The sequence below is a fragment of the Alosa sapidissima genome, chromosome 1, assembly GCF_018492685.1.
Source record: "Alosa sapidissima isolate fAloSap1 chromosome 1, fAloSap1.pri, whole genome shotgun sequence".
Taxonomy (NCBI): Eukaryota; Metazoa; Chordata; class Actinopteri; order Clupeiformes; family Clupeidae; genus Alosa; species Alosa sapidissima.
Window position 1 is genome coordinate 36723185 of NC_055957.1, and position 143612 is coordinate 36866796.

The 143612-nt window shown below is 42.7% G+C and overlaps 6 protein-coding genes and 1 long non-coding RNA gene across 10 annotated transcripts; 2 read left to right on the plus strand and 5 right to left on the minus strand.

Moving 5' to 3' along the window:
- Positions 1–1400: 1400 nt before the first annotated feature.
- On the plus strand, positions 1401–3298 carry fabp2 (fatty acid binding protein 2, intestinal). The gene is made up of 4 exons (XM_042092967.1): positions 1401–1556; positions 2189–2361; positions 2717–2824; positions 2935–3298. Exons 1-4 carry the CDS (start codon positions 1490–1492, stop codon positions 2983–2985), a joined length of 399 nt encoding a protein of 132 aa, XP_041948901.1. The 5' UTR covers positions 1401–1489; the 3' UTR covers positions 2986–3298.
- Positions 3299–4607: 1309 nt separating this feature from the next.
- On the minus strand, positions 4608–25464 carry usp53b (ubiquitin specific peptidase 53b). Its single transcript, XM_042092933.1, is given in 19 exon segments — positions 4608–5170; positions 5372–5465; positions 5778–6421; positions 6423–6713; positions 6838–6904; positions 8511–8575; positions 8787–9471; positions 11153–11281; positions 11658–11783; positions 14219–14387; positions 14803–14952; positions 15217–15363; positions 17102–17207; positions 17822–17904; positions 18123–18236; positions 18634–18768; positions 19031–19123; positions 19565–20281; positions 25083–25464. Coding segments are annotated over 17 exon segments (3225 nt in total). The 5' UTR covers positions 19709–20281; positions 25083–25464; the 3' UTR covers positions 4608–5170; positions 5372–5388.
- Positions 25465–27341: 1877 nt separating this feature from the next.
- myoz2b (myozenin 2b) lies at positions 27342–34208 on the minus strand. Of its 2 annotated transcripts, XM_042101032.1 has the most exons (6): positions 34028–34206; positions 32401–32535; positions 31095–31261; positions 30079–30193; positions 28768–28948; positions 27342–28167 (listed from the first exon to the last, which is right to left on the minus strand). In XM_042101032.1, the coding sequence occupies exons 2-6, from the start codon at positions 32483–32485 to the stop codon at positions 27936–27938; spliced, it is 780 nt and encodes a 259-aa protein (XP_041956966.1). In that variant the 5' UTR covers positions 32486–32535; positions 34028–34206; the 3' UTR covers positions 27342–27935. The 2 variants fall into 2 exon arrangements, with proteins under 2 accessions (XP_041956966.1, XP_041956974.1); XM_042101040.1 differs by lacking the exon at positions 32401–32535 and having other exon boundaries at positions 34028–34208.
- Positions 34209–36785: 2577 nt separating this feature from the next.
- Positions 36786–52782, minus strand: synpo2b (synaptopodin 2b). The gene is made up of 4 exons (XM_042101017.1): positions 52561–52782; positions 46114–47035; positions 42317–44478; positions 36786–38426 (listed from the first exon to the last, which is right to left on the minus strand). The coding sequence occupies exons 2-4, from the start codon at positions 46991–46993 to the stop codon at positions 37902–37904; spliced, it is 3567 nt and encodes a 1188-aa protein (XP_041956951.1). The 5' UTR covers positions 46994–47035; positions 52561–52782; the 3' UTR covers positions 36786–37901.
- Positions 52783–60384: 7602 nt separating this feature from the next.
- kcnip4b (potassium voltage-gated channel interacting protein 4b) lies at positions 60385–69405 on the minus strand. The gene is made up of 8 exons (XM_042079682.1): positions 69174–69405; positions 64130–64254; positions 63886–63955; positions 63699–63769; positions 62778–62885; positions 62537–62641; positions 61032–61094; positions 60385–60937 (listed from the first exon to the last, which is right to left on the minus strand). The coding sequence occupies exons 1-8, from the start codon at positions 69259–69261 to the stop codon at positions 60890–60892; spliced, it is 678 nt and encodes a 225-aa protein (XP_041935616.1). The 5' UTR covers positions 69262–69405; the 3' UTR covers positions 60385–60889.
- Positions 69406–71361: 1956 nt separating this feature from the next.
- On the plus strand, positions 71362–72299 carry LOC121698044. The gene is made up of 3 exons (XR_006026689.1): positions 71362–71798; positions 71929–72015; positions 72176–72299. It is a non-coding gene; the product is annotated as an uncharacterized LOC121698044 (long non-coding RNA).
- A 10917-nt stretch (positions 72300–83216) lies between these two features.
- On the minus strand, positions 83217–113362 carry abca1a (ATP-binding cassette, sub-family A (ABC1), member 1A). Of its 3 annotated transcripts, none has more exons than XM_042079437.1 (48): positions 113200–113362; positions 111605–111716; positions 110845–110938; positions 109469–109610; positions 109218–109336; positions 106829–106950; positions 105137–105328; positions 104296–104382; positions 101057–101300; positions 100785–100924; positions 100451–100567; positions 99687–99881; positions 98931–99136; positions 98558–98734; positions 97588–97810; positions 97175–97396; positions 96849–97053; positions 96632–96742; positions 95592–95766; positions 95358–95489; positions 95102–95241; positions 94877–95014; positions 94525–94745; positions 94213–94285; positions 93836–94038; positions 93540–93588; positions 93342–93455; positions 92969–93117; positions 92692–92816; positions 92288–92579; positions 92013–92140; positions 91802–91907; positions 91582–91656; positions 90552–90718; positions 90257–90434; positions 89995–90110; positions 89662–89806; positions 89361–89484; positions 88911–89040; positions 88655–88775; positions 88492–88554; positions 88266–88372; positions 87772–87913; positions 87265–87399; positions 86190–86293; positions 85809–85901; positions 85391–85634; positions 83217–85119 (listed from the first exon to the last, which is right to left on the minus strand). In XM_042079437.1, exons 2-48 carry the CDS (start codon positions 111668–111670, stop codon positions 84985–84987), a joined length of 6786 nt encoding a protein of 2261 aa, XP_041935371.1. In that variant the 5' UTR covers positions 111671–111716; positions 113200–113362; the 3' UTR covers positions 83217–84984. The 3 variants fall into 3 exon arrangements, with proteins under 3 accessions (XP_041935371.1, XP_041935456.1, XP_041935292.1); XM_042079522.1 differs by having other exon boundaries at positions 93351–93455; positions 104296–104385; XM_042079358.1 differs by having other exon boundaries at positions 104296–104385.
- Between the last annotated feature and the right edge of the window lie 30250 nt (positions 113363–143612).

The window sequence follows — 143612 nt, forward strand, 5'->3', positions numbered from 1 at the left end:
CAGGCCTGCGGTACAGCTTTGGGTGAAAGTCCATTACTTGTGGGTGAATGGGTGAAAGTCCATTACTTGTGGGTGAATGGGTGAAAGTCCATTACTTGCGTTTTTATTCTCCCATACATCTGTGAATATGCACTGGTGTAGCTATTACACCAATAGCCCATATTACACCTGCAATAAAAATGTCAGAGCAATCTGTTTGTAAACCAAAACAGATTTCTATGATCTAATGCATTGACTGACTAATAATTAAATATTGTACAATAAAGGCTCACTGATCTAAAAATAGTGTGTCCTGCAATATGGAGAACAATATATCAGCATGTCTTGTTAATGGCATGAAGGCCAAGCATATGGTTTTCTGGAAACATCACCGGGTGGAGTCGATTATCACTTACATTAAAGAGTTTGACAGATCCTTAGACCTTTCCTCTGTGTCAAGGTTTAGGCCACATACACAAGCATCCTTTCCACATTAGAGAACAATTGCCGGGCAACTTGCCCTGTGAGCGGAGAGGTGAGAGGAGGCTGAGTTCTATTTCTGCAACAGAGGTTTGAAAACCATCTGTGCTGCTCCAAGTCTGTTCACCCATTACACAGTTCCTGGATACATTCTGTCAACAAACTCAACTCGCCCCCTCTGTGTAGGAGTTCACATGTAAAACAAGCCTTTGGAACAAATGCCACTTATTCTACCAACACAGTGCAGTTAGTGCCTGATACTATCTTTAGGGCACTTCTAACCACACTATTGATGGTGTATAGCTTTTATCATTGTAATAGATGATAGATAGATAGATAAATATATACTTTATTGATTCAGGGAATTCCCGTTTCATATTACTTACATTATATTTTGACCAGGTTTGATTGTACTAATGCTGATCCACAGAAATGGGGTTGAATTTCATTTAATTTAAATTGAACTGGACAATGTGTTAGAGGAACAATTGCTTTTATTGCACACAGCTGCAAACTTCAGCTAACATCAGGACTATTTACCACCCACCCCCCAAACCCAACCCCTCTCTCCTGTCTCTCTCTATCTCTCTCTCTCTCTCTCTCTCACACACACACACACACACACACACACACACACACACACACACACACACACACACACACACACACACACACACACACACACACACACACACATCAATGGGGGCAGAGAAATAAATAACAAACATTCATTCTTTAAACACAAGTCAGCATTTGTTTCCCACAGAGTGAACCAATTCAGCTATCTCCTCCACACACTGTAACAGTCGCCGCACTGCATGCTGGGACCTGACATAGTCTTGGAGAGATTTATTCAATGTGAGCTTTAAACGTCCACATCAGCATAATGATAAAGGGGGAGATAAGGAAGTGCGCTCACTCCTGGAACAGTTTAAAAGGGCAGGTTCCGCGCTTCACTCAGTTACTCCCAGAGCGTGCACACAGCAGATACACTCATTTCACCACCTGAACCACAGCAAAGACAGCAAACATGACTTTCAACGGTACCTGGAAAGTAGACCGCAACGACAACTATGAGAAGTTCATGGAGAAGATGGGTATGGACTTGCTCTGTGTTTGGAGTTTTAATATGAAGAAGATTATATCACTTCAAAATGTGCATTTTCTGGAACCTGGAATTGTGGGCCAGCCACAGCCAGAAGGGGCAGAAACAAAAAGTTTAATTGATTCCAGTTTTCATTGGTCAAAAGATACAAATGTAGTGGTTGTGTGTGTGGCATCTAAGTGCATTTTTAAGAGCTCACTGTGGAACAGATGTGGAAGTGTACAGTTAGTCAAAATGTAATAAATACATAACAACTTAATACATGTTACCTGCAAGGATTTGGAGATGCCTAATTCAGGTCCTGACTGTATGTTTTCAACAGTTCTGTTTTCATATGTGTTATTTATCCAGTCTGTAAAAATAGCAAGCACAGAATTTCCATTTCCTTCAAATATGGTGTAATAGTGAGTGTAGTCTGACATCGATTTACACAGCAAAACTTCAAGGCAAGTCATGTAGGCACAAAATGGCATGACAAGACAAGTCTTCATTTCTGCATGTTGTACTCAGAGGTGTGACTATTATTCATTCATTTCCCAAGCCTTCGCCAGGGGCTAGAAGTACTTGGGCAATCCAGCTGAGCCATGTTCCTAACGGTAGCCTTTTGCATTGTTGTATCAACAGGCGTCAATATGGTCAAGCGAAAGCTGGCTGCCCACGACAACCTGAAGATCACCATCGAACAGACTGGAGACAAGTTTCACATCAATGAGACCAGTGCCTTCAGGACGCTAGAATTGGACTTCACTCTGGGGGTCACCTTTGAGTATGCCCTGGCCGACGGGACGGAGCTCTCTGTAAGTCTATTAGGTCTTAGTTCGCTTGTGGAATACAATGATTGTGACACTTATTGAAACAAAAATACAGACTGGATACTCTAAACCTGCAGTCAGTTGATGTGATGTCTGTTTTTGGACGTGACATACAGTAGTTATGCCAAAATCATTTGGTGTACCAAAAAGAATGTGGTCCAACAGCATGTACAGAGTTCATGAAGGTCTCTGAGAGTGTTGAACTATTAGTATGCCAGTGAGACGCCTGTAATGTTCTCTCTTGTGAAGGCCTCGCCCAGTAGGTAAACACTTGAATTGCTGTGATGATTGTACTGAAGAGAGATTGTGTGAGTGCTAATGGCAGGCATGTGTGTGGTAGGGCGCATGGACCATGGAGGGAGACATGATGAAGGGCCTATTCACCAGGAAAGACAACGGCAAAGTCCTGACAACGACGCGAGTCATTGAGGGGGGAGAACTTGTTCAGGTGAGTTAATAAAACATTTACGGAGATTTTTTTATCAGTGGCACAAACACCTGCATTACATTCAGTTGGAGAGGTCATTTCTGATTTTAAGCATTCCTTCTGCATTATAGAGCTACAACTACGAGGGTGTGGATGCTAAGAGGATCTTCAAGAGGGGTTAAAGGAAAGCCAGTTCATCCAGTCATCTTTCTGACCCCAAGGAGAACATAGCACCTTGGATGGCCTGGCTCCAGATGGCACTAAGAGAGCTTGTCTAGTCATTCAACCATTTCAAAAAGACTGCAATACTAATACTAATTTTCTGGAACATCAGGCTGTCAGATCTCCTTCATCCAGTTCACAACACACAGAATCCACTGTTCACAACACACAGAATGTAAAACCATCCATGTGCACTGTGTTTTGATATGAAATGAAATAAATGTGATTGGTTAAGTAAATGTGCATTTTTGATATTAAAGGAAATACCTAGAATTGGATGGCTTTTGGTCATTTTTATCGTGTATGTGTGTTGTGTGATGGGATGAGAGGCAATGCGCACAGAAAACTCTTCTGCCCCCAATCAAGATTTCTGGTGACTTTATTTGAGAGTGAAGAGGAATTTTGACTGAAACCACACATTTGTAACAGTGGAGTTGTATTGTAATCCCTGAAGAAATGTGACATTATATAGACTGCCTGTCAGCAAACGAGCAGAGGAAGCCCGCATCCAGTTTTTGCTGATATTGCACAGCGCCTAGTTAAAAGAGCACAGCTCCCACAGAGACGCATGAGATGAGATGATGAGTAGCAAAGTCAAAGGTGAAAGCGAGTACATAATATGGTAGCATAAGTTCCGCAACTTTCCCAGATGTGGTACATGTGGATCAAAGTATATTGTGTGGCCATAAACAATGGATCCCTCAGGCTTCCACTGGAACCAATCAATCAACCAAACAAACTCTCCCAACCACCTCACAGGTTGTGACAGGAGCTGTTTTTCATATTCTTAGAGCTGGATTGAATCTATTTTCATACATAAAGGCAGACATGAAGGATTAAAACTAAAGTCATTCAACTGCACTAAAGGGATTTCTGGATGAGATTTTCTATTTGTGGTTATGGTATTTAGCAGACGCTTTTGTCCAAAGCTGGTTTACTGTGACTAATTCCACCTATAGAATCTATAGAGTAAGAGTGCAGATATATTTTCAACAATTACCAAATGCGGAGGTATTTTTTTCCCTGTTCTATGTCTCCATTCACATGCGTTGATACTGGTTAGTGCACAACCAGTGTGGAGCAGATGTATTCGTACACAGTGAAAAGAGAAGTTAAGCTCACGTGCTCTGGAACTGTCTGATGACGCTTTTCCCAGTCAGGATTGTGGCACGGGTTGCTTATAAAGATGCAGCTTGCTGTGTGTTGCCTGACCTTTGAGAAATTGTATCACATAGCACTTGTCACGTTTGAGATTTAAGAGGAATTTGCAAAACCAAAACCACATATCTATAAACCACACATCTACAGTATAACAATAGTTTTACTTTCCATCTGATGAAAGTCAGGTCTTAGGCTTTGTTCCTCATGAGGCACATTATTTTCACGTATGTGGTTCCACATCCTTTTCCTAACTTGCATGAGTGTTGCAAAACAATACAAAAAACAAGTTTATTCTTGTAAATCCATGACATGACATCAAGTCATACTGGTATTGCGTAAAATACCCTGTATAAAAGACAATAGAACAAATAAATCATGTTTGAATGAAGTTTATTAAACAAAGAATAAAAATAAATGCATAGGCATCTCCAAAAATATATAAGTGGACATCATTTTACAACATTGTTCATGAATCATGAATCATATCTATTCATGAAAAAACTTGAAAAGGCACTCCATAAATAAACATCTGACAAGTATGTACAAACTCCACATTGAAAGAAAATACAACAAAACAGTAAAGCTTGAGGGAACAAATAATACTAAGACTCATCTTTTAGGCGAGCCTTATGCAAAGGTTTTTCATACATTATTTGTACCACTTGAGTTAAAGCATAGAAATTGGCCAACCATGTTAGCAAGCAAAGAGAATAGTATAGGTGCAAGAAGTAAAGGTGCATACTGACCTCTGGTGGACGTCTGAGGGAATGACCCCACACCAGAGGAGAACAGAGGAGGGATCATTCAGCTTCCACTACATTTATGGCTTACATAGTTTGTTTATATGTACACAATAACCAGGTCTATGATTTGGCAATGTTCCTTTTATCTGAGGTTTTAGGATCTATTTCCCACACGTTTTCTTTGGCTTCCATCCATATTAGACCCTGGAGAGATCTCAAGATTCCTCATCCATATTAGACCCTGGAGAGAGAAGAGAGAAAAACAAAAACACGCACACACATCACAAGAAGTGGGCTTGAATATGTAACCTCCACACATACAAGTGCAAGTGAAATTTCTTCATACTAAAAGACCAATAAACTTGACATTGTGTCATCTGTCCCGCCTATATATATTTAGCGCTCATATTATTTTTACTTTTAGACCAACAAGACCACTTACCAATACTGCAACATTCATCACAAAAAGCCATGCTCATCCAGTCCTTTTGGAGTCACTGGGTTCCATTTTGCTGTGGGCTTACTGCTTGCATAGCCTAAAATTGTAAGACACGGCCAAGTCAGAACAGTGATATATCTGCCGCTGTGTCAGCATGGGGCCAATAATATTACACTGCATTTCACTACAAAAGCAACAAGCTGCTAAAGGCAGGACAAGACATAGTCTGAGGAGCAGCTCTGCAGTCCAGCTCCTCTGAGGTTAGGGTCTAGGGGGAGGGACTTGCAGAGGGGGCCGTGTGAGGACACTGGGACACAAGGCCCTTGGTGGACACCTAAGGATAACAGACTACATGTGGGCCTAGGGCTGTCCACAGGGTGGGAGTCTGGTGTGCTGTGAGTGCTCTAACCCAGGTCAGCTCTGCTCCGGCCGTGCTCTGAGGCGCCCTGCGTCTCGCCGGGGAGTCCCACGTCCCGGTGCTCTCCTCCTCCTCCTCCTCCACCTCCTCCTCCTCCTCCTCCTCCTCTCCCCGCAAGTCTGGGCTCGGCCACAGAGAGCAGCAGCGGCCTCTGGTGGTGGTACTTGAGCCGGTACGTGTCCGTCATGCAGTTGTCCACCGAGAAGTAGGTGGTGAGCGCGACCCCCAACCCCGACGGTGGGCCGCCCGCACCCCCACCGCTGCCCGCACCCGAGCTGCTACTGCTGCGGTCCGAGCCGCGCCGGCCTCTGTCCCCCCCCTCCCCTGCACAGCCGCCGCTGCCGCCAGCACTGCCGCCGTCGCTGCGCTCCTGATCCGAGCCCGACTTGGAGCTGATGTCGGAGGAGGGCGTGCGGACGCCGCTGGGCTCGGCTCTCCAGGCAGAGGAGGCGGACGAGGAGGAGGAGGGGGCAGCGGTGCGGGCGGACGGCCGCGGGCTCGTCTGGGACGGCTCCTGCAGCAGGCGCGGCCGGAACGCGGGTGTGCGTGCGTCCGCTCCCTGGCGTGTGGCGGCCGCTCCGGTGGCCGGTTTGGCACGGGTCGGGGGCGTCTCCGGGGGGGGCTCCTGGCGTGGGGGGGCCGGGAGCTGTGGGGCGCGGGGGGGGGCGGGGGGACTCGGCCGGCGCCGTCTCACTGGTGCTGGAGCGGTACGCGCTGTCCTCCTGCTCCGATAGCGGGTTGGTCAGGTCGTCCGAGCTGTTGCACTCGGAGCTGCTCACTTTACCCAAGTGTCTTGGTGGCGGACTGTCTGAACGGTGGCCCCGGAGGGACAAATCCTCCGGTTCATGCCTAGAGTTGCAGGGCATGGGGTCCCTTTCTGACGTGCTGCCTTTCTTTGAACTGCTGGAAGAATATCTGAGCTTCCTTCTGCATGAGAAAAACACGGAACAGGTTAGGGCAGAGCATCCCTATAGCCACTTCTACAAAACTGAGATATTGATCTGATATCTATCAATGTGGATTGATAGGCTTCCAAGGTCCCATGTATTACCTGGAACTGGGACTGCATTTCACCAGGTGATCTGAATTCTTTCCCTGAGATTTCAGCAGATGTTTACCTGTGAGAGATCAAATTCAAATATTTAAAATCCTCTCAGAAGTAAGTGCACAGAAAATACTACACACCATACTTCCAGCTGTTTTTGATTCTGACCTCTGTGCCCTCTATTATCCGATTCCCATCTCAAATTTTCATTTGAGATGATACAGCCTCCATTTTGAAATGTAGCATGTGATAATGTCTGTAATTGTTGTGTCAGCATGTGACCACTGGAGGGCAGTAGAGGGGTTGGGATGGGAGAGCCAGACCCAGGAGGAGGAGGGACTGTAAGCCACTCAGCGTGTTTCACCAGGAGGCTGCATGCAAATTCCGGCACTTTATAAATAGAAAAGTTATTTTCCCTTTCCTGTTGACCCAGAGGTCAAAACACAAGGATAAAATCCACGAGAGATGATCAGAAACATTAGACCCTGGGCTGTCAGGAGCCTGGAGAATGTTGTCCTACATTCCAGTTTGAAGTTAAAGATGTGGAGACAACGTAGAGAGAGAAAGCTAAGGTGGTTTCAAGTTGTTTTTAAAGTGACATGGTTCATTGTAAAAAGCAAGCCTGAGATTATGTTCTAATGCTTGAGTGCATAGTTTCACCAATAGTGTCACCATTGAAGCTCTAAATGGTTCACCCAAGTACAATCAATGTTACAGCAAATTTATATACAATTTTTTTAATTAATTCCCAATAAATTCAAAATGTCAAATTCCTTAATGATTTCAAGTTTAGTATTCTGTTAGCATCCTGTTACTAATATCACTCGTGTGATTGCATTTACTGTAAATCTCACCCAAAGAGACTCTTTAGTGTCTCCCTTGAAAAGACAATTCCTGTGAAAGAAGACTGACTTCTCAGAAACGCTGTTGGCTTTTAAATAGCAAATGCAGATTAGACTGCGGAGCTCGCTGGGCTTTGTGTATGGCAAGCTCACCGCTCTACTAAAACACCACAGACATGACTGAAGTCTGCTTCCCAGAGCTCCCTTTGCTCCCTGTACACTGGAACATAATCCTCTACTATTTAGAAAGAGGATGAAATGGCCTGGACTTGTAATCAGCTTTTCGCCCTTTGAAACCCTCTTCCTCAAAAAAAGAAAGAAACTTAGGTCAAAAGAGAAGGGACAAAAACATTCTATAGTTTGCAGTTTTTTCCTTTGGACAGTTTAATGTGTTAAGCGATAACACAGAGGCAAAGAGACCAAAAAGACATTTAACTTCCCAATTTAAATTCCAGACTATATTTTAGGATCTCATCAAAATGACTAGGGAACACAGTCCACCTAAAGGCTATTTTTAAAGCTGTAAGATATCTCTCCTCACAAGAACCCTCATTAATACCTTCTTCTGAACCACTAGCCCAGGTTAAACCTGCTTTAAATCACAATCTCCTGACAATGTTGTCAAACACTTACTGGATGCACCTGACCCATCGAGACCTCCAGGCCAGCTAATTAACCGCCTTACTGTAACATTATAGCAGTACCCATAAAGGCATCAGTGAGGTCTTTCGTAAACACAAACAGGACACAGCCTGACGGTGACTCAGGGCATTTAGCTGTCAGGCTCTGTTCAGCTTCCCGGCATCAAACACTGACTCAGACTGACCGAGCACTTACTATGGTAGAGTGGAGAGCGAGCGGGGTCATTCTTCACCTCGCCTCTGCTGTGGTGAACCTGACCCCTAGGACAGACAAACAAGAAGGTACATTTCTCAGTGAATCGATGCATTTGGTTTCATATTCAATCCTTCGTAAAGAAAGGATTCTCTTTTCAACAAAAGAGCAATCATTCAGTAATCATGGTCATTAATCTCAGTGGACTGGGACTATGTCCAGTGCTGTTCTGGGTGTCTGAGGATGCCACCCTGTTGCCCGGTGACTGGGGGGGCCCACCTGAGCTGAGGCGCGTCCTGCGCCAGCTTCAGCTCCTTCCCAGCGAAGTTCTCCACGCCCGGCGAGTCCGGGTTGGTGGAGCCGCTGCTCAGCCGATCGCTGCTCTCGTAGCCCGACTCCGTGCGCTGGATGGTCCAGTTTTCGGTGCGGAGGGACGCGTTGGCCCCGTCCTTGGAGTGCGTGGCGCGGTGCTGCGAGTCCTGGGAGCTGCGGCTCTCGCTGTCGTGGCGGCCCTCGTCCTCGTAGATGGTCATCAGGCCCTTCGGCTTGCGCTCGGGCGGCGCCGCCCGCTGCTGGGGCAAGGCGCGGGCGCAGCGCGGACTGTCCTGCTGCCGGCGCTCCAGCTCGCTCAGCACGCTGTCCACATTCAAGACCTCGCGCACCGGTCGCCAGGACGAGCTGCGCGCCTTCCCCCCTCCCCCTCCGCTGCCCCCACCACCACTGCCCAGTCCCCCTCCTCCGCGCTCGTGCGGCGGCTCCGTCTCACGGGGCTCCGGGCGGCGAGCGGCAGCGTTGGGGGGGGCGGGGTGGGGTTGAGGCCGCGGCTCCTGGGGGGAGCGCTGGGGGTGGAGGGAGGAGCGGTCCTGCCTCGCGGAGCCCCGGCCTTGAGACGAACGCATCCGCTGTTCTGGGTGAGACCGCAGGCCATTCTCTGGGGGTGACGTGGCCCTAGGATATGTCATATCTGCCAGGGAACAAAAGAAAACACTTGATCAGTTTAGTAGTAACAAAGTTACAAACACTTTTTCAAACATATTATGAAAACTAACATCACCCACAATTTAGTTTGAAATATGCTGACTCTCGCTAAAAGGCCAAATGAGCATTTTTACCTGACATTTTTTGTGGTCCTACTGTGTTGCAAGTGCCACAGTTCCAATACATCATATCTGTGTACATGTCCAAAACTGAGGTCAGTTTTCTGCATAGTGAATAAGCCGAGACGGACATGCTGCTCCGTGTGCCCACTGCGTTGGCAGATCCCACAGTAAATGGGCTAACCCTCGCAAAGTGCAGCACAAGACAATATTTGAAACGCAGAGGCAAAGCCTCTATTTTTGCCTTGTGCCCGCTCGCTCCTGCTTTGGAGGCAGATGGTGCTCTTGGCTTCTGGACACGTGCCAGCGCTGTAACGCATTTCCTGACTACCAGTCGCCCTTACTTTGCCCTTCTGTTAAAGCCAGTGCCCTCTTTTCCCTAAAACGCAAATAAAGGGATAAAATGAAATTGTGACGCATCCAGAATCGCCCACTCATAAGAGAGCAAGTAAGCCACCAAGCTGTGCAAGCTGCACAATGCAACATCAAGTCCATTTAGCGAATGCAAATGGTTTTTGTTCAGAGTGATGCCAAAACTCACATAAAATTATACTGTTTTGAAAACATTGGCCAAAATATTTAAGTGTTTTACTTTGTATTCCTGTGACAGATGAACTTGTATAGGTATTAATGGGGAGTTGCAATAATGCTTAAAGATATTTCATGATGTGAAAAAGCTCTGCATAAAGAGTGCTAGAAAATAGGGCATTCAGAATACAATGGTTTTATGGACAGGGATTCAAAACAGTTAACATAATTTCCATTGACAAAACATGTCGAGGAGGCTTTTCATATTTTGCCCAGAGGCAAAGAATAATAAAGGCATTTATTTTTAGGGGAGTGTCAAGGAAATTGTGTTTACAAACATTCTGTAAGCTGAGGAGTTGCCTCTGGACAAGCCTGAGCTGAGAAGACCATCATGTTTTTATTTTGGGCTCTTTACATGTACAAACTTGGTACACACACATGAAGACGAGTCTAAAATTGAAAACAAAACAAAAAACCAAAAGAGGCAGAACCACCCAAATCGGATTATTTTAAGCAGAGCTGGAAATGGTGTGCTGTAGATGTATTCATTCATTAATCCTGTTTTTACCACAGATCAACACGATTTAACAGTATCGCTAGATTCCAAAAGCAAAAAGTGAGCATCTTTCATTTAGCAAAAATTATACTTTGTGCCAGTGTTCAAAAAGAAGAGATTAAAGCCACTCCCACACTGATGATTGAAAAGAAAATTAGTGTAAAGAAAATGCTGGAATTTGGTGACTTCATTGAATTATGCACCGTTAATCAAAGCCTGTCAAATCAATCTTCCACAATGCTTCTACTTATACAATGCAGCTCTATAGCAGGCTGGCTGGGCCAATGTAACCACAGCCATACATAATCAATGCAGCTCTATAGCAGGCTGGCTGGGCCAATGTAACCACAGCCATACATAATCAATGCAGCTCTATAGCAGGCTGGCTGGGCCTATGTAACCACAGCCATACATAATCAATGCAGCTCTATAGCAGGCTGGCTGAGTGCCTGGTCTGGCGGTACCTCGGTTCTGCAGAGAGTCTGGTCGTCGATGGGCCCTCTCCCCCTCCTTCTTCTGCAGCTCCCCTCCCCTCTGGAAACTTTCCCTGGAAGACTCTCGGAATCGGCTCGGACTACCAGGAGCAGTTCTGACTACAGCAAGCAGGAGGAGGACAAAATAAAATGGCAAACTCAGACGGGGGAGAAAATATGATGGCAAACTCAGACAGGGGAGAACTGAATCATCAGTATGGAGCATCTACACTGATATAAAACTTTGGTAAAATGTAGGATTAAAATATTCTAAACATGTTATAAAATACTAGTAAATTAATCCCATAAAATATTTTACCCGAAACATAACATATTTAGCAAATCAGTAATCTACAACATAGATATGTGTATACTTGATTGTTAAGATGATCGTTCCTATTGTAAATGTACAGTACCGCTATATATATATCTGTAAATGTGTCTGATCTGTGATTAGTTGGATGGTGTCAGTGTTGTAGTCTTTCCTGTTCCTTACGTCTGCTGTAGCCTGAGTTAGATGCGGACTGCTGAGTGGGCTTATGGGAGCTCTGTCCGGAGCGCAGAGGAGCACTGTCCCTTACTCCGTCAAGCTTCTTCGACCCTGAATGAGGACCGTCAGTCACTGTGGAACAATACACACACACACACACACACACACACACACACACACACACAGGTATGACATAACATAATAAATAAATGTGCAGTGTATACAGTATAATATGTCCAATATAGAAGGCAAAGTAGAAAACTTCCACTTGGAAAGCACATTTGGTGAAGTCAGACAGCATTGGCTAGGCCACCCTGACTTCAGTCTCAGTCACAGACAAATCCTGGACTTTTTGTATTTACGGTTAGTGAAATATCATCAGCAAGAGAGTTGGCAAGAATTCCAATAACAATAGGTATTAAGTGTATTTTAGATGAATTCATAGTCTCTGTGGAGCAGCAGTTGTGTATACTTCAGCTATAAGTGAGTGAGCTGTTGTGTGTTTGTTGTGTTGTTAAATCTGTTAAGTCAGTGGGTTGTCATGTGCTTGTTGTGTTGCGTTGTGTTGTAAAATCTGTTAAGTTAGTGGGCTGCTGGTGTGTGTTTGTTGTTTAGCTGTGTTGTGAAATCTGTTAAGTCAGTGGGCTGCTGTGCTGGTGTGTGTTTGTTGTTTAGCTGTGTTGGGGAATCTGTTAAGTTAGTGGGCTGCTGGTGTGTGTTTGTTGTTTAGCTGTGTTGTAAAATCTGTTAAGTCAGTGGGCTGCTGGTGTGTGTTGTGCTGAGTTATATAGGGCAGCTGTGGTGCTCGATGGCCCAGATGCTGAGCAGCATGGGTCAGGCCGAGCTCTGGGAGCTGGAGGGGGATTACAGCCAGAGATGAAAGGGAAAATGATTGTGTGGCATTATCCATCAGGGAAATTATCTGTGGTAATCCAATCCATCGCACTGCTCTCCAAACAGCACACTGGGAGGTGTGTCTCTAACACACACGCAGCTCCCACAACAGATATCCGAGTGAAGCTCGCAAAGGTGAAACTTGCAATGCTTACATCAGCATTTTCTCCAAAACTGTATTAGAGTGACATAATGATTATAGCTCAATGACTGCTTGAAAAGAGCAGACGAATGCACTTTCACCACTGAACAATGGACTGTAGCCAATACCCAACTTCATTGATGGCTAAAAGCAGTGTTTATTACTAAATAATAGTCTATGATTTGTGAGCGGTCTTCTTGCGTTGATGCGATATTTAAAAGGTGCATCAAAAATGCATCTTTGTCATAACCAACACCCCAGTTTGGTGGTACCATTTTTTTATTTAGAGGGCACTTAAGGATAAAATAATCCATAAAATGTTGGCATCCAACACAGCCATTACAGTGCTTCCAAATGGCCAACGCTGTTGTTCTCAGCAAAAGCACTGCCAAGTGAGCGCAAAAGCACTTTACGAAAAAAAAAACCCACAGTGCTCAGCAAACCATGACTAACAAACTGGCAGCCACTTCAAACTACATACTCCTTCACGGCACTTCAGGAGAGCACCGAGCGCTAAGCCCCTGTGTGCACATTTAAAGGCCAGTTAACTACTACTACTAAACACAGTGGAGTGCCATCGCAAAATAACACTGCTCTTTTGTGAATGTAGAAAGAGTGCCAGCACTACTCACAGAGATTCATGTGGTGGTCATAATGACTCAGTCCCATTCCACTAAAGGCCCGTGCGTAGGATACTTGAGGAATAATGTCCATGTAAATCCATGAGGCTGAGCAAAGCGGCGCGAGGCTGAGTGGAAGATAAACATGTAGGTAATGTCCAGCATCAGATCGGATCGCCCGGCTGCCCGCACGCACGGATTACAGTGCAGGCAAAGAAACGGAGAGAGAAAGGGGGATAGAGCAAGGGAGAATGAAAGAAAGAGTGAGAGGGAGAGAGAAAAAAAGAGAAAAGGAGAAAGAGAGGAGCGTGGGCGGTAATCTCCATGCGACAGCAGAGTGCCTGTCCTCATCCGAGTTCAGGACTGGTCGGACCGACCGGGCACACTCTCTGGAGCGCTCTGACTCTGACTGAGGGATTTGCGCCCAAAGCCAGAGGGTTTGTAGCACACAGAGCCATGCTGGGATGACGGCAGACTTTTGATGCTTTTATATAACTCTGCCACTCTGCGGAGCGATGGGCCACCTTTGTGCAATTCCTGGCGTACTATATCGGGATGGCCTTTGTTGTTTCACAGAAATGGGTTTTAAGCGAGGTCAGAATTTAAACAAATGAGTTGTGGATATTAATAAAATGGTACCTGGCGTGTTGGCTAAAATAGTTGTTCTGCGGCAACAGGGTCTTTAAAGAGTATTTTTGGCACACGGATGAAAGAGGTGGATGCTGTGGCTGTCTGCCTCTCTTGTCTTTTCCTGAGTTATGATATTTATAGAAACCGGTGATGGGAATTTTAGAGCAATCACTGCAGTGCACTAATTTTAATCATGTCACTCTTTCAAATCTCTGACAAGAAAAGTTGTTTTTTGTTGCCGTTTTGAAAGTTATTTGGACTGCCAGCAGAGATAGGCTCACCTGAAACTTCCCCGTTGATGGGAGACTTAAAGTGTGACCACATGGTGGTCTGTCTCGGGGCATCCTCATTAGAGACGGCACTCCCATCTGGGTTGGCATAGAACAGCAGGAGGGGCTGGTAATGGCCCCGCATGCACTTGGAAGCTACATCTTTCCACTTCGATCCAATCTGAAAAGTGAAGGCATCTTATAAACACTTAAAATGCAAAAACAAAAGCAAAAGAAACCATATCCTTGCTTTATTTTCTCAGCTTTTCTATGGGCTTTTTATACATTAAATGATCCATGTGGTATTCATCTCATTAATAGCAGTATTTCTCCCCTTTAAATACTCAGCAGCAGAAGTATCACAAAACCCAATACAGCCATTCATCTCCAAGTGGACATAACACTACTGAACACCAAACCATCAGGTCAAAGTGTGCATTGAATCTCGACAATGACTCAACAAAAGACTGTATAATGTCCAATACATTTTTCCAAACAGGTATGATTTCATCATCAATAAAACAAAGCAAAGAACAAGTAGGACAACCATAATATATTGTATATATAGATAGAATTTTAAAATATTTTTTACAAACCTCTTTCACTGTAGCATCATCGAAAAATACCCATTTGGAAGACTTGCTATGATAGGCGAAGGCAGAGTAGTGGCGACTGGAGTAGCAGATCATTCCCACCAGGTGAAGGTCGCACCTTTTCGCATTCTCATCCGTGACCCGGTAGAAAAGCTGAGCCAAAGAGACATGGAATGTACTGTATGAGGAACCAGAAACAAGTCTTTACTCTGTATGGGTGATACAGCATGACATTTGCAGTCTGTTTATTTGTTAATAGAAAAGTTGCACACTTCATTTACTTCGTAACTCTTCCAATCATTTCAAATACCAACAGTTCTCTGAGAGGACAACAGCATCCATGCAAATCACAGCCTGTTGTGTGTGAGCCTGGTGTGTGGGATGTGGCTAGCAGGCTGGCCAGTGTGTGACCCTTACCCCCGAGAGGTTTAGGTGTGGACCCAGTGACCTGATGACATCTTCCGTGAGGTCAGACTGCTCGGCATCCCACACAAACCCGATGGTCACTATTTCTGGGCAGTTCATGAGCACACGGCGGATCTTGATACTTTGGCCACAGTTGCTCTGCACAGAAGGGTGACATTCCCGGCCGTCAGTCATCCAGACATTTCATCCACATCCAGATGCAAACCAGAGAGCTACTGAGAGCAGTGGGTTCAGTTTATCGCTGTGACCTCACATAGCCCCAAACACTGGTTTTGCATACACACACGACATCTTGGACCTAGACAAAAATGATTTACTAATACCATATATCCTTTGAGGACTATATACAAATATTGTGAATAAACTCTGCTTTTTAAAGGGACACCAGGCAACGTTTTCGTGTTAATTAATCATCTTCATAAGTCGGTATATGGTTAAATGACTCATTGCGGGGCGAATGAAGGCTCTCTCGCCCGCCCCTACTGCCTGTAGGAAGAATATCCCACTTGCAAGTTCGGTGTATCCTACCCGCCGACCGAAGCAAGATCAGTTTACAGCACAGAGGCAGGCTAACGAAACACTAGAGATTGTTGCAAACGTGTGTATAATGGCAGAGCCGGCGAAGAAGCAGCCCCCCCCCCCCCTGCAGTGCTCTGGCCAGAAGCCCTCAGTCAGCATATAAACAGGCTTGGATGCATGACCAACAGGCAGGCCCTGCCCTGGTCAACAGACTCCCTGGACCAGGTTCAGTTTGGTGCTTTCCTAATATCCCTCATATCAGAGACATAGGTGCTCACCCAGACTCAATCAACTCCTCAGAGCCGTAGGTATTTCCTTAAATTCCTTAAAGCAGATGCACATACAGTAATGCATCGACATACTGGTGAACTTTGTCATCCTTGTATCAGGACATCCTCATTGGATGATAGTCTTTTAATTGAGATAATATGCTCTTCAAATGTTAAAATGAATTCAATATAAATATAGCATACAATTAATGTGTAATTCTAATATCAACATTATAAATAAGACATTATTTAAGTTAGATCTTACCTATGTTGTTTTTTTAGATTCAAGACCACATTAAAATTTTCTTCCCCAACAGATAGAGGCAAATACAATTAAAATCCCATTTAATCTAACTTAATCTTATTTTCCCTTCTTAAGGAGTCATGGTAACACTGCCATACAATGATGCAACACTCAGATAGAAGGTAGGATAGATAACAATGGAAGACGACACAAACATGCAACCATTTTAAAGGGAACTGTTAAAACTTTCAACATCATTAACAATGCATGCACTATAGATTCCCCAGGGGTCCAGACGCCTCCAACAATGATACAGCCCTTGTGCTGTGAAGTGGTGTGCATCAGGTGCCAATGGCCTAAGAGAGCATCCGTGGATAGGCTTGTCCAGCTATTTACAACCTCTCACACCACGGGCAACGGCGCTACACCTTCTACTGTCCTCCACCCCAATGTCACAGGACACTCCAGACCAGCCAACATCACCTCACCAACTGGTCCCCAGACTCAAGAGACGTGGAAACAAACCAGGCTATGACGGCTTTCTTTTCACAGAAATCAGAGTATGGACTCTCACATTGCATCCTGTCATGTAGAAGTGGCATGTGAGCAACGCTACTGAATAATGCCACCGGCAACTTTATCTTGTGACTAACAACACTGTTGCGTCGGCTTTACTCATGGCTTGACCATTTCAGTCCCCAGAAATGCCAAACGTCACAGTGCAGCCTTCTGACACACAAGTTCTTCAGGCCTCAATTAACTCAACCAGCCAGTTCCATTGGGGAACCGCACAGACCGCATAGTTATGAAATAAACCAGGAGTACTTGGCACATGCTCACTCACAGGACAGTTGCGGAGGTCACCCATAGTGTTCGCTGCCTGCAAGAGTTCCCCAAACATGTCTGCTCTCAGTCTGTCACTCTTCTCCAAGATTCTCTCCACCTGTTGGCTGAACCCAAACGGAGATATCACAGGAAAAATTGTGGGCTCGTAACATTGACATACGTGCCTTCAAATTTCGTCTGTGAATGAGTGTAAATGCTGGTTATAATGTCCAGTAAAATACTGCTTTGTCATAACATTCCCTCACGGGCCGGGAGAGGGCTGTATTGGCAGTAGGAAAAGGAGTTCCACTAACCTGACTCTCGCCAGATGAATTTCGTTCCGCCTAGCTCCACTCATCCATCTGGGATCGATCCATTGGAGTGGTGTTTCAGAAGGCTGGGCCTTATCAAAAATCCTTGCATATGATTGGATAAGCCACTTGTCCGTCATCTATTGACGTGCTACTTCAACCACTCACATCGAAGCCAACCCGTGACGCTGAAAGCAGTCTCACAGTCGCTTCAACGCTACGTCACATCTATGAAACTCCCGCCCTACGTCCTGATTGGCTCTACCATAAAATCTGGTGCCGAAATCACTCCCAACGGAAGCGATCCCAGATGGATGTGAGTGGAGCTAGGCGGAGCTAAGCAGAACAAAATGTATCTGGTGAGAGTCAGGTTAGAGTTCCACTGCAACTTATGCAAATTCACAGCTGACAACAGCAAGCACACTTACCAGAGTGCTGTCGTCGAGACATAATGCACCAACTCAGTAAAAGGAAGAGGATCGGAAGAGGCGCCGCAACTTCGACATACAAACTGTGGATGACAAAAATGACACAGATGTCTGACAGCGACTCAGAGAGCTGTTTTTAAAACCATTCTGCCTCTATGGGACTCTTATCCTTAATGGATGATTTTAAAGTCATAAAAAGGAAAGATGTCAGAGCAGGAAGCTCCAACTCGGAATCTTGTCTAAAATGATGAGCCAAGTGAAGCTCATATGAATACTGAATGAATAAGAACAACGGAGGCACCTGCTCGTACAACGTCATGGCAAACTTCTGATGCGTGATGCAGGACTTGGAAGTGCAGACCTCAGAGGCCGTGTTTGCCACAATGTGAAGATGGATTCGCTCCAGAATGTTTTCCTGTAACCACACAAAATAGAGCCCTCATGAAAATACAATGCAGTGCAGCAATGAAGACTGTTTTCATTCTGTTCCACGCTGGCTTTAATGTTAACGTTAGCTTGTTTTTCATCTTAGCAGAAAAAAGGTTTCCCTATTGTGCACATTAACAAAAAAGGGGGCATGCAGGTTTTGGGGGTAGTCCTTTCCCTCATAACTAAAGCCCAGGGTTAAAAACAATAGCAAGGAGTCACTCCAACTTCACATCTGCCTCAAGATTGTTGTGCTGTGACTTTGCCGACACTCGTCACAGGACGACACTCGCTGTCCTGTCCTGACCTCGCCCCCTCTCTGCTCCCCCTTCCATGCCCACAGCTTTGTAAATAAACACTGCAATGGGGTCACCACGGAAACGCACAAAGCACTCAGCGGCATCATCCATCAGGCCCAGCTGAAAGCGCTGCTCGTCCTTAAATGTCTCGGCCAGGGCGTGGCGTAGCGTGTCCGACGGCAACGCTCGCTCGCGACTCTGCTGGAACTGACTGAAAATACTCTGTGGTAACAGACAAGGGTGACAGGCTGGTTCATTGTAGTGTGACAGTTCATTATATGTTATCATAAACACTGCATTACAAATAGGACACCAATCCAGCTGCAATTAAAAAAGCAACAATGAAATACAGTACAGTCCATCCCTGTGCTGAACCTCCCCTCCCACATCCCACCAGCATCGCATCCTTTAACTCTCACATGTTATAGAGACGAGTCCAGTTGGCCATGAGAAACCATTAGGATAGTGGAATTAAAGCACTCACCTTAAGAGCACAGAATATACAGGCATCCCCTAGACAGAAATGCCCTGATAGCTGCCTCAGACTTCTCCTGAAGATGTCGAGTTGCCATAACACCTGCAGAGCACAACCATTGGACCACAATCACTGCCTCTGTGGTGATCAATCACCTGATGATGCACTGAACTCTGAGATTATTTTAAATCTACCAAAATACCATACTTGGCATGCATGCTGTATCCTGTCCATTACATGTATTAGTATTTAATGGATCAAACACCAATATTTTCTTTTTATGTTGCAACAAGATCAAACTATCAATCTAACCCTGATTCATTGGTCCTCTTACACCTTCAAAGCATAACACCTAGCATATTTGGTATTTTGCTGAATTTATGGCAGTAATGGATTTTTATCTAACTAACTGTAACTGTATCTATAAATACAGGTTGCAGATTGATATCTCAACCCATACACTTGATATAATGATTCGCCAAGTCATTCGTTGACCTATACAGGCAATAGAAAAGGGCAGCGATGGGCTGAAGTGGAACCAACCTGTACAGCGCTGTTGAGGAAACAGCTGTTCTGTCCGGGCTCGTTGAGTAGGCCCTTGGTGAGGGCGAGGGAGACCATGCTGCCAGGCTGGTAGGTCTTTCCCAGACTGCCACCCTGCTTCTTGAAGAGTTTCACCCATGCCATTGGGTTTGCACCCCGCACCCCGCCAGGAATGAGTCTCAAGAAGAGTTACAGCGAACAGCACTGGTTGGCCTGGCCGTGGTCCATGTGCAGCATGAGGGTCCGCACACTTGGGCCCAGTGGACGGGGGGAAACTCAAGAAATAGAGATCCAGAAAGATCCAGAGGTCCTTAAACGTGCATATATGTTACATGTGCGTCCATATGTGTTACATGAATGTTCACAGCGGAAAGGGGAGAAGAGAACATGGAAAAGAGTGGCAAGCATCACTATGGGTTGGTGGAAGTCCCCATGGAAGTCCTACAGAGTAAGTGCCATTCCCCCCCAAACTGAATGGCTTTGCGTTATCATTCCAGAAGCTTCCGTTTTGATCATCATCCCCCCTCTCCGCTGATCGAGGGCGAACATCAGAGTGGAAAGGCTTTGCCGAGTCTGTGCTACAGTTGGGCAGCTGCAAGATGGATCCATTTCAATTGCTGAGCCCGTCCAAGAGATCAATGGAGGTCCTTCTCAGGATCATCCATAAGGGAGCTGGAGAGTGAGGCACTTAACCATCTGATAACAAAGAGGGATGGCCTGTGGAGAAGGCAGAGGAAAGGGGAAAATAAAGCCAAATCAATCGCGGTGGTACAGAGAGTCAACTTAAATTAGCTAAACCTTGTGAAGTGAAAGGTCTGTGATAGCATTCCTTTGCTTGTGTAGCTCAATAGCGTGTACAGTAGTTATGCTGTGTCTGTGGCTCATGTGAATGGACACAGTAAATCTATTGTCAGGGTATCAAAAGACACAATAAGCCGACCAGTAGGACAGGGCATTCAAGATGAAACATTATCACAATGGTCATATATAAAATTAGCAAACACTAATGTAGATTATAAAATGTACATGTACTGTGTCTGTCTTTCATAGAAAACCCAAATGCACACCCAGTTATAATGGTTTAACACAAATTGCCACAAACTCAAAGTTCTCTAGCAAATCTATCCTGAAGAGCACTTTTAATTTAGCTACACAGGCTGCCGGATCAGGTTTAAGCATTGCATCAGGTTCCGCTTGGAATTACTGGGTTCACCTCAATGTTAATTAGAGATTAAGAGCTGGGCCAAGATATGATATCATACAAGAGTGCTCATCCTCTTTCCTTGAAGTCATCTTAGGGGGTTGTTTTAACATGAGTAGCTTTGTCTTTGTTTATCAATTGGATCTGTGCAAGGGATATAGTCTGCATTTAGACAAACAAATTATAAAAAGTACCTTAGCTATTTTGTGCAAGGCATCACTATCTCAATAAGCAACCACTGTTGCATAAAGTTTGCACAGCCTGGCCCTGCCATACAGACAAAAACACACTGACAGCAAACCAAACAAACATGGCTTTACCAAGCAGGATATCATCATTGTACAGAAACACATCTTTACGAGCATAAACACTACATATTCGATTCACCTTAAAAGTTGGACAAAATATTTCTGATGTGACACTCTTAAACTAATACCAAACTCAAATACTTTCTCTCAGCCAATGATTTGGAGGTGGTTGTTCATGAACTACCGGTAACTTTATGCTAAAGTAGATACCAACTAGATCAATATAATATGCTCTCTAGGCAGTGGAATACTTTACCGTTCCCCATCACTGCTTCCCCTGCTTCCCCACACATTTAACAACTTTAAAGTCAGCTCCCCTCTAATGTATCCAAGTCAGGTGCACGTTTCTGCTGAGATTGCCACAGTCAGTGTAGGGCAACTTCTTATTGTCTTTTGTTTACTGGTATTGAATTTTGTTCATTTCAAATAGATTTATTTTCCTATGAAGAATAAAAATATAATCACTTAAGAAGAATACAATATACATCACCAAAAGCAATTTTCTTCACCATGGCATGTGTAAAACATATTGCTTCTATATTAAAATATGACAATTTAGTGTTTCATTCTGCTGGTCTAATCACATCAGGTCATTTCTGTGCTAATCTCATAGATAATTCTACACAGTAGTACACTGTAAAAAATTAAAAAATAATAAAAAGATTTAGCATAACAAATGTCATTTTAGGTGCAAACACTTGACATGACATAACCAGATGACTTGCCTGGGATCAACTGATAGAGCAAATATATGTTAAAGTGTAACAGAGGTTAAACAGAAACTGAAAGAGATACTACAGTACCTAAAACCATACTAATAGACAATTGATTTGATCTAAAGTAAATTCCACAAACTGCAAACCATATGCATATACAAATGCACAGCATGTCTGTCACATAATCATGGGTAGGCTATAATGTGTATACAGTGTGTGGCTCAGGTGAAGTAGGCCTAATTCTCTTTCCATAAGTGAAAGACAGAGAGTGGTAGTATCTCCGCAATTGTGAAGACGGACCCTGGGCTAGTTTCTGAGAAAAACAGAGCGCTGTAACTGGGTTAATAGGTTAGTGTCCACTAAAACCGCTAATCTTTCAAGCCGTTCAGCTCCATATACACGGCTGCCAACTTAGCTAATGAAACAAGTGCAGGTCTATGGCAGAACAGCCGCATGGCAGATCGGAGCTGCAGCTGCCACTGTAAATGTGTAATTGATTCATTGTTTGAGAGACATCGGAAAGCATTTGCCAGTTTTCCCAGAAAGGAGTCTTCAACTGACTGGGAGAAGCTTTGGAAAAACAAGTTGGCACAACATGCCAGTAGCCAGAATGTCCCACCAAAGAACCAAAGGATGAAAAAAAAAAAAAAAAAAACATCACCAACAAAGCAGCCTTCTGGAGAATTTCACTGGGGGGTTTTAAGCAGGCGCCTTCCCTCCCCAGTGTTTCCCTGAATTAGACCCACAACTCCTCCATAAAGCTCAACAGTGGTGTCTGGCGTCCCACATCCCACACCCCTCCACACTCATGATGAGCTGAGACACATGTCACATCCATGAGACACCAACAAATACCACTACAGACACAAATCAACAACATTTCACATATCTCAGAGTCAACTCAGGCACAGCACGACCCAAGTAGTCTGTGAGCACCTCAGCCATAGTCATTGGCCTGCCTTTTCCGCAGCCCCACACAGCTCCTTTACAGCTCTTTTCAGTGACCGTCCTCAAAAAAACAAAATCCAACAGTGTTATGGTTGACCTCACTACAAATGAGGTCTATAACTATTTTACTATAACTACAAATGAGGTCTATAACTATTTTACTATTTATTATACAAAATAGTGAATTATTTTATTTTAAAACATAATTAAATGTACCACAATATATTATCGTAGTACCAGCAGTAGTAGTAGTAGAAGCAATAGAAATAGTCATTCCAACCTAAGTGGTGGGCACATCTCACAACAGCTGTTACCAGGTGAGCCAAACCTCTATCCTCACTTAGCATACATACCCCCCCCCGGGGACATACCCCCCCCCCCGGCCACACAAATACACAATAAGAAAGAGCATTATAATCTTATTAGCTCTTGTGTACACTTGCCACAGAGTACTTTCCCCTCCTCCTCCCATTCTCCAGGAGCAGCCTTCAGCAGATGGGCAGCCCTTCTGAGCCTGGTTCTGGGCAACCCCCCCCCACCCCCACCCCACTGTAAACCAGTCTTTCTGCCACTGCTTCAGACCATTTGTTGTCTTTGTTTTATGTCCAGAGATCTCAGGTATAATGAGCCCTAATTTGGATGATGGGCAAAGTGCAGTCAAAGTGCAAATATTGATGAGTATACTCAATACTCGCACATACAACATGATAGCTAGCGTTCATTCACAAGAACTTTGCTTGTTGACAGACTTTGCACTTCTTTGCACCTCTTAAATTAGGGGCCTATGTGTAATATGTGATATGGAATTGGACCGATCCTAATATAGTTGAGTGAATTAATACTACTAGGTATTAACACAGCTGATGCTTCTCTTTTTACAGTAAAAAACACTAATTTCTTATTCCTTATGACCTCTTCTTTTTGCTTAAGAAACATGGAATTAGAATACTGAGATCAGGGCCAGCAAGAAAACCTAACTATATTCAGAAAGGTAGTATAGGTCAGCTTTACTGTAAATCCATGCTATTTTCACAAGGATTGCCATGGCTACGACATGTTGATATTCTGCTCCTACTTTATGTAGGATGCCAAGAGGTATTTAGCTCCTTCCCACATACTCTGTGCAGCAGTACGCGGCTCCAGAGAGCCAAAGGAATCATATCTGAACAGTGGAAATGGACTGATCTGCATGTCCATAGCTCAATAAAAGTTGAGACCATGTTGAAATCCCGTCACTAAAGACTGAGGCCTGCGTCCTAACGTGGAGTGTCAGGATCCCCCGAGGCTCAGCATTGCCTGACTGATTCAACAGAGCCATCCTGGCAACTTTATTCATGCGTTTGCATAAAAAGTTGTACATTCTTCTTACAAAATGTAAGTACAGCAATCTGTCATCAGTTTATGGTTATATAGCCCATCACAACCCCATTAAAACACACAATGTCCTTGTTCTGTGTTATAAATAATAAACATAATATACTCTACTGTATATTCTGCAACCTATAACATACCTTTAGTTGAAGTGATGGGGATTTTGAAATTTAAAAGTTGTTATGGTGCATTAAGGGACGTGTAGCCTACTTCATAATGCCCATGTAAGATCTCTCTGGGTTTCCACATCATTGTTAAACAAAACAAAATTAATTAATAAGAAATGAAACAAGAAAATGAATGATCAACAGAAGAATAATTTATAAGACAGTGGCAAACTATCTGAAAATGTAGTAAGCAGTAGCCTGCATTTAATCACTTGTCAACACAAGAAAACTGATTTGACTAATTAGGCAACTAGTAGCAGAAGCTATACTGTAATCAGTGTAGGCTATAGGTCTGTCGCAGCAAGATGGGAGTTAACATATCTGCAGTATAAATCTGCAGTAGTAGGACAGATTTGATTTAGACTGTGTGATGTGTACAAGAACCTACTGTATAAGGTAGTAAGTTACTGAGCACGATCGCAGTAACACATAACATACAAGTTTAAATAGCCTATATTTCAGCGGTGGACCTTTACGCAGCTGCATCGATTCTATCTAAACTACAATATTTCCATATGTGTTGATATAAATACTAACCTACTCTAGTCGCTATTGCTACCACTACTTTTTAATGTGTAGGCCTACTGCTTTGTCATACAAAACAGTGATGTTGCAATCAGCATTTATGCGGTATGCTTTGTGTTACACCTGTTAAGACGCATGCGTGGTTCAGTGCGAAAAGGGACCTCTATATTTACCGCAACTCACAGCAATAGCGTAGCCTTCAAGCCTGCAATGTTTTCAAAGCCACGCTGAAAACAGCGCCTGTATCAAAAGGAAGACAACAAAACATGTGTATACACTCACCTTTTGATGGGGAAATATGATGTTATATCCGACACATTTCCAGCTGTCACCGTTGCCCTACTCGATCTTAACTTCTTCGGACGCTTTGAAAATGATATAAGTAAAACTGTAAGACGTCCATAAAGATACCATGTGGATCATCTGCAAATATAGCCTACAAATAAGATTATGGGGTTATTATGAAAACAGAACTTCAACCAAATAAAAAAATGGATCAAAAATTAAACCCGGTTGCTTCGTAACTGCCATCCTTGTTCAGCTATCCCAGACTTGGACGGGGTAGCATTGCCGTATTCTCGCCAGTGCAGACGTGGGCATTTCCTCCGGGAAGCAATACCAATGAATGATTTGCGCTGCTAGAGAGTCGGCTGGGGATTAGTGATGGTTTGAGAGTTTAGGGGTCAAACTCCGCCCCCAGTGTACACAGCCTGTTAAAATGCCTTGGTACCACGGTATCATGTGTGTCGTTTATTTACCCCGTAAAGCCAATTCAGTAGCGTAATCATAAGTAGGATATCCACAGCGGGAAATAAGCAGTTTTTGGCTGAATAATGTAAATCCCAATCATATGAAAACAAAGTGGAGCACAAGAGCAGACAGCTTTGATGTTTTATAATCATGCGCCATAAAGCAGCATGTGCGTTTGATCTGATGCAGTCTATTAATGTTATTCTTACTGTGGTTATAGTAACGCGGTAGCCTATCTAGCTTTGCGTATAATCGATATGCTACTATAAAAATAATTCACTGCACAGTATTCTGTGTTGACTGAATAAAACACCTATCGCTATGAGTGAAAAATCATACTCTGGACTGCGCAGGAGTAACGCATAGCCTTCGTTTTTTGGCTGTGTTTAAATTGAAACCAGCACTCTCGGTTTCATCTGCACTGGTGCCATCATATGGCCTAGCTTTTAAAAGTACAGCAGAACATGTCAGTGTGCTCCAATGACCGTATGATAACCTTTCATTAAGGGGCATATGGCCAAATATTCATTTCAAGGACAGGCCCTAAATATCTAAGCAGGTCATGATCGAGAACATCTCTGTTACTCTATGGAATGTTTTATCCAAGTTTTGTTTAAGTACTAGAGAATTGGTCATGGCATGTCTGCAGTTTTCTACTACAGTAGGCTAGTCTAATACAATTTCCCCCCACCCCCAATCTCTTCCCACTTGTAAGGTGGTTTATAGGTGATGGACTAGGAGCTATACTTTTGTCAGTTAATTACTGCAGACTATAATCAGGAGATAATTGTGGTTTCATTCTAAGCTATTTTTGTTTGTTTGTTATAGAGACTTTTTAAAAGTGCATTAACAAGCCATTATATCCGTTTTAGTCTGTTTTTTTCCTTTCAGAAACAGTATTGTGTCAGTCAATACGGTCATTCCTGATTCAGAGAACGCAAAGAGACAGCGGGGACACAAGCCTATTTTAGGAGTGTTGTGCCCTCTTTGCCATTTGAAGGACAGCATGGCATCATTTCCCCCAACTGCCTGGCCCTTTAAAAAAAATGGCCCAATCCATATTTTGTTTACTATAATTAGCATTTGCTGGTCACTGCTGTGGCTAATCAGGCTGACACAGGGTAGGGGAGCATAGCACCACTGTAAAGTTAAAGCATATTCCAGTGGAGATTTGGGCACTTAATTTAAGATATGCATGGTCACGTCATCGCATACAGATGCCCTTATTGGCTTTTTTTTTCAAAGAAGAAGTAGGCGTTCCATGGGAGCACAAGAGCATGTTCACAAACTTAAAACAGGCCACTGTTAATCCCCAAATCCTATCTGCTGAAGGGGTAACGCGGCAAGTATCAAATTCAGAAAGCAACTTTTAAATATAGTCAGTGTCAATAGGCATGGACAGACGGGGGTGGATTACATAGCCCAGTGTGTAACAGGAGCAGGTGAGATGCACTCTTTGGTTTATGGCTTCCTGGAGCGGTTAAACTGCAGAGGAGAAGGTCCAGTTTATGGGATTCCATAGGACGTCTTGATGTTCAGGCTGGGGGAGATGCTGACCACACACCTCATACTGCACTCATTCCAGTCTGCTGTGATTAACATGCTCTTGTCATTCTGAGTACAGAGACACTGTATTGTATTCTGACTGCAAGATACACTGTGATGCAGGTTTACAGCAATGCTATTTGCTATTAATACTTAAAAGGTCACTACAAAGGATCAATAGTAGGAGAGGTTTTACAACTTAAAACATTGACTGTATCAATGATTAACTGACATCTGGAGTCAAAGTGGTTTGCATCCTGCCCTCTTTATTTCCACATTGTGATATACTATCTATACACAGGAATAAATACACATTGAATTGCAGTCAAGTTAAAAACTATTCAGAGTGCAGTTTGTATGGATGCTACTTAGAATACCGTGGAACCAAATGCAGCCCACACTGGGTCCTCTACAGATTCTAATTAGTGAAAGGTACTGCTAATTGTACACTTAGTTTCTTCAAGAAACTTACAGAAAGAATTTACTATTTACACTGAAATTTCTGACAGGATATTTAAGAAAGGGAGCAGTTGGCATATACAACAAAATTTAGTCTCTTTAGATAGATATTCTTTTGATTGAGAACACAGAAATTTAGGGCCTAATTGTCCACCTCCCTTACATCCTAATGAGAACATTTTCTCTGCGCAAAGCATAAAGGTTCTTGCTTATGTGGGAGTTTGCTCTCCAGTACTTATCTGAAATCATTTGCCCTCACCCCTAACTGATCCCACACCTGCACTGACAGGGCAACACCCTCCCAACACTGTTGACAGATCATGGACAAGCTCAAGCACAATGTTTTTGTCTGGATGATTTACAGCCCATCTGTTGTCCATCTTAGAGGTCATCGGACTCGGGGATCTCAGGTGGGTCCAGGGGGACAGTGGGCAGCATGAGAGGGTTGCCGTCGGAGATCCATCCCTGAGCCATTCTGTTGAAGCTGGGCCTCTTCACACCAGGCTCCTGCAGCTCAGGGTAGGCAGGGGGGTTCAGATCCAGGGCAGGGACCTTGAAGATGATGCCGGTGGAGCGTGGAGCTTTATCAAAACCCCCATATGGCGTAGCCACCCTGGGTGATGTAAGGTGAAAACAACTGTGAGCACTCGACATCAAGGGAATGGACCCCCAAATACAATTAGGCTATATTTTCACATTGAACAACAGTTCATATTGGTAAAAGGGTGTTCTTTTTGGCAAATCTGTGTAATTATACAGTGTGGTGTTAGATATTTACCTGAAATTATTTCAGCAACTGTCTTGTTCATAATTCTTGAAGCTAAATATAAGGCAACTGAATTTGAGCCTAATGTCCTACTGTTAAAACCACAAAGCTGTTGGTAGCAATGAATGTATCTAGTAATAGTATATGACAGGGTATGTCGAGCGTTTTTTTCTCTGTGTTTCAGAGCATGCTGGAATGAACTACCCCTCCGCTGCCTCTTGAGTGTGCAGTTGTGCAGCTGTCACTTCTCCCCTGAACTAAGATGCTCTGGACTTTACCTGACAATTAATGCATTCACAGTAAATTACTTCATGTGTTTGCATTTGTTGTCAGAATGCTTTGGAACACTGTGAATAACACACATCTATTGTAGCAAATATGCTTTCCACGCTAAGCTGAGGATAAACGTACCAATGATAACTTGGTGGAAGTTACACTTCATGTTACCTGTTGAAGCTCTTGTAGTCAACGTCTTGTTTGGGCTCCGGAGCGGGCATTTTGAGGTTGAGAGTCTCGGCCAGGGCTGGGTCGTTGATGATGGCCTGTTCCCAGGGGGAGTGGTAGGACTTGGGCATGGCGGTGGCATTGAACTTCTCAGGAGGAACATCTTTCAGTGGGGCTCCATAACCTAAGAAATAGATGGGAGACAACAATGGGAAGACAGACTCAAATGTATATTTTTCAAATCAACAAAGCATCTGGACCTTTTTTTTAATGGATTGGGTCTCAGGATCAAACATATCCAATATTCTAAAAACGTCTTCCCTGTTCCCTCACTTTTGCACCAGTATTCTGCATTCAGTTGTATTCAAATATCAGATAATCAGTGTAATGTGCACAGGGACTACAGCACACATAAGTGAGGCTCCCCCTGTACCATAGCTATTCTGTTTTGCTCTGCTCATTCTTCACCTGGTCTGTGTGGAATAGCAGGAGAGACAGCGGATGTGCAGAGGTGTCACAACCAGGCTCTGTCTCCCATTTCCACCCAGAGAAGTCTGAGGCGACCTCAGAGCGGTGCAGCAGGCTCGCGCGCCTCATTTCAGCACGATATGGCTGATGTGAAAGAGCAATGAGAAAGGCCCTAATCCCCTCTGACTCAAAGTGGAGCCATTAACGCGTCCCCAGCCAGGGGAGGGAGAGAGGGAGGGAGGGAGGGGCAGGCGGGTGGCTTAAAATAGCGCACACACACACACTACACACACACCATGCACCACGCCGCTGTGCCGTGTGTTGATGTGGGATGCCGCTCCTGTGTGGCAGTTTCACGTTCTGAGGGCGGAGGAGGGGTGAGGTGAGGTGGGGTGGGGTGGGGGCTGGGAAGGCCTGGCGTCCCCTGCTGTGGACTCGAGACATCACACACACATACACAAACACACACATACACACACACAGACTCACACACAGACACAATGGCAGACAGAGGGTGCGGACAGGAAGAGCCACACGCGCTCCCTGCCAAAGGCCAAGGCAGGACTGCACCACGCCACAGGGCTCTGCGGCTCAGCGGCAGAGATGGTCAGTTTGGCCGGGGGAGACTGGGCTATTTTTACCACCGTGTGATCATGTTATATAACATGGCATACAGTGGAGCATCATGTACCCGCATGGGAAACAGCATCGTGTGACGACACCCAGATATGTACCAGCATCAGCAAATATCACCGGCTCCTGTCAAATGGTTGTGGAATAAGATATTGTTTGAATGCTTATTTTGGAGGGTTTCAGCAAGACCTCTGCGTCATCATTGACACAGACCTGGTGCTATTCCGTCGGGGCTCATGGCGCTCCTGGGATCCGGGGTGTTTGGGGGTGTTTTTGACGCGTCTCCTTTGCTTTCACTATTTTCCACACCCTCCACTGGGACGTCATTCTGGAGAAACATTTTATGACATGATCAATCACTCATATCGCACGTCATCACACTCAAATACCCACAGCCAAAAACTCCTATCATGGTGTCGAAATGTTCTATATTAAATGTATAAATCTGAACCTTATACAACAGAGGGACTTGATGTAAGCTAATTATCTGTCTGAGTGTCTTTTTTATCCACCTCAAACCATTTTCAGTGAATAGCAAATAAAATCTCACAAATCTCAAGAGTCTGCAAAATTCAAAGCACAACACACAACAGAAACATCCTGGAATAGAATCAATGCAAATTTGAGTTTTTGAGCATTAGGAAATCTATACAGCATCCAAAAGTAACAAACAAGGAGAGCTCCAGCAGACTGTCAGGCATATATATATATATATATATATATATATATATATATATATATATATATATATATATATATACTCACTCACAAGCACCAGTAACTGATACACAGCCACATACTCACACACTCTCTCTCTCTCTCTCACACACACACACACACGTTGACTGCAACTGATAAGTAGCGAGGCAGCTCTCAAGAGCAAAGTGGGCTGGCAGCCTCTCTAGAGGCTGTGTGCCCCAGGGGGATGCTGGGAAGGACACAGAGCACATGCCACTTCCTGTCTATCTGTGTGGCAGAGCACATGGCACTTCCTGTATGTCTGTGTGGCAGCTTGCTTCCTCTCCATCATGCCGTCTGGCAGCTTACTCCTTCAGCACAAATCTCAAGGCCAATATGTCAGGGAAATGTAAGAATTAATTAATCAAGTACAAGTAGATGCAAATGTAGATGGAGACATGGATAATTGTGAATATTACAAATCCACATTTCACCATCTCCAATCCACCATGTTCACACCAAGAAAGCTTTAGTGATATAGTGTTACTTACACTATACGTTGCGTTGGCCTCATTCTGAATGCTCTCGAATGTGTACTTCTCAGATCGTCTCTGTCTCATTTTAAAGAGACGGGAGCCTCTGTTTGACAGCAGAGAGAGCTCCTCCAACATGATGTCTTTTGGTGTGCACAGCTTTTTGCCTAGGTCCATAGTGTCACCTTCAAACACAGTAAACAAGGCATGTCATATTTGGAAACATTCAATCAAAATCTTGGTATCAGACCTTGGAGACATACCATCTTATACTGCATGAAAAAATCAGCTCATCTTTGGTTTATAGGACGACATGTCAATGTATATAATTGCCTGATACTACTGCAATGCATTTGTGAATTGTGAATGGGTATGAAAGCCAGAATGGATCTGAAATTGGTTTCATTGTAACAAACATCTTGAACTTATCAATCAAGTCCTGGTTTGGTAGATAGAAAGATGAGGAACTGATTTTGATCTACACATAACTGGTATGTGACAGTAATACACACAGGGGAGGTTTGCAACACACTATGCATTGATTAGTGGCACTAAAAGAGAAAAAATCAGTCTGTCATGCCAACTGTATGTTCTGCTTAACCATAAATACACAGGAGCCGTGTGTTGAGTATTATTTACTGTATTTATCTGTAGATGGAACACATTATATCTGTACTTTTTACACATTAAACATATTATATCTGTACTTTTTGCAATGTTTTTAAAAGGTTTTTTACCTTTTGGAAACTAAAGTTTCCCATTATCTAAGTATTTATTGGTTGCGTATTCTAGGGCCCACAGTGAGCCATTGAGAGCCAAATGGAGCAATCCTTTGTTTAATGTTTCTGCTGGTTCCTTTTGCCTGTAATGTGGGCAGTAAGCGCATGCACCTCATGCCTCTCTCGGACGCCGGGGGAAATGGCTGACCCATGGGGATGTCAAGGCCCAATCAAATGCTGAAAGTTTAGCCAGACGGAATGCTACCCAGCTGTCCAAGATCCTCTCACTGTCCCCAAAGCAGTTTCGCACAGTTGTCCACCCTCCAAAACCCACCCACCCCTCCAACCATCAATGTCCACCCACCAACCCACCCACCCAACCGCTCTACCGTGCCCCATCCTGTCCAGCTCAGAAATAGCCATATCCAAACGCCAGAGACAAAAGGATTAGTTTGCATTGTTAACTTATTTGGGGTGGGGGTGGTGGGGTTTGGGGGGGCGGTAGTAAGAGGAGAAAGAGAGGGGCCAGACAGGGGTGTTCTGAGCCTCTCTCAGAACTGGGCAAGAAACCAGAACCAGATAACACAGGATGGAAAACAGAATACCATTGGCACCACCATGGACCTCTCGGCAAATAGCAGCTGCTTGCATCTTCCTTTCTCTGGGAGACAGTGTGCTGAATTGTGACATTGTGGCTTTCAGACAGGAGGGATTTAGCAGCAAACGAGTAGTCCCAGAGACTGTAATACATAAAGCAGACATTCATGGCTTTTGCACATTTCCGGAGTCTTCACAGCTCTTCTCTGGATGCGGTCTGTCTTATCGCAGTGTCACATCCTCTCGTGACTGGACAGGGCATGTGTGGTTGAATGTGTGTTTTAAAGGGCAGAGGTAACAGTCACCTTAAAATAACTTGGCTGCAAAATGAATCTTTTGCATAGCAAGATGTCACATGTCCTATGGTGCAGTGATTCATTTTGTTTTGGAGGTCGTGAATGGACATTGTGTTCTGGCTGAAGTGTGGTATTGGGTGCTGAGTGGAACCTGGACTTGCGCCTGCCAACACTGCTGTTCTCCTGATCGCCACATCACAATCAAAACATCGGAGCCAATCATGTTGTCTGCTACAGACCTGCCTCATCTACAACTGACAGTGACATGTCTCAATATGGGTTGATATTGAATGTTGAATACAAATAAATGGTCATACATTTTACCCTTAATATATACTATCAACATATTAAATTGAAATAGACTTTATGTAAATAGAACTAAATAGGTAAAAACAGAATTCACTCAGTCATGTTTCATTAAAATGGTGCACATACGGCATGTATATGTGTGCTGTTTTTCTTATGTTGTCATAACATAATATAAAGTGGGTCTGCCATATGTTACTCAGTTCTAGATTTAGCTTGAAAGAGAGATAGAGAAAAAAGAGAGAACAAACTGTGAGACAGGTGCAAGTGAAATCACTATGCTAATATGCTAACTGTCTCTACAGTGTCCTCACTGCTATTGTGTGTGCTTTTCCAGAGCTCTATTAAGACTTAGCATTTTGTGCATACATTGATAGAACACAAAAATGGATTTACATGGAACATGGAACTATTTCTGGAAATGCTACATATTATATCTATAAATATAGTTAGTGAAGATCTGATTGTCAACTTTTGTCATGTCAATTGTTATCAATTAATAGGGGAAGAGGGTTTGGTTTGAAGGGAAATATGACTTATCTGGTTATCAGAGCTTCATGGTCAAACTCTGTTGGGATGTTGTTTAAATTGTAAAAAGAGGCGTTCAAACAATACTATTTCTTTTGATGGTACTGATTATAAAGTGAGTTTATGACAGATCATTTTACCAAATAGCTTTTGGCGGGTCCTTACCTCTGTGAGAGTTTTTTGGTGTTATTACCGATGAGGTATTTTGTTAAGTGTGTCCGGGACCCTATGGACACAGGTTAAATCTATCTGATATCTGCATGTTGAGGAATGTGTGGTAACAAGCACACCATGCTAGAGGAAATGATAACATGAGTGAGAATAGATAGAGGAGCTATGTCCTTTTGAAGCTTTGTTATGGTTTATGACTTAGTTAGGGACCATTTTGTTGGGTGAGTTAGTGTATGATTTGCAATGCATTGTTATCAAAGCTGACTGCACACACCATCTAATATCATACACACACACAAACCCATCAGCAGAATGGGGAGAGATCCTGTCTTACCTGATCAAGGCCGAGTCTGTGGCCGCTTCTACCTGGACCTTTTGAGTGGAATTGTGGAGAAACTCAGGGGTCACCCTGGGTACTTCGATCCACCCTGATCTATCTGTGTGGTTGCTCCCCCTGAAGGCTCCAGAGCCTGGTAGGCAGTGGGTATGGGGGTAGGGGGTGGGTGACAGTGTGTGTCTGTTGACACTGGAATGCAAGCTTACATCAATAACCTAATTTTAGTTCTGTTCAACACTCTAACCACTCACAATGCCATGGTTGGAGGGGGTGGTGGGGATAGGGATGGATAGGGAGTGTTAAAGGGCGTGTGTGTGTGTGTGTGTGTGTGTGTGTGTGTGTGTGTGTGTGTGTGTGTGTGTGTGTGTGTGTGTGTGTGTGTGTGTGTGTGTGTGTGTGTGTGTGCGCGCGCGTGTGCACATGCATGCACACATGCGTTTGTGTTGGAGGGGGATGGGGTGTCAAGAGTTGAGGGTCTGTGCCCACCAAGTAAGTTGTCAAATTCTTTATGTTCTATTGTTCTATACCCAGACACTCTGCCACATTGTATTTTCAAGATTTGTTTGACTTACACCAAAGAAATAAATATGTGTGAGATGCTGACAAACCTAGCTGTAAATTAACCTGCTGTTGTCCTGACAAAAAGGCAACCGGGAGAACTTTCCTTTTCAGTATAGATTGAATAGACTAAACTTTTCAGAATGTTAAAACTCACTATACTAAAGACTTAGAGGTCTCCATGATTGACTTTGAATACCAACTGACCTTTTCACATGATTTGAATAACATGAATTAATTCATTTTTTTTTTTTTACTATGATGAATGATTTAAAATAAACCAAGCAAGACAAAAATGTCTATATACAGCTTTGGTATTCTGAATTGTTCACTGAAATATAACCCACCCATATGCACTAATACATGAATGATACATTCATGCATCTATTCCAATGAGTCACATCATTAAGAGATCAAGACTGAACTGTAGGAGCATCCATGACAATACAAATCCCCTTTGCCCCGCTGAAGGTGCTGAGAATGAGCAAAGCCCGCATTAGAGGTGAGAAGTGTGTATGTGGATCCGGAGAGGGAAGCCTGTCTGGGCAGGGTGTGGGGAAGGTGGGCGCTGGGGCCTGTGTGGCCCACGTGGATGAATATTTTATTTAATCTCACTGGGTTTATTATAGTCCCAAGGTCACCTGCTGGCACGTCCATTCAAAATGACAGCTCCTGTTGTATAAGTGGAAACACAATAGGATCCATTAGCCAGTGGCAGTTAGTTTGTCTTGCGTGCACTGGAAGGGAGGGCTTCTGTAGGGATACAGTAGCCTTAGAGAGCAAAGCCCACAAACACAAACAAAGCCCACAAATGTTTGAACAAAATATATACTCTCTCTCTCTCTCTCTCCCTGCTCTCTCTAGTTGTTTATAAAAATGTTAAGGCTTCCATGTATTCTATAACAATTATGTTGAGGACATCATCTTAAATTGTGCTACTGTCAAGTCCTTAAGGGCCATCTCATTTTCTTGTGTGTACAGAGCAGGGACAAGTGAGCTCACTGCTGTGGCAACAGTACAAACATCTGAATGAGGCAAGTCTATTTATGGTGCTGAAGCGTCCATATATACAAAAGGGTTACATTAATATGCACCCTGCCAGTAGCACTGTCCACCATTCACAGAGCCAGCTAGCATGTGCTAACACTAGTCTGTTGTACTGAGAGTCCATTAAGAGCTTCTTTCAAGCTTTTTGTGACTCACAAAAAGGCAGGTAATCCCTGGTTGCCACCAGTTTCCCTCCAATGGCATCATCACCTCCCGGATTATGTAACAGTCGCCTTGGTAACTAGTCCCTGGATGTTCAGCTGGTTATGCTTTGTGACAAGAGTGGCGTGGCATCTGAGTTTAAACAAACTTCTTCTGACATCGTGGAATGTGCACGCTGCTGCAGCAGCGCCATGGTGTTTTATCATATTGCGCCAGCGTTCTGCAGTGTTTAGCTTCCTCTGTGATCCACTGGACGCTGGCCAATTTTTTGTCATGTACTAAACCAGCACAGAGCGCTGTGGCTGCACATGTGTGGTGGCTCGCAGCAGTGAGCTGTGGGGAGTATGCATGAGTGGCAAAGAGCCTGGAGGCTTACGCAACAGAGGAGCCCGCTCCGCTCCGCAGTCGTCAGAGTGAGGGGGGTGCAGATGCTCATGGGCAGGTTGTGTGGTGCTGCATTTTGTGGTACAATAAAACACTGTTCTAGCCTGTACATTCATGAGCCCAGAGTCTTAAAGACAGCATGGCAAAACTCTCACAGCTACCCGATATGTGATGTTTTTATGAAAATCTGAGGACTTTCATCATCATAACTGAAAGTCAATCTGATTCATTGAGTGATTTTAGGGTTGTTTTGTGGATGATAAAGAGTGAGATACCCACAGCAGTACAGCCGGCGAGGCCTCAGGAAGATGATGCCATGCTGGTATGTGGAGTGTCCTCCGACTACTGAGAAGTAGACAGAACATGTCAGTCGGCCTTGGCACACATTCAGGGAAACATGACCCTGTGCACTGCTTAAGATAGCTCCAACACAAGAGTTTCCTTTCATCCGTCAGTGTTGCACCTCTCTGAACGGGGTTAGACTAGTGAAGGAACCACAGTCATTATCACATAGCCACTACACAAACATTACCTGGGTTTATGGCTGATGTTATGGTAGTTTAATTTTTTGAAACCTTTGACATTATGAGCAGACCACACATGATCATATTCATGGAAAAGTTTAATAGTGTTGATTATAATCAATGCGCACATGTGAAATTTTCATACCCAGTAGGCCACATCATTTTGCAATCAACTCTGTAGAACACTTCTAGTTTATAATATATATATATTTTCTCTCTAGCTGCAGTTAGCTCTAGATTTTTGTCCACATGGTGTCCATGTGATGTATTGGTGTGGGAGAGATAACTATGCAGTATAGGCCTAATACCAAACTAACTTACAATGCAAATGAATACAGCTTGCCGTATCAACAACTACACAATGATGTAAAACACATTCACATATCAGCCAAGTGAGAAATACAATATCTGCTCTGATTCTCATACATATAAAACATCAAACAGACAGGGTGGGAATATATGGAAATATGGTGTTAAAAGTGATGACGAGTGAAGCATTTCTAACATGGAGGATAATCTTCTACTCAATTTATCCCTCAACACCAGTATTTTCAGCTGATATTTGATTTATGCTAATCGTATTCTTTATCCTTCCGTTTTACTCTACCTGTCATATGTCCTGATTCAAAACCAACAGTTTGCATAATCCACAGATATAGCAAATAATCACCAACTTTCAAAAAACTTGCAGGAATATCCCTTTTATTTCTCCTAGCTGCACTGCTTGTTTCATAATTTAGCTTTTTCTCAACCCTTAAACTATTTTATTCTATAGTCCTCGAAAATGTACAATTTCCCATTTTAATATGTTTTGTAACAGCTTCTACCTCCATATATATTTTTTGTATTATATTTCAGCACTTTACACTCAACATTACTCTTTGACTTTCATTCCTTAGTCTTACCTGATACCTGAAACAGTTGTTTCCTGAACCTAATCCTTGCTTGTATCAGTGCGTAACACATGTATAAGGCATCATGCACAATTACCGCCCAACCAGTGTCATTTCAAAAGTTATGCATTAACTTCATACTCAACATCTGTGTCTAATTTTAATTACGACGCCTCATTTTGACTCTAAGTCATTTTGTTGATGAAGCTGTTGACGTGTGAAGTGGTAGTGATGACAGCTCTGTCTCGGATTTCAGTTGGACTACTGCAAACCAGACAAATGCTTACTACATCAGATCATCGATTACATTACCCTGCTTACTCGCAGAGGCGGCAGAGAGTTTGAATGCCTATTTTGCCTTTGTAGTGAGCCAGTCCCTGGATACCTGGTGTTGGCGGTGAGGGGCTGAGCAGGCCTGAAGGGAGGCCCATAGAAAGCTGGCTTGGATGGGGACACAGGCGCTGCTCTGATGGGGGAAGACACAGGCTGGAAACGAGGCTGGGGAGAGAGTGGGGAGACTGGACTGTGCCCCGCCGGCTCGTACGAAACCCTCTGCTTCCACTCCAGCGGTGGCTCGGGCAGTGACCTGCGGTGCATGGCCGCAGACGCCTGCGGAACGTCCTGGAAGGCGAAGGCCTCGTCCACCAGCCCCAGAGGGCTCTTGGCAGCAGCCTCCCATGGAGAGGGCGGCTTGACGGAGGAGTGCCTCTCCAGTGGGGTCCGCGTTGGCCCAACACCAGGGCTGGCGTATGGGAAGACAGGGGACTGCGGGGACACAGATGACATGGACCTTCTGGGCAGAGAGAGAGAGCGGCTTCTGCCAAGCACCTGAAATAAAATGAGAATTAAAATCACAGTGAATTTTTATGAGATGACAGGGGTTCATACCGACGAAAAGTGTGAAAATGATTTGCTGGTTGAGTATTCTCCCTTCTGGCACAAAGACAACATAAACTTTGCACCACTGCTAACAGAGCAGGATCATGCTATTCTTAGAACCTTATCCAGTTAAGACTTCAGGAAGGACACAGAGCACCACTGAGACAAGTTTTTAACTGTAGTGAAAATGTTAAATAAAAAAAAAACATGTCCTGTCAGTGAACATTCCTCACAACATATCTGATTGGGTATTCAAATGTTAAATCGACATCAAAACGGTTTGCAATTCTTTGAGGGTTTTTTGGGGGGGTTTTTTCTTTCAAATTTTGGGTGGCCTTAATTTCATTTTGAGAGATAATCAACATAAGTACAATATGTACCAACAGAACATATATATTTATTTTTTTTACATGGGAACAACTGCGGCAGACAATTGGCTAAGCTAACATTACTATTTGAATTCTACTGCCACCATGTGGTCAGAGAGCTTAGAGGGCCTTCAAGTGCTATGGTTGCAATGTGGGAAGGTTTTCACAATAGTTAAGTTAGTTAAAGTTAACACTATTGCTAAACCAAACTTTACTTTCCACCTTTTACCAGTGTGCTGTGTATTGAAATGACAAATGACAAATGAATGACGGGTAATGAACTGCACTGTGTTTGTCACATAGTGATTTATGATGTCCTATTGCAGTGCTAATTTACTTAAGTAAGGGATAATGTATAGAACGCCGGTAATTATCGGAACATAAGTCCCGACAGGGCGAACAGGACCCGCGCAGCGGAGGGGTCTTGTTTCGTCCTGAAGGGACTTATGTTCCGATAATTACCGGCGTTCTATACATTATCCCGCTTATTACACGGCTACTTGCCAAAACGAAATAATAAACTCCCCACGATATGACTTTAGCCTACATAACCTAGCCTATTTGTTACCGTTCATCGTGGCATTTGCTGAGAAACAAATAGTTCGCAACAACACACGCTGCTGAACTTGAATCAAACATTCTTTAGAACACAGCTGATCAACCGTCTGCTTTCACGTTTGAATGAAGTTCCAGTCCTTGCGTAGTGATATGAAAGACATCAATCAGAAGCACAAAACCCGTTGCCATTGACAGCGGTGATTAAATGCTTTGCCGGTGATTTATGTAGATTTAACATAGGTCCGAACGTTGGGAAGGCCCATTCATGTGAATGGAACTTTCTGCAGCACTCTGAAGAGCCGTGTAATAAGCGTATGTAATTCATGGAGCTATCCCTCTGCAAAAAAAAATCATCCATCACAATTGTGTACACAGAAAAGCGCTTCAGTCAATATGATGCAATGTTGGAGAACATTACTAAGTAAATGTGCTCATACCCCAAACATATCTCCACTTGATGACATCGCCACACAAGTGGTTGTCAGCCCCCTGGTGGGGGGGCATCTCTGCACTTACCTCTATGTGATGGCACTCATGCCACATTCAAGCAAGGGTGGATCCTGCTGGGTTGCTAAGCAGAGGTAGCTTTTTAATAGGGACTGCATGGTCACTATAATAGGCTCTGCCTTATCATTAGCGTCTTGCAAGCTCTAGTGTGGAGTACAAATAGACCACAGTGAAACAGATACTTTACGGTATCCTGTGACCTAAAAACCCTGTGAATAGAGTGCATTTCATTCCTGTGGCTATTGTGTAGATGGTAAGATGGTATAGGCTGGATGATTATTGAAATTCTCATAACTTTTGGATATAAAAAAACGATAAACTTTCAGGCATTTCAGAACACCAGTGAACTCATCTGCAGCTTGTTTCAAACATATGTCAATATCTTTTTGAATGGGTGCAAAAAGGCAAGTGCATCTATTCTTGTCTGGGACACTTCCTGCTAAAGAAACTGCTAAACAACTTTCAAGAGAAACTAAATATCAGTATCTGTGCTGCATGCTGTACTAACAACAGCACCTTACTAGCAGTGGATCTAAAATTGTGTTTACATTGCAACATATTACTTGTCTAGACAGAAAATACAGTATACAACAATAATAGACTGAACATAAATAGAATGCAGGCAAGGTGTGTGCATGTTCAGGCAGCTAAGTGAAAGAACAGGAGAGAGAAAGGACATGTAAAAGTTTCAGGGAGATGTTTAATTGCAGAGGAAGAATTCAGGAAGTGCAATATTTAAAAGAAGACAGAAGAAAAGGACAGGAAAGATTTGTTCAAGTTTCATACAGACAAAGGAACATACAAATGTAACAGCAGCATGGTAAAGCATAAGACTTCCATTATGTAGTGTTGCATGACTGTGTTATTCAGCTCCATATCACTCTGTGTAATATACTTCTGTACTGAGCCATGGAATGCCCCTTTTAACCATTAAACCACTTGGATACATTTGGTGACAAATTGAAAGAGGAAAGTTTCCACGGTTACATACAGTGCATAATGGAAGTCCTCAAAAGGGTGTACAGGCGTCAGCAAAAAGACCTACGAACACACAGTGGTGTGCATTAAATTGTGCCAGGATCAGTGAAGGCTTGCATATTACACCACCCAACTGTTTGGAATGAGACTAGCAAAGCAGGAGATTTTACATTCAAAATGATCGCTCCTTTGAAATTAATGTGGCAGGAAATAAGTCTAATTCAAATGAATGTTAGGGGAGTCTATCCTGGAATAGCTTGGTTTTGATAATGTCAACAAACGTGATGTCATAGCTCTCTCTAAAATGCATTTTTCAGTAAATCAAATAGTTAAAAATGTGGGTGGTATTCAGAACACTGGTATACTTGCAACCATCATCTAGTCTTGTTTTGAAACATTATGCCACCAGTCTATTTATAGTTTGTTCAAAATGCTGGCATGTTGTTTTGGGTTCACTTTATTCTTTTGGACTCTCTAAAGCACCCTACCCTAGACGTGTTGAGGAGAAGAGGGGAACTCTGCACTGCACGGCTGAACACATTTGTTTTGCCTGCCTTCATACTGATAAACCTGGCCCTTAAGGACCATCCACGAGATCACATTACAAATATAGGGACAAAGACTTTTAATTTTGTTTGCATTTCCTGAGAATTCTTTGCAAAGTGTCTCTGTTATTACAGACATCAAAGCTATTCATACACTTTTGAGTTTGCACATCTGTGCACCTTCAGCAGCCAAAATGCTGGTCTCTCCTCAGCGTACATCAGTTATCGGTCATCATGTCTGTTGCTCTTATTTTAGTTTTTTGTATTTCTCTCTCATAGTAACAGAGATATTTTACCAGGACCAGTGGCCTGTGTAGTTTACTGTGATGCTCCTGCAAGACACAGTGCATGCAGTGGTGCAAACATACTCATTTGCAACCACACAAAGTGATGGTTAAAAAGTCTTGGATCAAAACATCCAAAGTCAACATTCATTTTTAATTTCCAATATTCCCAAGGTTATCAAAATAGGGCTAAATAAATATTCAGTGATTAGTTACTTGGAATTTATATATAAGTCAGATATGCCAATTTTGTCAGTAGTGCGTGCACGATTCTCTAACATCCCCTAGTGTAGCATAACTACAGGTTTCCATTGTTTGGCTGCTACTGCTGGTTTTTTAGCTGAGAATTTAGGTCTTGGGGCCAGTGGTAGAGCACATCTAGAGATTAAATCAGAGGGTAAAGGTGATGAAGTGGGAAGCGCGTAGAAACTGCCTGTGGGTTTGCTGGACGCCATGTGAGGCAAAGTAGATGGGGGACAGAAGTTGGACTGGGCTTGGCTGTCAGGGCGGTCATGCGTGGCAGGTGATGCAGGAAGCTTCTTGTCCAGGGCCTGACCAGCTTGGGCAGACTGCTGAGTGAATGGGTAGGTGACACTTACCGGGGGGTTGGCTTTGGTTGGAGAGTCATGCCTGGGTACCTGATCTGACTCTGGAACAGGAGGGACTGGGGAAGATTTGGGGCTGGGCTCATTTACCTCGGGAACGGAGTTATACATGAAGAGGGAGGTGTCAAGCTGATAGGGCTTATGTTTCATAACATCCAGGGCATTGAGGTGTTTAGGGGCTGGTTTGGGTTTCTCCTTCTTTGCTTTGGGCTTAACCATGGGGCTAGTTGAAGTGGCCTGTTTTGCTGCTCCAGGGGGATAAGAGGGGGAGAGGATGGGGTTGTAAGAGGTGGGAGGTGGCGCGCGAACATTGGACGAGTATTTCCAGGTGCTTGGAAGTGAGGGGGTTGGGGAAGGGGACTTGGCAATGTTGGCCTGCACAGTGTCAGCATCCACCACAAACTTCTCCATGCGGGACTGCCTCCGAGCAAACAGTTCTGCACCTTTACCCTTGGGCTTATCGGATGGGCAAGTGCTTAATTCAGAGACACGTTCCTTTGAAGAAGCAGGTGGTGCCTTGGGTGCATGTGAGTAGGAGGTCCCACGAGGGGCTGGAGGACAAGATGCTATTGAATTCATATCAGTTTGGGGTTTTGTCCAAGGGGTCTTTGGCTGGTTTGAACCAGCCAGTGTTGGGCTAACAGATGGCATACTCACTGGGGCTTGCTGTGGTTGAGGCATCCAGGACTGTTGAGGCTGTGGACTCGCAGGTGCCCAGTGGTTGTTGGGCGCCTGGGGATACTGGGGATACGCTTGAGTTGGAGATGGAGACAGACCCCATGTGTGGCCTGCTGGCTGAAGCTCTTGCTTGGGAGCCCAGTTTGGTTGTGCTGGAGGGTAGCCGTGGCCAGGCATCATGGTGGGCATCCCGGCCGGAACTGGGGAGGATGCAGGCATGGGGCTGCGAGGGACTTGGACAGGCAACTGTGCAGTACTACCAGCAGACCAAGGTGGACAAGCTCTATTTATCGTGGGCTTAGGGGCTACGGGTGGGGGTGCCCCCTTGTGCTTAACCCGTGGGACTTGCATAAAGTTACATGCTTCTGCCCCAAGGCTAAGGTAGTCCTCTTCAGGACCAGACTCAATGAAAGATCTCCGGTCGCCTTTAGTCTGAAGCTGAGAATTCACACCATCATTTGCTTTGTTTGCCCCTCTCCTTCTTGTCTCTGGCAAGATGCCTGTTTTGATGGCCGGAACAGAAATGCGTTCGTCACGAGAAGCGATAATGTCTCCGGTTGGAGACCAAACCTGTGGGGCTGAATTGACAGGAACGGGCACCTTAAAAATGTTGTCCTGTTTCTTTGGAGTTGGACTGGGGACTCCACGCACTGGCAAGAAGGTGGCTGGCGCCCTACTTTGGCCACCCAAAAATGGCTTGGCGGTTCTGTTCGCGACCAGGGCTTTTGCTGCAGATCCAAATTGGAGGGCATCCAGACCGTTCATGCCATTGGGAGAGTAAGGATATTCTGGACTTTGGTATTGCTCCTGCTGCTGATACTGTTGTTGCTGTGGCTGGTATTGTGGTTGCTGCAGCTGTTCTTGATGTTGATAAGTACTGGCATCCATGTAGGTCGGACTGGCATAGCTTTCCTCTGGAGTGAAAGGTTTGGGGGTTTCAGGTTCAGGGTTCCTGACACCTTCCACAGGAATGCCCCTACTCCTCATCTCCTCGTGCTCAGCAGCAATCTCATCCATCCTTTGACGTCGCTGGGCGAACATTAACACTCCCTTTCCTTTCGTCTGTGGAAGCTTCTCCATTTTTCTCCAACTGAATGTGCCTGGTGGGTCGACTTGCCTGCTGCCCCAGCTATAGTTGTAGTTCAAATTAGCGTCTGAGCTTAGTGCATTAATGTAGTACTCTTCCTCAAATTCAGAGTCGCTTGGCGTTGAGAGGGTGATCCGGATACTTTGTCCGTCTTTGTCGTAGTATCTGTAGTCTTCGTACTCAGCGCTGTCCCCCTCGTTCTCAAAGTCCGCCTCTCCTGTACCGTAGCTCACAAGAGTAAACTTCTTAGCCCTTTGGCGACGTTTCTTGAACATTAACACCCCCTTGTTCCGGGGGTTTGGTGCATTGGTGAGGAGCGAAGCAATACGTTTACATTTAGACTTGGCTTCCTTCTGCTGCTTCTCAGATTGGCTCTGGCTCCGTCTCAGCCCTGAAGGGGGAGGGGGGTGTCAAGAAGAAATACAAGGTGGTCAGAGGGAGATTGAAGGGGCATATTAAGATTAACTCAAACTGGATTATTTTACTGATAAACAAGCATGCTGTAATTGTGAAGGTTGTATTTCTGGGGGAAAAGTACTTGTAGATATGAAGATAGGACTGCGTAGTGATTCATTCAGAGGTCCTCGACTAGATGTAAATAGCATAGGGAACTTAAACGTTGGATCATCTTTCATTCTAATATCAAATATGAACTAATACTTATTCATAGGGTAGTACAATTGGTTTAAAATCCCTGCCATATAATTCCTCCCACACATGCTAGTAATCTAGGAAATTGCTGGCCAACATTTAACACATTCTTAGGTGCAATTTTACAGACCCTCATAAAATTATTCCCACAATAAATAAAACATCTACAAATTACTGCAGTCACAGACACTGTACCTATTACCTAATAAAGACTACAACAGTTCATTTATCACCTGTTATCATAGAATATTATGGTTACCAGAACTCTGTGAAGTTATATTAAGTGTATTATACCTTATCTGGAATAGATTATCAATTCATTTCAGAAGTCAACTTGCTGAAGCAGCACCACTAGTTGTTAATAAGTCTTATTTTATAACAAGGTCTACAGCACTTAATGAAGCAGTTAAAATTCCTTGCTTGTATGACATCAGCATTGAGGATGCAATGCAAGCAGCACAGATGAAAAATAAAACACAAGGTATCAATATTATATTATATACAAAGCCATCACAATACAAACACTTACAGTGCTATCTGTATTTCCAGAGTATTTACCAAGTTTACTTCAGCTGACTAGAAGTTTGAAGGAGAAAGACCGCCACTTGCTGCGCTTCATTCTACTCAAGAGCACCTGCAGCTTCAGCGGTCTTATTTTAGTTACACAACATTACAAGCAGCGAGCAATAAAAAAAATCTCCCCTGGAGAGGGTCTCTCTGCAGATCTAATGCCGTCAGGCAGAGGGGGAAACTGAGGCGCGGCTCACTTTTCCACTGCGCTTTCGGCTAGCCAGGGGATCGGGTGACCCGCCAGCGCTGACACATGTCCGTGTCTGTCAAGCCCCTCTCTCAGCAGGCCACCTCATGATGAGCTGCCGCTCACTTTAGTCAGCCTCAACCAACATGGGATTTGGTGCATGCATGCAGCGTGTCCATTTAATGGAAACAACACAGTTGACACATACCCACTCAAATAACAAGCCAGACACAGTAAACCAAGCCAGCATGACCTATTTTCTTGTTGTCTGTGTCCTTTTTTGTCCATTGACCATGTATTTAGAGAGTGGACATGGTCAGTTTAGTGGATATCAATCTGAGCTGATGCTACACTGTGTATTTATATGCACATGATGAATAGCTATGAATAAAGAACATGACAGTTCCAGCTAATAATAACATAACAAATCAACAAGTCTACAGTGCTGGATAGGGAGTATGTGGGAAATCGTAACATGTTTCTGAGGTACAAAAACATATGCATGTAAGTATAATGCCAGTCATAGAGCTGCACAGCGATGTAATATTAGTTGCATGGCTATATATAGCGGTGCTGAGCAGTGAGCTGTGCGCAGCAGTGAGAGAGGAGGGGACTTACGTGCGTCTCTCGGCCCGTTCCTGCTGGCTCTGTGGAGATCTCTCTCTCCCAGTGAGCCCCAGTCCTCTGCCGCCTCAGCACCCTGCACAGGAATGCCAAAGGAAGCACAAGCAGGAGGTGCCTGCGATTGCCCTCCTCCCTCTCCTTCCTCGTCCCCTGGGCTGCCTCCCACTTCCTCTTCCTCAGGTGAGCTGGTGACGCGGCGGCCTGGGTCAGGCCGGGTCACCACCTGACCCGACGAGGAGGAGTCAGAGTGCCCGGGGCCACGCTGAGGCTGACCCGGAGAGTCACGGTCAGAGAAAGCATCCTGGGCAGGTGAAGGGGTGGCATAGTGCGAATCGGCCTCTGAGCCATGGGAGTACACAGGAGAGTCGCAGCTCCTCTCCTGAGTATGGAGGTCTGATCCAGGGTCTGAGCCCTCATACTGCTCCCTGCCAGGATTGGGCTCATCGGCACTGTAGTCAGAGAAGGAGCGCTGGCGAGGTGGAGAGGAGTCGGAACCACTTGGGTCTTGGTCAAGGTCATCCTGCGGATCCTGCTCAAGGTCATCCAGCTGGTCTTGGTTAAGGTCAGCCAGCTGGTCTTGGTCAAGGTCACCCAGTTGGTCTTGAGCCAGGTCATTCAGCTGGTCTTGGTCAAGGTCATTCAGCTGGTCTTGATCCAGGTCATGCTGCTGGTCTTGATCCAGGTCATTTAGCTGGTCTTGGTCAAGGTCATGCTGCTGGTCTTGGTCAAGGTCGTTGAGCCCCTTAGGGTCCACTTCACTGTCTGTCTCATCATAATAGTCTTCATCCTGGGAGTCATCAAGCTCGGCGGGGGTGTTGGAGCCTGACCACGCATCGGGGTCAGGGCTTTCTCTGTCCTCAAGCACTGGCTCCATCTACACGGAATGGGCTGATTTGGGCTCTGAATATTGCCAATCCTACACAGACAAAAATCATGACACAACACCACACACATCAGGAGTAGCAGTCTTTCCTGTTTTATGTATTAATTTATTTAATTCATTTGTTAAATCGTTCATTCACCTACAGTATAGGTTATTGTATATTTCATGTATACTTCACAAACTACACCAATTACCATTACATAAGTAATATTCTTAATTGTAATCCTTATGAAAAAATGCAAAAAGCACCATTGGGCACCACTGAAAACATGATCCCACCATTTTGAGAGTGAGGTTTGTCATCTTAATGCTATATTTGTTCTTGGCCATGTTCATCATGTCAAAGAAGCTTGCAGCTTGTTTGTGCAAGTCATTTTTAGAATTCAGAATGGAGAGGAGCACTGCACCAGTTACTAGGAAACCAAAGCAAAACCTGAGCTTGAGATCCACAGAGATGACTCTGCTGGGCTACACACCTATATCAGCCACACAAGACACTATGCAGCGCAGCAACTCTGAACAGGGTGCACACAGAAGACAGCAACCCCATTAAATAAACAAACTCAAGCCGTCGGTGACAGCCATATATAGAAACCAGCCGTCACTAAACAATCTTTAGCCCTCGGCATACTGGTCAAGAAGCAAATTCCAAAACGAATTTAAGATGTTCAAACAGATTTAGGTCATGAGACAAAATTGTGACTAAGGAAGTTAGCATGATGATAAGCAAAGATCTTGACAACGGACTTGAATCTTAGCATTACTTTCTTGATACATATAGGCATTGCCGTTGTGAGCCACACTCACAGCCACATTCTACAAAATGTTCCCCAGTGAAGGGGGTGGGGGGCTTTGAATGATTCATCATTCACTGGCCTACTGGTGCAGACAAGTGACATAACATGCCAAACATGTGCTGGACAGACCAGTCAACAATACACTTGTTTTGTGATATTTTGATAGTGGTGCGATATGCATCTAGCTCAAGTCAGAGCATTGCTAGCCTGGGAGGAGAAGCTAAAGTATATCAACTAATCAGTGCTCCTCATTCCTCACCCTCAGTAGGGGACTGCAGCAGCCAACATTAGCCATTTGTCTGGGCCTGTGCTCTCTCTACATGGAATGGTATTCACTGTTTGGTTCTGCCACTAAACAAGCACTGGTTTCCAACGGTCCTGATAAAAACAATTAGGTGGGTGTTTTCCATGGTTGGATTTCAGCATGCTATGGTGTTTTTCCCTCCCCCTTTGTCCTGATGGAGCTGATCCACATCTCAGAGAGGCCTTACTCTGCCCATTGACATTTCCATTTAAGTACTTGCACAGACACAAGTGCTCACATGTACAAGAACTTGCGTATACAAGGAATTTGGTCTTTGCATTTATCCCATTTAGCACACACTAATCCCGGAGCAGTGAGCTGCCTTGCTACAGCGGCGATCGGGGAGCAGTGAAGGGTTAGGTGCCTTGCTCAAGGGCACTTCAGCCGTTCCTACTGGTCGGGGATCGAACCGGCAACCCTTCAGATACAAGCCCAAAGCCCTAACCAGTAGACCACGACTCTTATCTATACTATACTACACTACACACACACACATACACACAGTCATAAACTAAACATACATATTACACTATACTACACTACACACACACACACACACACAAGTTGATCCAGACCACAGACTTAACTGACAAAAGCCCATCTAAAATACCAAGGTATTTTAACAAACTTTTTGCAGCATGGCATAATTGTTATAGCACAGTTTAAAGTTTTGTTTTCAAATTGTTCTGAACACAAAGTGAAGGCTTTTGTATTGTTTGAGGACAAAACGCTTTAAAATTTTACTTGTTTTTGTCATGAACAACATTCCATTCCATGACGCAACCATACATTCTCTCAGTGGACAGACAGGTGGACAAACTCTGGTGCTATGAAACCTCTGACCTTCAGATGCCAAGAGCTGCCAGCTTGCCCACTGGAACACTGATGCTGCATCAGATGCTTCCATGGTTTCTTTGATATTTAATTCTCTCTCCGCAGCAGATCAGATATGTCACTCTCATATGGATCAGCTCTCGCACGTCTGGTGACGAATCAGTTATGTGATCTTCAGCGATACAAGCCAACTGGGGACCAGCACATTCATAGCATACTGTAGTAGCATCTTTGCCAATACTCATTGCCTGTGATTGATGATGTTGTGGAAAGTTCTATAAATGTAACATTTCTTGATTCATTTTGTATTATTCTGTAATAAGAATAGGAAACTATTATGTTCAAATATTAAGATTTAAGATATTCCAAGTTTCTTAAAATACAACAGATTATTTTGCTGTTTCCTTACGACATAAGGCTTTGACTAATCTAACAGAATTGTAGTCAATTTTCCTTTTGTGTTTCTGCTGAACACAAATAGTAAACAAATAGTATAACACAAGTAGTAAACATCTTGTCTGTGCACTAAAGGCTCCAAAATACTGTATATGGCCACATCGAATTTACTGTAACATCTAATTTCCTGCACTTCAGCCCCCTCTATCGGTTATCAAAGCTAAAATGCATTGTTTGCAATGAGAACCCTCAGAGAAAGAGGGAAAGAGGGACCATATCTAAGTAAAAGTATGTAAAGAGAGGGCAATTTGCCCTCTCTTTTGCCCTCAATTTGCCCTCTCTTTTGCCCTCAATTTGCCCTCTCTTTACATACTTTTACTTAGATATGGTGCTTCCTTAATTTCTCTCAGGAAATGGTGAAACCCCGAATTGAATATTTTATGATGGCTTACACGGAAATACAGAAAACTGGATTTCAACATGTTAAGAAATGTAGCCATATTCCTTCTCTGGAATATACTATTAATAGCTGGGAAGGAATATGTGAAAAATCATAAAGATTGGGCACTTCTGGATAAGTTTTTGATTTTTGGCAGGTAGGTATAGGCCTTAGGTTTTCAAAAATCCATGGATACAAGTTGGGGTGGCCCCCCTAGTGGCAGTTATCCATAAAATCCAAAATGGCCCCCGTCGAAAAGAAAAAAGGTTATATCTCAGCTTCCTTTAGTCTTAAATTGTTGTATAATGTATTTTCTCTACTTTGTTTGATACAAAGAATCCAATTTTGATATATTCTTCTTATTTTAAGTCAATTTCCATGTTAAGTCTAGTATTATAGTCATGTTTAGCTCATAAACTGTCAATATCTCTGAAAAAGTCACATTGAAATATTACTCAGGTCCCTAGACCCATATTTTACCTCCAAGGTATGCTTTTTCTTTGTTGATTGGACAGGTCACTATCACTATAGTGTAAAAAATCACATGTTGTGACCAAAAGGACCATTGTTGAGGCCTTAAATAAACACAAATTCAGAACTATGCCACAGTGAAAAGTTACAGTACATTAGGCTTTTCATCATGTTAAGGATCAATATTACATTTTAGTCAAATAACACAAAATAAAAATCATACTTAAACCAGAGACTTTCTAATGAGGAGACACAGTACTCAAAAAATCCTCAATAGAAATGCATGAGCTTAGTTTGTAACGGCAATATGGCAGTTGTCTACGCAAATCAAACCCCTTCCGCGGCAAAATGTTGACATGTGAATCCATTGAGCCAATCATGTGCTGTGTTGTGAATACATTGAGCCAATAATGTAGTGTGTTGTGAAGACATCGTGCCAATCATGTGTTGTGATCTCACCGCTGGAGCAAGATTGGTGTCGTGAAGCCTTGCGCACGCACATTTCTTTCGAAATGGATGACTGATGAGTGCCCAAAAAGCGTTGCAATATGGCCACCGAGTGGAGGGACTTGCCTAAAAGGACTTTGCTTAAACATCATGTACTTATTAAAATATTTTTTGGTTTCACTCTTCATTATTATTAGTGCACAATGCACAATGTGGTACAGCAAAGTCCAGCTCGGTGGCACTTACAGTTGGCCATACAGGCAACCACACAGCCACAGTTGAGGAGGAGTGAGCATCACTTGCTGACATCTTCCAGATCTGTCCAATATGGCACCCAGACTTTGGTTCTGTAATTCCATTCCCAACCCCACTCGCTGGGGTCTGGAATCTCTGGAGTTTTGGAGAGGGACTGCTTCCAGACAAAAGCTGCAGTGTGCAGGGCACGCTTTCCACGCTGGAATAAGGCATGATGGGTCAGGGGGATTGAATCCAGGGACTTGAGACCATGAGTGAAAAGAAGCTTCCGGGTTTCATTGACTCACTCAACACCGCAGTTCTTACTATACATGAGTACAGTCCAGCGTCCAGAAAATTATACAACAATTTAAGACTAAGGGAAGCTGAGATATAACCTTTTCTCTTTTCGGCGGGGACCATTTTGGATTTTATGGATAACTGCCACTAGGGGGGCCACCCCAACTTGTATCCATGGATTTTTGAAAACCTTAGGCCTGTACCTAACACCCTGCCAAAAATCAAAAACTTATCCAGAAGTGCCCAATTTTCATGAATTGCATCATAGCTATAACTACTGTTTGACAGGAATCCTAAGGATTTCCACCATGAACTATTTATCTGTGTACCCATCGATCCAACAATGAGATTGGAATGATCTTTTTAATCCTTTTCTTTTATAGTAAATCTCTTGGATTTCACAGCAGGGTGGGTGGGTGAATTAGCTCTGTCTCCAAGTAAGGAGATGTCGCGCAGTGAGACTGTTCTATCTCAGAGTGGTCATTAGTGTCCATGCTCTGCTGGATGACCCCTAAAGTCTGAGTTCAGGGATTAACATTTTCCATCTTCCCTAATTGCCCCAGTATTATCTCAGTTCTTTATGTTGACATGAAGGTACTGTGACATGTCTGCCACTCTCAGAGCTCCAACAACCCATCGCTTTTGAAACAGTATGTGCATGGCTTCATGCAATTCAAACAGATGGAATCATAACAGGGCCTTTTCATGATTATCTTCTAGAAACTACCCACTAGAAAAGTAATTTTTTTTTATTCTAACATTTCATTGAGAAAATACAGGTACAAGTACAATGTGGCCTCATGTAAAGTATCATGTAATGTGCCATATTGACTTGATACACTTTGCTTGTTTTCTGTCACCTCATTGCATTGCTATCCAGAAACACACCAGAGAGGAGGAACAAGAGCTGAATTAGCCATTAATTATTTTCTAAACTACACAGGAAGTTATCATAAAAGGCAGAGGCTGGACTTCTCTACATGTAAACAAAGTGGAAGTTCCTTTCAAGAAAAGTAAACATCAGACCTGAATGCAGAGGCATAATACAATTGCTGTCCTGCAGTGCCCAGGTGTCTGTGTTCAAATGCCAAATTCTGTTGGACAGCATTTTAGTGCCATCTGCCGTGCTGGCCGCAGGCTGACAATTTTGTGCACCACCTAAACTATATTTAAACACAATAAAGCAAAGACAATCATACCTCATAAGCAAAGACAATCATACCTCATAAGCTCCATAATGATGAGTGTGACTGAAACTTTCTTACTCACATACACAGATGCATACAGATGCAACAAGCAAAGGTTAATCTCCCTTGTTGAGGCTTCAATGCATTACCTTTAATAACGTCCTTTTGATGTTGCTGCAGATATCCTTCTGGTATCTCCACAGGAACAGGCGTCTCCTCCTGGCCTATCATGCAGAGGTCAGAGCACTGGCTGCCATCAAAAAGCAAAGCCGCCCCATAGTCTGCAGGAGCAGATGGATGCTGTCGGCTGAGGAGGGGAGCTTGCTGTAAGATATAAGTTGGAGACCAGACCTCCAGCCCCCTGCTACTGTATAGAGCACACACGAGGAGGTGGGAGGAGGGTTTAGTGTCTGAAGTATCAACAGTGAGAGGTCTGCTTTTCTAATGTGTCCAGTTATCCAGTTAAGACCTTCACCTTCCCAATGGGGATGATGTAATCCTATTAGCTCATGACTGGCTTTGTCATGCGCTTTTCTGTAATTAAAATGTCCTGATGCGCTGAAGTTCAGTGTAAATATAGACTGAAGTCAAATTCAAACATGTAACCTGGGGTACAATAAAACTTAACGATCCAACAAACTTTTCGCAGAAACACAAAGAGATTCATTTCCTTTCACTCCATCTCACTGAGGATCTGCCAGAGTCAACCTGCTCAAAACTGTCATAGAGCAAAATCACTTATGATTTACATTTCTCAAAAAGTATTTTTTTGCAGCTGTAATGTTGTTACAGAAAATAACATTACATGGACCGCCTAAATCACATCATCAAGCATTGCCATGATTTAATAAATATACTGACCTTCTCTTCCACTTCTGGCACTTGTTGCTTTTACAAGCTCACATGTCTTCCTGAGGTCAGACCACAACATTAAGACTTAACCATTATGCCCATACATGGAATCAGTTCCTCTTCCCATCTGGGAACCTCAGAATCAAGTCCAGCTTGATTTTACAGCAGTCATCCCCCCATGAAGGGAGAAACATAAACTCTACTCTGCTGGAGTCGTTAAATTACTCTAAAATTAGCACCCCTGAATCTACTGTAAAATGGTCTCTGATTACTAATAGTCCTAATGAGAGAAGACAAGCCAGTGCTATAGTGAAAATCATTTAGCATTACCAATACCTTAGAGTTATTCAATCACCTACACTCTAAATGTAAACTTTTAAATGTGGGATCATCAAACAGCAAATATAGTTATGCATAGGCATTACAGCCCTGAAGCACTGTCTTCATTGTACGTTTGATTGTGTGTTTTCTACTCTTTTCTGCTAAAAAGGCTACACACAACACCTCAATTCCTTGAACACTGAACATTTATTATGTGTTATTGACTTTTCGTCGTAGTTCTAGTGGCTTACTGTATATTAACGTCCATTCACAAAGAAAATGTTTAATTTGTTTGATGTGGTTTCCTGTATACTGGTGCATTTTGGGGATGCCCAATACTAAATTCAATTAGATTCATAGCCTACATCCTGATTTTTTGATATTGAGGCAATGATTCCATACAAAGGCTTGGGCTTCAGGGCCCACTGACCCTCTTGGGCCCCTGGGCCTGGGCCCGGTAGGCCCGTGCAGTAATCCATCCCTGTGTATACAGTACTGTATATTGAATGTATGACTCCTAACTGCCGGCCCATCCTAATGTACACATCAACCATGATGCGAATGTGCTATTGTCATGACTTGAGACTCTGATTGTATGAAACTGTGAGTGATTGTGAAATGTCCTTTAATAGATAGATAGATGGATAAATAGATAGATAGATAGATACTTTATTGATCCCCAAGGGGAAATTCAAGTGTCCTTAGAAACAAGAATGTCCAGCATAGAATCCTCAGTCTCTCTTTAGTCTGTCATGTTCTTTGGAAAAAGGATCGATGGTTAAATGTTACAGGGTCCTCTCCTGAGGGTCTGTCATGTAAAATACAAAAAACATATTTCTTTGCAATTAATCCCTATGAATGTATCTTTTGTATCACTTTAAACCAGTGTTTCTCAAAGTGTGGTCCGGGGACCACTGGTGGTCTGCAAGTTATCCCAAGTGGTCCGCAAGCAGACATGGTAAAATATAACATACCGCAGATGAGTTGTTTGCAATATTGAACCAACTTGTATGTAAATCCAAACACTGCCTATGTAAGCTATGCCAATGTAAATCATATGATCCTCTGACACAGTAAGCAAGGTGCAAAAACAATAAGCAAGGTGGTTCAGTGAGTATTCACCTATTGTGTAATATTCTGTTGAAGTAGATCAACTGTTTTTTGTTTTTTTTAACTAGGTGGTCCTTGGTCTGAAAAAGTTTGAGAAACACTGCTTTTAACTCAGGCAAAATCCACTCTGAGAATGAATGGACAATGGCATTATTTGCCAAGGTGGCCAAAAGGCAAGTCACACCACAGCTCCCCATCTTAAACTGTTTGCATCCATGGACTGATTAGATCAGGTGCCCTAGGCCTGGCCATAATGCATCTCCTGCATCCTTTTCTCATTTGGTTCAAACTATTTTACACGGACGCAACCCTTCACCAGGGTCACTTAGGCCTTTAACTGGCACACCATGAAAAAAGTATTTCTTTTGTTTTATCTTGTTTTGTTTTAGGCTGTAGTATGATAACACCCCCCCACACACACACAGGTACCCCCCCCCCCCCCAACACACACAGGTACACCCCCCACACACACACACACAGACACACACACCCATCAGCCTGTAGATGGTGATGTTGAGAAATTAAGGGCTAGTCCACAGTACCAAACCGATCTTTTTTTCCTCCGTCTTCCCTGGAACCATATCAAGAACATTTGCGTCCAAACGGATCCATCTTAACACGACTCAACACGTTACTTCATATCCCAGGCCTATAGGTGGCACTGTTTGTTACAGAAATTGACCATTGCGCTCTAGGCTATACAAACAGACAGAGTAGGCTACGGAAATGGCTAGTGCAAGGAAACCAGAATTGTTGGGACTGATAGTGAACTGTCAACTGTAAAACTAATAAACTTAATTTTTACAGTTTGTGAAGGGTGCAGTCCCGTCCTTTATTTGGCTAACGCAGGTACAAATAATCTCCTTTACTTTTTTTGGTTGTAGGATAGTCCGTTCACATTAGTTTTTGCTATCACTGCAAGTGCATTGGCTACCTAGGCTAGGCTAACGCTAGGCCTACCGAAGTTCTAAGATGTGGCTGTCGAAACATGCCCCCCCCTGAAACATGTCCTATAGTTTTATAGCCCAACTAGTCCCATGTAATCTCTGCTGTGCCTTGATCAACGGGGGTGTAGTGTTATCTTATGTCCTCAAGTGATTGGCAGGAGGCAAATACATAGGGATGGGCTCTGGGGTATAAAGCCCAACACCTGATAGTGTTCAGGTTCTCTTCTTGTCCTGCTCTCCTGAGTGTGGGGGTCCCCTGCTCCTCTATTCTTTCACTTCACAGTCTTTCCTTCCTTTCCATTTCTCACTCATTCATTCCAGGTTTGGTTTTGTTTTTATCTCATGCCTTCAGGGATTTTTTTTATGGTGTGTGTGTGTGTGTGTGTGTGGGGGGGGGGGGGTTCTGTTTAGATTGTATACAATCAGTTCATTCATTTATTGGTTACAGTTAAACCTTCTGGTTTCATCTCACATGCAGTTTACTGGACATCTGTAACATTTAAGCTACCGTTTATTCATCAACCATTCATATAGCTCCTGGTGTGCGATGCCATTGCATCTAACATTTGGTTTATAAACTGTTTAGTGATATTATAGGTAATTTACTAATTTAATGGAGTCAGATTACTTATATTTTCTGCAATATTCACAAATCTAATGCATCTTACTGTCCCAAGTTCTGACATGCATGAACCTTCTTGTCAGATGTTTTTCATCATTGGTAACATTTTGACGGTTCTTACAAAATCCAGAATAACTGCGCACGCGCACACGCAGGCGCACACAATATACATTCCAGGAATGTCATATGAGCAAGACAAGAGGACACCTTTTGCGCAACATTCTTGTGGACAATTTATATGCATCTCATAATCATTAAATACAGTACATTGCATTTGATTCATTTAATAAATAAAGTACATAAATAAAATAGAGAACAGAGTTACAGGAAAATATTTATGTAAGTATCCCTGGTTTCTATCACATACTTGTAGCCCTGTATTTGTTCAGACTTTACTGATAAAGATAAAAAAAATAAGGGACCTCTATTCTTGCCTAGAAACCAGAGGCTGAACTGATCAAAACTCACCACCTCTTGAGTGCATGACTAAAAACCTCCAGGTTGTGCAACACACAGGTGAAGATCACCTTCATTTCCTCCCATCACCAACTCTAATCAGAATTTTAAGTCGTTTTTTTCATTGTATTAAAATACAATGTTTCACATAATTCAAGGGAGAGCCTGCAACTCACCTGTTTTATCTTTAATAGATCCATGTCTGTTCTTCAAGGAACACTTGCAGATAGGATCTCTGTACCTCGCAAAGCAAATGGTCACTTCTCTGTTATTTCTACAGGGACAAGAAGCAGACCCCTTTCTTTTGCCAGAGTTTAGTTGAGGCATAGTCTACGACCTATTGAACCTACACTTTCTCAACGCTTCTGGGAGTGTGAGTGAGTGTGTGGTTGGGGGTGGAGTGCGGTGGGGTGGGGGGTTTGGCTATGTGTGTGTGGATGTGAAGTTAGACTATATCTATGTTAATATGTCTCTGTGTTCGTTGGTGCTAGCTCACCTTCTGTGTTAATGTATGTTTTTTTTTCTAATTTGTGTAACCACACTCTCTCGATTGCCCAAGACAAATTTCTCTAAGAGACATTAAAGGCTCATCTTATCTTCTGTGAGTTCATATTGTAGATGCCAGTTCTCAAAGCTCAAATGCTAGATCCAGTAAGTGATCAGCTCTCACCAGCTCCTTCAGGGTCAGTATTTGCACATACAAAAGACATAGGTGGTAGTGAGGTTTTTGGTCTGTGAGGAGTGTGTTGACACACACACACACACACACACACACACACACACACACACACACACACACACACACACATAAACACCACAAAATACACACAAATTCAGCTAATTGTAAGTGCTTCCATTAGTTACTCTCAGGAATCAGAGTAAAGTTCAATGAGGACAAAGAAATGTGGAATCTACCTTGAAATATGAATGCTGAAATGGAACATTCAATGGCAATCACAATTTGAATTCAAATTATTAACAAAGAGTTTGCAACATTACAACATTATCTAAAGCTTTCAAACTTTTTTAAAGTTATCTGAAAGTAACATATTTACATCATAGTGTGCAGAGGTGGAAAAAGTACGAAAATATTGTACTCAAGTAAAAGTACCAATACCTTGATGAAATATTATTCAAGTACAAGTTAAAATACCGATCTGAAAATGTACTCAAGTAAAAGTAAAAAGTAGTTAATTTAAAATGTACTTTAAGTAAAAGTTACTTACTGTAGTTAATTTTTTGTTTTTTTGGGGGGGGGGGGTACCAGAACAACTAGTTTTACCAGAGACTTTCTAATGAGAAGATACAGCACTCAATAGCACTCAGCACTCAGCTCCTCCATAGTAGGCCTAATGCATGGGGTTAGTTTGTAACGCCAATATGGCAGTTGTTTACACATATCACAACCCTTCCATGGCAAAATGTCGACATGTGAATACATTGAGCCAATCATGTGGTGTGTTGTAAAATACATTGAGCCAATCAAGTGGTGTGCTGTGAAGACATCGTGCCAATCATCTGTTGTGATCTCGCTGCTGGAGCAAGATTGGTGTCGTGAAGGCTTACGCACACGCATTTCTGCCGAAATAGATGCACGATAAGTGCCCAAAAAGTGTTGCAATATGGCCGCCGAGTGGAGGTACTTGCCTGATAAGGACGTTGAGAAATGGAGATCTATGTGAAAAATCACCGGAGTTCTCCTTTAAGTTTGAGCAGTAGTTGATTTTTAAAGTTAGTTGCACTCATCCTTGTCGCTTTTGGGGAAAGTGGGAAGTATAGGGCCCCAATGGAGGAGAGGGCCCTTGAAAAGTGGAATACAGGGGGCACAACATTTTCACCAGGCATTAGTAATAACTCAGGTAATCCACACATAAAAAATCCAAACAACTCCATAAGTAGAGTCATGTGTAATGAAGTGGAATAACACAGGGAAAAAGTATTGAACACGCTAAGAAAAAGCACTAAGGCAAGGAAAGGGAAGGAACGAGCTGGAATCTGTAAGTAGTTAGTGAGTAGTTATCCTTTCTATCTGTGCAAATTAATATAAGCTTGGTTAGTAGCCTACATATCGATGGGCTATAAAAAGGTTTTTATTACCAAGGTGTCACACAAGAAACATTTCATGATGGATAAAAGCAAAAAGATCTCCCAAGACCTTTGCAACCTTATTGTTGCAAAACATATCAATGAAACTGGTTACAGATGCATTTCAAAACTTCAGAATCTTCCAGTAAGCAGCATGGGAGCCATTATCTGCAAGTGGAAGAAATATCACTGCACCATCAACCGGCCTTGCACAGGATCTCCTCGCAATATTTCTGACCAGGGAGTCAGAAGGATAGTCAATTCCAAGAGCCAAGGACCACTCGGAGAAAGCTCCAAAAAGACTTGAAGGCAGCCAATTCAATTCAATTCAATTAAACAGTTCTGGAAGTAACTAAAGATCAGGATTCACAAGAGGGTCCCCTGGAATCTGTTTAGAACAATGGGCCAAAATCACACCTGACACTGCGACTAATACGTTTTGTCATACAGGAAATGTCTTGAAGCTGTCATTACAAACAAAGGCTTCCACAAAGTATTGAAGAAATTTCAGTAGGAACGTTCAATACTTTTTTCCCTGTGTCATTCCACTTTATTACACATAACTCTTATGTTTGGATTTTTTATATGTGTGTTAATATAATGTGTGGTGAAAATTTCGAATATACTCACTGGAAGTTTAGGCTAATTACTGAAAAACTAATTTGAAAAACAAACTGAAAAACAAAAGTTCAATACTTATTTCCACCATATATTTATTTTACCTGAATATTTTAACTTACAAATGAAATGTCAAAATGAATGTCAGACTAAATGTAAAGTTTGACTGACTGGATTTTGTATACAAAACATAACTGTCTAGTTTGTTAACTACCACAGTCACGAGTTGGGTCGCGATAGTCTGTCATTTTTAAAAAAGTGGGTCCCCAGAAAAAAAGTTTGAGAAACACTGGTCTAAGGTCACTCTCACTCTCCCTTGCTAAAGAGCTAAATGGTTTAGTCTAGATTCATAAGGTAGTCTATCTTTTGTTTATTTAGTTGAGCATCGCTAGTGGACCGCTAATTGTTGTGCTGCTGGTGCAATGTCTTTCTCCAAGAAAGCCAAGTAAGGTTACTAAAAACAAAGGCCAAAACAGGAAAAAGAGAGACATCAACATGAGGGGAAACAACTAATAAACTTCTTTCCAAAGAAAGGTGAGCACAAACGTCAAAACATGAAATCCCATGGTGTTTGCTTGAATATCTCCGCAATCATTGGTGCTAAAACGAACTGAGACAACCCATTGGAATAGCGGAAAATACACTTTCATAGGTTAGGCTAATCTGATGCATCTCGTGATCCAGCTCCATCTTCATCACTTTCAGAAAGACTGCATGGCGCCAGCTTGATTCATGTTCTGTTGTAGGCTACATGCTGATCATTATCACTAGGCTAGTGGTTTAGGGCGCGATTTTTTTTCCTGTTTTCGTTAGTCTTAACTTTTTTTTTTACTCAAGTAACGGATGGGATTTTTGATGTAGCGAAGTACAATACTTCACTCAAAATGTAATCAAGTAAAATTTAAAATAACGATTTTATAAACTACTTAAAAAATACAAAATACACAGAAAAACTAGTCAAAACAGTAACGTGAGTAAATGTATTTCGTTACTTTCCACCTCTGATAGTGTGTTTCTGTTGTAAAGCTAGGCATATAAATTATGCATGTGAGTTATTTCATCCCATGTCCTACATTCCTCAGCTACCATAAATCTCACAGCAACTATGCGAAATCGCAAATAATCATGTCTTGGCTCTCCTGTAAAATATTTTAGTGGCAAACTAAGTGGCCTGTTAAACATAATACAATATTAAAAACATCTTGTTGCACTCTCTTGTAGGACCATGTTTGATATCTTCTTGCTATTACTTTGTGGTTTTATACGCTGGGTAGAATTGTCCTGTGTGTAGAGCTACTTTGTTCTAGTCTATAAATCAGAAAAAAAAAATACCTCATTCATCAGATCTAATCTGCTGTTTTCTCTTTTCAAATGGAAGGAAATGTTCTCTCCAGCAGGACTGAAGGCTTGATAAGACACCGATGACCAGGCACTGGGTGAACATGTAGGTCTGTCCGTGGATTTGCCTCAGATTGCATTTTCAAAAATGTACATAGATTTGACTATGTTTTCTTCCTATGGGGTAAAGAGGGATTGTTTGGATAAGGTAACGCTATATGTCCTGTGATAAATCAATCAGAGTGCGGTAAAATCATGACTAAGGATTTACCTTTTGGCAACATTCAATAAATTCATCAATGGTGATCACACCATTCTGGTTTTTGTCCATTTTCTGGAAAGGCAGAAAAAACAGAAAGAGCAGAGAGAGCTTTAACTTTAACTGCTCCATATGGAATCTGATATCAATATCAGCCATGACATAGGTTCTTCTTTAATGGTTATGGTTATGTGATTTGTCAGACGCTTTTGTCCAAAGCGACTTACAAATAAAAACAATACAATAGTTAAAATGAACAGTGAACAGTTTTAAAATGTTGGTAAGACTACATTAAAGAATAGCAATAATAAACAAAAATGTCAATGCAATCAATAGCCTAATGATGTAAAATAATGATGAATGAAATAAACAAATACTATAATATACAAACCATAACTTATAAGAAATGCTGAACAGATATGCCTTTAGTCCCCTCTTGAAAGACCCAAAACTATCACAGGAACGGAGAGCACTGGGTAACTCATTCCACCAACAAGGAATCATTGAGGAAAAGTCTTGAATTTGACTTTTTAGCGTTTATGGCTGGTCGACACAACAGACGCTCATCAGACCGTAGAGGGTGAATGGGGATGTACAGCTTTATGATATTGATCTGATATTCCTAGTGTTGTAAAGGACAAACCAACTGGATTTTGCAATTGAGGCTACATGCTCAGAGAAGTTAAGTCGGTCATCAATTATGACGCCCAAGTTACACAAGTTACCAAGACCCTACATAGTTACGGTCAGTGAAGATGAGTCAAGCTGAATATTAATCTGTTGGGGAATAGCTGTTTTAGCTGGAAACCCCAAAAGCTCCATTTTTGAGAGATTAAACTGAAGATGCCGATCTTTCATCCAGACTGAAATATCCTTAAAACATGCGGAAAGAAATGCGGCAAGAAATCCGATGGGAAACGGTAGAATCCTCAGGTGGGAAAGACAGGTAAAGTTGAGTGTCGTCCACATAGCAGTGATAGTCAAATTCATGGGAGCAAATGGTCTCACCCAAGGATATGATGTAAATAGAGAAAAGCAGGGGCCATAATACTGATCCCTGAGGCACACCTGTGGTGAGGTCATGAGACTTTGATACCTGTCCCTGCCAGGGCAAATATTTTAAGATGACATATGTGATTACTTTTTAATCAAATCTATAAAAAGCACTATACATATGTATATATACTCTTTTGATCCCGTGAGGGAAATTTGGTCTCTGCATTTATCCCAATCCGTGAATTAGTGAAACACACTCAGCACACAGTGAAGTGAAGCACACACTAATCCCGGCGCAGTGAGCTGCCTGCAACAACATTGGCGCTCGGGGAGCAGTGAGGGGTTAGGTGCCTTGCTCAAGGGCACTTCAGCCGTGCCTACTGGTCGGGGTTCGAACCGGCAACCCTCCGGTTACAAGTCCGAAGCGCTAACCAGTAGGCCACATAATTACATCATTTAAGCTCACTATCTCACTCACTCAACTTTCTTCCCACAAAATAAAATGAATAGAATTACATCACCTGAAAGAAAATCTCTGTGTGTTGTCTCGCTGTGTCCTCTGAGAGTCTGGGATTTAGTGACGTTCCCATCATGTCATATATTGCTTTCATGATGTCCAACATTTCCTAAATGTACAACACATCCATTACGTAATGTTAATTCAAAAAGCATATGAAGGTAGCTGGAAAAGAAGCTGCTAGTCATCCGAATACTAAACAGACTTCAAAACAAATTTATTGACAAGGCTAAACGATTTCTAACCTCTTTTGTTATGCATCCATCGTTATTAATGTCATATAAGTTGAACACCCACGTAAGCTTTTCTTCCACTGGTCCTCGTAGCAGCGCAGAAAGACCCAAACTGAAGTCCTGCAGTCACACCAGTCACAGAGAAGTGTTTTTGTCCTCCTTATTATTATTAATGGATAAACTCGCACTGAAGACATGCCATTATTTACAGAACACCAGATCCATTAAAGTCAGTTCTAATTTTGCTTGCCCTTGCTGCTCACTTTTGATCGATTAATCCACCGACTCTAGCCTCATTTGTACCACATTTATTGAATAATATGGACAATAATATTTTGACAATTAAAGGATGTAATGACCTGTTGTTATCTTGACATTTCTGTTTGCTATTAAAAACAAACTATAGGCTATAATCTAGCCACCTAGCCGAGTGGCGTTTTAAATAGCAAAGATGCATATCATATGGTTCATGTTACGTTTAACTTAAGGAGAACGAATCATTGAAGACTCACTAATTCGATTCTACGAAGGCAAAGTAAGTATAGGCTAGCACTGTTTGGCCATGCCAACTAGGTGAGTGCAGGGCAGCTGATAACCAACCTGAACTTGTAAATGACGAGAAGAGCATAACTCCGCCATCTCTTTGGCATTGTTGCCTTTATGATTTCCTTATAACTTTCTTATACCAAATAGGGAATGCAAACATTGCCCAGCCCTGGAACTCTCTCGTAACGTTCAAGTGAGATCTGTGCATGAAGGAGAGTGAGAGGATGTCCGTGTCCTGCTTGTATGTTTGATAAATAGATCCATCTCATTTCAAGGTTTTAATGCACGATCGGAATACTGTAAACTATAAATACATTCTGCGTTATAGACTTTTTTTTAAATAAGTGTTGTACCTAATGACGCCACTGGGTTATAGTATATACTCACCTCAAAATTGACAAACCCAGTTTGGTTCCTGTCAAAAGCTCTAAAGAGAAAATGTGCGTAGTTTGATGAATCTGAAACAGTTGGAGAATGAGTCAACTTGTAGATGTGGAAAAATGTAGCAAATCTCAAGAAGATGCAATTATGTTTACAAACCATTAACAGTATTGTAAAAAAAAATCATGCTAACCTCCATGAGGGAAAAAATGACTATAGATGTTTTTAAAAGTGTCTTCATTAACAAGACCATTTGGACATTCCTATAAAATAACACAACAGAAAACAGAACAGAAAACAGAACATGTCACTGTAGGCCTACTTACTGTTGAAGTGGAAAGCCACTGTACTGATATATTGACACTGATATGTGACACGGTAGAAAACAGACAAAGCAAGGTGGAGATGTGGACAGGAGATAAGGGTGTTTGGCCTACGTTTTTGAATCCTCTATAGAGGATCTGCAGTTCTCTCTTGGTAAAGTGGGTCTGGGCCAGCAGGCAGTCTATGGTCTCAGGTCTATGTCTCTGAGCTGCCTGCTCCTGCTCCTCAGCAGCGGTGTCTGGAGCACAGTAAAACACAACATTACCTGCAACTGATGGACCCATGACTGGCCACTCACATTCACAAAATCTGTGCAATCGAAGTTGTAGTTGACCTCATTATGCATTGAAAAATAAATATGTATGTATACACACACACAAAAGTGGTGTGAAGGGAAAAGTATAAGTATACTCTTTTGATCCCGTGAGGGAAATTTGGTCTCTGCATTTATCCCAATCTGTGAATTAGTGAAACAGACACAGCTCACAGTGTACACACAGTGAGGTGAAGCACACATTAATCCTAGCGCAGTGAGCTGCCTGCACCAACAGCAGCGCTCGAGGAGCAGTGAGGGGTTAGGTGCCTTGCTCAAGGGCACTTCAGCCGTGCCTACTGGTCAGGGTTCAAACCGGCAACCCTCTGGTTACAGGTCCAAAGTGCTAACCAGTAGGCCACGGCTGCCCCAACAAACACAGCAATAAGGGCTCCTGAAGAGTGAAAACGTGGTGTTAAAACATATGTCCAAAAGAGGGAGCTATTGAGATCAAAAAGTCAATAGTAAAGTAGAGTAAAGTAATACCAAGGCAATCCATCTGCATCACAATGTCCTTGTCTAATGGAATGAGGGTATAAGGGTACCTGTCAGTCACCTGGGTCCCCTGTGGTCTATATGTGTGTGTGTGTGTGTGTGTGTGTGTGTGTGTGTGTGTGTGTTTGTATGCATAGGGGTTGGCAGTATTCTGAGTAAGTCATAAGCTGAGTGGCGTAAGATGCATAGGGGTCGGCAGAAGCAGGTTGGATACACCTTGTTATTTGTTTACTTTACAACGTTCCAAATCCCTGTGAAAACGGATAAATATTTCAATCACATCAGAACCCATACTCCAACTTAACAACACAACAATAAAGTGGAAGGCAAAAGCAAGTTGATTTAGTGCATTTCATACGCAGAGGCAATTAAATATGCTTTACATAAACGAAAGCTCAACATAACGAACAGCTTAAACAAAAATAGAGAATAGCTTGAGAAATACATCACATTAAAACGAATAACTACAAGAAAAAGAAATAATAGAAACACTAAGAAATTAATAATAAAAACAGTATGGAAGTATCATGATTGTGTGTTTGTCTAATTGAAGACCTAAAGGGAAACTGAAACTCCAGTTTAACAGCCCTTCATTGTCATCTATGTATATCTGCACCAAAATATTCTTACTTCACCACTCAGTAAAATTAGGGGTAAAATAAGACATAAATACTCAATAATAAATACATGTGATTATACTGTACATGACCAGTGTCATTTTCATTTTTGGATGACATCGAGTGTAGGCAGGAAAACATCTTATCATGGCGTCCCAAATAACAATGTAGAGACAAAATAAGCCTTGATTCGATGAACTACCCACAACACCACATCCAGAGAAAGTGTGAAGGATTATAACCTGGTAAAGGCACTGGCTTATGGAGCAAGGGAGAGGTGTTTTTCCAGGTGAAAGAGGTCTAACTTCATGGCACAAGGGGATCTTATCTCTCGTTCATTTTAATGAGCTTGTTTAAATATTCACCACCACACCTCTTTTGAGCAGGTAACTGAATCAGTTTCACCAAAGTGCCTCAACTCATGTTAAGCCATTGGCCCACTTTGCAGGGCTCAGTGATGACAAATAATCCCCATCATCCACTGGGGCCTGGGCCACAGAACTCCACTCATGAGGAGACTGTTCACAATGTTTGGCTTGGAGAATGTAGTTCTGTCTGTCAAATAAAAAAGGCTTCATTAACCATTTACTGTGTTTGCTATTGGATGAGCAAATACTCTGAGAAAAAAGAACTGAGGAAAAAATCTCTCACCTATTTCAGTCACCCACACTCAAATCCTTCTCTAGGTGTATGGTGACAAACCAGTGTGCTTTAAATGCCAGAATTCATACATATTAATGCAGCTTACTCAATTTCAGTTTTATGAGGACTCCATCTCCTGAAGCACATATCACTCTGCTCTGGTGACATTTCAAACTGATAGAATATGTAGAAATATGCGTGACAAGATAAGACTGGTTTTATGAAGCCTTCAAAATGTTATTACCTGAATAATTCATGCAGGAATTAAAGGGGAGTGATTCAACTTATGAGGTAGTAATGAAGACTGAAGATTTAATTGTCTGTCAATGCCGCTACATGTGATTAGTGTGTTCGTTGAGATGCAAAGGGAGTCACTTTCCCATCATTTTCATACCCTAAATCATAACATAATCTTTACAACTGCCGCCTGACTGACCAACTTCGAAACTCACAACACAACTCACAACCAGTGCTATGTAATCGCAAGGTCAAGACAGAGAAAACAGATTTGCTTTCTGAGATGCAAACAAGCAGCTGAGATACCCTGAGAGGTCCAGATCGTATCAGGCTCTGGTCACTCTATCCTACATCAGTAGCAGCCAAAAGGGGCTCAGCCTTTGTCCAGCAGTTGGTTCCAAAGGCCACAGCCTGCGTGTTGTAGGGTATACACAGCTCTGGTTACTTCTCATGTCTGCCCCCACTGGATTCACACACCTAATGAAGGCATAAAGTTTTGTTTGGTACATTTGGGACATTTTTTATAAAACAATGAGTCCCACTGAAGAGTTTGTGTAACTGATTTAAAATTGACCAAATAGGGAAAACATATAGTATAGAATAGTGTTGTGTGTAATGTCAGCCGAGTCCCTTTCATCACCTGTGGTACAGAGTGTAACTCTGTAGCCTTGATGAAAACTGCCCTGTTGAAATCTGTAACATAAGTCAGCCATATGAAACTCTTCAGTGGACTTAGTGTATGATATATCTTATAGTACAGTGGACTTAGTGTATGATATATCTTATAGTACAGGAAAAGTTTCGCTGTTCAGTGTACTGGATGATTTTATATCAGCAATACAGAACAATATTTAATAGATGACTTGTCAATCAAGGGATTTCTTTCCAGTATGCTGAAACATACAGTACTAGTGTGTGTGTGTGTGTGTGTGTGTGTGTGTGTGTGAGTGTGTGAGTGTGAGAGAGAGAGAGAGAGAGAGAGAGAGAGAGAGAGAGAGAGAGAGAGAGAGTGATTAGCTAGCTCAAAGCACAAGACTGCAGTGTTGTGCTTTGCTGTCCCAGACGGCTGGTGCAATACCCTCATGACTACTCATGACTGCCTCTTTTAAGCCAAACCATTATCAAGACAGTCCTACTCAAGCATCAAAGTGTCAACTGTTTAAGATCATCTTATATGTATGACATAGTGTCTACAAATTGCAATGATTCTTCCCCTTGGTCAATAAGCATATTATACATATAGTTTAACTGAAATCGCTTAAGTTCATCTACAGCAGCAGACAGCAGACACATTTGAGCTTCATCTATACGGATAACTCGTTGAAACAATGGGCTGCTGGACTGTGGAACTATTCATAGTGAATGTCTTTCAATTGAGCAGCAGACCTCGCAGCTGTGGTGTATATTGGGAAAGGGCAGAGCCTACGAGACGAATAAATCAAAAATAGTTTACATCATAGAAGCCAAACGGGATCATTTGACGAGGAAGAGACACATAATTACATTATTTTAAATAACCGTGTGCCATCAAATACAACTGTCCAATGCAACAAGTAGGCCTATTGATTATACTGCAAAATGACCACAAACTAAGTTTGTGAAATATTAAAATTCCACTCAGAATAAAGAACCAATCCACAGGTGAACATTTCCATTCAGATACAGATTGTGCAATGAGTAAGTGGACTGATTGGCTGTAAATTCTGAAAAAAAAAACATATAGTATAGAATATATCATAATCAAATTAAACCACCAGCTAATAATAGGCCTGAACTACTGGGACTTAATCATGCCAACTATCGAGGGTATGAGGAGAATGCATGTCATCTAATGATTAGCATTCAAATTACTTAATATAATGACAGTGCCACCAAATACGCCTCGGATATTGCATTCTTAATGAGCTAAGTGGTACTTCTGGCTGGGAGCAGTGCATCTAGGGACTGTCCACAAAATATTATGTCCATGCAGAAGAAAGCTGTATCATTAAGAGAATGTTTTTGCCTTTTTTTACGTTAAAAGAAAATTTAATTCTTTTTTTGTTTTTGATCTTACTGATAAGTGAAACACAGATGTATAAAAATACAAACAGGACATTTCAGTAATAAAATGAGAAGCCAGAGTGTTACCCCAGTTTAACATTGAATTCCCATAAAAGTATGATGTACCTATCTCTTTACCACCTCCTCAATAATGCCTTCCTTCCCTGTCCCCACCCCCACCCCTGGGGTCAGCAGTGGACCTTCTCTGAAGCATTGCTGCCCATAGGAGAGTCACCTGAGCTGCTTAGCCTTATTTGTATTTAATGTATGGCCACAGTATAGGTGACAGCATGCCCAACTGTCACAAGGCAAGTAGTAAGCAGTGGCAGGGAAGAATGTATAGAAAAGTATAGCTTACTCCACATTTGTATATGATTTTCTTGATGGTCACAGAGATGGCAGATCTCTCATTAGGCTATGATGTAATGTATAGCCTGTATAGGCTACAACATACACAGTTATTCCTAGAACTAAAGTGTTCCAAATTCAAGGTGCAGCCTCATTACAGAACTACAAACCTATACCTGAAAAGGGATGACGCCAGTAATTATAGTAAACTGATATAGTAGACTATATCAGATGATTTTCAATCTGATCTTCAATGACCGAATTAATTAATGGCCTGATTAATGTTTGGCTTTGAATCTTTGAGGCTACAAGATGCGCTACTGTCATTCATGAAAACCAACTGTCCAACACAAAACGGATTTAAAATGAGTATGCCATTAAACAGTGATGCTTCAGTAAACTATTTAAAGGATAACAGACATTAAAAGGCAACCGTCGTGATAACAAGTTAATTTAGCCTACCTGAACTGAGTGTCCCAGTAATAAACCTGACGACGTTCTGACCGAATTTCAGGATCTGGCGTTTGCACTTCTTCCTCCGACTGCTCATCTTTACGGTTCAGTAGTCAAAGATTCACCTGTTGCCAAGAATTCAGAGGTTTTACTCTACGTGCCGTTAAACTTTCTGTCAGCTTGTGTGCCCCTACAACACACACTGACACATCACAGACTCAAACCCAGCACGTGTGGCTGTTTCTTTTCCCTCCCCATCTCGAGTAGGCTACAGCGCCAACTCGCCCATGTGGAAGGTGGAAAATGAGACGGTCATTATAAAGAACAGCTTAGCTACAATGGCAAACTTGACATATTGGATGCTGTGTGTGATATAACCATAGGATATAACTAATATCCTTGAGAACAAAACGGAATCGATGCCAGAATGAGCTTTCATTTTTGACATTATGCGAAAGTAGGCTAGTTAACTCTGTGTGCTTTTTGTATTGCAAGGCTTCAGAACAACAGGCTAATTTGTTAATTATTTTAGATAATGCTTTATCCTTTACCATCCTAGTGGAACGCTCTGTTAAACAGAGCGACTACAGTAGGCTATCTAGGATGAAGGTTAGCTGAAAGAAGGAAAACTCAAGACAAGTGAGGTAAGCCATCCATCAAGCAGGAGTTTCGGTATTGATCTAATTTAATCACATATCCATTATCATCACAATTTAATGCACAGTGTAGGCTATTTTAAAATCAAACATGAACGTTCTCATCATATTTTCTTTCGATGGCACAAGAAACCATTCTTAAATGAACAGAAATATCTTTTGAAGATGTGTCTCAATTTTCCGTTTTCTAATGAGGCACTGGCACATGTTTTTCACATTCCAAATGAGTTACGTTTGAAGTTGGTAAACTTGGTTATATTTTTATAGCACACAGACAGTAACCATTAGCATATAATAATAATAATAATAATATAAAAAACGTATAGCACTTTTCAATCAAAAGATGGCACTAGATAAATAAATGCTATGCTTAAAGGAGAATTCCGGTGTGATATTGACCTAAAGTGTATCGAAACATGATACCGAGTGTGAACGTATGTCTCATAGCCCATCTCGGCTTGTCCCCTGCACTCCAAAATCTGGCGCTAGTTAGCCGATGCTACCAACATCTTTTTCAATAGTGGTGCTTCGGCATCGGGCTAGCCATGCAAATAAATCACTGTTTTACACCCATTTACGAGGCTCAATGTATCTCCACACTTCATTGGTAGACTTCCGAGGGCCCTGACATTTAAAACGAGACATTGAGAACTTTGAAAAAGCACTGGTAGTTTACTTACAAGACGATTTATAAAGACAGTATCTTCACAAAGTTTAGCGTTTGCAGCCATCTTGAATTTAGTCACGATAAGTCGAGCAACGAGTAAGAATGAACAGCTATGATAAGGGATCAGATTCCAAAAATAATTCAGTGGAAATGCATGGATTCCAGTTGCTGCTACTGGAAGAAACTGTTCATTCTTACTCATTGCTCGACTTATCGTGACTAAATTCAAGATGGCTGCAAACGTTAAACTTCGTGAAGATACTGTCTGTATATTGAGCCTCGTAAATGGGTGTAAAACCGATGCCGAAGCACCACTATTGAAAAAGCTGTTGGTAGCATCGGCTAACTAGCGCCAGATTTTGGAGTGCAGGGGACAAGCCGAGATGGGCTATGAGACATACGTTCACACTCGGTATCATGTTTCAATACACTTTAGGTCAATATCACACCGGAATTCTCCTTTAAGCTTGCACCTGGCAGAGTTCTAAGCCATCTGGCAGAGCTCTAATGGGCTGGGCTGGGCTGTCTGTGTATAAGAAGGTGTGTGCATGTAAATTTGACCCGTATGTCCGATTTTCATAAATGAGGTACCGTTGGAATCCTTGGATGAGGCCGAGTTCCATGCCCCTGATCAAACCCACTCTTGCAGTTCCTCGGAACCGCAATTCTAGTTGGTAATAATAACACATTACTATGATTGTTTATGGTTTGTTGACAATATGTTTGTTTTATCTCTTCATATGAAGGCATTTTGTATTATATTATTATGTTATTATTGTTGTTGTTATGTCCTGCATTAAATGTGCTATACAAATAAATTGACTTGACTAAAATAAATGTTAAAATCTTGAATGTGTGGATTCTACAGCGCTTCGCTCAAACCAAGGAGAGCACGACAGAGGACCAAGAATGATAGGATCTGTCGCAACTCTCAAGATCAAGCTGGAGAAAGAGAGAAACCTGAAGAAACAACTGTCATCTGGGCTAAACACCAGGTTGACCAAGAGAAACCACTCAGCTAACGTTAAAACTGCTAACACTGCTGAGAGAAGGGTGCAGGAAGAACAAGCTCCTAAAGAGAACTCAAGGAAAGACTGAAGTCTTCTCTACAGGCTTTTCAAGTGAGGTGCAAGCCACACTGGGTGCTCCAGAAAGGCTGGGGACAAATCAACATGGATGACTCAGGCCGGAGAGGATCTTCGGCTTACTGAACCAGCCAGTGAAAAGGTGAATATACTCTGGCTGAGGATACTCTGGCTGAGGAGGATCTTCACCCTGGTGAACCAGATCATCAGACTGCTGAACCAGCAAGTAAGAATGCAAATAGCATAGACCTCGAACTACAAACTTATGCCCACAGTTTAGCTTTTATGGACATAGCATTGACCATAAACTGCTTATTCATGTACACAACTAACCTTTTTCAAACCTTTTCTAATAGGCTGGGTTGTGGCTTATGGCCAGATGTGGCGGGAAATGACGAAGCAAGATGGTCCTGTGCTTTGCAGCAACATGCCCATCATATAAAGTAAATGTTTTTAGTTATTCTGTTATGGAGATGTTCATTGAAGTTGTCTTGTAGTGTAGGACGAGGCTTAATCCATATACAGGAAACTGGCACTTTATGTCCTTAAACTGCGTAAATTGAAAATGAGTCCATGTTAAATGTCCCAACTACCATTTCCCAGCCGAATGGGCCCTTGAACACCTGATGGAGGAGCAGAGGTCATCAGCGAACAAAGAGGGACCAGTCAGTGAAAGGGCAAACATGGCGGAGAAAACTGAGGCCGGAGAGGATGTGTGGCCTGATAAACCAGCAAGTAAGAAGGCAAATAGCATAGACCTCACACTGATAAGTTATGCCCACAGTTGATCTTTTATGGGAATAGCATAGATAGGCCATAAACTGCTTATTTATTTCCACAGTTCCTAGTAACCTTTTTATTTATTTTTTCTAACAGGCTGGGTTGTGGCCTATGGCCAGATGTGGTTGGGAATGACCGAGCAAGATGGTCCTGTGCTTTGCAGCAACATGCCCATCATATACTGTAAAAAAGATTGTTATACCAAGTACAACAATATTTTCAATGGTGATTGTCATTGACGTTAACTTGTCGTGTAGAACAAGGCATAAATCCATGTATAGCAAACCAGCACTTTGGTCATCTTCCATTGTTATGCAATCCACTGCAATGCCCTCCTGACAGGTCTCCCAGCCTGCGCAGTGAAACCACTTCAGATGATCCAGAACGCGGCGGCGCGCCTGGTCTACAACCAACCCAAAAGGGCACATGTTACCCCGCTGCTCATCCAGCTACACTGGCTACCTATGGCGGCCCGCATCAAATTCAAGTCTCTAACGCTTGCCTACAAAGTAGTCTCCGGTTCTGCTCCCACCTACTTGAATGCCCTCATACAGACTTACACTACCTCCAGACCGCTGCGCTCCTCTGACGAACGACGTCTAGCTCTACCACCGGTGCGCTCAAACCAATCCAAACTTTTCTCATCTGTTGTTCCTCGTTGGTGGAACACACTGCCAGTTCCTACAAGGGCAGGGACATCCTTTTCCACTTTCAAAAAACTCCTGAAGACCCAGCTCTTTAGAGAACATCTACTCTCATAGCAACACTTACAACAAGTCTTACTGATCCTAGCACTCACCAGCCGTTTTAAACTGACAAGTAAATGTTAAAAACAGCACTCACCGACGCACTTATTCTTACTGTACTCTAATGTTTTTTTTTTAAACTGTCCTAAAATTGTGAGAATTGTTCTAAAACTTACTGTTTACCATGTTGTTAGTCGCTTTGGTTAAAAAGCGTCAGCCAAATGTAATGTAATGTAATGTTATTAAATGTCCTTAAATTGCATAAACTGATGCTGATATTGAGAAAATATGTTGAATGTTGCTGCATGTTTGAAGTGTTGACAGCTGGCCCTGACTCCAGTTATCATTTCCCAGCTAAATGGGGCCTTGACCACCTGATTGCTTGGCCTAGCCAATGACCATGGGAACACCTCTAATTATAGTAAGCCTAAGATAATCTTAGTCAAATGTCATAATCGTTGGGTGACCAACTATACAAATATAAAAACAATTGACAATAACTAAAATAACTAGATCTACCGCATAGCGGTACAAAATATGACTGCCGCTCAGTACATCCGTTCCGCGAAAATAAATCACACTTCAATTTGTCTCCATATTTTACTCCATCCCCCACTCTTGAAACTTTTGTGTATGCTTGTTTGACATGCCTGAGTGTGTGTGTACGGCTGCACAGAAAGTAGCCTACTGGTGCTGAAAAGGTGAATAGATAGTAGAATAGCCAAAGAAGATGTAGCATTGTTATAAAACCTTTAAAATCTCTAAACAATCACAAGTAGGGCAGTTCATCACAGTTCATCCATTGCAACTGGATTGATGAAAGGTCACTTACACCTGTAGGCTACATTGTATTTGGGAAAAGCAAAAGGTATCAGCATAATGTTATTTATTTATAAACAAAAAAATCTGTCAGTTCCATGCCGTTTTCAACAGCTATCAAAAACAAAGGTAATTTTTGGATGGATGGATCTTTTGTGAATGTTTCTTCTTCTACATAAAACTGTAACTAACAAACTAGATCCTAATAGAAAGCTGTTAGCTTCCCTAAGCTTCTGCCCCGGTGGTTCGGTGTCCTGGGTATCGTTGACCAAAAATTCAGGAAGTAGATGACGGGAAAGAAAAAAAAAAAAAAAACTTTGACAATCCCTATATGACCGCTTCGCTAGCTTCGCTAGGTCATAATTATAATCAGAATTACAACCCCAAAACAGAAAAAGTTGGGACATTGTGTAAAATGTGAATAAAAACAAAATGTAATAATCTGCAAAACTCTTAAACTCATATTTAGTTGCAAAATGGACACAGACAACATATTCAAATGTTGAACATGACACATTTGACTATTTCATGGAAAATATATGTTGATTTTGAATTTGATACCAGCAACAGAGAACCCAGAGAAATCTTTGCAAACAAAGGGAAAAAGCTGAAAAACAAATTGGATGGCCATGGTCTTTTGGACCTCAGATGGCACTGCATCAACACCAGGGCCCACTTCCCCGAAAGCATCTTAAGCCTAAGAGCGTCGTAAAGTCCCTCTTACGAACGTCTTAAGATTTGCCGACTGTTTCCCGAAACCATCGTAGCTTAAGAGCATCGTGAAAACACTCGTAGATCTACGAGTGCTCCAGAGTACTCGTTACCGGCTAAGAGCGTCTTAACAGTACTTCTCACTGAGGTCACCAACAGGACATACAGAGGAATTACAAGTTAGAATACATAATCCAATTTACGTTCCCATTCTTTTTTGTGTTTACCTGTGATGAATCAGATTTTAGCGTGCAAAATAGCCTACATTTAATGGTCATAATAATGTGATGAAAAGCGGACAAAAATGCAATCAAGTTAGGCCCTGAGCTTGTTTAAAATGGACTGAGGTAACATGGAAAAGGTCCTGTGGTTAGACCAATTAAATTTTGCCATTCTTTTTGGAAATCATGGACTCATCTGGGCTAAAGAGGAGAGTGCCTATCCAAGTATCCACCATTTCCAACTTGTTTTAGTGCTCAGTTCCAAACCCAACATCTATGACGATGTGGAGGAGCGTTCGTGCCTACAGCATGGGCATCTTGCACATTTGGCAAAGCATAATCAATTCTGAATGATGTATTCAGGTTTTGAGCAACATATACTGCCATCCAGGCAATGTCTATTCCAAGGAAGACCTTGCACATTTCAGGAAAACAATGCCAAAAATGATTCTGCACATATTTAAATAGTATTTCTACATAGAGTGTCATGAGCTCTCTCTCTGCCTGGTAACACGTGCTGATTGAAGTCTGATGACCTCCACCTGTTCCTGCTCTGCTCTGCCTCACCCTCGTTACCTACCAGCTGCACTGCATTCACCACTCATCATGCCCTCTATATAAAGCCTTGCTTTTCAGTCCACACTTGTCAGATCGTCTGCAACCAGCACCAGTTACCTGCCTGTTTATTGAAAACGCCTCTGACTCTTTGCCTGTGATCCCGGACCCGCTCGACTACTTCTGTGTTCTCCAGCCCCGGTAATCTTGACCTGCCTTCCGTCCCTCTTCTACGAATACCGCCTAGTCCTTGACTGTACTGCTGCTTCGTTTCAATTGCTGTTGTGTGTGTGTTTCCCCCAGGACTTCCCGGATCATCCAGCTCCTGCCTTCGCTGTTCGGCTACTGGGGGAACACACACACGCAGACTCTTGGAACTCCTGTACCCCCCCCGGAACCCCTGAAACCCCCAACCCTTAAATAAACTTTTGAACGTGACGCAATTGTGGTCCTCGTCCTGTTTGGTGTCTGACAGTACGATCTGACCAAACATGGACCCAGCGCACGGTCGAACCAGCATGGAAACCGACGAACCAGAACCACCCACCGCCATGCAACGCCTGGAAGAGACAGAGAGAGAGGTAAACCGCAACACTGCTGACATTGCCTCCCTACTTCAAGCCGGCTTGAGCCAGCGTCAGCAGTTCCAGCAGCAACAGCAACAACTTGCAATGATCATTCAACTTCTCACCAACCTTTCTCCTCTGCCTGCTCCCACCGGCCCAGCCCCAGCCAGCCTGCTCACCGGCCCAGCACCCGAGTCTCCTGCCCAGTCCACTGCTACCGTGGCTGCCGGAGCCCCAGAACCCAGGATCGGCAATCCAGAGCGGTTCAGCGGCGACCCAACCCAGGTACGGGCGTTCCTGACGAGCTGCCGTGTCCAGTTTACCCTGCAACCCAGGACTTTTGCCACTGAAGGGGCGAGGGTCGGTTACGTGATCACTCACCTGACGGGCCGAGCTCGACTCTGGGGAACGGCGGAGTTCGAGCGCCAGACCCCAGCATGTGCAACCTTCAACCTATTCGCAGAGGAGATGCTCAAGGTATTCGATTTGGAATCCACAATAGCCGAGGCATCTCGGATCCTGATGAGTATTCGCCAAGGCAGAAGGACTGTTGCGGATTACTCCATCGACTTTCGAACCGTGGCAAGTCGAAGCTCCTGGAACATGGAAGCATTGGTGGATGCTTTCCTCCACAGCCTGGCGGACTACATAAAGGACGAGCTGGTTTCCCATGATCAACCCCCCACTCTTGATGAAGCCATTGCTCTGGCTGTCCGCATCGACCGCAGGATCCAGGCCCGCCGTCATGAGAGAGGGCGCCAGAGTCCATCCACCAGCACACGGAGTGTCCCAACTGTCCTTCTGTCCGCACCTGCCACACCATCTAGCCAGCCGGACCAGTCTGAACCGATGGAGATCGGCCGCACCTCCCTAACCCCTGCAGAGCGCCAGCGACGCATCACCTCCAACTTGTGCCTGTACTGTGGTGGTGATGGTCATCGAGTCGCCACCTGTCCAGCAAAAGCCGGAGCTCACCAGATGTAGGAGGAATCCGGATGAGCTCAATGAACATTCAGCCCTCCATCAGCCGTAAACCCCTCATCCAAGTCTGTCTTCACCTGTCTGATTCCACCCACACCCTGGCAGCCCTGGTGGACTCTGGCGCAGAAGCAAACATTATTGACACAGGACTTGCTCGTCAGCTGGGCTTGGAAAGCCATCGCTTGTCCACTCCTGTTCCAGCCCGGGCCCTGGACGGTCACGCAATTGGCACAGTTACCAGCATCACAGCCCCCATCTCAATGATGGTGTCAGGAAACCACCGAGAGACCATCCGCTTCCACCTGCTCAGCTCTCCAGGCCAACCCCTAATCCTGGGCTACCCTTGGCTCCGTCTCCACAATCCTCACCTCGATTGGGCCTCCGGAACTGTGAAAGAGTGGGGAAATGCCTGCCACCTGACCTGTTTGCGTGCTGCCTCGCTGCCCCCCGGCTCAGTACCCCCCAGCATTGCCCACGACATTTCTAATGTCCCTGAATGTTACCATGGCCTCCGAGAGGTGTTCAACAAGACCAAAGCCACATCTCTGCCCCCACACCGTCCGTACGACTGTGCCATTGATCTCCTCCCTGGGACTGCTCCACCCAAAGGTCACCTCTACTCACTATCCCCTCCTGAAAGAAAAACTATGGAGGATTACATCAGGGACTCCCTGGCAGCTGGACTCATCCGCCCGTCTTCCTCTCCTGCTGGTGCCGGGTTCTTCTTTGTGGGAAAGAAAGATGGTTCTCTTCGCCCCTGCATTGATTATCGAGGTCTGAATGATGTCACAGTGAAGAACCGGTACCCTCTGCCTTTACTCACCTCTGCTTTTGAATTGCTCCAGGGATCCACTATTTTCACCAAACTGGACCTTAGAAATGCTTACCACCTAGTGCGAGTAAGGGAGGGTGACGAGTGGAAGACAGCATTCAACACCCACACCGGCCATTATGAGTACCTGGTAATGCCATTTGGCCTCACCAACGCCCCAGCGGTATTCCAGGCGCTGGTGAATGATGTGCTGCGGGACATGCTGAATAAATTCGTCTTCGTGTACCTGGACGACATCTTAATTTTCTCCAGAACTCTGTCCGAACACACCCGTCATGTCCAGCTGGTTCTTCGACGGCTCCTGGAGAACTCTCTCTATGTCAAGGCGGAGAAATGCGAGTTCCATGCTCAGACTGTGTCATTCCTGGGATACATCGTCGCTGAAGGCAATATCCAGATGGACCCCGCAAAGGTCTCGGCAGTTACCTCCTGGCCAGTTCCGGGGAATAGGAAGAAGCTGCAGCAATTCCTCGGTTTTGCCAATTTCTACCGGAAATTCATCCGGAACTACAGCTCCGTCGCCGCTCCCCTCACAGCTCTGACCAGCATCAAACACCCCTTTTCCTGGACCCCAGAGGCCAACACAGCCTTTCATACCCTCAAGGCCCGGTTCACCACTGCCCCCATCCTCCAGATGCCGGATTCAGACCGGCAGTTCGTTGTCGAGGTGGATGCCTCAGACGTGGGAGTCGGGGCCATACTCTCTCAACGGGCAGAGGAGGACAACAAGTTGCACCCCTGTGCATTTTTCTCTCGCCGGCTTTCACCTGCAGAGCGCAATTATGATGTTGGAAACCGTGAGCTGTTGGCTGTCAAGCTTGCCCTGGAGGAGTGGCGTCACTGGCTGGAGGGGTCCACAGTTCCGTTCCTGGTCTGGACCGATCACAAAAACCTCGAATACATCCGCAATGCCAAACGTCTTAACCCCAGACAGTCCCGCTGGGCCTTGTTTTTCACCAGATTCAACTTCACCCTGTCATACCGCCCAGGTTCTCGGAACACCAAGCCGGACGCTCTCTCCCGTCAGTTTCATAAGGATGACGCCCCTTCCCAGGAACCTGCATCAATTCTGCCCGATCCCTGCGTCGTAGCTGCCCTGACCTGGGATATCGAGGAGGAAATTCAAGAGGCCCTCCGTGACCATCCCAGTCCCAGTGCATGCCCAGACGGTCGTCTCTTCGTCCCAGATAATTTGAGGTCCCGGGTCATACAGTGGGGACACAACTCCCGCCTTGCCTGCCACCCGGGCTCCGCCCGCACCTGCCATCTCCTTGCCCAGCGCTTTTGGTGGTCGTCTTTGAGAAGGGATGTCCGAGAATTCGTCCGTGCCTGCCCCACCTGCAATCAGAACAAGTCCTCCACTCGGCCCCCCGCTGGTTTACTCCAGCCCTTGCCTGTGCCCACACGACCCTGGTCCCACGTCTCCTTGGACTTTGTAACTGGCCTCCCACCATCAGGTGGGATGACTGTCATTCTCACTGTGGTTGACCGGTTTAGCAAGATGGCACACTTCATTCCCCTCCCTAAACTGCCATCTGCCAGAGAGACTGCCCAGGCTGTTCTTGATCATGTCTTCCGTCTACACGGGCTGCCCAGGGATGTTGTCTCTGACCGAGGCCCGCAATTTACCTCTACATTCTGGAAGGAGTTCTGCCGTCTTCTAGGGGCCACAGTGAGTCTCACCTCTGGGTTCCACCCCCAGTCCAATGGTCAATCCGAGCGGGCAAACCAGGAGCTGGAGAAGGCGCTGCGGTGCATGGTTTCTCGCAAACCCCAGGCTTGGGCACAACAACTGATGTGGATAGAGTATGCTCACAACTCCCTCACCTGCTCTGCCACTGGTATGTCACCTTTCCAGTGTGTGTATGGCTACCAGCCCCCCCTGTTCCCCAGCCAGGAAGGAGATGTGTCCTGCCCGTCTGCCCTCGCCTATGCCCGCCGTTGCCGTCGTACCTGGTCACAAGCTCGTGCCACGCTACTCAAGTCAGCTGTCAGCTATGCCACTGGGGCTAACCGCCGAAGATCGCCGGCACCCGCCTACCGTGTTGGCCAGAAGGTGTGGCTGTCAGCCAAGGATCTCCCACTGCGGGTGGAATCGCGTAAACTGGCACCTCGATTCCTCGGCCCGTTCCCTATCCAGAGGGTCATCAGCCCAACCGCAGTCCGGCTCCAGTTGCCAACCTCCATGAGGGTGCACCCTACTTTCCATGTTTCGAAAGTCAAGCCGACGCATGAAAGCCCGCTGGTCCCCGTGCCGCTTCCTCCTCCTCCTCCTCGCCTCGTTGACGGTGGGCTGGTGTACACCGTTCGACGCCTGCTTCGGTCCAGACGGCGAGGTAGGGGCCTCCAGTATCTCGTCGACTGGGAGGGCTATGGACCTGAGGAGAGAACCTGGGTGCCAGCCAGTCGGATTGTGGACCGGACACTCATCGCCGACTTCCACCGTCTGCATCCTGATCAACCTGCAATCCGTAGGGGCCGCCCCAGAGGGGTCCCTAACCGTCCTGCCCGCCCGGCTTCCTGTCATGTGCCTGACCCTGACCCTGTCTCGGTACCTGTCCCGTCTTCTGTCCACGACCCTCCAGCTCCCTCCGAGGATGAGGATGTTCACTCGGACCGCTCGGAGGAATTCTAGCCCTCCACCGGCTCCCCTCCGCCCTCCCGACGTGGTGTCACTCTTGGGGACTTCTGGGGCCGTCCCTTAGGGGGGGGGTTCTGTCATGAGCTCTCTCTCTGCCTGGTAACACGTGCTGATTGAAGTCTGATGACCTCCACCTGTTCCTGCTCTGCTCTGCCTCACCCTCGTTACCTACCAGCTGCACTGCATTCACCACTCATCATGCCCTCTATATAAAGCCTTGCTTTTCAGTCCACACTTGTCAGATCGTCTGCAACCAGCACCAGTTACCTGCCTGTTTATTGAAAACGCCTCTGACTCTTTGCCTGTGATCCCGGACCCGCTCGACTACTTCTGTGTTCTCCAGCCCCGGTAATCTTGACCTGCCTTCCGTCCCTCTTCTACGAATACCGCCTAGTCCTTGACTGTACTGCTGCTTCGTTTCAATTGCTGTTGTGTGTGTGTTTCCCCCAGGACTTCCCGGATCATCCAGCTCCTGCCTTCGCTGTTCGGCTACTGGGGGAACACACACACGCAGACTCTTGGAACTCCTGTACCCCCCCCGGAACCCCTGAAACCCCCAACCCTTAAATAAACTTTTGAACGTGACGCAATTGTGGTCCTCGTCCTGTTTGGTGTCTGACATAGAGGAAGAGTCCAGGTGCTACAATGGCCTGTCTGCAGTCCAGATTTGTCAAATTAGATGCATAATGGAATGAAAAACATGACTAAGAATACCCCATACTGTTGAACAGCTGAAATCCTGTATTGGGGAGTAATGGGTCAACATTTCATTCTCAAAACTCTAGCAAATGGTCTCCTCAGTTCCTAAACATTTACAGAATTTTGTTAAATGAAGAGGTGAAGCAGCACAGTGGTAAACATGCTCCCATCCCAACTTTTTTTTAAACATGTTGCTGGCATCAAATTAAAAATTAACAGATATTTTCCATGAAATTGTCCAAATTTTCATTTTCAACATTGATATGTTATCTATGTCTTTCTTGCTACTAAATATGGGTTTACGAGACTTTATATTATCACATTCTGTTTTTATTTGCATTTTACACAATGTCCCAACTTTTTCTGTTTTGGGGTTGTATAATTACTGTCTTTTTAAATCAATATCTTGTTGATGCCCCAGGGTGGCTGGGCTTTGTGAATGGGCAGGTTGGTAGCATGGGGAGCAGGGCAGGCCTTACATCACTGTGGAGCGCCAAGAGACATCAAGCAGCATCGAACCTACAACTGCCCTCAACTCTTGAGATGCCCTTAAACTGACCTACATGATATTACATCATTATTACATTATTATCATTACCACTGTAATGATGTGGTACATTTATATCTCATTTATAATTTACATCAAATAAATACATTTGCATACAGATTAAACTGTCTTCAAGCGTGGGTGTATGTGTGTGTGTGCTTCTATGAAAGCATAAAATAGAACTAAACTGAGTAGTAGTTACTTCTTTCGATTTAATTTGGTTCTGAAGCTCTAAGTGCTGCTTGCCAAATTCAGGCAATAATAATAATAAAAACCAAAACCCTACATATTAGTAGTAGTAATTATAAAGACCAAAACCCTACATATTAGTAGTCAATATGGTGGGCAAGAGATGAATAAGAGAAAATACATTTAAAACTTTCTATGTCACAAGTCTTGCGCCTCTCTGTAATATGTTTAGGAAGTCGGTTTAAATCCTAGGAGACAGATGATGTGTGTTGTTGTGCAGTAAACTGTGTTGTGTGAAATGATTGCGTTGCTATAGTAGGCCGTGTGTTGCATTTCTGGATGCCCATCCTTCCATCTGTTTTTGCAGTGCACCACCATGTGCAGTAACAACAGTGGGGTCTGTGCTCATCGTAAAAATGGTCTCATTGCCAGCCTTTCTGAATTGCATGCAAATTGCAAATTAAACATGTGAATTACAAATATACATTGTATTATTATTTTGCACAATGTTGATCCAAGAAAAATGGTTCATTCTTGAGTTTTATTCCGGTAATTGATCACCTCCAAACAGAAATGACACTATGTATGACATGACTACAGTTGCGTTGTGCAATGGACTGATAAGCAGCTTAGCCTGCAGGTGATTTGTACAGGGGATTGTGAAGTACACTGGAAACAAAGCAGAGCATTGTTTCAGCATAAGCATTCATTTATTTTGGATCAGCCGGAGCATCACTGGTACCTACAGTACTGTTTTTGACGGAGTGCGGTCACTATGCTTGAGTATGCCCTCTGACTACCATATCAATAAGCCTGGCGTTGTGGGCAAGCTGCAAGTTGGTACCCCGGAGACCCGGGTTTGAGGCCAGGTGGGGTGACTGCTCTCTCCTTTCGCTACATATGGTGTCACAAAAGTGATCCTGCTAGCATCGGAGGCATGCCCAAAATATGAGGGACCACAGGATAGACTGACCCCAGTGTGAGGGACCCCAGAGATGGGTGAAGCACTAATGTGTAGGCTCCCTTGGGATGGGTGAAGTACGGCTGGTAGATGTGTGAGGGATTCTATGAAATGCATGAGCATGCTTCCCTGAGGGGAGGGCAGTGAAATGGAGTGCCGTCACTACGGTTGAGTATTACTGGATCTGCTCCCTGCTATTTCAATTCCATGATCTAGCCCTACATCCCCAATTGCCCATTGCGGTCCTCTGATGAGCGCCTGTTGTGTTGACCAGCCATAAATGCTAGGAAGTCAAATTCAAGACTTTTTTCCTTAGTAGCTCCTCAAAATGCATAAAAAGAAGAGTAAGAAGTATTTATGAGCATAAGTCTAAAGAAAAACGATGTAAACAAGGAATGAAAATTCAACCTTTTTATTATGTGAATACATAGAGAAAAGACAAATGATATACATAAAATGTTTAATACTTAAAATGTAAACATATAATACACAAGAAATATTGACCAAAGTGGGTCACTTGATTTTCATACAAACCCTAGGAAAAAAGAATCCTGTGTGAGAATGAACACATTAAGACAAAGACTGACATTAAAGTGCTTCAAAAATTGGACCAATGACACTCACTATCTCTTGATCTCTCTCTGTCTCTTCCACACAGTGAATGGTGAACCTCACAAATGATTTGATGCCGTCGTTTATCTGCTGTAGTGCATGAATTTGGACACATTTCAGTGGATCTGTGGAAAGTTGGTGGCACTTTACTTAATTTTGGTCACTTCGGGGCACATTCACTGTGGTCTGTGGCGCCAGAGGGAAATCAGCAGGCGTAACTAGTAACATGGTTCAGTTGGAAAAGCAGTCACAGAGCATGAGCAAAACTCACATCAAACAAAACCATCGTCGTCTGCTCCACCAGGACCATGTCTTACAGTACTGCACGATAGAGAAGCACAACTTACACCAATTACAATAGTATAGGAGATGTCACACCAATACCATGTTTGATCACCTTGAGAGGATGCCAACATAAATCTCCTTGCTCACCATGTTTAATGATTTTGGCACTAAACTGTTACTGTTAGATTTACAACACTGACACAGCCTTATATCTCCCGTCTGTCTTTTATCAATTTGTTCCTTTTTTAATTCTTCTAAGATGAGAATCAAATCAAGAAATTCTGACAAAGTCAGAGGAGCATCAAAGGTTACAGGCATTTGAGACTCAAGAAAAAATATTGCAATTGCTATGACCCCTTCTCTCTTGTTAAAACAGAACAATGCACATGCTTTGTTGCACATATAAGGGCAAATATGTGGCCAACAGAAGGCATGCAATATAGTCCAAAAAACTCCATCTAACCAATCAAGCATGAGCAGACCTCCCTTCTCATGTGTCTGTCGCAACCGACAGAAACATTACCTAAAATGATTGTAAAAAAATGTGTGCTTCAAATAGCTTACTATCTAAATGAGCACCATATGTCCAGCAACAGATTGGCTAGCTCAGTCAACACAGGGTGCAATGTCTTTTGTTTTCTCTACATCAAAATCCAGTAAAAGTTTGCCCTTCCAATGCCCTCGCTCATGAGTGTTAGATCCTCATTCTACTTTTTCTGGTACTGCACGTGACATCAACTGACAACAATATTGAGACATTCATGTTACAATTTGTTACTTAAAAATATTGTAAAATATTATCAATAGTCTGCTGCTGGGATTGTTACTGTATTTTGTTTTTGAAAGTCAGTAACTTGGTACAAATATGAGACTTAACCCTGAATCACATGTTGGTTGTTGGCAGTGGCGGATTGAAACTATAAACATCACCAAAACCAATGATCATTTGAGCCAAAGCCCGCCTCCATGATCAGAACCTTACTGGCGAAGTGCTGGCCCAAGTGACTTCAAGTCTGACCCTTGTGGTTCCAGTCCAGCGAGGGGCACCAGGCTCTTCCTCGCTCCACAATATAGTGGGCTTATCTTCATTCTCTTCGCTTGCATTGATTTGCATTGAGTTGTGTTTCAGCACTGTGCCTCAGTTCAGTTCAGTCTGCACACGTGACTGAAAATCAATGAAATAAAATGACAAAAACTGAAAGCAAAAAGGTAGAAATAGAAAAACATGACACTTGAGTGCCTGGCAGAAGGGAGAGTCGTGGGTCCATCACACAAAGCTCTCCTTGGCTTTCTCGTCCTCCAGGAAGGCGCTGAGCTGGGAGAGGTCAACCACTGCATCCTTCTTGGAAATGTCTTTTGAGTGGTCCTCATCGCTTTGGTCCTTGGCAAAGTTCACAAATACCTAAAGAGCAAACGCATGGTTTGTTGTCAGTACAGGAGACTAAGAAATGTAAACACTCCATTTATCGATGGAAGCAGCCTTGTATCTCTACATTGCGACAGAAATATTTGCTCAGCTTAAAATACTTAACGTTCTTCAAACACAGAATGTGTTTTGAAGGAGAGTTACAATTCAGAGAATTCCAGGTCTATGAACTATGAAATGTTCCAAGAACGGAAAAAAATAAATAAACAGAAATGAGGCTATGATCGGGTCAGGCGGAGACTCTTACTTGGTCTAGTGTTGTCTGCGAGACGGAGTAGTCCTCGATGCGCAGCGCCGCCTTGTGGTTGGAGAGCAGGCTGAAGATGCGTGCAAGGGAGGTGAGTGAGGAGGACAGCTGGTACTGCAGCATGTTCCTGTGCTTCTCCTTCAGAGTGCTGCCCGGCAGCTCGCGCTCGATGAACTCCATCACCGTGCCCAGGTCAGGGTTAGGACCCGCCACCCTCAGGATGATGGTGTACCCATCTCCAAACCTACACGCACACAACACACGCACACAGCCACAGTGAGGATAAGGTCTACTTTCATCTCTGACAGCTTACATGTTTGGTGTGTTTCCCTTTTAAAACATTGGTTATGGGCTGCTACCCAGAGATGTGTGATCTCATTCTATTTTCAGCACTTTAATACGGGGTCTTGCTTCTTACCTGTTTTTTAAGTGCTGCACACTTCCTAAGCACCGGAATCTTCCATTGACCATAATGGCCATGCGCGTGCAAAGGGCTTCACACTCCTCCATACTGAAACAAACAAAAGAAAGAGAGACATTTCAGAGACTCCATCCAGCCTGTATTTTCTGGTAAAAACCACATACAGGATCTCTCCTCCCTCTTCACTGCTGATCATAACTCACAAGACATGGAAAGCATGCATGATATGACTGAGAAACTTTGGTGGCCGCTGTCTGGTGACCATCTATGCAACTATTGTCTTTCGCTTTCTCTCTCTTTCTCAGTGCATGCAGTTATGCATTTTCCTGAAGACACTGATCACATACAAGTCAGCCAGTCTGAGTCGGCGTGGCTTACCTGTGGGAGGTGAGCACCACAGAGCGTCCCTCTTTAATGATGCTGAGGATGCAGTTCCAGAGAGCTCGCCGGGCCTTGGGGTCCATACCAGTCGTGGGTTCGTCCTGTCACATAGAGCACAGCCAGGTTAACCGTGGCCCACAGGTTGAGCAAGAAGAACAGGCAGAACACGGCGAAGAGAGGGAATAGAGTCACTGCTCCACCAAGAGCCATGGCTGAACGTCCGACACACAACAGCTACAAGCACTGCTCTCCAGCTCCCACGCCCCCTGCACTGAGCTTTATGTGCTTCAGTATGACCCAGATACCCAGCAACCAATGCTTTTGGTGTTTAGAGCAAAAGTGGCCCCATCCAAACAAAAAAACAAGCTCTATAATAGCTTTTCCTTCTTGGGGAATGTTGTGATTTGGGGCGATTAGCAGTTACATAATGGTCAGCCTCAAGGAGATCAACAAAGCATGTTTTTTTCAAGCTAGTAGAAGTACAGATCTATTGGAGTTCACCTGGCCCAGTAGAGTATTTCTTTAACAGATACTACAATAAAAACTGCCTGGCCAAAAAAAGGTCACCACCTCCTGGAATTAACTAAGCAAATAAGTAATAGCCTATTTGGGTTGCTGCAGTTGGTCAGGTCAGGTTGTGCCCAAAGAATCAGGTCAGCTGAATACCTGAATATACTGAATGACCAGGTTTTCATCAGTGGACTTTTTCTTCCCTGATGGCACGGGCATATTCCAAAGTGACAAGGCCAGGATTCATCGGGCTCAAATTGTGAAAGAGTGGTTCAGGGAGACATCATTTTCACACATGGACTGGCCACCACAGAGTCAAGACCTTAAGTGGTCCGAATCTCCCGTCATCAATACAAGATCTTGGCAAAAAAATAATGCAACGCTGGACGGAAATAAATGTTGTGACATTGCAGAAGCTTGTGGAAACGATGCCATAGCGAATGTGTGCCGTAATCAAAGCTAAAGGCGGTCCAACGAAATACTAGAGCATGTGACCTTTTTTCTTTTGGCCAGGCAGTTTACTATGATAGCAGATTCTATGCAGTAGCATGAGGGAGCTCACCAGGAACACCACGGGCGGACCTCCGATCAGAGCCATGGCGGTGGAGAGTTTGCGCATGTTCCCTCCACTGTAGCTTCCTGCCGCTTTATCCATGTACTTCACCAGGCCCAGTTTACGGATCCCCCAATCTGCCACCTGCAAATCCCAAGAGAGAGCAAGAGGGAGAGAGGGTTGGGGGTTAGAGAGAGATAACATGCACTCAACAAAACACAACCTTGTATTCACAGACAGAGAGATAGATAGAGTGATACTTTATTTATCGTGAGGGATATTTAGGCATATAAAATACAAAATGGTAAAAAAAACGACAGAAACTACTATACAAATTTGCAATCACTATATAAATCAAATACTAAAAAAAAAACAATCTTATAGCCAGTAAAAGAAAGTCTTAGAAGGGGTTGATATGGTGTGGCAGGGGCAGAGGCAGAGTGCAGAGGGGCAGAGTGAAGAGACTGGAAGCAAATACAGTCTTTGAGCATCTAAGAAGAGACCAAAAACACTCACCTCGCACACTTCCTTCTCAGGTACTCCTCGCAGAATGGCATAAAATTCCAGGTGTTCTCTGCCAGTCAGCAGGTCATTAATGGCATCAAACTGAGGGCAGTAGCCCATATTCTGATGCACCTCATCCATCTCTGTGAGCACACTAAAATGAAAACACACACACACACAAATGATGTTAGCACCGCATATTGGTCCCACGCCAGTAAGGCTACTAAGAGAATAATGTCATTTGCACTGGATGTTAAAAGTGCTCTAAGTCATGCTATGTGGTTTCTACGCTTTTTTTGTCACATACAAAAACGGTAACAAAAACAGCCTGGACCATGAAACGTAACAAACTGTTCCAGCCAATCACAAACGAGATGTGCGTTCATGTGCACGGTAGGGAGAGGCGAGCTAGCTCTCTGTTTTGTTTGAAACGTCAACAGAAGTGACGTTACCCAACCGTTCTTAGAGAACCTTTAAAATAAAACAGGATTGATCTTTGTACTCACCTTTTACCAGCAAGATAGGCTTCCCCACTGGTGACCACTGAGTCTCCGGTCAGCATCTTGAAGGTACTCGTCTTCCCAGCTCCATTCACACCCAGCAGGCCGAAGCACTTCAAGAGTTAACAAAAACACAATGTCAGAATGTCACACGTGTGTGTGTGTGTGTGTTTGTGTGTGTGTGTATGTATGACCTGTGAGTAAGCTGTGAGTGTCGGTGGGACTGCCTTACCTCTCCTGGAGGGATGCCCACACAGAGGCGGTCAACTGCTGGCTTCTGCTTGCTCTTGTAAACCTGTAGACACCCAACATTCATCATGTTAATTCAATGTCATGGTCACTGCAGATTCCACACTTGTCTGACTTGGTCTCTCCTCTCTAATCGTCTGGCTCACCTTGGTGAGCTGCTTGAGCTCCAGGATGTCGGGCTGGCCTGCTCCGGTCAGGATCCTCTGCCTCTCTCTGGCCACGTCCTCGTCCTCCTCCCCAATGGGCTTCTGGTGAGTTTTGATGGGCCTTGAGAGGTCAAGCACATGGAGCATTGTGAAAAAATAGTTTGGTGACTGCTGAGATCATGAGCAGGAACGCACAGTATGTGTTGTTGTTTCTCGCTCTGTGTATGTTTGTTTGTTTGTTTGTTTGTTTGTTTACCTGGCCTTGATGCAGAAGCGGTACTGGATGAGCACGGTGATGGTGAAGAAGACCACCCCCTCCACGGCCATGGCAAACAGGTTCTTGCCCACCATGTCCCAAGCCAGCGGCGAGCGGAACCGGTTCTCTCCTGACAACACAAAGTGGCCACGTCAACCTCAGTGCCGTGTGACCAGCACCTCAGCAACCAGCAACCACCAGCTATTTCCCCACTTCCCCTGTGCCCTTTAATCCTTCATGCTTGACCAAGAGCATAGCGTTAGCTTAGCATAGACGTGCATGCCACGGCATCATTGCATGAGACCACATGTGAAGAGAGCAATAAACTGGTACAGTGCCATACTGAGTATGGGTCTTGGCCAGGAAAGTTTGAAAATTAAGGATTTAATGGGGATTTGTCAAGAGACGCATTGTACCGCATAAATCCAACAATTAGTAATGGTTCCTCACCAAATCTTTCCAGTGCGTCTGCCATAGCTTGGTTCTTTACCATGTCGATGAGGCCACGACCAAGACAAAAGTGAGGGAAGATGAGGAACACATTCTTCAGGATGTCATTGATGCCACCAATCTCCTGTAAAACCAACACAAACGTCAGTCATGCATTCAGGCAGTCCTCATCTCATGGTCTTAGTTTAGAAAAGCTGTGGAGTTGCTCTGGATTATGAAATACAGACACAGCCAGGCCTGGACTCTTTCACATACTGCAGATATGTAGTAGAGCTGAGCTGGCTGAGAACACTTCACTTACATTGCTGCCAAATAGCTCCAGGACAAAGGTGGAGACGCTCCCATTGATCCCAATAAGGATGTTAACACTAGTGAGGACCACGTAGGCTGTGCTGGGGATCTTGAAGAAAAATGAGGCTGGATACATCAAGGGTGTGATGGACCACCTACACTCCCACAAACACACACAGGCACAGGTATGATTACACCTTACATAAGTTCTTGAGAAGTATTACCCTAATGCTTTATTACGCAATATTATATGGTATGCCACCACAGTTATGTAAACCTTGTGAGAATCTCTTAGAAACATGATTAACACTACATCTGCAGGACTCATTGACAGGAGTCTCACCCATAGAGAAGCAGCAGCAGGGCCAGCACAGGCAGGTTGGTGGAGGAGACATACGCCTCTTGTTGGAAGCACACAAAGATGATGATGACGAGGGTTGCAGGGACAATGTAGTTGCACTAAAAAAGAAACAAAGTTATCCAACTTGAACACTTTCAGCTTCTTACAAACAGCCGCACCATAAGCAAGAGATTAGTGGAGGTTAAAAGGATTTCTGCTCTGCTGTTAAGAGCTACAGTCCTGTGAAGGTGCAAAAACAACTTACCATATCCCAGACATAGTTGGCCAGCCAGTAGAGGAATGGCTGCACACCACTGATGAACTGCATGTGTTTGGCCTTGCTGACACGCTCTTGAATGAGGAAGACCACAAAACTGGCCGGGACAAAGGACATGGCGAAGATCACACAGATAGACACCAGCACGTCCACTGAGGTGGTCATCCTGTGGGGGCAAAAAAGGTAGGATTAAAAGGATTTAGGGTTTTTATGCAGGTCTAAGAGGTCTTGCCGCAATTTTGACTTCCAGAGAGTCAGCATGCCAGTGGTAATGCAGACTTACAGTGCCACCTGTGAGAGCTGCTCCTTAGTGAGGTTGAGTGGATGGTTGAAGGCATTGATGCCATATTTGCCACGGTCATCTCCCTTCAGGCTGGACCTCAGAATGGCATTGTTCATCACATTCAAAAACGACCCAATGCTGTGCCAGCCTTTGTTGTTAAACCAAATCTATAATAACAAATACATTATAGAAGACAGATATTCAACATGTATAAGGATTAGCAAACATAAACTAATATGGAACCTTATGTTGCTAACACTGATATGAGAAAAGTATGTTGTCCACAGTAGGAAGGAGACAGTGTTTGATTTGGGGCCCTAAAGTTTCCCACGAGAGGAACAGAAACTACCACACGTGCTCAGCTCAAGACCCTATTTCCGCTCTCTACAACAACAGGAAGCTAAAACTGCCCTTGTCAGGACAAAATGTTCTACTTTAGCACATTTACACCTGACTGCAGGGTTTCAGCCAGCACTTGCAAATTAAACGTTTTAAAAGGATCTCCGGACAGTTTGACAGCTTAACGTTATTGGGTTAGTGATACCATTTGCGCAACTTCTCCCCAGCAATTATGAGAATGCATCAGCAAACTATAGACCTTCGAGTTTTCATTGTCTTATTAAGATCAACATTCCTGAATACCCTGGATATTCAGCTAATGTGTTCCAAGAACATCTCTCTCATGATTCTTTTGTCTTACACTCACCCATTTTTGTTTAGAAAGTTGTTAATATGCCCCATTACTAATACTTATACAAGCTTACTTAGTAACTTACTTAGTACTTACTTGCTTAGTAGCATTTGCCTAATGATGTGAAAAGTGAACTTTGTAGGGGCTGGAATAATGCCATCACAATGTGCCAATAATACCTCCTTACGCAACAGAACACAGAAGATCTTAACCCAGTTCTATTGTGGCATCTTGTTCATCTAATGAACAAATCATTGGATGGCACACAAATATGTGTCTTCTTTCCCTTATTTGACACAGCAGTGCACTAAGCTCTGGGAGCTGTGGATGTGTACCTACCTTGACATTGTTCTTTGTGTCCAAGCCTTTGATGAAGCCGGAGAGGCTACCAAGGAAGCGATCAGATGCAGTTCCCTGAGGAGACAGAGGAAACATGTTCATAGCAACCAGTAGAGATAATTTTAAAACATAAGACAGCGTCCCTATACCTCCTTAACCCACACATGTCAAAGGCATAAGGCTAAGAAACACAGTATCTTGAGAGAGGAATGGTCCTCACCCTTCCCAGGTTGAAGCGTCTCTTGAGGTGAGAGATAGCATCATGGACCTCATCGGGAGGAGGCAGGGCCTGAGAACTCCTGGCACCCAGAGAGAATCCTCCATACCTGGGAGTGAAATACAGACCGTTTATGTTATAAGATCAGAAATGTCAAGGTCAGAGTAAGTATTTTTTTAGCGATGTGTAAACATCAAGGGTGAGTTCTTTTTACCTGAATTCATTCACCCAAAGTTTATTCTTCAGGCTTTTTCCAATGATCTGAGCGTAGGTTTTCACGAGGTAGTCTGAGATGTTTCTTCCAGTCAGATTCTGCAGAGTGTCTGCGTCGCTGACTTTAATCTAAATACAGAGCAAATTGAAAGAGAAACCCTGTGAGAACTCAAACAGAACCCTGTGAGAACTCAAACAGAACCCTGTGAGAACTCAAACAGAACTCTGTGCTTGCCCTCTTCACAACCTTGGCTCTCAGCAGAAATCACCAGCTACCTGTGGGGGTGGGAGACCTCCCGCTCCAGGGGGACATTCCGGAAGCATCTTCTTACGGCCCTCACAGCTACACTCGCACAAGGGCGATGGGTTTTCCATGGTCCAGTTCCCATTTAAGAACATGTCGCTCACGGTAACAGGAACCTCCGGGACAACCCAGTCCTCATCAGGCATTCCACACAAGGCCCCCGAAGAAGAAGGGTCTCCTTCAGGGCAATGCAGTTCAAGTCCGTAGCGGTCAGTCAGGGCACCCAGGAGCTTGTTGGTGTGTGCGTCTTCAGGGGCGTCATTGCTGTAACGGTAGGGGAAATCATCAGCCTTCAGCATATTCAGTAAAGTTAAATAAAGAAACCACTAAAGTTGGAAACACAAGGAAAAATGTTGGTTGCTTGTTGTGTGTTTACCTGACAAAGCTGAACTGTTCCTCATACATGCTCGGCTCTAGCTGCAGGCTGGGGTACTTTCCAAATGGTGGGACAATGAGGCTGAAGACCAGGGCGATGCAGACAAACACAGCAGGCAACACAATCTGAAAATGAAGTGTCAACACAAGATGTGATTCATCAAATGGTAAATATACTGTACCTTGGCAGTACTGATCAGAGCCCTGAAACCAACTTGACGAATCACTGTTATTAAACTATGATTTTAGATTGTATGAATCAGAATAGAGGAACTCACCTGAGCAAAGAATCCTTTTCTGGAGCGCTGAGCATACAGGAACCTTTTCCACAGCAAGGCCACAAACTGTTGCCTCTTCAGGCTCCAACCCTTGACCTGGTATGAGCCTTTACCATCTGCGCCACCCAGCCAGTCTGTCTCACGCGATTCTGAGGGAAGCCAAATCATTGGGAATTCAGCAAGACACTCATTTTGAAAATAACTCTTGCATCATGGGGAAAATGTAGCAACTGAAGTTGAAAATGATGCCAAAATACAGATGGTATTACTGGCTAGTAATTGAGCATTGTTGTAAAGCATGAGTGATGGCATTGAGGTCGGAGACTAGGAGAGGATTGTCCACCGATGAGGAAGTGGTGGGTAATAAAACTACCTGGATCACCTTCTGAGTCATTGAAGTCAAATTCATCTTCAGTGAAAGGCCTTAGGCAGCTCTGGTGGTCCCCAAAGGCATGCCTGCGGTTTCTGCGTGTTGGAATGGTACCATCTGATAAAGAGAGTGAGCAACTTAGAAACAAACAAACCAATCTTTTATGTAGGAGCTAATCTGACTAGGGCAGATTCTGCTTACCTGAAAGGTCAGCATCAACTCCACTGTCCTCGGCCACTTTCAGGAAAATCTGATGAATTACAGCACCACGTTAGAGTTAGCCTACACGCACATTTTAGCATGTTTCAACTGGCAGAGCAGAGTGCTAACAACACTAGACATTTCCTCAATACCCATGGAGTAAAAAACGTGATAGAAATGTACTGCATATTTGGACACTGCAGCATAATTATGTTTAGATAGGAGGATTCAGGCAAAAAGACTGAAAGGTAATCACTGAAGCACCAGGCAACAGTGGCACCCTCCTGTCCTCTCACCTCTTCCAGGGTGGTGTCAGAGATGCCATAGCTGGAAATGCCCAGGTCAGTCAAGCGGTCATCAATCTCATGGAAGAGCTCCACGAACGCCCCTGCCTTAGCGGACTCATAGGGCAGGACATACGTGAGCTCGTGGCCTAGATCCTCCACCAGCCGAGCAGACGGGACATGCTTGAAGATCACGTTTGAGATCAGAGAGACATCTGGACCGTGAGGAAGGACAAGAGAGGTCAGGGATTTGACCAAGAAACAAAGGAGAGATATAGACAGATTAAAGGATATTTATAGAAGGGTTGTGAACTGCGGTAGCAGGAATATGGAAACAGTATGATACTTATAAAGAAAGCAGATGATAGGCAAGGGTGTTCAGTGCTTACCGATGGTTGTAGTTTCACTTTCATGGTCACTGCCTAAACCAGCATCAGAGCTGCTTTCTGAGACACTATCCTCCTATTAAAACATAGATCAATCCAAATTAGAACATGAAGAAATAAAAACAAATACAAACATCATCAATAACCACACTGTGGCTTATTATACTGGCAGTCGCAGGCAATTCAATTCTGTGATTGAATATTGATTTAAGTGAAGGTCATGCAAAATTACTTAAATAACCTTAAAATTGTTATACTTGAGTACAGCTTTCTCCCTGGTGCATTAACTGTGGACAAAAAAGGTGGATGTTCTACCTTCTTGGAGTAGGAGACGGTGCTGCTGGAGTTCCTGCAGGAGCTGAGTATGGGCTCAAAGTCCCTTTTGACCAGGGTCAGGTAGTAGCCCGTCCCCAGCTGGGTCTTCAGGAAGAGGGAGGAGCCCACACAGCACAGCTTGCCGTGGGAGATGATGGCAATGCGGTCGCCCAAGATATCGGCCTCGTCCATGTGATGGGTGGACAGGATGATGGTGCGGCCTGTGGAAACACATGAGATGAGATGACCACTTTTAATATTTAATATTATATTTGCTATTCGTATCATGTCAAAATGTTTTGTTTACTATGGTTCCCTCATATTTGTTTACAAACATGTTCAAGAAGGTTACCTTGACGGTACTTGAGCAGAAGGTCCCAGATGCCTCTACGGGCATAAGGGTCAACTCCAGCAGTGGGTTCATCCAAAATCACCACTTTAGATCCTCCTACAAAGGCCAGTGCCACAGATAGCTTCCTCTGCATCCCTCCTACAAGAGCAAAAAACACCTTGTCAGTGTTTGAACATACATATCAGGCCTGTCCCATACTGGACTTCAGGAGAAGTGGGAACTCACCAGAGAGCTGGTTGGTGCGGGAATTCCGTTTGTGCGGCAGGCCGACGTCTGCAATGATCTGCTCCATTTCTGACTTGACCTTCTCCTCAGAAAGCCCCTTCAGACTAGCATAGAACCAGATGTGCTCCTCTACAGTCAGCCTGGGGAGGGCCAGAGCAAAACAAAAATACTCAGTGTTTCATCTGTTGTCTTCAGTGACAGATTTGGGGTTACGGTTCACCATAGCAACAGGTTAGCAGGGCATTGGTGCGCTTACATGCTGAATAAGACGTTGTGCTGTGGACAGACACCAAGGTTCTGACGGATGGTGCTCAGCTCAGTTTGAATGTCTCTGCCCAGGATGTAGGCGGTGCCTGATGTCGGGGGGAACAGGCCTGTCAGGATGGACCTGGAGAAAACCACAGCACAAATTCACCAACATGTTGTGACAATCTTTTCTAGGACAATGTCAAGTTATGTTATTTGACAATGTTTGCTAAGCTTCACTTACATAGTAGTGGTCTTTCCAGCTCCGTTGTGGCCCAAAAATGATGTGATCTGGCCTTCGTAGAATCCCAGAGTTAAGTCATCCACTGCCAGCTTCTTGCCATGACTGTACACCTTTACCAGATTCTCAATATAGACACCACGCTCAAGGTGGGCCGGCTCCTCCTCCATACACACAGCTGCAGATCAACATTAGGCGTATTATTAGACTGTCAAATATCTATTTTCATGTGCTTATTGTAACAGATGACCAAATGAATACACATATTAACCATTCATATATATATTGTAGGTCAGTGGTCCCCAAACTTTTTCTTCCGAGGGCCAGCTCACTATGCCTGGCTCTAAGAGAGGACCAGAGACTCAGAGTATCCTGATACATACATCAGTAACCATAAATAGCTTAGTGCTGTGAACAGCAGTCTACCTTAGTTGAATATTCCATTACATTTAATCATAGGCTATTGCAATTTAATACCATTGTTAGCTGTGTTTATATTGCCATCATGCCATATCAGTGTAAAATGTAGCTCAAATTAAATAATACTAATAAAAAGACTGCATTTCCAAAAGTATTAGCAGGGAGTCCCAAAATATATTTTATTAAAAATGTGTGAAGTCTGAACTCTGTGTCTTTGCATACACAGCTCAAGTTGTGAATATCCTACAAATAATTTAAAGTTCTCAAACTATGAGAATTTTATGAAGTGCTGAAGTGGTCTGAAATGACCACCATTCTAACTTTCACTCACCTTATGAGAACATTGTGAACTCTTTGTATGAACATTTGAACGAACAGCGCCAAAACAACCATCAGTGGACAAAAAGAGTATTACATGTGTACTGTTAGGACTCGCCATAGAGAATGAATGGGGGAAATTGCGGAGGTTATAGTTTGACGATGTCATACTCCCATGCGGGCCAGATGCTATATACCACGGACATGTTTTGGGGGGCCACCCAAAATGAGGTGGCGGGCCGTAGTTTGGGGACCACTGGTGTAGGTGAACATTGTACATTATGAATTAATGACATGAAATCTACCTTCAGCATTACTCTTCTTATCCGTAGAGCTTGAGGTTCCTCCACACTCCTCTCCACACCAGTAGGTCTTGGTGAACGGGAAATACCAAGGCCTAGGGATGCCAAACTGGCCTGTGGGGGGCACAAGGCAAATAGTAAAGACATCAGTCCCGAATGAACTATAAGGGTGAAGCAGCTCTCCAGTGAGTATATGGTTAAAGGGGGCTACCAGTCTCACCTGGGAAGACTGCCTCAATATACCAGGTCATGACAGCGTAGAGGAAGGCGTCGAACAGCATGAGGCTGATAGAGGTGGTCAGGCTGTAGTGGTCTTCCGCCATGGGGCTGGCCAGCAGGTTCGTCCACTGGATGCCCACCCCTTGCTCCTCAAACAGCGCAAAGTACTCGCAGCCAAACCCAAAGGCCACCGGAGAGAGCAGGCTCTGCATGAGGGTGAAAGGGAGGGAGCAGGAGGATTAACGACAGAATGTACAAGCAATAACGCGTGTGCCACTTTGGGTGTTTGTTGTACTTTGATAATATTCAGGTCATGGCAGCTCTTACCGCAAAGACCTTGGCCCCAAAGCCCACATAGTCCTGCCAGGCCACACAGAGCACGTACGGGAGGTAGAGGGTGAAGTAGATGATGCCACCGCAGGCGGCCGCCAGGTTGGCACGGGAGAAGAGGGTGCTGATGAGGAAACACTGCATGATGGTCACCACAGCAAACGAGCCCAGGAACAGGAAGACCACCCCTGGGTCACTGTATGGCAGGAGGTTCCCCATCTGCAGATGAAACACGGATAATGAGAGGGTGGTGAGGGATAGAGAGAGAGAGAGAGAGAGTGTGTGTGTGTGTGTGTGTGTGTGTGTGTGTGTGTGTGTGTGTGTGTGTGTGTGTGTGTGTGTGTGAATGAATAAGTATGGAAAGGGACTGGCTTCGGTGAGATGCAGTCTCCATTTTGGCGGACACACACCTTGAGGATGAGCACCAGCAGGCCGGCACTCATGAGCAGAGGGATGAGGCTGCTAATGAACCAGCTGAGCCACAAGGTGCCGTTGTTCAATCCCATGATCCTCATGGTCTCCTTCAGCCGGGCCTCCTTCTCGTAGACCACACCCTTAATAATGATGGCCACGGAGTACATCCAGGCCAGGGTCATGAACAAGGGCATGGAGCGACTCATCACCCGCAGAAAGCTACAGCGGAGAGACCAAGCGCACCACACAGTTATCAACACAGGACCTAAAAAACCTCACGTTCAGAGTGTTCCTCCCATTTACTCATGTATAGTTGCGATCAAACAAACATAATAAATTGACTTCTCCTGTTACATCTATCAATGTCATTAAATGACCATGCCTGGGGTAGTAGAGGTTTGACCTACTGACCGACAGAAGCTTTAAAACTGCTGCCTCTTAACAACCCTGTCCTAATTGGTGCAAACCCTCTCAGCAATAAACCATGATTGTGGAGGTAATTTATTGACTCATTCAGTCTAGCTACTACAGCGGCGGTGTATTGACATTTCTGCAAGCAGTAAACCATTGACATAGTATGATAACACACATCTTATCTCTGCTCTCCTAACGTTTACGGTTGTATGGTCACCATAGACCGTTTCCCAATTTACAAGTGTAGCTTCCACTGAGAAATGCACTAATAACCTACATTTTACCTATTGGTCCTGCTGTCAGTATTCTGATTAACCGATTCTGTGTACCATGTTTCATTTGCTATTCTCTAATTTTAGCAACAGAACAATTGGTCTGTCAGTATATCAAATCTAATTTGATTTTACTCAAGCAGACCCACGCAGAGACACAAACTTAATGAGAATTGCTGGAACAGTCTAATTTCTTACATAATCATCACAACTGGGTCAGTCTGGGTTACAATGAGTTAACATTGTTAGTTATTTCCTGTGACAGAATGGCAACTCTTACATGTCGTCCACATAGCAGGGGTAAGGCATCTGCTGAATGTAGACACCAGTCTTCTCCTTGCTGCCGGTCAGGGCTCGGATGATGCTGTTTTCAATGATGTCCTGCAGGTAGGAGAAGCCGCCCCAGATGTAGCGCAAGTCCTCGAAAGGGTCCGCCCTGGGACCCGGATCCCAATACCTACAGGAAGAGGAAACAGCACAAGCGTGAAGGTTCTGTGTGAGGACACCAAGAAGTGCTATCACTTACTAAGACATGGACTACAAGACAACAGTGAATTAATCAACTAATGCTACTGGCATTCCAAGATGAAATCAGATCCAAAATGAAATCAGATTTATCTCTTTTTCCAGTTTCACTACATCCTGTGACGCACCCGTCTTTAATCTTGTTAGTGCGCTCAACGTTATCAATGTCCATGCGGATCTTGTAGTTGACATTGGGTGGGAGGTCTGAGGTGTTGGCCTGCATGTCCGGGAACACGATTCCCGCCCAGAACTTCCGGTCATCTAAAAGACGCATGGACTTGTTCACCAGACGTTCCTCATTAGCAACAGGCTCCAGCTTGTCTAAGTTTACACACTATAAAACAAACAAACAAACAATTATCTCATGATGTTACCAAGTCACGTCATTGTCTTTCTTTTTATTTTGAGTATGGTGATAACTTAAATATATATTTCTTTAAATGAATACTGGTATATTCTTTCTTTCTTTTCATTTTGAGTATGGTGATAACTTAAATAGATATTTCTTTAAATGAATACTGGTATATTCTTTACAAGTTACCTTTCCTCTGTTTCTATGCTACACATATATACTGTAGTAAAGCACATTAACTAGAAGTGGCTAGAATGAATGATATGGAAAATATCTAAATTAATTTAACTAAATCTAAATTAATTTAATTTAAATTAATTAAACTTAATCTGAGCACAAATGGTTTCAGTCTAACTATGGTTTCAGTCAGTCCTATACTCAGTTCCTCATAACTAAATGACATGTTCCTGGGGCATTTCCTGTCATCCTTCCCATTTCCCTATATTTCATGATAACATTGCATGTGTGTGGGTAGTGGTGGGGGTAATTATTTCCCATGTGACTGTGTGTTTGTTTCGTGTCTGTGACTAACCTCCATGAACCGGGAAATGGTCAGTACAGCCTGGTCAGTCTCATTAAAGACCTCTCGCCACGTGAAGGCGGTCCCTGGGGGCCGCTTGTCCTCCGTGGCTTTGGACAGGAAACTGGCGATGTCCTCCACCCGGTACTCTGTCCCACTCAGCTTGGCGTTAAAGAACCGGGCGCTGGCATTGTTCTGCAGCAGCGTCTGAGGAACAACACCCAACAGCACAGCACAATTCAGTCTCTGGGCTGTTCCCCTCACAGCAGTTTTGAATACATTTGTCAAGCGAAATGTGGTCATTACAAGCTCATTAGGTGTCACAAATCACAGATAATTCTCTTCATTTCCATAATTAAAGGCTGATGATGTAACAGCTTACATCAGAACAAAATCTCTGAAGTCTTTGCTTATCAAGGTCACAGGGTGTCAATGTGTGTTTTGTATCATATGGATGATGAGCGTGTGCCAGCTGTTTGTCTACAGGACACTCTGTCATAAACAATATGTCTGGGATGGCTGTGAAGGACTATTTTGCGCCGCTGCAGAAACTGAATCATCGGTGGTGACGCATGACGGGGAGCACATTGAGAGACATGTGAGCGCAGCCACTCGGGTAAATACCACATCTGGCCACAGTGGGACAGCATGGCGCAGCGGACGCCCATGCAGAGCCAGAGCTCTGTGTGTGTGTGTGTGTGTGTGTGTGTGTGTGTGTGTGTGTGTGTGTGTGTGTGTGTGTGTGTGTGTGTGTGTGTGCGTTTTTGCTCACTCACCCGGACAAGGTCCATCTCCTCACTGTTTTCCATGAAGTCCCATAGCTTCGGCCTGAGCTCATCCCACATACCACCCAAATCACGCAGCACCCCCATCTCCTGAAACGTCTTGTTCACCTGACACACAGACACACACACGCACAGATTGATTACAGTAGATATTGATATCAGAACTGGAAATGCACTTCTAACCAAATTCTTCTATGACAGCTTTTGGGCTTCTGGCATTGTTCTCCTTTTTAACCACTCAAGAGCACAAGGCCGTTTCTCACTTGTTGTTCTAGTGAAGGTCTGACGTGTTTGGTCTAAAGGCATATAGTGTTTGGTCTGTTACCTCCTGTATAATCCTCTGTGTTGCTGGGGTGTCAGGAGTGTAGAGGATCTTCCCCATCAGAAGTGGCTTCAAGGCCTTCCAGATCATACGAGAGATAGGACTGGACTCCAAATTCCTCATCATATTATTACAGTACGGAGCTGGAGCAAGTGATACAATATTGTTAACAGAGGAATACTGTCAAATATAACATTCAGTCTATTTGGACAGCTTGTTTGTGATTATAGATTGATGGTGGATGGATGGAATGTAGGTGAAATAACGGAACTCACTGGAGGTGTTGTCATAGGCGGACACTGGTTCATCTTCGCTGCTGTTGCCATAGTTTCCAAACAGGGCTTTGTAGTTGTTGTCTTCGTACCAGTTGAGGGATTTGATCTTGAGGCCGCCACTTTCAGGATGCCCACACACGATGCGGGACACAGCCTGGTACATGTGACTAGGTGAGCGTGTGGCATTGGCCGTCAGGTATTGGATCTCCGTGCGCATGTCTCGCCAGCTCTTCATGCTTACAAGCTGTTGGGACACAACCAGAGAGAAGTGACTCAAGGTTAATGCAGTGTTTCACATAATTACAAAAACTGATTGTTAAGTTTAGCAATGATGTCCATGGAGCAGGGGAACTTCCAGGCGCTCTGCTCGGCAATCCCTGTGGCTAACAGTTCATCTAAAAAATACTGCTAATATTTGCCAAATGAGAAAAATTGTGAAATTGTGAAAGTGAACTCTTTTAAGACACACTGACTGACTACGCATTCTAGGTCACCACAGAAGCAGCCTCAAATATGTATACAATGCAAGCTGGAATATAAAGCAACTTCATCCTAGTGAGCTCCAGACACCTGGCGTGGTTTCTAGAGATATGTCCTTGACTTCAAGTGGTTCAAGTTACTTTTCTCAAAGCAAAAACCACATAGACAAAACCACCCTGCTAAGACTCAGGCTAGAATTGATAAGGGCATATTTTGTGAAGGTAGCAAGTATTTCTTTTCACTGGGCCATGCTGACAAAACATATTCAAAGACCTCTCGCCTCCATGCAGAGCGTGCTGTTTGTTCCTGGTACATATGGTCACACGGTGTCATTATTGTCAGAGCTGTCTGTGTGCACTAATAAATGGACCTGAAATAGAACAACATCTAGCATCTAGCCACACTTCTATCAGATGAGAGAAAAAAAACATTGCACAAAACAATCCAAAATAAACATGTGTGTACAGTACATGTGCGAAGGCTGAGGGGGAAGCGATCAAAGTAATGGGCTAAAGACAAGTGCTTGGAAACAAAAGATTAATTGAGAGGGTTTTAGGCTAATCTCACCGCTTATGGCCAGAGGTGTGAGAGAGCTTTTGCGAAAACCAGTCCCACTCGCACAGCGAGTGTGAAGCGGAGACATGTCGCTGCATGCAATCGCAACGCTGAAGTTATTATCGGTCATTCAGCAAATGACAACCCAGGAGCCTGTTTATTCTGTGTACATATCACCAACCACTTAAGCAGTTACATCACCATATTTTCCAAATGTGTGACTTACTTACAAACCCGAGTTCACTGACCTTTGTGGAAAGTGACAAAAACATCTGGTTCAACAGAAATACTGGGAATGCATGCCATGCTCCCATGAGAGACAGAGCCATTTCTCCTACATGATTTCAGCCATTGTATTTGCCACACTGTCTTGCTTTGAGAGCAGTGGGTGAAAGGTCACACACGTTCACGCCAAGAATCAGTCACTGGTCAGCAGGGGCCGGGAAAAGGGAGGAATAATGAAATAGCAGCAGCACAGCATCACACGTGGGCAGGCAGCTTGTTTTGTGGGGAGCCTCATCAGCACATCACATGCTCCACCATGAAAAAAAAAAACAACCAACTCAACATCCTTAAGACACACAAAGAACATTCCCTCCGAAGGGGGGGGGGGGGGTAATGCCAAGGTCACTCCGTGCCTCCCACTGTTGCTACCTAGCAGGCCGGCCGCTGCAGGCAAGACTCCCTTTATTGTCTGCCTGTTTTCTGTCTCTATGGCCTTGATGAACACAAGGCACTCGTGAGGAGGTGTCGTGGCAAAGCCCGAGGGAGCAAACAGACCAACATGCAAAAAGGGGCTGAGTAATGCGAGAGTAACGACCCAGAGTAACCTCGCCGCGGCTGGCTCAGCGTGGGGTTACTATAGTTCAGCGGGGAAGGAAGCAGCACTCAAAGCCACAAGCGCCTCAACGCAGCACAAAGAGAACACTGAGTAACTGGTGCTGGGTTGGCTGCTGGCTCAGCTGCAGCTAAAGCAGCTAAATGGATCACAAGACCAGAAACCTCAGAAGTACAAATGAATCCAGGGAGAAACGGTATAAAGGGTGAAAATAAGGGTGAAGAAGCCTGTAACGGGACGTATCACTGGATCCACAAAGAAATATCATCTTGACTGAAAATGGTGATCATGGTATATCTGTTCATGACTTTGTTCAACTCATACTTAGTGACAAGTGACAAAAAAGTGTCAACTGTCTGCTTCCACACTCTTAAACGACATAAAAAAAACATCTGTTGTTTTTAAGACATCTCTGTGTCCAGATAGGGACAAGACAGTTTGTGTTGTTTCCTTTTTTTATTTGTTACACAATATGTGTTGAAAACAACACTTGCGTTGTTTTTTTTAACACATCTCTGTGTCCAGATAGGGACAACACATTTGTTTTAAGAGTGCAGTATCTGCTTAGATATGATATGATTTTAGTACATGCACTTGTCTTTGTGGTCAGAGAGCACATACATGACTCTAGCCCTCCCCATCTGGAATCGGCTGTGGTTGAGTGACCCAGGGCTGAGGCCTCACACTGCCAGCAGGAAAGTCCAGTGTTCTCCAGCAGCTGACCGCCTGTTACTTCACGTTTAGCGAACTCAGCTGTTCCACCCAAACCAAATCCTGACTGGGGGTCTCATGACAGCCTAAGCTAAGCTAGCTCTGCTAAGTCATTTCCAATGTGGAGCAAAGATTTAGTTTCTGCGCTGCACTTGCACGCTCACTGGTGTCGTGGTTTTCAGTGGTATGCTGACTCTATAGCAGGCTGCTGTAATGGCAGCTATGCAAACTAAAATAGGCTCTGGCAGCCATCTTTTTCATGATATTGTGAGGGAAGAGGAAAGGAACCCTTGTTGTGTAATGTTCTAGAAACCATCTTTTGGAACCAGAGCCGGACTGCTTGCACGATATGGGATTAGTGTCACTTTGAAGTTCACATTTCCATATGCTAATAATTGTAATGACACATTCTGGCCAATGAAACATTACCAAATACAAGAAGCACAAGCATAACAGCAGTCAGCCCTGTAAACTGGCCCACTTAGACATGTGAGCTGTAAGAGGGAACTGAAGGACTCTATACATATGTTATAATCTGGAGACATTGAGCTCTAGATGCTATCTGTAACCCTATCTCTCTGGCGAGTCTCTCTGGCTGTTCCCTCTGGAGTCCAGCTCTAAATGTAGCCGTGAGATATTTTCAGGGACCACTTACCTCCACAGCTAAAGATCCCAGGCTCTCAAGTAGGTTGTCTGTTGCTGTGGATACATCCTGAACAACCTTGGGGTCAGACTTCACATCCTTCTGTCAAAAACAAAGGGGATTACCATTAGAACATTACTGTTAGAACATTACCATTAGAACGTTCTGTCAACTAAATAAAGGTATCAGTATTAAAAAATAAAGAAACTTAACAGTGTACCACCAAAAGTTATGTACTTTATTGACCGGCAAACAATGTATTATTTCAGTGACTCTATGTAACCTGTCAGACATATATGTTAGTCTGTCAGTATTCTCCATATTATTCATATCATAAAATGGATACAGTCCCAGTAAGTAGCACTGAGTCTGTCAAGCCACCTTAGTGACCCCTCATTACTCTGGCAACACAAAGGAAGGCATTCACTGCTAATGTGGGTAGAACTGAATAAGAAACAAAAGTACAAAGCTTGGACCGTGGCCATCACATTATTTTTAATATACAGAAATCTATTCATCGCCACTGGCCTAATTGTCCCTCTTGGCACAAGTTTATCACTGCACTCCATGACCACATTATGTAAAACTATTCATCACTGTTGCGCAAAATCATCTGATCAGATCAGACTGAAAAGAAATGTTTCACTTGACTGCATCACAAAAATATGCTTGAAACCCCTCTCATGAAAATAGGTCTTTTGGGTAATTAGTTTTCAACGGAAAAGGCTGTCTTCTTTGTCCTATTCAGACCTGACAATATGTTTAATGTGTCCATTTACCCAACAAAGTCTGTTTATCTGTGGCCGCGCCCTATTGTTGCTGTTTCAGTATACTGTATGCAGGTGAAGCTTACCCGTATTGGTTTGAGAAAGTCCAGGTTTGACAGGAAGTGTCTCTCTGCCTGATTGAGCCACTCAGGGGAGGACTGGCAAATCATCTTTTGGGTCAGTTCTGAAACATCCTTGTCTGCTATAGTCACAAAGTCATCCAAGGACGTGTTGTTGCACAGGTCTTTCAGATGCACACCAAAACCTTTGATGAGGACCTATTAAAAAATATACATGCACATATATCATACACACTGGTTACATTTCACAAGCAGGATTTCATATGATTTCTGATTAAATAATGATAGAACAGAAGGTCCCACATGCAGTCTTTAAAATTGTTAACTACTAATTGCAATTGACTAATTTAGGAATAGGAACCACCAGCTAACAGAGCCATATATGAACTCCACATTTCCTGACAGGCAGAATGTGTGAGTGTACTTCAGTGCTTAGGAGAGAAATAGGGCCTTCATGGGCATCCACAGAGGACACGTGACTTTGGTGTGTGCACTGCCCTCCTCTCAGAGATTTTTTAATGTCCTCAAGATGTTTCGCTCTGCCCTGCCCCCACTCAATGATTGCCAACACCAAGAGAGTTACGGTTATTTGGAGTGTTAAGGTCTTGTCCTATCATGTTGTTTATTGTGTTGTTTGTTTCTTTATGGTATAACATAACAAGTAACATAACAAGATATAACAAGTTAAATAATTTAATCAGATTGTGGACTGTATTACTCTACTCAAATGAATCACTGTTTTCCACAGCCTTCATTTTAAAATGCTAAAATGTGTAGATCGAGGACATTTTTTTTAATCCTCAAAGCAATGGGTCTCAAGGGTCTCTTACATAATAAATGCTTAAAAAGTCTGCACACTTCTCGAATATTATCCTATTTTTTTGTTTTTTATTTTGTCACTCTGGTTGAACAATGTTTCGACCTTTTGGTCTTCTTCAGTCAGACTGTAATGTAATAAGTCATGAATTTGGAATTTTTTTCTCCATTTTAAACAAAGAAATCTAACACAATTTTGCCTTTCACCATACTTGACCTTCAGCATGTGCATGTGTGTGTGTGTGTGTGTGTGTGTGTGTTTGAGCAAAAAGGAGAGAGCTGAGTGGAGAACCGTCTGCTGAATATCCAATAAGCCACGGGGATGCAGTCGAGAGTGTTGGGCACGTGAGCCCAAAGAAAAAAAAGGGGGGGGGGGGGGGCTGCGATGGTGGAAAGTCATGTGACGGCTGGCCTCAAAAACAACAGCCAGCACACATTCTTGTGGAGCAGATGAGACCACTGTTCTCCCCCCAGCACATATGCTGCCGCTCAGACACTCTGCCTGCTACCCTTACACACCTGCCTGGCCTATGGGTGTCAGGGAATTCCCCTGACAGTTAAAACACCTGCATAATAAATATTACACCAGATAATGACCTTCATAGGCATGATGTGACTTTTGAACCACTTGGCATCAGCAACAGAATTCACTGTCCTACTCAAATAGCTGGGGGTTGTGTTATATGCTTAAGTGAAAAGGAAATGACACAAAATAACGTATTTAAATAACATCTGAAATTTTAAGCCTCACTTGTGGAAACAAAAAAATATTTTTAAATGCGGCTCTAAGAAGGCTATATTTCAGATACCTGCAATAAATATCAGAGAATGAAATGTAAGCTGGCGCTGAGATGGGTTTGATGAACAGACTGAAAGCCATACCTTCTCCAGGTTAATGTCAGCCTCCACAATTTGATGGACGGCGTATTTTGGAAGAGTCGCATTGTGCTCCAGGAACTCAGACAAGGTCTCATCATCACGGAGAAAGTCTTTCAGCTTGAAACCTGAACAAATGGAGAGAGTCCTTCAGCTTGAAACATGAGTAAATGGAGGCTAGTTCCTGCCACAAATATGGAACATCATTGACGCTTCATAGCTAAAGAGCTGCAAATAGATTATCAGTGCTCATTTTCAGACATTTTTTTTAACAGAGACTTATGCTTTATGGTACAATAATATTGAATATGATATGTCATCCATGGTCACTGATTTCAGGCAAATGTCTTCAGCCCTCTAAATCATGTAAATCTTCAGCCCTTGTGTAAATACAAAAAGATACAGAACATGACATCAGAATTCTGATGAATGAGATGTGACGGCCAGTATTCAGAGTGGCCCCTCTGAATTACCTATGGAACTAGATATACAATAGTCTGAGATAAACAAATGGGTCATTGAGATAAGAGCGCGAAAGGCATATTAGGAGTCTGTCTGTGTTGCATGCTACTGGCTGGCTGCGCAGTCCATTTGTCCACTCAGAAAGCCCCATTGTGTTCCATGTGTTAGAGGAACATTCCAGAAAAGTCATCACCACTGAAAACCGGTTTGAGTCAGCTGCTACAGCTGGAGGTTACTATAGGTTATTCCCCTTTGTACAGTATTGCATCTCAAGTTCATAAGATCTAAGACTTTAAGAGTATCCAAAGTGTTTTAACATTTCTGAATGTTTTCATAGGACAAGGTCACCTCCGTTGTGTTGTCTTTCTTTTCTTAGAAAACAGGGGCATATAACATGTTTGGGATTCTAATAAATAAGGGTACTGTTATCACTCATTATACATCTTTCAGTGGGTTGTGGTGTTGAGATTCTATTCAAATCTATTACAGTGTTCCTACATATGAAATGAAAACATCCTGGATATCCTGAGACACATTAGAGAAAACCCCCACAAGGAGCTTAGGAGGAATCAATTAACACATCCCAGGGCCCTGTATACAGCCAATGGGAGACAACCGGGGGAGGGTGGAGTGCAGCAAAGACATCCCCAGGAGAACAACACCAGCCGTTGGGGAGCCATAATGAAGCTCCCTACACTACCAGATGGGATGTGATACCTACAGTGGCATCATTTCAAAAGTCGACTGTCAAGACTATGCAACAGAGGAAGTAGAGAACCTATGGCTCTCAGATATTTTGCTGACATAAACTTTAGCTTTTTAAGCAAGCTATAGTCATGATGTGAAACTGATGCAACATAATGAAACATACAATGGGCTGAATGGAGTGACACAGTTCCTGTCAGGAACAAACCCACACTAAGGCCAAGACGATGGGGAAATGAAACCATTGGGGTGTATTGGCTTCAGCTAAAATGGACAGTCCATGCAGGAGCATCTCAATTCAGCTTTCGTGCAACAGATTTAGGGAGAGCAGAGTTCAATGAGTTTTCTGGGAGCGCTCAGCCTGTCCTCAGTGAAAGGTCTAAGTGCTGCCAGACAGCTAGCGCTGAGACACAAAGAAAACAAGAGTGGGAAATGAGTCTGACCCATCTTTGGTTCGAGCCAACAGAGGAACAAAATGTACAGATGGAACGAGTAATCAAGGGGGAATGGGGAGAGGGGGGAGAGGCAAACTGAGAACTCTTTCAAAGTTCCCAAATCAATTCCCAGAATTCCCATGTATGTCATTACTGTAATTATATTCAAATCCTTTGACAATAAAGATTGCCTTTTCAGTTCATCTTCGTACATATTTTCAAACACTTAGTTAGATATGAATAGGTATTAAACAAAATGTTACTTTAAATAAATTGTTGGTCTACTTGTTAAAATAGTGGTCAGCATTGCCAAGATAATGATCTGTTTGCATATCAATCATTTACAGACAAGTCAAAGTTTGCCCAAAAGTTTCACTAGCCTACTTAAAAAAAGTTGCTGTATAACAAACAGCTGTCTTCCAGTCCGGTTTTTGACCCTATAGTCTTACACACAAACAGGGGCATGTTGCAATTGCATTTATCTGATCAAAGATCAAAGAGATAAAAAGGTATCCACAAAAATAAATGCCATTCTGTCTTTATCATTACAGGGGTGTGTGCACAATCCCCCATTTGGCCTCTCGACCCTTTCAGCAAGTTGCAACGCCATTTTATTCTACATAATTAGAGAGTTACTCATTTTCTGCCTAATGTCTGCCTAACTTTAAATGGGTGAAATGATCTGCTTTTGTGTTTGTTTCTGTTAATTTCCACGACATACATGTGTGTGTGTGTGTGTGTGTGTGTGTGTGTGTGTGTGTGTGTGAAAGGGCACTGTGTTGAACATTTCCTACCTGCAGTGTTGCGTTGCAATTTTCTTAGGGCCCGAACTAGTCTCTTGAATCCTTCAAAGCTCTTATCATTCTGGCTGTATAGGAGGATCTTCTTGGCATCAGTAAACAGTCGTGAGATGCTGCAAATAAATATAATCACATTTGAATTCAGATTCAGGACCAGAACTAACAATGTCAATATGAGTGCTAAAAGATGATTTAAAGAAATGTTTTCACATCGTTTCTACTGTGTATATGGCAACATAGCTTACATAGAGTCATTAAAGTTGCCCACAACTCCAGGTGTCTCTCCTGGGGTGGGGTAACGAAAGCAGGGGTTGTTGGCATTGCAGATAATGCCCTGCACCCAGGGCAGCGTGCCCGCAGATGGCATGGCCTTATTTGGAAAATGGCCTAAAGAGAGGAAGGGCAAAGGACATCTTTCACACACATCCATTTAACGGTTTGGTTGATAGCAACAAAAATGACCATAGCTAGCATCTAGTCATACATCAGACTTTCCCAAAGGTATGTTAAAGCACAGGACCTGTCGTATCTTCTAATGACTCATTTCCGGGTGTTATCAGCACTGTTATAGTCTTAGCTTATCACAGGAAGATGAACTCTCCCCGACCCTCACACAGCCACTGATTGGGCAGACTAAAAAGTCAACCAGGCTTATCACTGTCCAACCATCAGCAGTTAGTTTGCAACCACTTCAAGGCAAACATAATGAGGCCACCCTAAACTGTATACAGAGTGAAAGGGTGAAGGGGCAAAAGGCTTGCGTGTGGCAACTAGAGGTAGAATACTAATCGATGTAAACAAATAGCTATTGATAACAGCCATTGATTCCACTGATGGGCACGTGAAAACAAAATGCTTCCACATGCCGAGTGACTCAGATTCACACAGCTTTATGGCTACTACAGCTTAAGTCATACTGTTGAAATCTTTTTGGAAAATTGTATGCAATGTAAGCAATGGAAACAATAGTTCCCAGACCAGTAGATCAGTTCCCATAACGTGGTACACTGAGTTTTACAAAAGGAATGATGTTATAGAGTACATATAAGTAAGACCTGTAAATACATTGTAACAAGTGTAGTGAATTGAGATTGTATTGTATTGTATTGTATTGTATTGTATTGTATTGTGTTGTATTTTACATCTAAAACACTCTTCCCATTAGGTCAATATTTGCTTTGCTGTGGAAAGAGCTGGTTCATGTAGTCCCCAGAAATGACCAAGGACACAGTAACAATTACCAGAAACAGAAGTACAGAAACAAGGCAACATAAAAATTGGAACAGTACTACAGTTACAAGAGTTATTTTGTGAAATGTTACACTCTTTAAAAACTACATATATGTATTTTTCCACTCTGGGTAGGGTAATGCTGTGCAATGCCTTCTTATTTCCATGTAAACTCAATCAGAAAATAAATAGCCTCTTCCAAATCCAAGTCTTCTGTTGTTACTGATATGGTGTTTGGTTACAATACACTATAAGACAACATATGATATTGATAACCATAACTGTGCTTTTGTGTCGTAGGGCAGGGAAGATAAAAACATGGACAGAAGATTCTCCCATTTATACGCACAGCTCATGTCAGAAAAATACATTAGAAAAGAATGTTACTCACATTCATGTTGTTCATAAGGAGGGTAGTACAGCCGAACTGATATCAGAATGAAAAATATGAACAGGGGCCATATGACTTCAATAATCAACTGGAGCTGAAAGCAAAATAAAAACCAAGGGAATCAAAGATTGTTCAAGTTTGTCCTTCTCGTTTACAAACATATCTATACATTACCATTGATTATTCAAGTTTGTCATTTGATACCATGTTCTATTTTTGTACATGGTGTACATTTGTGTAGCATGTCCTGTGCTCTCATTAAGTCTAAAAGAGTAACTGTGGGTTCCTGTGTGTGGAAGCCATTTTGTGGGGCATTCAAGCTGTTGGCTCTGGTAATCTTGCTTCTTTCATTATGCTGGTGATATGCACAGAACAACCCCCCCTGACATCTGCCACATACCCCCACCCAAGCACATGTTGCCCTTTCTACTCACTATAAGTCCCACTGCTTAAATTGTATAGCTGTTAATATCTCCATGTATATAGATTTGTCTGTATCTGTCTTCCTTACAGCTTAGTTGATGTATCCTCCAAATGAAAACACTTTGTTGTTTGACCAGTAAATTGTATAGTGGATATGAGGTTATGTCCAATATTCATATGTATGCCTGTCTCATAGGTTTTAAATGTACATTCTGATATAGTTATTGCAAAATACATGTCATGCAGTTAATCCAATGAAATATGTGTAGGATGTCGAATGTTAGTTACATTTATTCACTGATAACCAAATGTCACATTCCTCAGCATTAAGACTCACCGTTTGTCTCCGACGATAAGTGAAATTCTTCCACAAAAGCAAGCCTAGCTGAGTAGATACAGACATCTTGCCTCTGGACCTCTCCAACTGCACCACCTCACCACTGCAAAGACTAATTAAACAAAGAGAGAGAGAAAGAACAAGTTCACTTCTGGGGCACTTAGAATCTATCAGGTTCCAAAAAAGACTACTCACGATCAAGTGAACCTGGGGTTTTATAAGGTGAGGCAGTAATGCACATCCAAAACAGTAAGGTCCCGGTGTTGCTAAAGTACATAGAGACTTTGGTACTTCTAGGTACCACCCACACATTTTAGCTATGGGGAAACATTGTATTTTTTGTAGAAGTAAAATATTCTTGCCTGCATTAAAAATGTTTAGCTTCACATGACTTTGGCTATTCAAAGGAGTGATTCACAAACAGGCTATGCTTAATATACAAAAAAGAGATCTCAGTAATCAGAATAGCTTTATAAGCACCTAGTCCCCCAAGAAACATTTTCCATGTGGGGTAACCTATAGAACGAAGGATATGACTACACAATTTCACAATAATAATAATTTAATTGATGGCGGTGGGAAATAAACATTATGTCATCATTTTATAGTAAACACTTTATAGACACAACAGAAAAGTGCTGTTTTGCGCCTCTAGTGGAATGTAGGCGATATATTTTTATCATGTTTACAATATTGCCTTCACCAACCCCCATCTTCTGACACTCTCCCCCATAAACACGGGTTCGTTCATCTTCACACGCACTCATGAAGCATAACAGTTCCCTTTTTTCGAATATGCGGCTTCCTGTGTTTGGTGAAATTCTGACCTGGACTCATAAGCTGTAATTAGGATGTTTCTCCGATTTTTATGTGATACAATGTGAAAAGTTGATTGCCAAGGTCTATGAACATTAGGGAGCCTAATAGAGGACGCTGATGTCCCATAGCATGATCGTAGCCTATGAGTCCTATCGATTCACATTTTAATGGTAAAATTGTTGCATCTCTTCATCTAGGCTATTGGCTGTTGGCAGCAAATTTGAACAAGAAACATGCTGCATGCTGATCCATCCATTTAAAAAAAAAACCTTATGAAAAACATTTGTGTCAGAAAAAAGGTTGAAGTGTCATAAACACACAAAGGCTGGTTTTGGAAGAAGAAGAAAAAAAACATCGTGGAGCTGCATTGTTCTAGGGAGAGGTTACTCTCGGTTATCTAGCAGTGTCCCCCCACTCGACAGTAGACAAAAGGTGCTCATATTCATTAAATAAACAATTAACTGCGTTGTAAACGTTCAGTAATGGAAGTAATTGTGAAATGTTAGCATAAGCGACTGGTCTGTTAGCCAATTACTTAAAGAAGTAGCCTACCAGTTAAACCAACGCCAATTGAAACATATCACTGAAAATAAAAATAAACCAGTTAGAGAAATGTGCGCAGTAATAAGTTCCACTAGCTTACAGTAGAAGTATCTATTGCGGCACCTATGCGCATAAACATATTATTTTTTATCTCTTCAAAACTTCGAGACAAAGCATCCTGCTGAAAAAAACAGTTATAGGCTATACGCTAGAACAAAAACAAATGTCCTTACCTTTGCTCTGCTCTCCCCAAATGTTTTTTGTCTCGTCATAAACTGTAGCCTAGTCTTAATTCCGTGAAGCAAAAAAGAACGATCCTTCTTCACCTTTTTGTACCGCTATTGTCTCAATACTGCCGTCTGTTCTTACGGAACTGCTTTTTTCTCTCTCATCCTTTTATAGAGGAGGCGATGCTGTTGCTTTGAGAAAGAAGGTTACTCTCGGTCAGAAGCTGCGTGGCTGTTTGTATTGGTCATTCCTTATAAGGAAAGCACGTGCAGACTCAAAACACCTCTTAAAGCGGCAACAGTGGGACCGCTTAGGCAGGAAAATGAATGAAACAGGAACGAATCTTATTTACTCGCATTAATCAGTTTTCTATATATCATGTTATTCTTGAAGATAGGCCACATGCACTTGATGCATTATTCTAAAATGAGAAATACCATTTTTATTTTCGCCCTGCATGAATTAGTTTATAGAAAGACTCATGTTTGCATGAGGGTCGCCTACTAGCCTACAATGGAAAAAGAAAAATACGTCAGAGAAAAGTCATACTGAGTCTATGTTAAGAGTATGGCTACAGTGATATAGCCCTATGCACTATGCTACTTGATCAAGTCCAAACCTGTCAGTGTTGGTCTGTCAGTGTTGGTAGCTTACACCAATGATGTTGCAAGGGTTTGTTGTGATTGTTGCAGACACAGTGATTTTCTGGATGAAAATGCAATTAACAAATTGATTTTGAGGGGTTTTTACAATAATTATTTCTTACAGGAATTGGCCTAAAGATGTGATCCCACCATGGATCTTATGAGGGTTTGTTATGATTGCAGCACAAAGTGATTTAATTTAGAGCAGGAATTCTCAAACATTGCTGTGATTTTGGGTTCAGATCTATTGCAATAATGCAGAGATTGTTGACATGTAGGCTATTGGCCTAATGGAACATAATGCATTTTGCAGACATATCCTTAAATAAGAGAAAAGGCCGCCGGCTCCTTGAATTTGCGAAGTCAGAGCCCAGAATTGAGAAACTGACGTACTATCTGCTTGTGGGGGGTCTATTTTGTCTTTGCATGTGTAGCCTGGCTCATTCTCAAACTTTTTGTAATTTTGTTTAAGTGCACTACAAGGTTGACTGCTTAGTTCCCATGCTCTCCTTTGAGGCCCAATCAGTTAGCTCCTCAGAATAGCCTTCCTATCGCTTTGTCAGTTGCCCTTTTAAGACTGTATAGCCCTGGACATTTTGTCAGTTTTGTCTCAACTGCAAAGAAAAACAATTTTGGGAAGGTTTTTACGACTCAAGTCATAGCCACAATATTTTATTGATGATTTTGCATTTTGTTTTCAATTTTGTGTGTGTGACCTACAGCTAAGGGAAAACATAGTTTGCACTTTTAATGCGTGTTAGTTGTAATGCCCCATTGTGATAGCTGCAGACAACCAATCAGGAAACTGAAATTGTTGCCAAGTAGAACATTTTAACAAACCCCCGACAGAGCGGCGAGGCTTTTCGGGCTGTTTAACACGATGCTTCGGTGAATTATGCAGAATATGTAATAAAAAGGAGATTGTGTCTTGGTTAGCCTATTGTTAATACATTAATAGCCAATTCCACATTAGATGACATCACATTAGCCTATCTTAGACTGGAAGTAAGTTAGCCATACACGGGGTTTTATCCTATCATGCATAGGCTACAATAGACTAGGCTACATAACAAAAATGTGAATCTGGTTGTCTTTTTCACCATTATCATCAAAAGATAACGAGATGGACTCATCATGTCTGCTGCGTTCCATTTGACACTCCAAATATGCAGCCTTTTAGCGTAAAGCCTGGAGAGCGTCGCTTTTTAATCTATTTATACCATAGACTGTTCTTGAATCTGTGATTTATACAGTCCGTGCTTCTAATGCAAACAAAAGAAGTTCATCGTGTGTCCATGTGGGAAATATCAGAACTGGAAATAGCCTATGCAAGGCTGCGAGTTGTTTGTCCGATAGTAACCTCGGTACAGCGAGGGGGGATGGGTAGATAAAACTAAAGGAGATGAATTGTTAGTCTAGAACATATGAATATGTCGACTTGAGGATTTCTTTTGTCTATTTGAGATCATTGCTCGATTTCGGCCAACTAGGCATGGACGACTTCGAAAGCAGCAGCATAGCGATAAGATTCGCCTGAATGACCGAAAGTAACCTCTTTAAGAGTCGTAGGAACTAGGTGAAAGGGAACATGATGTCATTGCGCTCTAGACTGTGTGGACTGCCATACTAGCCTATGTGTGATGGATAAACAATTGTTGGTAGGCTTACAGGAAACTGCGAAACAGTTACTTTTCTTAAAGAAATGTGAACATACATAGCATACGAAACTGATTTCTAAAAGAACTAGGTAAAGCATAGGCTATTATATTTTGCCAGTGTTGGTTTCCCCGTAGGCTAGGCTATATGCTTCGACCTATCTGAAATATTTATTTTGGTAATTTGTTAATTTAGCTACCTCCATCACTGAAAGAGAGTGTTTGGTGTTTGTATCATTTCAAGGCAATGGGGAGACACTAAAACCCCATCCCTGAAATCTGGGGTTGCTTGGTCTTAAAGGGATAGGGTGGAAAGAATAAAAGCTGATTGATCTCTGCTTATTCAATCAATCATTATTCATTCAATTTTTAAAAGAATATCTGGGCTCCACTAACCCTGAGCTTAATGAATGTAGGCAGAAATAAATGTGCTTCGTCGCTGTGTCCATGGAAACATACTAAATGACCCCATGATATAAAATACAAACTTTCACTGACATGTTCAGATGGTATAAGAGCTGGTAAACAAATGCTTTACAACCAGCCATGTGCGTTCTTAGGGTGAGTGGCGTGTGCGGCTGAATTACCAACAGCTGACAGGACAGTCTACAAAAGACAACTGGTTTGAAGGGAGCCTCAGTCTTTATTCCAGCTGGCCGGGGGGTTGGGGTCCTTCTCTGGCCACACGTGCCTGCCACAGCAGCAGTTCACAATGTTCAGTCTGTCATGCAGGCAGGTTAATTTAATGGTATTCTTCAGACAGGGGCCTCTCCAAACAGGCTGACCCAGTGCAATGGACATCTTGGTGTTATTTGAAATATGTGAAGTCTTCAATAATAAAACAACATGAACCTTAAATCTGGAAATTACAGACAGAACATGAATTGTATTTAGGGACCGTTCGTTATTTATAAACGGGGCCACCGGAGGAAAATAGGGGAGGGTCATGTCTTTTTATTCTTTGTTGAGGGGAGGGTCACCTACCTTTTTTTTGTCTAGGAGGGAGGGTCACCCATCTTTTGTATTAATGAAAACAGCAAAAAAGAAAAGTGGCTTGTTTGATTGTTGATTTCTGTCGCCATATAACGTTCTCGTTCATTCCATAGCTCTGTCAACATTGAACAATGAAAATAAGGGAGATTTCCCGGGTTTCTCACGCAAAATACGGAAAATGTCAACATCCCTCCCCATTAACGTTGGAAGGTTGGAGCAACAAAGTAGCCTACTTTATTCACGCCTAACAGCCTATATCCATTTGGTCAACTTTATCCAGCCCTAAAAAAGCTAAATTTAACTTTGGTTTACCTGTAGTTTACCGTGTAGCCTAGCCTAACTTTAAACAGTGTGCATGCTTATAAAGCATACTTGTGCTTCATTCATCCACACATCCAGCTCCTAACGTTTTGACTAGCATTTCTACCAATTGACCTTGTTCCTGCCCATCTCTAGCTTTGCTGAGCTCCATCCTTTCTGTTTTTGTTGTTTGCAAAAAATAGTAGGCCCTATTTATTGGTAACCAGCAACAAGTGCAATTTGTTAATCGCTGTCATTCTCTCTCCAACAAAAATGTGTAAAAAAACGTAATTCTGCTTCATAAAGTTGAACAAATACATTGGTCATATAAATAGCCAGTTTATGTTCTACAGTGTAGAGTTGGTACGTTATGGTAGGCCAACTTGGAGTGAATATACAGGGGGATTTCTTTGGCTCTTAGCCTGGCAGGTGCGCACGTAGACATAGCCTACGGCCGAACACTGCAAGGGACAATGAATCGTGCTCTCACGACAACCACGTCGTTAACTTAAATAGGCCTACTGTAGGTTAACATCACTCTGAGTTCGCATTCAAGCAAGCAAAATGATGATTTAAATACATCAGTTTCTCTGGAAGGGCAAGGGGTAACAACAGGACAACACAGAGACAGGCCAGAATGCTAATGTTATGAGAGTATTACAGTAATATGGGATATTCTACGGGAAACTATTAAAACGGCAAGACAGCGGGGAAAAGTTAAAATGATAGGCCTAAACCCGGAAAAAGTTGTCATGTTAGGTATTTTTCGGTCCCTGTGATTATTTGTGAAATTGTGCAAACGGCCTTTTCAAGTCATTTGAGAAGGAAGGAGTGTAGCATGCTCCCAAATTGACGCTCGTCTGAGAAATTGAGTTTTGGATAATGTTCAGCTTCGGCAGCTTTGCAATGACTGAGGAAGTCTAGAGACGAGTCCATAGCAACAAGTTCATGTGTTGAATTTGTTATTACCCAGTGTGCTTTGTTGAATGGTCTCAATGTTTTATTTCATGTGAATACTTACTAGAGGAGTAACTTATTTCAAGTAGCCTAGGCTAATGCAGTTGCAGGAAGTGTGCATTTAGTTTCCATGCTTATTGTGTTTCCACAACAATGTTAGTGAATAAATCTACTGAAATGGCCACCATCTTGGTGAAGTGTGATGTGTAAGATCAGAAAGCAGAGGGTGAGTTTCGGAATCACACTCTTAGATAGCTTACGTCGATGTGTTTTCATAGTGCTTTATAACGTGGGCGGAAGGTATCGACAATTGGCCGGGGAGGGTCATGTCTTTTTTGAAAACACTGCTGGAGGGTCGTTGAAAATTTTTTTGCAGGCAGGGGAGGGTCATGCAACTTTTGATTGAAGCACTCAAAATCCCTCCGGTGACCCCGTTTATAAATAACGAACGGTCCCTTAATTATATGTGGGTATTAAACAAACCACCGTTCTGATCTGGAAAATTCCATTGGAAATGGAAATAGTTATAGGCATTGCTTTTGTCAAAGTAAAAAGTATTTCATCATGGACAGCTTAACTGAGGGGAATCATTTAAACTGGTCATGTAAGATTTTTAGAATTTACCAAACCTTGAAAGCTTGTCTTTTCTTTGATACATAGAACAGAATATTGTTTTTATGATCATTTTATGACCAACATTAAATTAAAGAAACTGTAACAGTTTGAGGTGAGGTGAACATCAATTATAGAAACATTTGCTCAATGTTGTCGGCTTCCATGGCTTTCAAAGATTGCATGAGATGAACTGTCTAATCACTTTTTGACATATTGAGACAGTTTTGAAATGCACACAAATGCACATGACGGACGCACAACTGCTAAGGTAAGCTACTGGCTAAGGTAGTTAGTTAACCACTGATTTTAGCTCATTAACTGGTATAAAATAACTGCATGATTGTGACATTGAGCAATTGTAGCTCAGAAAACATTTGCATATGTCTATAGGGAGGGAGGGAGTTTGAGGGGATGTACGAAAAATGGTTTAGCCCCCATACAAGGTACAAGTACTCTCAAAAAGGATGTGTTGGAAATAGTTTGTGTTGTTTTCAACACATTGCTTTTGTTATTTGTTACACAATATGTGTTGAAAATAACACAACTTCAGTTGAAAATAACACATCTTGGTGTCCTTACCTAAACACATTTGTCCTTACCTAAACACTTTAATGTGTTTAGGTAAGGACAACACATTTTGTGTTGTTTCCAACACATTGCTTTTGTTATTTGTTACACATATGTGTTGAATATGTGATAACACAGCTTGTGTTGAAAATAACATAACTTGTGTTGGAAACAACACAAACTGTGTTGTCCTTACCTAAACACATAAATGTGTTATTTTCAACACATCCTTTTTTTTCAAGTCATGCCTGCTGTTAAAATCTCTGGTAAGTAGGCCAATATCTGCCAAGATATGTGGCATTAAATCTTCTGTGTCATGCCTGTTTATCTGCACATTTATTCTGCAAGTTTTTGAAGTTTTTTTTATCATGTCGATAATGTTTTTTATCATGTTTGATAATTTTGTGCATCATGAGCCTAACCTGACCCTAGCCAGATGAATTTCGCTCCGCCTAGCTCCACTCATCCATCTGGAACCGATCCATTGAAGTGTTGCTTCAGAAGGCTGGGCCTAATCAAAAAATACTTGCATATGATTGAATAAGCCACTTGTCCGTCATCTATTGACGTGCTACTTCAACCACTCACATCGAAGCCAACCCGTGACGCTAATAACAGTCTCACAGTCGCTTCTACGCTATGTCACATCTATGAAACTCCCGCCCTGCGTCCTGATTGGCTGAACCATAAAGTCGGTTGCAGAAATCACTCTCAATGGAAGAGGTCCCAGTGAGTGAAGCTAGGCGGAGCTAAGCGGAACGAAATTCATCTGGCTAATGTCAGGTTATCATGAGCCTACTTTAGGTCTTGATTCACACACACGAACACACACTCACACACACGAACACACACACACACACACACACACACGTGTGCATTCGCCTACAAATAAAAATAAGGAACTGTAGACAATAATTCAAAAGAAAAAGAGGATAGCAATAAAAGGGAAAGGGGCCAGTGATGTGTAATGTGGTCTATTTATGACAAGTCTCGCAAGAAAGGAGAGGTCGGATTAATCCCATGGGAAACCAGGAGCATGCTCAGCTCAGCAGCAGCACGTGATGGGAGGAGTTAACTAATCTGCAGTTAACTGATCCACAGTTTCCCTCATCCCGTTCTCCCTGCACCCGAAAGTATGGTATGCCCCACTAACATTACAATAAAAAATATAGGCTATTTCTGAACAGTTATTCTTTGTAATCACTCAACATCAGTGTTGTATAAAGTACTAGAAAGCAATACTTGAGTAAAAGTACAAGTATCGTACTAGAAAAAGACTTTGGTAGAAGTGAAAGTTACCTTTTAGAATATTACTTAAGTAAAAGTCTTAAAGTATCTGATATATACTGTACTTAAGTATCAAAAGTAATTTTCTGATATTTAATGTACTTAAGTATTTGAAGTAAATAGTCCATGAGCCACAGGGGGTCGTCACTACCACTTGGGGGGGGGGCAAATTCTCACTATATTTTTCTGAAAGCTACATATCTCTGGAGTATAAAATGGTATGATAGCAAGTTGGATCTTGTAGCTTTGTGGCTGTACAGGCCTTCAAAGTTGACCTCTGAAAAAAGGAAATTCCACCTATTGGCTTTTTTTGTTAAAACACTCATAAGAGCCTAGAAAAAAATCCAAATCTTATTGTTACTGATGCATATGTGGTGTTTGATGTTGGCATACATATTTTGACTCATTATGTGATTTTGCTCTTCATTTTGGTTGATTAAATTCAAGATTCAAGAGCTAATTTGAGTTTTCAGAGCAACATGTTATGGCAATACCTGAATGCAGACCTTATTGATCATTACTATTCTACCCTCCTTACTTTCAATTGCGAGTTGAAATTAATGTTAAATGATGACATACATAGGTCTGCAGTACAATGTTTTTTAAATTGTAGCTGAAACGAGTACAAAGGATCTTTAATCTATTCATTGAATTCATCGTCAGAACAGGAGCACAGAGGATGCCATCTCTATGGCACTTCACTCTGCCCTGTCCCACCTTGACAATAGCAACACCTATGTAAGAATGCTGTTCATTGACTTCAGCTCAGCGTTCAACACCATCATCCCCTCCAAACTGATCACCAAACTCAGTGAACTGGGCATCAATACCTCCCTCTGTAACTGGATTCTGGACTGCTTGTATTGCATTCATTGTGTCTACACTTGAGATAAATAAGTTTGGTTTTTCTTTTATCACATACACATGTTTCGACGTATACTTCCATCTTCATCAGAAGGTCACACGGTGGAGTAGTGTGACGCGTTTTTATCAGCTGATGTTGTTATGGAGGTGTGATCCACCTGTCAGTTTTTTGACAGGTGGACCACACCTCCTGCTCTCAGTCAACCGCCCCCCAGGACGGCACTCCAGGTATGGGAGAGCATATATGCTCCCTCATCTCTGTTCATCGTCTTTGGGCTCCGCTTTCTTATTTCAATCGCCTCCTTTATCCAGCGGTGGTATCGGTTGTTCTCCTGCTTAATGACTCTGGCATGCAGGAGGTGTGGTCCACCTGTCAAAAAACTGACAGGTGGATCACACCTCCGTAACAACATCAAAATGTGTCACACTACTCCACCGTGTGACCTTCTGATGAAGACGGAAGTATACGTCGAAACATGTCAAGGTAAAGAAAAAACATCTACCAATAAATGTGTATGTGATAAAAGAAAACCCAAACTTATGGATTCTGGACTTCCTAACCAACAGACCTCAGTCTGTTAGGTTAGATAATCGCACCTCCTCAGCCATCGAACACCAGTGTACCACAGGGATGTGTGCTGAGCCCTCTCCTCTACTCCCTCTTCACCTACGACTGCACACCTGTACATGGCTCTAACACCATAGTCAAGTTTGCAGATGACACTACGGTGATTGGGCTCATCAGCAATAACGATGAGATGGCCTACAGGGAGGAGGTCCAGCACCTAACATCGTGGTGCACTGACAACAACCTGGCTCTCAACACCAAGAAGACCAAAGAGCTCATTGTGGACTTCAGGAAGTCTAAAGCTAGCACACACACACCCATTCTCATCAACAGGACTGAGGTGGAGCATGTCACCAGCTTCAAGTTTCTGGGTGTCCACATCTCTGAGGACCTCTCTTGGACCCTCAACACCTCTACCCTGATCAAAAAGGCTCACCAGCGTCTCTTCTTTCTGAGGTCCATCTATCTCCTCAGATCCTGGTGAACGTCTACCGCTGCAACATCGAGAGCATCCTCACCAACTGTATCATAGTTTGGTTTGGCAACTGCTCTGCCCACGACCGGAAAGCACTGCAGAGGGTGGTGAAAACTGCCCAACACATCACCGGTTCCTCACTCCCCTCTATCGAGGCCATCCAGGGCAAGCGATGCTTGCGTAAGGCACACATCATCAAAGACTGTTCTCACCCCAACCACAGACTGTTCACTCCACTCCCCTCCGGGAGGCGTTACAGGTCTCTCCACATCCGAACCAGCAGGTTCAGAGGAAGCTTCTTTCCTGTGGCTGTCACCCTACTGAACTCTAGCTCTGCATCCCGGAGACATCCAACCAACTAAGCCCCCATCACTCCCTGCCCCGCCTGATGCCTCCTTGCCTGTGCCTGTTGAGGTGTCCATGACCATAGCAACCTTAACAGGGACAACAAGGAGGCGGACATCCCCTAATCCCCCCCCCCACAACTGCACTACCCTATCCCACCCATCTATACCATCCATCTATTTATTTACAAATGTACATACTGTAATTACACTTATACTGTACATAGCCATATTCCACTGCTTTTCATCCTGCACATACACTTATTATTAATACTATTGTAATGTTACTGTTTCTGCACTACAATGGTACTGTTACCACACTGCACATAGTTGTACATACTGTACATATCTTTCTATATGGTTCATACTAAATATCCATATTTATTCAGTTTTTCTGTAATATATTCTTTTAATACACTGCATATATCTATATTGTTCTTACTACTACTATAATGGTACCACCACTACATTGCACATACCTGTACATGTTGTTCATACATTGTTCATATTACAGTACATAGCCATATTTATTCTGCTCTTAACCTTTAATACACTGCACATATTTATTTTTAATTTATGCTACTCTAAACCACCTTCTGCAAAACAACTGTATACTACTGTCTACACTGCACTATATTTCTTGTCCTGTCTATGCACCACCTGCCTATACTGTGTACAGTATATCACATTGCACTTTTCTGCTTTTTTGCACTTCTGGTTAGACGCAAACTGCATTTCGTTGTCTCCAGAGGTGGAAAGTAATGAAATACATTTACTCACGTTACTGTATTGAGTAGTTTTTCTGTGTATTTTGTATTTTTTAAGTAGTTTATAAAATCGGTATTTTAAATTTTACTTGATTACATTTTGAGTGAAGTATTGTACTTCGCTACATAAAAAATCCCATCCGTTACTTGAGTAAAAAAAAAAAAGTTAAGACTAACGAAAACAGAAAGGGAGAGAAAAGAAATCGAGCCCTAAACCACTAGCCTAGTGATAATGATCAGCATGTAGCCTACAACAGGACATCAAGCTGGCGCCATGCAGTCTTTCTGAAAGGGATGGAGATGGAGCTGGAGCTGGATCACGAGATGCATCAGATTACATGTGTAGCCTAACCTATGAAAGTGTATTTTCCGCTATTTCAATGGGTTGTCTCAGTTCGTTTTAGCACTAATGATAGCTGAGATATTCACGCAAACACCATGGGATTTCGTGTTTTGACGTTTGTGCTCACCTTTCTTTGGAAAGAAGTTTATTGTTTCCCCTCATTTTGATGTCTCTCTTTTTAGTAACCTGACTTGGCTTTCTTGGAGAAAACATTGCACCAGCAGCACAACAATTAGCGGTCCACTACTAGCGATGCTCAACTAAATAAACAAAAGATAGACTACCTAATGAATCGTGCAGGCGGACTAAACCATTTAGCTCTTTAGCAAGGGAGAGTGACCTTAGACAGTTTTCACTGTTTTGTATACAAAATCCAGTCAGTCAAACTTTAAATTTCGTCTGACATTCATTTTGACATTTCATTTGGAAGTTAAAATATTCAGGTAAAATAAATATATGGTGGACATATATATTTTTTTTTTTTTTCAGTAATTAGCTTAAATTTCCAGTGAGTCTATTCGAAATTTTCACCACACATTATATTAACACACGTATAAAAAATCCAAACATAAGAGTTATGTGTATTAAAGTGGAATGACACAGGAAAAAAGTATTGAACGTGCCTACTGAAATTTCTTCAATACTTTGTGGAAAAGCCTTTGTTTGTAAAGACAGCTTCAAGACATTTCCTATGACAAAACGTATTAGTCACAGTATCAGGTGTGATTTTGGCCCATTGTTCTAAACAGATTCCAGGGGTCCCTCTTGTGAATCCTGATCTTTAGTTACTTCCAGAACTGTTTAATTGAATTTAATTGAATTGGCTGCCTTCAAGTCTTTCTGGAGCTTACTCCGAGTGGTCCTTGGCTTTTGGAATTGACTATCCTTCTGACTCCCTGGTCAGAAATATTGCGAGGAGATCCTGCATGGCAGTGATGTTTCTTCCACTTGCAGATAATGGCTCCCATGCTGCTTAGGGACCGTTCGTTATTTATAAACGGGATCACAGGAGGGATTTTGAGTGCTTCGATCAAAAGTTGCATGACCCTTCCCTGCCTGCTATATCATTTTCAACGATCCTTCAGCAGCATTTTCAAAATGTATATGACCCTCCCCGGCCAATTGTCGATGTCTTCCGCCCACGCTCTTGCGTGCTAAGAAAACTCATCAACATATGCCACCGCCTAAAACCAACCTCTGCTTTCTGATCTTACACATCACACTTCACCAAGATGGTGGCCATTTCAGTAGATTTACTCACTAACATTGTTGTGGAAACACAATAAGCATGGAAACGAAATGCACACTTCCTGCAACTGCATTAGCCTACTTGAAAAGTTACTCCTCTAGTAAGTATTCACATGAAATAAAACAATAAAGCATTGAGACCATAGACGCACAATGGAGAAGTTTGCCTCGAACGTCGACTACTAGGCTGCAGCCTTCCATGCCGCGGTCCATCCCTCCAATGAGCGTCGTCAAACAGTAAACGTCATTGACAGCGCCACAGTTTGTCTGAAAGAGCGACAAGATACTTGAGGTTGGACGCTGTAAAAGCCGGCGTCTTTGGAGCTAACAGTGCTAAAATCAAGGATTTGACAATAAAAGAGTTACACATGTACACCGATGTTTGGTATTAATGTATCTTACAACCTATTAGCCTACTAGATCAATGGAAATGGGCCTGTGTTGCGCTGTATCAATGTTACGTTATATCCTCAGAAACAGACGATAAAAAAAACGTAATTTCATGGATGTTTATGTGTCTGATTGGTGGGCAGTTGTTTATTCGATGCTAATTGGATGTGATAATTGATGTCGTATCTTTCTTGTCACTCAATCTGTGAAATTGTCACTCTGAGGTAAATTGCAGGAACGGAACACCCAGATCAATGCAGTGATTAATTTGACCATCATTCAAAAGGTAATTGACTTGTCAATGTAGCCTGAACAAGTGCAGACGTTACCTGTATGTTACTTACCTATGTGTTGATATTGTGTGGCCCATGGGTTCATCTTTGATCAATATTAAGGCTAAATAAATAACTGTGGAACTGGGATTGGCGAAGAAACTTGATTGTTTGTCTATTCCTAATGGAAATTCTTCTTTGAAATGCAGCACAAGCTAGTGGACAATGGCTAGACTAGGTTATGAAGTAATGGTCTACATGATGTAATGCTGTGTAAGTGTTTATGTGCACAGCAAGACACTTATTAGCTATTCTTCAAATTTCTTAAAGATATTACACTAAGCACTTTCACTCACAGAAAAAAGATCAGATGGTCCAAAATGAACAAACTTTATTGGAGATACAGTAAGCAGTGTTGGGCAAGTTACTTCAAAAGCGTAATGCATTATTTATTACTTGTTACTGTCATCTCAAAGTAATTTGTTACATTACAATATTACTGTCCTTGAATTGTAAGGCATTACACTACATTTACATTACTTTCACCAAAATAACAGGAAATATGGATTTGGTGTTCTCAATAGATCTTCATGTGTTCAATGCAGCTCATTACACGGCAGGCGGTGATGTGGTATGGCATAATGACTGAGCTAGGCTTAAAAGAACACTATAATGGTTGCAGTTATGGCTCATGGGACAATGTAGGCCCCAAATGCCAAAGGTCACTCACAACTTAATATAGTAAAATATAGCCATAGTGAAATTGTATGTTGACTTTAAATGGTTCTCATCATTGCTGGTTGCCTTTCCTTCCACTTACAGTGGTGTAGACTTAATGCAAATAAGTAGAGTATGGCAGAGATAACTCAAATTCCCTTTCTACAGTCATCTAAACATATCAAACATATATAACTAACATATCAAAAAGGCAGAGGTTTGACATTGTTGTTTTATTGATATTCTCCTTAATGTAGTGTTACCATGTTATTGTTGGCATTGTTATTATTGCCCCCCCCCCCCCCCCCCCCCTCATTTTCATTGTTTATTTCATTAGGCTATTGATTGATCCCTGTTAAATGTAAGTATTATATTGTTTTGTATTTGTATATGGCTTTGCAGTGAGGGGTTAGGTGCTTTGCTTTGCTTTTTTCTTAATAAATTACTATTTTTACAACTGTCTTTCTTCCCCCATTATGTGATGGTGTGAACAAGCCCACGCCATTGCACATACATCAGTTTGGGAAAGATAACATCTGATAACAACCCATAAACATAAGTTATTGTATTTCTAAGCATGTAAGTGACTGTAAACATCCTTGAATCCTCACTAGGGTAAGAAATGTAAATTTACAAAGACACCTCTGCCTTTTTGATATGTTAGTTATATATGTTTGATATGTTTAGATGACTGTAGAAAGGGAATTTGAGTTATCTCTGCCATTCATGCAACAGATCTACTGTAACATGGTTAGGCTATACTTCTCATTTCAAGCAGTGAGAATAACTAAAATGTTGCTTTTACAGACAAAGATCGTAGCCATTATTCTCAAACTATTTGCATTAAGTCTACACCACTGTAAGTGGAAGGAAAGGCAACCAGCAATGATGAGAACCATTTAAAGTCAACATACAATTTCACTATGGCTATATTTTACTATATTAAGTTGTGAGTGACCTTTGGCATTTGGGGCCTACATTGTCCCATGAGCCATAACTGCAACCATTATAGTGTTCTTTTAAGCCTAGCTCAGTCATTATGCCATACCACATCACCGCCTGCCGTGTAATGAGCTGCATTGAACACATGAAGATCTATTGAGAACACCAAATCCATATTTCCTGTTATTTTGGTGAAAGTAATGTAAATGTAGTGTAATGCCTTACAATTCAAGGACAGTAATATTGTAATGTAACAAATTACTTTGAGATGACAGTAACAAGTAATAAATAATGCATTACGCTTTTGAAGTAACTTGCCCAACACTGCTTACTGTATCTCCAATAAAGTTTGTTCATTTTGGACCATCTGATCTTTTTTCTGTGAGTGAAAGTGCTTAGTGTAATATCTTTAAGAAATTTGAAGAATAGCTAATAAGTGTCTTGCTGTGCACATAAACACTTACACAGCATTACATCATGTAGACCATTACTTCATAACCTAGTCTAGCCATTGTCCACTAGCTTGTGCTGCATTTCAAAGAAGAATTTCCATTAGGAATAGACAAACAATCAAGTTTCTTCGCCAATCCCAGTTCCACAGTTATTTATTTAGCCTTAATATTGATCAAAGATGAACCCATGGGCCACACAATATCAACACATAGGTAAGTAACATACAGGTAACGTCTGCACTTGTTCAGGCTACATTGACAAGTCAATTACCTTTTGAATGATGGTCAAATTAATCACTGCATTGATCTGGGTGTTCCGTTCCTGCAATTTACCTCAGAGTGACAATTTCACAGATTGAGTGACAAGAAAGATACGACATCATTATCACATCCAATTAGCATCGAATAAACAACTGCCCACCAATCAGACACATAAACATCCATGAAATTACGTTTTTTTTATCGTCTGTTTCTGAGGATATAACGTAACATTGATACAGCGCAACACAGGCCCATTTCCATTGATCTAGTAGGCTAATAGGTTGTAAGATACATTAATACCAAACATCGGTGTACATGTGTAACTCTTTTATTGTCAAATCCTTGATTTTAGCACTGTTAGCTCCAAAGACGCCGGCTTTTACAGCGTCCAACCTCAAGTATCTTGTCGCTCTTTCAGACAAACTGTGGCGCTGTCAATGACGTTTACTGTTTGACGACGCTCATTGGAGGGATGGACCGCGGCATGGAAGGCTGCAGCCTAGTAGCAAAGATTGTTAAGGCGGAGCAAGATGTTTCATCAGGAGCCACTTCCGGGAACCCGGATCGCACGAGGGGGGGGTCAAAATCCCCCTTTATGCAGAGCAGAGGCAGCGACTGCTCCATTGAAGTCTATGGGCATAGCTCAGAATTTCACCACATATGCTAAGGTCTTGGTTCTATAGAGTTAGGAATGTGAATTTCGGGCACGTTTTCATGATCCTCAAACCCTTCTGAACATTTCAGGTACATTTTTAGCATTTTTGAGCATTCCAGTCTGGAGAAAATCAACCTTATATCAGGTGTGCGCCGGTTATTTATGCAGCTGCTGTTGGCCGGTTGCAACGTACGCTCGTCAATACGTCATCGACACGCCTCTTTATGCAGACAGGATTCGATCCCCATTTCGCGCCCATAGACATGAACTACGACGAAGTATCTTGCTCCGCCTTAACAATCTTTGCTAGTAGTCGACGTTCGAGGCAAACTTCTCCATTGTGCGACCATAGACATAATATACATAGACGCCGCATCGACCGCTGCTCCCTACTAGCGCTGACGAGATTTGGAGCCGCCATCTTGGACCGGTCATCCACTCCACTCAGTGTAATCTGTTTGGCCGGTGCAATGAGCTGTCAGCACACTTAATTAATCATATCTCACTGAATACCGAACAGATTTTCACGCGGTTTTTTTTGCTGCAAAGGTCATACATGTAGCTATGATACAGGCCACATTGTTCGAAAATACAAAATACAACCAATAGTACGGTAATGTTAAATCTTACTTGTGAAAAGTAAATCCCCCGAGTATGGTCCGCCGATTTGAGCAGGAACATGCTGCACAGTGCTGTCATCTTGTGTTTTCTGCTGCAACGCAATGAGGAGTATGACCGGTCCAAGATGGCGGCCTCATTTCTTGTTTCCAGCAGCCAATGCGGCGTCTATGTATATTATGTCTATGATTGAGACCATTCAACAAAGCACACTGGGTAATAACAAATTCAACACATGAACTTGTTGCTATGGACTCGTCTCTAGGCTTCCTCAGTCATTGTAGCTAAAGCCGCCGAAGCTGAACATTATCCAAAACTCAATTTCTCAGATGAGCGTCAATTTGGGAGCTTGCTACACTCTTTCCTTCTCAAATGACTTGAAAAGTCCGTTTGCACAATTTAACAAATAATCACAGGGACCGAAAAATACCTAACATGACAACTTTTTCCGGGTTTATCATTTTAACGTTTCCCCGCTGTCTTGCCGTTTTAATATTTTCCCGTAGAATATCCCATATTACTGTAATACTCTCATAACATTAGTCCTGCATTCTGGCCTGTCTCTGTTTTGTCCTGTTGTTACACCTTGCCCTTCCAGTGAAACAGATGTATTCAAATAATCGTTTTGCTTGCTTGAATGCGAACTCAGAGTGATGTTAACCTAGGCCTATTTAAGTTAACGACGTGGTTGTCGTGAGAGCACGATTCATTAGCGCTTGCACTGTTCGGCCGTAGGCTATGCCTACGTGCGCACCTGCCAGGCTACTTAGACAAAGAATTCCCCCTCTATATTCACTCCAAGTTGGCCTACCATAACTTACCAACTACACTGTAGACCATAAACTGGCTATTTATATGACCAAATGTATTTGTTCAACTTTATGAAGCAGAATTACGCACTGCTACTTGGAACGTAACGCATTTTTGTTGGCAGGAGAGAGAATAACAGCGATTAACAAATTGCACTTGTTGCTGGTTACCAATAAATACTATATATTTTTTTGCAAACAAAAAAAACAGAAAGGATGGAGACAGCAAAGCTAGAGATGGGCAGGAACAAGGTCAATTGGTAGAAATGCTTGTCAAAACGTTAGGAGCTGGATGTGTGGATGAAGCACAAGTATGCTTTATGTTAAGCACACTGTTTAAAGTTAGGCTATACAAGTAAACCAAAGTTAAATTTAGCTTTTTTAGGGCTGGATAAAGTTGACCAAATATATATAGGCTGTTAGGCGTGAATAAAGTAGGCTACTTTGTTGCTCCAACCCTTCCAACGTTAATGGGGACGAATGTTGACATTTCCCGTATTTTGCGTGAGAAACCCGGGAAATCTCCCTTATTTTCATTGTTCAATGTTGACAGAGCTATGGAACGAAAGAGAACGTTATATGACGACAACAATCAAACAAGCCACTTTTCTTTTTTGCTGTTTTCATTAATACAAAAGATGGGTGACCCTCCCTCCTAGACAAAAAAAAGTTAGGTGACCCTCCCCTCATCAAAGAATAAAAAGACATGACCCTCCCCTATTTTCCTCCGGTGACCCCGTTTATAAATAACGAACGGTCCCTTACTGAAGATTCTGAAGTTTTGAAATGCATCTGTAACCAGTTTCATTGATATGTTTTGCAACAATAAGGTTTCAAAGGTCTTGGGAGAGCTTTTTGCTTTTATCCATCATGAAATGTTTCTTGTGTGACACCTTGGTAATGAAAAACCTTTTTATAGCCCATCAATATACTAACCAAGCTTATATTAATTTGCACAGATAGAAAGGATAACTACTCTAACTACTTACAGATTCCAGCTCATTCCTTCCCTTTCCTTGCCTTAGTGCTTTTTCTTAGCTTGTTCAATACTTTTTCCCTGTGTTATTCCACTTCATTACACATGACTCTACTTATGGAGTTGTTTGGATTTTTTATGTGTGGATTACCTGAGTTATTACTAATGCCTGGTGAAAATGTTGTACCCCCCGTATTCCACTTTTCATGGGCCCTCTCCTCCATTGGGGCCCTATACTTCCCACTCTCCCCCCCAGTTCAACGCCCTTTAATCTGCTGAACCTTCTGCTTGTTTCCAAATATAAAAAAACAACTCAACATTGGCCTCCCTGCCTCAGCTGCCTGTGAGGGGCTTTTCAGTTGGATTACTGTTCACTGCAAAGCGACGCAAGGATGAGTGCAACTAACTTTGAAAATCAACTACTGCTCAAACTTAAAGGAGAACTCCGGTGATTTTTCACATAGATCTCCATTTCTCAACGTCACCGAGTACTGTCGGTATGAACAAAACTCAAACAATTGGTTTTACCTAGCTCGAGTTGCTGCAGCTACAGCGCTACACACTGGGAGCATGAACATGGCTGCCTTAAGCAACTCGAGCTAGGACCAAAGTCCTTTTCAGGCAAGTACCTCCACTCGGCGGCCATATTGCAACACTTTTTGGGCACTTATCGTGCATCTATTTCGGCAGAAATGCGTGTGCGTAAGGCTTCACGACACCAATCTTGCTCCAGCAGCGAGATCACAACAGATGATTGGCACGATGTCTTCACAGCACACCACATGATTGGCTCAATGTATTATTCACATGTCAACGTTTTGCCGCGGAAGGGTTGTGATATTTGTAGACAACTGACTAACCCCATGCATTACTATGGAGGATTTTTTGAGTGCTGTATCTCCTCATTAGAAAGTCTCTGGTAAAACTGGTTGTTCTGGACCCCCCCCCGCCCCAAAAAAAAAAAAGTAACTAAGTAACTTTTACTTAAAGTACATTTTAAATGAACTACTTTTTACTTTTACTTAAGTACATTTTCACGGTATTTTAACTTGTACTTGAGTAATGTTTCATCAAGGTATTGGTACTTTTACTTGAGTACAATATTTTCGTACTTTTTCCACCTCTGGTTGTCTCTGTACTTGTTCTCTGCACAATGACAATAAAGCTAAATCTAATTTAATCTAAAACATTATCTGCCTCTGCTTTGCCTCTTTACGGATCATGCTATGAATAGCAGCAGCAATGTCTGCATAAGTTGAGACATTGTTATTGACCTTCTGGACCAGAGACATTCCATCAATGTCTCTGGTGTATTATATTCATCTGGAAGATGATCTGATAGTGATGCAAGTTTCTGCAAATGCTTTGCAAGTGCTGCTTTAGAGGTTTTCCTTGGGGTCCCCTCAGGTGTCGCCAAGGTCCAAGAGGGTGACAAAAGACTTCTCTCATGTCCAGTCTTTAACATGATGGTCTTGCCATGTGCCTGTGTTTTCTTTTTTGACTCATGCTCGTAAATGTCTTTAATTTTTGCTTTGTCAATGTATCATGGAATTTGTGTTTAGGTGTATCTGACTCCAGCCTCTATGTCATGATCTTTGCCTGTAGTATGAGCCTGAATCAGATCATCCCTAACCTCTTGTGTTGCTTTGCCTGCTGTAGATATGCAAATGAACTCATGTTCCTCTGAAAATGGATTGATCCAATTTCAGTTTCTGTCTCATCTCATCAGAACTGTGTAGAATTTTTAAAACTGTTGTAAATGTATGTACTTGTAGATCTTGGAAAATAGTTATTATTTCTTTTCAGTGGAAATTATTTTAACATCAGATGAAAGACAATTTTAAGTATGATGATAATAATAATAATAATAATAATAATAATAATAATAATTGTACATAATGATAACAATGTGTAAAGTATGAATATTTTCACCAACCAGTTCATCTACATCTCATTGCCACATTCTTACTAGTCAAAAGTACAACTGAAATGTAGATCATTTTAGCACCTGTGATGCAATTACCATAATTTCCCAACTATTAGCTGCAGCTTATACATTGATTTTGCAAAAATTCTTCAGCTATGAGGTTAATACACGGGGGCAGTTAATATGGTATATGGTTTTGTTTCTTTCAACTTGCATAAAACACTGTCCTGTGGCTTATACACAATACGGCTAATACACAGGAAATTACTGTATGTATTTCATGTGCCCTGGACATTATAAAATTATAATATTTATGTTAAGCTGGGTACATGTGGAATGTGAACAATTTTCATATGGTATTCCTTGAATGTAAAGGTAATATGTGATAGGTAATCATGATGATTTGATCTCTTGGAATATCTCTTATTAAATACTAATTTACTGAATTTTGGGGTGTTTCCGAATAGTACATTTACAAATAGTAAATAGCATAGCAATGCAGACCTATGTAATCATTTGTATTTCAAGTCTCTGCTGGGAGGTAGGAAGGTATAAATACATTGATTGATGAGGTAGTGGGCATTTCAATTAGTGCTGCAACACGTTGTGTCTCTGAAAACATAGATTTGCTCATTATTACACATAAATCTTGAATTCTATCAACCAAAATGAAGGGCAAAATCACATAATGATTCAAAATATGTATGCCAACATCAAACACCACATATGCATCAGTAATAATGAGGTTTGGATTATTTTCTGGGCTCTTATGAGTGGTTTAACAAAAAAAAGCCAAGGCGGAATTTCCTTTTTTTCAAATCAGAGTTCAACTTTGAAGGCCTGTACAGCCACAAAGCTACAAGATTCAGCTTGCTATCATACCATTTTATACTCCAGAGATATGTAGCTTTCAGAAAAATATAGTGAGAATTTGCCCCCCCAAGTGGTAGTGACACACCCCTTTTTGGGCCTGTGGCTCATGGACTAAAAAGTAAAAAGTAAAAAGCAAGCGGCTTTATTTTGGCTTTCTTATAGTAAAGCATAAAGCATATTTAGGGTTCCCATATCTTCTTAATCTCACTCATCAAATCAAAATCACATTCTTTTCTAGAACTTTTCAGGCACAATTCTCTTAAGTTCAAAGAACAAACAGCATATTTTTAGAGCTGACATCAAAGAAAAAAACAGAAACAGAAATGTCACTTTTGTATGAACTTCAGGTAAAAATGAAAAATAAATAACTTATTTCTTTAAAAAAAAAAGTCATGTTCTGGGCTTACTCCCAGGTCACCATCTCACTCTCACACACCCACACACACACAGGCCACCTATGTCCAGCAGCTACTAATATGCCAGTCATAGTTGAAACTGAAAAGGTGTCTGTTCATCTTCAAAAGAAGCTGGTTTTCAAAGTTGACAGAATTCAGTGCCCGGGAGTTTCAGGCCCAAGACCGGCCAACGTTTTCCATAGTGGTGGAAATTGGATAAATGAAGCAACATTTCACTTCAACTGAGAAGTTAACAAAAAATATTCCACTATTCCACAAGTTAACAAAAACAGAAAGAAAGAAAGAAAGAAAGAAAGAAAGAAAGAAAGAAAAAGAAAGCCTTTGAAATGTAGCCTATCCCACGCTTCCACAAAGAGGCATATTGTACTAATATTTAGGCTACATGTGTTTTGCATGGGTAGCTATATTGTTGTTTGGTGATTTAGCCTAGTCCTTTACTACACCCTCTTCTGAGCAAACAAGGCATATTTATCATGTAGGGTAATTGCTCTTTCTTACATTAAATAACTTTAATTTATCCTCTCTACTTGTCCCTCATGGCCTCCTCATCACTAATTTCGGGCTCATCATTTTCAGTGGTCGACTGGTTGATCTGCTGCTCAGTCTCTCCTGGCCTCTTTCTACCATCCATCCTTCCTGACGCTTGTGTCTACTGTAGGGCCGGCTCGGCTATCCGTATCTGAGAAAACTTTTTGGAAAAGACGGGCTATATGGACCCAACCAACTCTTTTTGGGAGGGGAGAACTCCCTCACGTAGGCTACAACCCATGCAGAGGCATTGCATTGGTGTCATGCACAGAATGCAGAGCGTGTCCTACTGAAAAGATAGACTAACGTGACAAATGTCAATATTTTTTTCCTCGATCGGCCCAAAAGTGAAGAATTCTCCCGATTACCCACCCCGGGCCTGATTCAGTCTTACTCTTCTTGGACTGAAGACAAGTCATGCGATGCTAAATAGCCTTTCACAGGCCACTGAGGCAGGTAGCGGAGTGTTCAGCTTCACAGAAAGCTGCCAATGTACAGAAACATTTCTTGCAAATATGGCCACGGGTGTATGACGTTATCTTCACCACTACAATGTTCACTGAGTTCACCACTATAGTCGGGGTGGTCATCTATGATAATGGGAGGTCCTCCAGTAGGTGCTCATGCTTCCATGGTGGTTTCAGTTGTGCGTCCTCCTCCTTTAGCAACAAACAAGCGCTGAAATAGAGCGCGCAGCGTGCGGAGCGTGCGTAATGCAATCTTGGATCAGTGATTCGCCAAACCTCCCTTATTGCAGTCGCACACATTTCTTCTAATTTTATGTTTTAGTAACGAGTAACAAAGATGCTTAGTGGAAATATAACGGAGTAAAAGTATACATTTTATCTAGGAAATGTAGTTGAGTAAAAGTGAAAGTTGACATAAATTTAAATAGCGAAGTAAAGTACAGATAAGTGAAATTTCTACTTAAGTACAGTAACGAAGTATTTGTACTCCGTTACATTACAACACTGCTCAACATCTTATTCCATGTTTTAATTTATCTAAAAATTAAATATGCTTAAAGGTCACATTTATAAATATGTTAAACATCTGCACCTCTGTACCCTGTACTAAAACCCTTTCTTATGAATCATATTGCGAATTGCACAAAAGAATATAATGCTAGTCAATGATGGTGCAAGAAAGCTGTGTCATACTATGTGTCATACTATGAGTCATGATCTAAGACTATTCATTGCCAGGAAATGAGTTTGGTTGACAGAAAATGATCGTTGGACTGCTCATTTTTTCTACAAACAGGGACAGAAAATAAACAACAAAATCTCAACATATTGCTAAAATGATCATTCATCGCCACCTAGTGGTTAATTGATGTCATTTTTAAGGACATCAGATCTAGGGATCTAGGAATACCCATACCCATTTTGAGCAGAAGATCTGCGTGCTAACCAGGCTAGTCTAAGGGTACAACTTATTCTTGACTTGAGATATTGTAAAGCAAAAACAATATGGAAAAGCAGATTAGAGCATAGCTAGAGCTATGAACATGCCCCCAGACTGCAACACAGCTGACTGGCAGCTCTAAATGTTGGCTGCAGTAACCCTCCTTTAATCTGAGGGCTACTTTACTACAACTCCAAATCCAAAAAGTTGGGACTCTTTGTAAAATGCACATAAAAACATAATGCGATAATCAGCAAATCTCTTAAACCCATATTTAGCTGCAAAAAGGACATACAACATGTCAAATATTGAAAGTGACCAATTGACTATTTCATACAAAAAATCAATACAAGCTCTTTTTGAATTTGATGCCAGCAACACATTTTTAAAAAAAGTCAGGACGGGGGCAACTAAAGGCTGAAAAAGTTGTGTAATAAAGACAACAGAGGGAGGAACATTTTGGGTTAACTGGCACAATGATTGTTTATAAAAAGAGCATCTCAGAGAGGCAGAGTCAGAAGTATGGTTATGGAATTTAGCAGACACATAAAATAGCAATAATAACAATAATGTCAGCATTCCATAATGAAAATAAACAAATAGCACTGTAAATATACAAATCAAAACTCATAAGAACCACTTAATTAATTACAATATGTCTTGAGACCCCTCTTGAAAGACCCAAAACTATTGCTCGGACTCAGGCAACTCATTCCAACGAGGAACCACTGAGGAAAAAAGTCTTCAATTTGACCTAGCATTTATGGCTGATCAACACAACAGATGCTCATCAGAAGACCACAGTGGATGGTAGAAAATGTAGAGCTGGATCACAGAATTGAAATAGCAGGGAGCAGATCAAGTGTCCGTAAATCGTAGCAAGCTAGCTAATGCAAGCCAATGATGAGAGGAGTTACATGTGTCCTCTTTGGTTGATTAAAGACCAGGCATGTAGCATTATGCATCAATTATAACAATCTCATTACACAAACAGGCAGGCCAGCTAACAGTGAATTATAATAGTCCACTTTGGAGATAACCATAGCCTGCACAAGAAGTTGTGCGGAGTCTTGTGTCAGATAAGGTCTAATCTTCCTAATGTTGGAAAAGACAAACCGACATGACTTTGCAACAACATGCAAACATGGCTAGGCCTACATGCTCAGAGAAGTTACAGTTTTTCTCAATTCCTCTAAAACCCATTGGCTGAACAAAGTTCTCAGTTGCCTGAACTCATTTATCTAACTGTTCAGTCTGTTGTCAATACCTAAACCCATTTCACATGGTAAAACACAATTTGCAGATCTCACTTATACTTTTCAGCAAAACTCTAAACACATTCTCATTCTCAAAACACATTCTGCATTAATGCACATGTCATCCATACTGGTAAACACAAGTAGCAACAATTAAATACAAATAGAGCAGACATGTCATTGATTAAACACAACCACTCAAAATTGATTTAACTTGTTTCAAATGATGGGACACAACCAATATAAGACAGTTCAGAGAGCAAATAGGATTTTGAAGGTGGGAATGAGAAAGTCTGATTATGGCTAGAAGAAACTATGTGAGAGGACGAGGACGAGTATGCGAGGTGGGGGATGAGGAGGAGGAAGAACAAAAGAAATTGCAAAGAGAAAAGCAAAGTAGTAATTTCTAAATCAATTTTGAGCTACTATGATAGAACATGTTTTTGTTCATCAAAAGACAATGACAAAAAAATATTAAATTTGTTTTGAGATTACAGTTTTTCTCAGTTGCTAAAACACTAAAACCCATTGGCTGAAGAAAGTTCTCAGTTGCTTGAACTCATTAAAGGAAAATTCCGGTATTTAGCACTTTGAGTCCCTTTTCTGGTTTGTTTTGGATGAACTGGAGTGGTGGACACCGACATTTTGACGATTGGTCCTGTCTCGACTTTTCTGACTCGTTTTGAATCGCCTCTGACTACTTCAGAGTGGCTGGTACAGGCATGCACAAACATGTCCTTAAAACAACCCTTAATGTTCGTTTTTCAAAACTGTGCAACTCACCGAGTGGTTAGTGGTATTGTTCTAGTTCATCCAAAACAAACCAGAAAAGGGACTCAAAGTGTTAAATACCAGAATTTTCCTTTAAGCTATTGTTCAGTCTGTTGTCAATACCTTAAACCATTTCACATGGGAAAACACAATTTGCAGATCTCACTTACCATTTTTAGCAAAACTTTGAACACATTCTCATTCTCAAAACACATTCTGCACTCTAATGCACATACATCCATACTGGTAAACACAAGTGGCAAAAATGAAATAGAAATAGACATACACATCACTGATAAACACAACCACTCAAAATTGATTTCACTTGTTTCAAATGATGTGACAAAACCAATATAAGCCAGTTCAGAGAGCAAACAGGTTGTTGAAGGTGGGAATGAGAATGGATAGAAGACACAATGTGAGAGGATGAGGACGAGTGCATATGCGAGGTGGGAGGAAGGGGAGGATGGCAAGAAAAAGGATTTCTATTGGACACTGTAGTACAGTGCATTGTAGGCTGCTGTACAATATTGTAAACAAATCGTATGGCCCTGAACATTGTGCTTTCAATTTGTTTACAGTACTGACTGCTCAATAGATTTTGACTGGTTGCAAGTTCATATCAACAAAGAACAAGAATCAAAGGACAATTTTGTGAGATGCAGGGTATTGTTATTAGGGGTACAAGGAGGAGGAAGAACAAAAAAAATGCAAAGGACAAAGTAAAGTAATTTCTACTTGATGTTTTCGTTCATCAAAAGACAATGACAGAAAAATATGAAATTTGTTTTTAGATTAAAAATGTACTTCTCCTTGAGAACTATATGTTTTGAACAATGTGTTTTCTATTTTTATGGTGTATTGTTTATTGTTTCATACTGCTTGATATCATTTTGATCACTTTGTTTGATTTGAGAGCAGTGTTTGATTTTGAGCACAAGTAAAACTGTTTTGAAGAGAAAGTTTGATTTTGAGCACAGGTAAATCTGTTTTGAGGAGAAAGTGTGATTTTGAGCATGTAAAACTGTTTTGAGGCAAAAGTTTGATTTTGCAAGAGGAGTCAGAGGTTTTGTAAATAGTGCTTGAAGATGAGGTTTTGTGTTAATGTTTTAAGAAAATTGAGCAAGTTTTCAGAAATTGTGTTTTAGCAATTGAGAAAAACTGTAAGTTGGTCATTAATTATGAGGCCCAAGTTACATGCCGATCTAGTTGGGGTCAGTGAAGATGAGTCAAGCTGGATGTTAGGAATAGCCGTTTTAACTGGAAACACCAAAAGCTTTGATTTGGAGTGATTAACCTAACCTAATCTAATCTAAGTAGCCGAGGCATGCATCTTTCTGTGAAAACCTGTATGGGCACATAATGCAACAACATAAGAACAATACTCTTCAACATGCAGTTATGGAGAATATAGGGATTTCATCATCTAAAGTACATAGAATATGCAGACAATCCAGAGAAATCATTGCAAACAAGTGACAACACTGGAGTGCGTTTCTAGAAAAGTTAGCAACGACGTTTCTCAACCACCATGGTACGACGCAACTTACGCTCAAACCACTACGATGTAGCCTAACATCTGTTTCAGGATGGCAGTGTTATTTTGGACTTCAGATGACACTGCATTAAAACCAGGCCTGTTTCTTTAAAACAAAATAATGTATGGACTCAGGAATACTTCCAATAACCACTGTCTATGAACACAGTGTAATGCTCCATCCACAAATGCTTAAAATACCACGCAAAGAAGAAACCATGCATATTCAGACATGATACAAATACCACCTTCTTATCTGGGCCTTTAAGATGGACTGAGGTCAAGTGGAACACGGTCCTGTGGTTAGACCAATCACAATGTGTAATTCTTTTTGGAAATCATGGACTCCTCCTGGCTTAAGAGAAGAGGATCTATCCAACTTGTTATTAGTTCACACACAGTTCAAAAGCCAGCATATAAGGAAGCATTCGTGCTACTGCCTATGGCATGGACATCTTACACATCTGGTAGGCTAAGGCACAATTAATGCTGAGTGATACAGGTTTTGAGTAACATACTGCCACCCAGACAACGTCTTTTTTTCAGGGAAGACCCTGAATATCTCAAGAAAACAATGGCAAACTTTATTCTGCACATCTATCTATCTATAAATTACAGGAACATCTATCTGTCTGTCTGTCTGTTATTCGCATATCTCTCACTTGTGCGATTGATTTCAAACTTGGCAGTGTCTTGCTACGGGCACGATTAGGCATACGTGTAGTGCCAAGATTGATTGTTTGGATGAGTAATGCAAAATATATTGTTAAATAAAGAAAAATATGAAATCATTACATCTATAGGCTTGACTACTGCAATGATCTACTTTACGGCATCCCGGCAAAAACCCTAAATAGGCTGCAGTATCTGTCCGTACTACATGCCGAGGGAGTTCTCGCACGCTGTCTGTGTTTACGTTCCACCTCGAGCTCTCCCGGATACAGCATGTGACGTCATCCACTCCACAATCGCAAGGCTCCAAACCCAACACAGCCTTTTTTGTGATCTCTGGCGACTTCAATCACATAACACTGGATTCCACACTCACAAATTTCTACCAGTTTGTTGACTGCCCTACAAAGAAAAACAGGACAATAGACCTCATGTATGCAAACGTGAGGGATGCATACAGTGCAAACCCCCTTCCCCCACTGGGAAAGTCAGACCACAACCTCATTCATCTCCAGCCAATGTACAAGCCCAAAGTACAGAGGCTACCAGTTGCCACACGCACCTTCAGAAAGTGGACACCTGAAGCGGATGAGGCTCTGAGAGACTGCTTGGAGCACTGACTGGAGTGTGTTACAGAATGGAGAGGACTTAGAGGAGGTCACACAGTGCACAACTGACTACCTGAACTTCTGTATGGACATTGTTGTTCCCACCAGAACTGTACGCTGCTTTCCCAATAACAAGCCTTGGAAAACCAGCAATGTCAAGACCCTTCTTAATAGGAAAAAGATAGCGTACAGAGAGGGGGACATGACAGAGCTGAGGCGCGTGCAAGGGGAATTCAAAGTCAAGCTGAAGGAGGCTAAGGAGGACTACAGAAGGAAGGTGGAACAGAAGTTGCAGGAAAACAACATGAAGGAGGCATGGGACGGCATGAAAATTATAACTGGCCTGAATAAGAGCCGCAGCTCTGTGGAGGGGGACCTGGACAGGGCAAACCAGTTGAACCACTTCTACAACAGGTTTGACTGCCCTGCTCCAGCTCCAATGGGAGTGGTCTGTCCACCACCCCCGGCTGACTCAGGCACTGCTCTTGTTTGCGTGCCTGCCCTACCCCCACCTCCCAGCCTCCCAGTCTCTCCAGCTCTGCATCCCGGTGACACCCAACGACCTAAGCCTCCTTATGCGAGTATGCGAGGTGGGGGGAGGAGGAGGAAGAACAGTGGAGAAAGTGGGCGTGGACGATGCCATCACTTATCTTCTACACAGGACACATTCTCACCTAGACAAGGGGAAAAGTGCTGTGAGAATCATGTTCTTTGATTTCTCAAGTGCTTTTAACACCATCCAACCCCTCAGACTGGAAGACAAGCTCTTGCAGATGGGTGTGGACGCTCACCTGGTAACCTGGATTACAGATTACCTGACTGAGCGATCACAGTTCGTCAGACTGAAGAACTGTCTCTCTGACACTGTGATCAGCAGCACTGGAGCGCCACAGGGAACTGTGCTCTCTCCAGTCCTGTTCACCCTGTACACATCTGACCTGCTACAACACTGAGTCATGCCACATGCAGAAGTTTTCTGACGATACTGCAATTGTGGGGTGTATCAGGAACGGGCAGGAGGAGGAGTACAGGAGCCTGGTGGAGGACTTTGTGCAATGGTGCAAACTTAATCATCTCCAACTCAACACTTCAAAGACCAAGGAGATTGGGTGGATTTCCACAGGTCTAAGCCCACTCTGCTACCCCGTGATTTGGGAAAAGCCCGTAAAAGTCCTGGCAGGAAGCATGCATAAGGATGTAGATCCAGGAATGCACTAATATTTTGTTCGTACTCCAGTTTGCAACAATTATTAGTTAACACTAATTTGTAAACACTTCGGAAAAAAAATATTTAAAACTGGATATACCAAAAAATGTTGATGTATTGTAATTGCTTCCTGCAAGGACTTTTACAGGCTTTTCCCAAATCACGGAAGAAACGTTGACGCAGCGGTATAGTAGCAGATAATCAGGCAAGTCTTATTTAAATAAACTCCTGGTGCACTCACAAACTTTCTAATGCCTCGTATATGAAGCGGCTTTCATATAGGTTTAGTCAGATTTTTTATCTTTTTCACATGGCCAAATTTCCGTCAAGGATTCCCGGGACACTGAAAGACCGGGGTACACGAAACTTGGTGGGCATGTAACCCCAAATGGATAGCATGGAACCATCATTTTTAGTTTTGATCTGTAGCCCCCCCACTGGACTGGACCCCTGAAAGGAGGGTAGGGCAGACACAGTTTTCTGTGAATATCTCGAGAACCGTAGGGTTTAGGAGGACCACCTTTTTTTGTATGTTGATCTCAAGGGGCCATGTCAACCCATTCCATAACCACTCATTTCATGTATAGCGCCACCTAGTTAAACACAAAAAAGTAAAAATTAGGTGTTGTAATCGCAGGTATCTGTGACCTAACAAAGTCAAAACTGCACGAAATTGGAAGTGTAGGATCATTATGACACCCTCTGAATGCACGCCAAGTTTCGTGGAATTCCGTTCATGCGGGGCCTCACAATAAATGAATTTATGTTACTATACACCAACTGGCCTGTAGGTGGCCGGAGACAGTTTTCTGTGAATATCTCGAGAACCGTAGGGCCTAGGAGGACCACCTTTTTTTTGTATGTTGGTCTTAAGGGGGCATGTCAACCCATCCCATTACCACTTTTTTCATGTATAGCGCCACCTAGTTAAAAATTAAAAAGCAAAAAATTAGGTGTTTTCATCACAATATCTCTGGCTGACATGGTCAAAACTGCACGAAATTGAAAGTGTAGGATCATTATGACATCCTCCGAATGCATGCCAAGTTTCGTGAACTTCCGTTCATGGGGGGCCTTACAATAAAATAATTTATGTGTACATTTAGTGACCGTACACCAACAGAGTTTTCTGTGAATATCTTGAGAACCGTAGGGCCTAGGATGACCATTTTTTTGCGTACGTTTCCCTCCCGGGGTCATGTTAACCCATTCCATATGCACACATGTGCATAAACAGATACGCACGCACACACATACATTCACAATAATCATATGTATGACACATACTCACACAGTAGACATATGTACGCATGCATGCACATGCACACACACACACACACAAACACACAAACAAACAAATCCATGTGCTTTATCGTTACCCTTTTCCACAGTTTGAAATAGCATAATGCACAATTTCTCCAGCGAGGGGGAAATACTGCCAAGTTTCCCTTTAATGGAATTGTGGTTGTAATATTGGCTTGATGTGGTTCTAAAATT

Excerpts from the sequence above, each read along its gene's own strand:
- fabp2 (XM_042092967.1), top strand. The coding sequence starts at position 1,490 with ATGACTTTCAACGGTACCTGGAAAGTAGACCGCAACGACAACTATGAG. Across the intron at positions 1,557-2,188 it reads GAAGTTCATGGAGAAGATGG|GCGTCAATATGGTCAAGCGA; the intron begins GTATGGACTTGC and ends TTGTATCAACAG. Across the intron at positions 2,825-2,934 it reads AGGGGGGAGAACTTGTTCAG|AGCTACAACTACGAGGGTGT; the intron begins GTGAGTTAATAA and ends TCTGCATTATAG.
- myoz2b (XM_042101032.1), bottom strand. The coding sequence starts at position 32,485 with ATGTCACAATTCAGCACACTGTCTCCCAGAGAAAGGAAGATGCAAGCA. Across the intron at positions 31,262-32,400 it reads GGTCCATGGTGGTGCCAATG|GTGACACTATGGACCTAGGC; the intron begins GTATTCTGTTTT and ends CTGTGTTTGAAG. Across the intron at positions 28,949-30,078 it reads CCCCGACGGAATAGCACCAG|GTTATGGAGCCCCACTGAAA; the intron begins GTCTGTGTCAAT and ends TCTATTTCTTAG.
- synpo2b (XM_042101017.1), bottom strand. The coding sequence starts at position 46,993 with ATGGAGCCAGTGCTTGAGGACAGAGAAAGCCCTGACCCCGATGCGTGG. Across the intron at positions 44,479-46,113 it reads GAACGGGCCGAGAGACGCAC|GGCTGAGACGGAGCCAGAGC; the intron begins GTAAGTCCCCTC and ends CTCCCCCTTCAG. Across the intron at positions 38,427-42,316 it reads CAACCAAAGCCAACCCCCCG|GTGCTTGGCAGAAGCCGCTC; the intron begins GTAAGTGTCACC and ends ATTTTATTTCAG.
- kcnip4b (XM_042079682.1), bottom strand. The coding sequence starts at position 69,261 with ATGAGCAGTCGGAGGAAGAAGTGCAAACGCCAGATCCTGAAATTCGGT. Across the intron at positions 64,255-69,173 it reads TACTGGGACACTCAGTTCAG|ACACCGCTGCTGAGGAGCAG; the intron begins GTAGGCTAAATT and ends ACTGTGCTCCAG. Across the intron at positions 62,886-63,698 it reads CTGGGTTTGTCAATTTTGAG|GACTTCAGTTTGGGTCTTTC; the intron begins GTGAGTATATAC and ends GTGTGACTGCAG.
- abca1a (XM_042079358.1), bottom strand. The coding sequence starts at position 111,670 with ATGTCTGTATCTACTCAGCTAGGCTTGCTTTTGTGGAAGAATTTCACT. Across the intron at positions 98,735-98,930 it reads ACTAACAAGATTAAAGACGG|GTATTGGGATCCGGGTCCCA; the intron begins GTGCGTCACAGG and ends CTCTTCCTGTAG. Across the intron at positions 87,914-88,265 it reads GCCTATCTTGCTGGTAAAAG|TGTGCTCACAGAGATGGATG; the intron begins GTGAGTACAAAG and ends TTTTCATTTTAG.